The 126,860-nt window shown below is 57.2% G+C and overlaps 3 protein-coding genes across 11 annotated transcripts in view; 1 reads left to right on the top strand and 2 right to left on the bottom strand.

The window, feature by feature from the left end:
* GRAP (GRB2 related adaptor protein) overlaps window positions 1-6,012 on the bottom strand; it is a 20,006-nt gene extending 13,994 nt beyond the window's left edge. For both annotated transcript variants that reach the window (XM_007174134.2, XM_007174133.2), the window contains exons 1-2: window positions 5,879-6,012; window positions 1-31 (exon numbers count right to left, since the gene is read on the bottom strand). The exon at window positions 1-31 is cut by the window's left edge and continues 67 nt beyond it. In XM_007174134.2, the coding sequence (XP_007174196.2) occupies window positions 1-31; window positions 5,879-5,956 (109 nt within the window). In that variant the 5' untranslated portion in view covers window positions 5,957-6,012. The remainder of the gene's footprint in view (window positions 32-5,878) is intronic.
* Window positions 6,013-16,033: 10,021 nt separating this feature from the next.
* Window positions 16,034-99,043, top strand: EPN2 (epsin 2). 5 transcript variants are annotated; one of them, XM_057535276.1, is made up of 9 exons: window positions 16,034-16,051; window positions 63,909-64,672; window positions 79,767-79,879; window positions 81,284-81,376; window positions 82,180-82,369; window positions 91,835-92,008; window positions 92,285-92,371; window positions 94,334-94,546; window positions 96,376-99,043. In XM_057535276.1, the coding sequence occupies exons 2-9, from the start codon at window positions 64,078-64,080 to the stop codon at window positions 96,672-96,674; spliced, it is 1,764 nt and encodes a 587-aa protein (XP_057391259.1). In that variant the 5' UTR covers window positions 16,034-16,051; window positions 63,909-64,077; the 3' UTR covers window positions 96,675-99,043. The 5 variants fall into 5 exon arrangements, with proteins under 5 accessions (XP_057391259.1, XP_057391257.1, XP_057391256.1 ...); XM_057535274.1 differs by lacking the exon at window positions 16,034-16,051 and adding an exon at window positions 30,418-30,556; XM_057535273.1 differs by lacking the exon at window positions 16,034-16,051 and adding an exon at window positions 54,598-54,727.
* A 985-nt stretch (window positions 99,044-100,028) lies between these two features.
* Window positions 100,029-110,443, bottom strand: B9D1 (B9 domain containing 1). Of its 4 annotated transcripts, none has more exons than XM_007174132.2 (7): window positions 110,295-110,443; window positions 108,769-108,837; window positions 107,244-107,355; window positions 103,227-103,323; window positions 102,345-102,407; window positions 100,480-100,547; window positions 100,029-100,267 (listed from the first exon to the last, which is right to left on the bottom strand). In XM_007174132.2, the coding sequence occupies exons 1-7, from the start codon at window positions 110,355-110,357 to the stop codon at window positions 100,125-100,127; spliced, it is 615 nt and encodes a 204-aa protein (XP_007174194.2). In that variant the 5' UTR covers window positions 110,358-110,443; the 3' UTR covers window positions 100,029-100,124. The 4 variants fall into 4 exon arrangements, 3 of the variants coding, with proteins under 3 accessions (XP_007174194.2, XP_057391261.1, XP_057391262.1); XM_057535278.1 differs by having other exon boundaries at window positions 107,244-107,451; XM_057535279.1 differs by lacking the exon at window positions 100,480-100,547 and having other exon boundaries at window positions 107,244-107,451.
* Between the last annotated feature and the right edge of the window lie 16,417 nt (window positions 110,444-126,860).

A 126,860-nucleotide genomic window follows, 5' to 3' on the forward strand; every position in this document is an offset into this window, starting at 1 on the left:
ACCAGTTCTGGTCGTCTTCCATGTTCAGAATCTGCGGGCGGGAGAGACACGGTCACCTGGTCACCTAGTAGCGACGGCTGTCCCCTGCTGAAGGCCCACACCAGCCCTGGGGCCCACTTCCCAGAGGGGAGCGAGGTCGCAGGGTGATTCCACGGTCTGGGGGTCACAGAGGAGAATTTGGTTGGTGGGTTGAGCTTTGGGCGGGGAGCTGGGGCTGGACTCTCAGGTCGTGCCACCTAGACCCCTGGGAGCTGGGGGACAGATCCGGGGCCCCTCAGTCCCTGAGCTGCGGCCCTGAGCATGGGGGGCCCACAGCATTTGATACGAGGCACGGAGCCAGGGGTCGGGGGTAGGTTTGCGGAGGCCCCGCCAAGCGGTGGTCACGGGGGTCACTCGCATTTACAAGTTTCACGTCTGAGCTCAGGGGTGACGATCAGGCGGGGGCTTCAGACACCGGGGAGCAAACGAGAGCCTCTGGGCTGCGCAAGGCCGAGGCCTGGCTGCTCGGGTCGCAGACTCCCCGTCGCCTTGCAGGTGGGCCGAGGGGAACCGAAACCTGAGCGGGGCGGGCGGGTGCCGCTATGGGCGGGCGGGTGGCGGAGGCCGCGGGGAGGGCGGCCAGCAGGACGCTTGGGCCCCCTCCCCACTCCCTGGGCAGGCTCGCCATGTGTCACCCCTTCTCACACCGGCCCCCGAGGCCGCCTTCACCAAAGGCTACTTCACAGAGGAGGACACAGGCCCAGACAGGGGAGGGGAGCAGGGCCACACGGCAGGGGTCTTAGGACCGGGGCCCCCCAACCCAAGTTTTCACCCCATGCCTCCTCCCACATTGTCTCTGGACCCCAACCCGGGGGCCATCTCTCCTCTAAGTCCCAGAACAGGTCCCCACGTCAGGTCAACCCCAGTGGGGATATTGGTTGAGACAAAAAATCAGACGCAGATCAGCAGCCCAAGCAGGGAGCACCATGGGAGCAAAGGCTGGGACAGCAACTCAGATGGTTTGGTTTTACCAAGAGGAGCTGAGATTTGCCCCCTGGGCCCAGGCCTGGCCCCTCCCTCGTCTGTCTGCCAGGTCCCTTGAGCCCCTCCTTCCTGCCCTTGCAGTCTGGGCCAGACCAGCGTCCCCAGGGACAGCCGGAAGCAGGTGGCTGACTCAGGATAACTTTTGCTGAAAACTAAACAAAACAAAAAACTCCCCCAGCTTAATGAGAGAATTAGGGCCTGCGGGTCACAGACTCATTGAAGATTCTTGGGAGCCTCGGGCTCTAGACCACTCTGCCTGCCTCTGACTCTCTCCACAGCCCTGGCCTCAGTTTCCACATCTGTAAAACGGGCACATCTACGGCCTACACGGCACATGGCAGTGTTTTGTGACCTGCAAAATCCTGCGTGGATGTGTGGATGTGACGTATCTAATCTATCCCAGTTTTGTTTTGGTTTTGTTTTCCTGTCACCTCCACTCCAAGGAAAGACCCAGAAATGTTCTGATTGGTTGTATTAGCTGAATTCTTGCTGTTAACATTGTTCAAAGCCCCCAGACCCTCTGAGACATGGGAATCCCCGACCCTCCCTGGTGAAGCTCACACCTCGGCCTGCCCCTGCTTTGCCCCTGCAGTGCCCTTCTCCTGGGTGCTGTCTTGTGCCGCCGTCCCCTGGCCAGTGCGGCCACGGAGCCCCTCCTGCATGCCGGGCGCTGTGCCCAGCCCAGTGATACAGCAGGAAGCAGGAGGTCACATTTTAGTGGGCAGAGGCAGACAAGAAACAGGAAGGACACAAGTAAACAAGGTAATTTAATGTTCTGCTATGTAGTCTGAAAATATACATCAGGATGACATAGATGGAAGGTGCCTGGTTGGGGGCAGGGGGATTGTCAACAGGGGACAGGTGGGGGTGGGCAAGAAAGGCCTCTCTGAGGAGGTGGCACATGAGCTGAGGCCCGAATTACAGGAAGGAATGAGACATGAGAAGATGTGGGGAACAGTGTCCAAGGCAGAGGGAACAGCCAGTGCAAAGGCCCTAAGGTGGGAGCAAGCTCTGTGCCTGGAACAGAAAGGAGGCCCCTGTGTCTGCGGTTGAGCGGGGGGCAGTGCTGTGAGTTGAATGGGGAGGGTGAGAGCCTGAAGGTCTTGTACTCCGGGATTGTGGAGGGGGACAAGGGGGCCGTGAGGAGCAGGCCCAGGTGAGCGGTGAACGGGGCCCGGATTGGGGCTGCTGAGACGTGGTCAGATCTGGGGTAGGTTTTGGCAGAGCGGCTGACAGGCGGGATACACGAGACGGAGAGGAAGCAGCGGAGACAACCCCAGGCTCTGGGCCTGAGCGCGGGCAGGCAGTCGTGACCGCCAGCTGCTGCGGAACAGCTGCGGGAGGAGGTGGGGAAGCTCAGGGTGGCTGGGTCGGGCCATCGCCGTGGAAATGCCAAGAGGCCGTGGGCTCCCCGAGTCTGGGTCCTGGGGGCCAGGCTGTGCGTGAGGAGGAGGAGGTGAAGCCACCACCCACACCTTTCCTCCAGTGGGGCGCAGCAGGGTCCTGTGCACCCAGAAACGCCTGTCGGCGAGGGGGCCTTTGTTCCAGGGAAGTGACATTTGGGGCCCCTTGTCCAGAGTGCGTCCACGTGCCACCGGGCTTTCGTCTAAGAGCAGAGCTCAGGCTGGAAGAGCACATCCTCACCGGCTCCCAGAGGCCGGGATCTGCGTGTCCGCCGGTCACTGCTGGGCCGGGCCGGGCCTGGCCCACAGCCAGTGCGCAGGAAACATGCTCACGAAGGGACGAAGGGACAGGTCGTGGAGCTCAGCCACCAGCCCCACCCGCTGTCCCCGGCCCGGGGGAGGGAGAGGGGACACGGGGCGACATCGCAGCCACATTTTCATGGTTACAGAAATCAGACCCTGGGCTAGCGTGAGATGGGTGAGGCACTTTGGGTACAAAATTTAAGGGAGCTCCAAAAAAGTCAGGGATCAAGATAAAGAATATTTTAAAGGAATATGTTAAAAAATCAAAATTAATCAAAATTTCTGAATATGGTCATTAGTTAACAATAATGTATCCATATTGCTCCATTAATGTAACAAATGTACCAGGTTAATAATATAAAATGTTACCAAGGGTGTGGTGTGAGTGTGTGTGGGCAGGGGGAGGGGGGGCAGGGTGTCAGATTGGAATTCCTCTGTACCATCTTCTCGATTTTTCTGTAAATTTCAAACTGTTCTGAAAAGAGTCTATTTAGGAACTTCCCTGGTGGCACAGTGGTTAAGAGTCCACCTGCCAATGCAGGGGACATGGGTTCAAGCCCTGGTTGGGGAACTAAGATCCTGCATGCCATGCAGCATGGCCAAAAGTTTTTAATATTTTTTTTAATTAAAAGAAAAATCTTAAATCAAGGCAGGCTTTGACCCGGCCCCTGTACAGCTGTGAGAGGAAGGACCCTAACTCCACGTCTGGCCCTGGAAGGATCACTTGCCCATCTCTGTCCTGTGAGGAAAGGCAGAGGTGCGAACAAGGAAGCGTGACTTGCTCACAGCATGCCTCCCAGGATTGACCGCTAGCTCAAGACATTCTTTCTGGTGTTTTTTTCTAGGCACAAATCCAACGCATGAATGTCAGTTTCCCATCCCTAAAACTAATATCTATTGATTGTGGGTCAGTTGACTCTCTGTGCATGTTCCTTTGCATTCTGCTTTTTTGCCACTTAACGTTGCTTCACGAGCATTTTTACGTCGTTAAACACCCGCCTCCCCAAAGAGCATTCTTAGGGGCTGTGTGATATTTTGTGCCACCCCTGGGCAGGTAGCTAGGGCGAGTCCACACTGCAGACCCACCCACGGCCCCCAGCCCCGCCTGCTGCATTTTCTCCATCCACTCCCCTCCCCCGGCTCTTTGCGTGGCTGGGTCCTGCTCGTCCTTCAGATCTCAGCTCAGGTGTCATCTCTTTTGAGAGACTGCCCTGGCCACCCCCCCCATCTAAAGCTGTCCCCCTGCCCCTCCCTCCCACCCACCCTCTCCATTCCATCTCCCCAGGTGATTTCTTCCACCCATTTGTCACCTCCTGACGGCACTCACCCTCTGGAATGTCCGCTCCGGGAGGGCAGGGCCTGGGCTTTGTCCACTGCTGTGTCCTCAGCACTTAGGACAATGCCTGGTGCTGAGCAGGTGTTCGAGAGCTCGACAAGGGTTTGTTGAATGAAGGAAGGAAAAGGCAGCCCCTCCGGTGGCCTGTCATTCCTTGAAAGGTCCCCTCCTGGGTCTCCACGGACACAAGGAGCAAGTCCCATTGGGGTCTTAGCCGGGGTCTCGGCTAACATTTCAATCCTTCCTTCCTTCCTTCCTTCCTTCGACACCCCCGTGTCTTGCTGAGGACCTGCCCTGTGCCGGGCACTGTTTTATGTCCCTGCCCTCAGGAGCCTCGGTTAGAAGCAAACACAGCAGGAGTCGGCCAACGCTCTATCAAAGCTTAGTGGGAAACTTGGCCAATCTTGGGTGGGCAGGGGTGAGTGCAGGCATCCAGGAGGGAAGCGGGGATGTCACCGTTTTTACAACACTTGCCTTGGGGGACCCCACGGATCTACTCCCTCCACCCTGGTTCATCCCTCTGAGCCTCAGGTAGAACCCACCGGTCACCCCATTCCAAGTTCCCCACTGTTCCACTGCCTCTCAAGCCCCAAAGTCTGGAACTAGAGACTCCAAACTGCTCTCGGATTGGCAAACGAGGCCTCTGAAACAGACCTGGATCTCAAGAGTCTCGTGCTAGATGGTGCTGGTGTCAAGCCTGCCCCATCCCCAGCTGGCCACACGTCCACAGGTCCCCCCACCAGCCACTCAGGGTGGCCCAGGGCTGGCATCCCAGCACAGAGGAAGGGGGACACCCTCAAAAAGATGCAGTTCTTCTTGGAACCGTCCACCTCCTGACCTAGCCCAGCTGTTCAGTGTCACGGGGTTCAGAACACAGGTTCCAGAGTCAAAGGACAGGGGTTCACCTCTGGCCCCACACCAGGCAAGCTGTGGAGCCTGCCTGTGCCCCATTTAGTCACCTGCGAAACGGGGCCTCAGCAGCTTAAATGGACGTTGATGTGCACCGCCGAGCTCGGACCTGGGGCTCTGTACGGCGTCAGCACCCGGGGGCCCTGCCCCTCCCTGGGCCCCGGCTCAGACTGGAAGCCTCATGCCCACTGCGCCGGTGCAGAGACCGAGGCCCAACGAAGGGCAGGGGCTTCCTGAGCGTGACTTGGTGGCAGCTCCAGCGCCCGACTTGTGGCACGGCCCCTCCCAAATCAGGGCCCTGAGCTCTGCTTCCAGATGCAGACTTGTAAGCAGGGACATTTCCCGAGAGACAGAGCCCGGGAGCCCAACTGCCTGGGTCGCCCCGGAAGGCGTGTGTTCCTCAAGAGGCCACACAAGGGACCTGAGCGGTGTTGAGGCTTATCTTCCCCTTTCTTGCCTGCAGGGAAGCTCGTCTGGACCCCTAATCATTGTTGTTTTCGCCCCGGTAGGTTAGTGTGTGTACTTAATTCCCAAGACCCTCTCTCTGTCTCTCTGCATCAGTCTCTGCCTCTTCCTCTCTCTCTCTTTCCCCAGCTGTCTTTTCAAATTCTTTCCTGGGAAACGGTGTTCAATCAACCCCTGCCAGGCACTATGCTAATGTCTCCTTGAATCCTCACAATGGCCCCCAAAGGAGGGATCACTAACTATCTCCCCATTTCCCAAATGGGGAAACTGAGGCTCAGAGGGTGGAGGTGGATTGTCCAGAGTCACAGACTCGATAACTGAAGAAGCCGGGCCCGTCTTCCTCCAGAGACTGGACTCTGTTTGGGGGGCTGTCCGGGCCCTGGTTTTAAGCACCCCCCATCCCATGCGAGGCCAGCTGAGCCGGCTCTGGCCACCCTACCTTGAGTGTGTCCCCCTTGTTGAAGGCCAGCTCGTCGCTCTCTGTGGCCTGGAAGCTGTACAGGGCCACGGACTCCATGCCGCTGTCCCCGAGCCCCGGCAGCTGGGCTCTGAGCAGGGCCAGCAGCTTCCTGCTTCCTCTGCAGTCGAGGACCGTCTTCCTTTGTTTTGAGAGCGTGTTTGTGCTTTTGAAGCTGAGACTGAGACTTCCCCTGACAGGAGAAACAGGAAGCAGAGATGTCCCAGAACAGGGGGTGTGAGCCGCAGCCCCACCTCAGACCCCAGGGAGTCCCCGGGCAGCCCTGGGAGTGGGTCCTCCTCCTGCACCCACGTTACAGATGATAAAACTGAGGATCCAGGGCAGAAACGCTGCAAAGCCATCCCCAGCTCAGACACTGTGTCTTGCGGTCCCAGCCACCCCCCCGCATTTGCCGATGTCTCCTCCACAGTTTCTAAGCTCCGATGCCTCCTGTGACTTCCCACTGCCTGCTGCATCGACCCCAAGCTCCTTGCCTGACAACCAGGGCCCTTCCAAGCCGCTACCCCCACCCACAGCTCTCCAGACTCATCCTTTGCTACTCCCCTACCGTCTGAACAAACACGGGCTCCAGCCACAGCCGAGGGACACCCCACATGTCCATTTCGTCCCCCAGCCTTTCCACATGCGAGGCCCTCTGCCTTGTGCTCTCTTCCCCTTTCTCTTCCCAGGAGACTCCTATTCATCCATCAAAGCCCAGTTCAGAAGGTGCCTCTTCTGATTTAAACAGCGGGCACCTTCAGCGGGATGGCAATCCTAAGGTCAACAAGGACTGCAAATAATCTTGACCTTTGCTTAGGTTTGCTATGGGCAGTGGAATCAGTGTTGTAATTCTGGGACAGGTGTGTGAGTATCGTGGGAAACACCATAAACCACTAAATACAGCAAAGCTGTTTGGAACCAGGGTTCTCTCCAGGGAAGGAGGAAGACCTGGACCTGGAAGGGGAAGGCGAGGAAGAGCCCTGTGTTGTTGGACGGGAATTGGATGAATCAGCATGAAGTCAGATTGGGTTTTTTCTGTAAAAAGAGTTTTTCTTCCTTCATTTATATCAATAGGGTTACATCATGCTTTCAGATTTTAGTCAATGGATTATGATCTGTTACTATTATTATTTAATTTTGATGCTTACATTGTCCCGGATTTGGCCAGTGGGACCCCCCTTCGAGATGTCCCCTTGTCCTTTTGACACATCCCCACCGTTCTTTGAGCTCTTCCCATCTCTCTGACGGCACGTTCACGCTCTTCCAGGACTTCTGCCGCAGCCCTGGCTCCAGGCATCTCTGAGGGGTGGAAGATGGTATTTTCAGTGGGGGATGGTGTTCAGAAGCCAGGACTGAGCTGGTGTTGGGTGTGCTCCTCAGTACGGGGGTGTCATTGTTTCCAGGCCCTCTCCGCAGACAGAGGCAGGAAGAAAATAATAAAATAAAATTATATATATATATACACACATTCATTATATATATATACACACAAATTCATTATATATATATCACAAATTCATTATATATATATATATATATATACCCACAAATTCATTATATATGTATAAACTCATTATATATATATGTATTTGTTTGTTTTTTTTTTTTTTTTTTTAAAGGATTTTTTTTTTTTTTTTTTTTTTAATTAATTAATTAATTTATTTTTGTCTGTATTGGGTCTTCGGTTCGTGCGAGGGCTTTCTCCAGTTGCAGCAAGCGGGGGCCACTCTTCATCGCGGTGCGGGGACCGCTCTTCATCGCGGTGCGCGGGCCTTTCTCCATCGCGGCCCCTCCCGTTGCGGGGCACAGGCTCCAGACGCGCAGGCTCAGCAATTGTGGCTCACGGGCCCAGCTGCTCCGTGGCATGTGGGATCTTCCCAGACCAGGGCTCGAACCCGTGTCCCCTGCATTAGCAGGCAGATTCTCAACCACTGCGCCACCAGGGAAGCCCATGTATTTGTTTTTTTAGAAATATATTTCCTGTATACTCGGCCATAAACGGGAACGAAATTGGGTCATTTGTAGAGACATGGATGGACCTAGAGACTGTCATACAGAGTGAAGTCAGTCAGAAAGTGAAAAACAAGTATCATATATTAACGCATATATGTGGAATCTGAAAAAATTGGTATAGACGATCTTATTTACAAAGGGGAAATAGAGACACAGACGTAGAGAACAAACGTATGCATACCAAGGGGGAAAGGGGTGGGTGGGATGAACTGGGAGTTGGGATGGATGTGTATATACTATCGATGTTATGTATAAAATAGATAACTAACGAGAACCTACTGTATAGCACAGGGAACTCCACTCGGTGCTCTGTGGTGACCTAAATGAGAAGGAAATCCAAAAAAGAGGGGCTATATGTATACGGATAGCTGACTCACTTTGCTGTACAGTATAAACTAACACAATATTGTAAAGCAACTATACTCCAATTAAAAAATAATAATAATAAATATATCTCCTATCTCCTCGTGGACAGAGTGAGTCCATATTTCTGTGTTTATCTCTATGTGTATCTATATAGCTATGGATAATTTTAGACTAGATTAGTGGATTAAAAACCACGAACTCCGTCAGATATGAATCGGTGAATGCAGGTGAGGGGCATGTGGATGTCGTGCCATTCTCACATTTTTTTAGGGTTTGAAAGTTTCCCGTGTACAAAGTTGGCAAGATAGATGTGACCCTACAGAGATCTCAAAATTAAAGGTTTAGTTAAAACAAAAAAAACACAAGTTGAGGGAAAATAAGGGGAAGACTGCAGACGCCGTCACCTTCCTGGAGCCCCCCGAGGGCCAGGGGCGGGGGCGGTAGCAGCCAAGGCTCAGCCCAGGGCCCATCCTCGCCTCTCCCCCAGCACCCCCTGCTCTGTCAGCCCAGACCCCAGGACGACAGGATGTTAGAAGGCGCTTTTTTCCGGCTCTGTTTCAGCTGAGGTTTCAAAGCCTCAGAATGGTGCAGTGAGTGGTGGGGGGGGGGGATCCACCCCGCCCCAAATCTGAGGTGCCTGGAGGCAAGAGGGGGGAGGGCTCCCCTTCTGAAGCTGAGTGTGTGTCCTCTGGGGCCTGAGGGCCTGGGGACTGGCTCGTTTTCTGTTTTTCAAAGTACTTATTCTGTGCCGAGTCAGGTACAAGAAGGTGAGTAGCTGTCCCTAGGGGCTGGGGCTAGCAGGCGGCAGAGCTGAGCTGGCCTGCGCCAGAATCCCTGTGCAACGTGGCCCAGAGCCGCTGCAGGGGGTCAGGAGAGCCGCGGGGCCGGTGTGGGCGGTGAGCAGCAAATCTCGGTAGGAGGGCACCTGCGCCCAGCTCCCCAAGACCACCCAGGACCCCGCAAGTGGGGCTTGACTGGGAGGACCCCTGATGGGTTTGGCACCCCAACTGAGGGTGGATGCTGGGGCCTAGAATGAGGGGGTGGCAGAGCTGGCAGCTGGGAGAGCATCGAGCCCCATCACGGGCTGCAGCTGGGTCTCCATGGGAGGCCCCTCAAAAGCCGCCCCCAGGAGGAGAAGTCATTGTTAGCCACTGGCCACGCCAGGCCATGGTGGGACCAGCCACATAAGACTATCTCAGTCCTTAGGCCCTAACCCCCTGTGGCAGGCTGATTACGGCCCAAAGACCTGCAGGGCCGGACCCCTGGGCCTGCGAGCGTTCCCGCGGATGACAAAGGCACTTCGCAGACGCGATTATGTTGAGGATCTCGAGATGGGGAGGTGGGCCCGGGTTACCCAGGTGGGCCCCAAATGTGATCTCAAGTGTCCCGTGAGAGGCAGGCAGAAGCAGCAGGTTCCGTGGCCGAAGCAGGATGCCCGGCTGCTGGCTGGGAGACGCAGGACGGGCCGGGAGCCGAGGGCTGCGAGGAGTGCAGCTCAGGAGGCTGAAAAGGCAGGGAAGGGTCTCTGCCCCGGGGCTCCAGGAGGAGCCAGCCCTGCCCACGCCTTCTCCCGGGCCCAGTGGTGCGGAGCCGGGGCTTCTGGCCTCCAGAAAGGTAGAGAATAATCTTGTGTCGCGAAGCCCCTGAAGCTTGTGGTGACCCATCACAACAGCCGCAGCAAACACACCCCCCCCCCCTCGCGCTAGTCCGGGGTGAGTCAGAAATGGAAGCTTGAGACCAGGCCACGAGGACAGAGGGCAGGAACTGACCGCCCCCTCCCATTCCAGGCCCAGAGCTGGGGTGGCGGCTCGGGGGACCGCAGTCCAGTGAAGTTGGGGCTCAGTAGTTATGAGACTGGCCCAGACCCTCGGATGCTCTGGGGGGGCTTGGTGGGGGCTTTTGTCATCAGACACTGACTGAGACACCCGAGGGACCTCCCTGGGCTCCATCCGGCGGGGGTGGGGGGGTGGTTTACCAGGAGAACGGAGAGAGAACCTGTTCGTTCGAGAACTGCTCCTGAGCGGTCCAGTGGTTACGACTGTGAGCTTCCACTGCCTGGGGCGCGGGCTGGATCCCTGGTGGGGGAAGGTCCACGTACAGTGGCGCGCCCCCCCCCCAAAAAAAAAAAAACATGGATCATGACCCCAGTCTTTTTTCTTCGTTTCTGTGCGAGGGCTTTCTCTAGTTGCGGCAAGCGGGGGCCACTCTTCATCGCGGTGCGCGGGCCTCTCACTATCGCGGCCTCTCTTGCTGCGGAGCACAGGCTCCAGACGCGCAGGCTCAGTAATTGTGGCTCACGGGCCTAGTTGCTCCGCGGCATGTGGGATCTTCCCAGACCAGGGCTCGAACCCGTGTCCCGTTACATTGGCAGGCAGATTCTCAACCACTGCGCCACCACGGAAGCCCCATGACCCCCACTCTTAATAGTCACATTTGTCTATTCATTCATCCTGTAGAAGTGAGTGCAGCTTCTTGGGTAGGGAGAACTCTATAACATACTCATGAAATATACAGTCCCACTTGTGATGAAGTTCTACTGCTTATTTTCTTTGTACTTTCTAAATTGCTTGGATTTCTTTCTGTTGAGCGTGTATTATTTTTATAAAAACAAGTCATTATTTAAAGTAAAGAAAAAATTTTAGTGAACTAATGTGACATTTCTTGCACCCCTGAGTTTGTGGGCAAATATTCATATATTTATAATTGTGTATGTGTGTTTGCAGTTTAAAAAATTAAAAAGACCGCAAAGCTTTATACCAATATCCTTATGCTTACTGATGAGAAATAGGATTATAGGTAGCTTTCTCTAAGTGTAGTTTCTCTTTTTTTCTTTTTCTTTCTCTCTTTTCTTTTTTCTGCATTGTTTAATCACGTCGTTCCTCTGCTCCCACGCTCTCCTGTAACACACACCAGTTAAATAAAAATTCCTTAAATTCTTCCAGCTCATTAAATGGCCTCCCCCAGCTCTTGCGGGAGGTCCACAGTTCCGATTTGAGATGAAGTTGCGGGGAAAACGGGTTCAGAAACTATGTTATATTCACTATGTTGTATTTAACCTTTACAGGAACCCGTTTTACCGGGGGAGGGATTAAGGAGCAGCCTGGGTAGCGGAGGAACCGGGGATCGAACCCGGGTCTCTGGGCACCGCAGCTTTTCTGCCCGCATCCCTCGGTCGGCGGCCGCGTCTGCCCTCCCGCGGCGTCTCTCGGAACTGCAGGCCGCCCTCCTGTCTGAGAAGTGAGGCGGGGTCTGGGGTCCCACGGGGGCCGAGCCACCGGGGCGGGGGGTCCAGGTGGGGCCTGGGCCAGGCCAGGGCCGGCGGCCTTTCCCTCACGTCATCCGTGCAACTCTCGGACTTGCACCCCACCTCCCTGAATTAATACTACTTAATAAAACTGAAAACGGTTCCATGAACAGATGACTTTTTTTTGAGGACGTCTTTTAAAATGTCAGTAAATGTATTGAAAGGGGGAACTTGCACATCGATACTCTTAAGTGGAAAATTAGTGTCGCTTTACACGTAATAACAAGGAAACTACGATAAAACCAAGACAATGTTATGAAATGCTGTTGGATACTGTTTCTCACAAAAACCATGCACGGCCGGCTCTTTGCTCAAATCGGATATTAACTAAGTAACAGAAAAGCGTTTTTTCAAACACATTTTAACATTCCAACCCAGGAGATACATAAAAATGAAACAACAATTTCACAAAATAATACCCTTATTTTCCGGATATTCTCTATTCTATTTTATTCCATCTACTTTATTTTACTTTTTCCCTCTTTTTTTAAACTTGAAGTAGGGACTTCCCTGGCGGTCCAGTGGTTAAGACTTCATCTTCCAGTGCAAGGGGTGCGGGTTTGATCCCTGGTCCGGGAGCTAGGATCCCACATGCCTTGCAGCCAAAAAACCAAAACATAGAACAGAAGCAATATTGTAGCAAATTCAATAAAGACTTTAAAAATGGTCCACATCAAAAAAAATCTAAAAACAAACAAAAAATGAGATATAGTTAATTTACAATGTTGTGTTAGTTTCAGGTATACTGCAAAGTGATTCAGTCTTATATATATATATACATATATATATATATATATATATATATGTTCTTTTTCAGATTATTTTCCATTATAGGTTATTACAAGATACTGAGTATAGTTCCCTGTGCTATACAGAAGGTCCTTGTTGGTTATCTATTTTATATATAGTAGTGTGTATATGTTAATCCCAAACTCCTAATTTATCTCACCCCACTTTATTTTATTTTTAAAAAGTGTTCAAAGGCAGGTAGATGCACATGTGTAAAAAATGTTGATGGAGATTGAAGCTGAGTGATGGTACAGGGGGCTCATACTTTCTATTTTTGTGCATGTTCAGAAACTGCAAATTAAAAGAATATTTTAACACTGACAGGTTTGGATTTGGTACATTGATTTTACAACTCGCTAAGGGGTCACAACCCATAACTGGAAAAATTTGAATTGCCCTAACACTGTGCAGAGAATTCACCTGGACGTAATCGACAGACGGAAAGAAGGAAATGCTTTCCCACTGCAGTTGACTATCCCCACGATGGCCACCACCGATGTCTCCCCTCCCTGTAGACACCCGTCATTCTCACATCAAGAGGTGAAGCCTATTTCCCCACCCCTTGAATCGGGGCTGGCCCAGACCAGTAGAACGCACCAGAAGTAATGTTCTGGGACTTCTGAGTCCAGACATCCAGAGAACCAGAACCTTCTGATTCCTATTGCTTGGAGTGAGCTGCCATGTTTTGAGGAAGCGCAGTAATGGGAAGATCCACGTGGAGGAGAGCCGAGTCTCCAGCTAACAGCCCCGCTAGCGCCAAGCCAGCCACGAATTTCCTGTACAAGCCCTTGGCTTCCCACCTCAAAAGGTTGCCAGCTAAAACCCAGGACACCAGATAAATTTGATTTTCAGATAAACAATGAGTCCTTTTTCAGTATGTCTCAAATACTGCACGGGACATACTTATACTAAAAAGCATTCATTGTTAATCTGTAGTTCAGATTTAACTGGGAAGCTTGTATTTTTATTTGCTGCAGTCAGCAACCCTACACCTCGAGCACCTGAGGGCTTTCTCTGGCTGCCAGAGAACACTCAGCCAAGGTGAAGGGCAAAGCAGCAAACGTCATCCAACGAGGACAAATGCCACCTTTCCCAGCCCCTGGCGGATGACTCTGGGGTGAGCTTACCCGTCCCCTGAGCCCCCCGTGGCTCTGAGGAGCAGCTGCCTGCAGCAGGACCTGCTCCTTTGCTCTCCTCCCACCCCCATCTCACTTCCCATCTCCCTGCAGGGGCTCCCCAGGGCCACCTCCAAAGAAACTCCTTGCTCCCAAATTCTTGTCTCAGGGTCTGTTTTAGGAGACCCAAACTGAGACAGTAGAGCTCAGCCAGGGTTAACTATCATAATAGCTATAATCATTCACTCACAGTTTCTCTCACAGCGGAGGGAAGCAAACTGAATGTAACAATCACAGCTAACATTTATTGAGCACTTACTGCATACATGCTCAAGATGTATTTTCTCACCAACATGCCTCTGAGGTGTCACTAAGTTGATTTTACAGATGGAGAAACTGAGGCTTGCAGAACCTCAGTCCCCTGTGGCTTTTCACTGCTGTTCCTTATGCCTTGAACACCTCGTCCTCGTAATCACCACTTCCCAGTCTCAGGTCCCAGTGCGGCTCCTGCCCCAGGCTCGGTGGCCTCCCAGGAGGCCCTCATTTGATGACCTGCACTGCTTCCATCTCAGAGGGCAGGGTCGTGGGGAGGTGAGTAGGAGAGGGGAAGGGTATCACCTTAGATGAGGTGGTGAGGAATGGCCTCACTGAAGAGGTGATACTCGAGCAGAAACCTGAAGGAGGTGAGGGAGCCACAGGAAGACCTGGGGGAGGAGCATTCCAAGCAAAGGGAAGAGCAGGTGCAAAGGCCCTGAGGTGGGAGCGTGCCAGGGGTTTGAGGAGCAGCGAGGAGGCCAGTGTGGCAGGAGCTGGGTGAGGGGTGGGGGATGAAGCCAGGAGGCGACAGGCAGGGGGACGGGGTCAAATTCACCGAGAAGCTAACAGGGCTTAAGCTGCAGTCCCCTCAGCTGCCCAGGTGTCCAAGGCACTGGCAGGGACCTTGCAATGAGCTCATGTGGTCACAGCTTTTGTAAAATGTGCAAGTGCCTTTCCTGGAGCTCCGTGTAGTTCATAGCAAACCATTAAAAAAGGCAATTTAAACATTTTGCAAGAAACCCAGGTTGGAGATGTAATATGTTTCCTTTGATAATATTTCATTAATTTCCTGTATTTAATTCATTTTATCCTCTTAGGAAACGTTTCTACAGAAGTAGCATATGCCTACGGGAAAGGGCCCACGTCAGAAATGAGGGGCTCGAGGGGTGTCCACAGAGGCCCAGCTCCCTGCCCGCCTCCTGCTTCTGCCAGCATGTCCCCGGGGTGACCACCCTCCTCACTCCTCACAATGCAGATTCTGCTTTCTGAAGAGCCTGTACCAGACAAGCAAGCTATCTTCATCACAACTGGTTAAGACCACTCTCTGCCACTCTGACTCCCCCTTCCTCCCAGTTTCCCTCGTTTTGTATTTGTAAGGTTGTGTTCTTTTTCTTAGAGAGGGCCTCCTATATTACAGAACCTTCAGGCCGCACAAAACCTGGCCCTGCCCTGAGGGTGGTTCACAGACCACAGTAAGACTCCAAGCGAGCTGGGAGCCCAGACAGGGTCCTGAGAGGCGGAGGGATGAGGTCCGACTTAGGGGTTGGGATCAGACTGGGGTCACGGGTGGAGGACAGGAGGCAGGTGAGGAGGGCACTGTGTAGTCCAGGGGACCGGCGTTGGGGGTGGGGAGGGGGCCAGGGTCAGATTCCTGGTACCCTCTACTGGTAGCCAATGGGATTCGCTGGTGGACCCGACGCAGGGAATGAGAGAGAGTTCTTGCCCTGAGCGATGGGCAGGACAGAGGTCTTAGAGACGGAGCAGCTGGTGGGCGGAAAGACGGGAGCTTGTTTCCCGATGCGGGGGTGTTGGATGCGTGAGCCTGGAGTCCAGGGTAGAGGCCAGGTCCGAGGATGATATTTTAGGAACTGTCAGGGCATAGCTGGTGCTTAGAGCCTCTGGACTCCCCGGGGAGTTAGGGTAGACAGAGAAAAGGCCCCGGGTGCACCAGGGGCGCCCCGACATGAACAGGCCAGCAAGAGGAGGAGGAACCAGCCGAGGAGCCCGGAGAACTGGGAGGAGAGAGGCTGCAGGCGGGGAGGGACGCGTATGGTACACACTGCCGTCCACGACAGCCCGAGGCGGGGACGCCGCTGTCCTCCCCTCCCTCTGAGGCCGCCCCCAGCATGCCCCGCCCGAAGCCCCTCCTCGGCCACGCTCGGTCCCCCTCCTTTCTTTAGAGCGCACCCTGTGCGGCTTGACTGTTGTTAGGCCCTGTCTGCGTCCTGGGGCGGTGACTTTGCTCATCCCCGGATCTGCCGAATCCCAGGGCCCAGCTCAGCACCGGCACCCCGAGGCGCCGAGGCTGCGTCCCCGGCGGGCAGCGGGCGCTGCGATCTGAGAGTCGCCGCCAGAGGGCGCCCGGGGCTGGAGGGCTGACCCCGCGGGAAAGGGCCAGAGGGTCCGCACCGGGTGGGGCGGGGAGATCCGGCCGAGCGGGCTTCCCGGAGCCGGAAGATCTTTACCAGCCTGAGGAGGGAAGCAGGATGAGGGCAGGCGTCCCAGGAGGTGACTTTTTAACTGTCCTGCAAAGTGAGTGGGCGGCGGGCTGGAGCAGGGCCGGGGGTGCCGGTGGAGGGGCGGGAAGGCCCGGGAGGCCCCCCGAGACTGGGGAAGCGCGCAGCTGGCGCAGCGTGGCGATCTGGGCGGACGGCAGGAGTGGCCCCCGGAGCTGATGCGCGCTCAGGCCCCAAGGGGTGGAGGCACGGGGGGAGGCGCAGCGCTTAGCCTGTCCGGTGCTCGTGGACACGGGGACATGGGTGCTCCCACGGGGGGCCCCCCTGCTGGCACCCCCCAGGCCCCAGCTCCCCCACCGGGGAAGGTCTGGACAATGGGGTCCACCTCCTGCCAGGGAGCGTCCCCAGGGCCCACACAGCGCCCCCTCCCCTGCTCCGCATGGAGGGGGGATGAGGGCAGAACTGTTGCTCGGTCACAGCCTGAGGTCAGAGCCTGGAGTCCCTGCAGGTCAGAGGTCAAGGGGCTGCCTGCACGTCTGGAAGGTCTGTGGTCACTGGGGGAGAAGCTGAGGTGACCTCATCCTGAGAGCCTGGAGAGATGGGTGAAGGGTGGCAGGGGGCCAGGGAGGAGGGGGCCTGGGGGCCCGGCAGGGGGGCGCCTACAGTACCGGTACCGGTACCGGGCCTGCCTCACCGAGGCTGCCTCTCCCCAGGCCTGAGTCTGATCCCCTTAGAACGGGGTGTCGGGGGGTGGCCTGAAGCCCCTTCCACGTCCTGGGTCCAAGGCCAGCAGGAAGGATTGGTTCCTTGGGTAACCCTCCCACTTTCTGCTGCAAGAGCTTCCAGGGACAGTGTTGTCAATGATAATAATAATAATAACTTTTTTTTGGATGTTTCTATATTCCAGGAACTTTCCTAAGTGATGTATATATTTATTAGTTAAGTTATCCCCCAACAATACCATGACTGAAGAGCAATTTTTGGTCCCCTTTTACAGATGAAAAAACTGAGACTCTGAGAGGGAGGTGACTTGTCCAAAGCCACGCAGCTGGGATGGAGCAGTCTGGCTCCAGAGCCTCTGGGTCCCTAAGGTCACTTGAGTGACCCAGCCCCGTACCACGGATAAAGAGACCCTGAACCTCGCCTGCTCTGAGCACAGAGACAAATGTAGCTCCAGACGTCTCCCCGCAGGCAGAGTGACCTGGAGGGCCCCCTTCAACCTGGGGCCTGCTCATCTGGATGTGGGCGGTCAGCCCTGGGTCAGGGGATGGTGCCCAGCTGCCTGGTGCTGGCACTGGAAGGGCAGCTGTGGGTTAAAATCCTAACTGTACCACTCTCTGCTGTGTGATTCCAGGCAAGTCACCTAGCTGCTCTGTGCCTCAGTTTTCCCTTCTGTAGAATGGAGATGATCATAGCACCTCCTTTAGAAGACTGCTGTGAGGATTAGATAAAACAATACACATAAAGCACTTGACTGCTGGTTTTCCATGGGCTCCCCTTGGGTGCCTCTGACTCTCCTGGTTCTGGAAACTCTCACCTCACATTCAGCAGGGTGGGCAATAAACCTGGTCTCCCAGACTCAGAGATGTCATAAACCAATGTTTCTGGATTCTCCCACTGGTCCTCTGGGGTTGGCATTATTTATCAGACCCCCTCTAGGAAGGAAGAAACAGAGGCTCAAAGAAGGGGGAGGGGGACTTGCTCTGCAGCCAGAAAAAGGAATGAAGAGGGTGTCTGTGTGTGGATAGGAAGTGATCTCTCTTTTTTCTTTTTTTTTTTGGCCCTGCTGCTTGGCATGTAGGATCTTAGTTCCCCGACCAGGTGCCCCCTGCAGTGGAAGCACAGGGTCTTAACCACTGGGCCACCAGGGAAGTCCCAGGAAGTGATGTGTAAGTGATATTGTTAGATATTGTAAACTGGGGGGAAACCAAGTGCAGAACAATGTGTAGTATATGCTCACATTTGAGCGAAAAAGGGGTTGGGGGATGGGAAATATAGGTAGATTTGCCTGTATGTGTATAAAATATCTCTAAAGTTTTAAACAAGGTATTGATTATTTATCCCTAAGGAGAGGAACTGGGTGCCTGGGGTCTGTGGTGGAAAGGAAACTTTTTGCTGCACACCTATGAAATACCTAAAAGGATGTTTTTGTGTGTTATTTCCCTGAAATAAGGTCAGGGAGGGGAAAATGAATACATTAATTCAAGGATGCAAATTCCAACACCAACAAGAGCTAGACAAGAAATATGAATACATGTGCAACATTAGGGAGTGGTGGAGACTGAGGTGAACAGTCATGTCCTACCTAACGGGGCAGCCCTGCTCAGCATCAGCAGATTGCTGCCCTGCAGAAGTGCAGGCAGACCCAGAGTTGTCAGAGCTTCCGATTTCCAAAGAGAAGTGGAAATGGGGTGGCCACTGGATGAGGAAGACGGTCAGGGTGACTAGGAGAGCACGGCCTAGGGAGTGGCCGAGCTAGAGGAAGATGGAGGGAAAGTGTGGGAGCCACATCGGCTGACTGACCTATCTATCTGCCATCCCCAGCCCCCCCTCCCCTGCTGCCTTCCACTTAAGAGACTGGAGAGGAGAAATGACTCAATTTCCCAGTCTCCCTTGCAGTTAGGAGTGGTCATGTGACAGTTCTGGCTGATTAGATCTAAGGAGTCGGTGGGGTGGGGGGGTAGGGGTAGGTTCTGGGAAATTATTTCTCTTCATGATAAAAGGGACAAATGCTTTCAATTCACCCTAAACTTAACCATTCCTCTTCCTTCCTGTCTTAAATGTGAATGCAGATGCAACACCAGGTGCAGTAGCAGCCATAGTGCAAACAAGAGGGAAAAGCCAAGAAATTACAGAGTTATGAACCCTGACATCACTGGCCTGGTAAAGCAATGCCAGCCATAGCTGATCTCCAAGCTCATTGGGATGGGGGAAAATGCACTCCTATTTGTCTGAGCCACTCTGATCTGTTTTCTATTTTTTGTAGTCAAACACATGCTTAACTTTATAGAAGATGTGTATTTGATAGAGCTCAGAAGACGTGGGAAAAGGAGAGGCTAGGCAGGAGTCTGTGGAGGGTAAAGGTCAAGGGGAGAGGCTTTTTCTTTGGAGGTGGGGGAGGCCTGATCATGTTTCTATGATAATAACCAGCATTTATTGAAAACACACTATGTGCTCTACACAGTGATTTACACAGATCAACTTATTTCTCACTGCAGTCCTCTGAGCCAGGTCCGGCTATATCCCCACCATAGGGGAGGGAACTGCTGCTCAGAGAAGCAAAGCAGCGTGTCCGGCCCTACGGCTACAGGAGGTGCGGCAGGATTTGAACTCAGGTAGAAGCTGTCCAGCCCGGGATGGACTCTGACTCCTCCACCTGTCCCTCTTGGGGCCTCAGTCTCCGTGTGAAATGGGGCGCGCCGGGAGCCTGCCATTCTGTGGTCCCGGTGGGGGCGGAGATGTACCAGCGCGAGGAGCTGGCCTCTGCTGGCCCAGCAGGCCCGGGGTAGCCAGGCAACCACCGCCCCTTCCACCTCCATGTCTGGTCCCTCCCTGCTGGTGGGATGAAGGGGCTGGGGCTGACGCAGCCCTGACGGGGCGTGGGGGGGTGGCGGTGCCTGGAGGGCGCAGCCCGGGCCTCTGGGCTTAAGTTTCCTCGTCTGTGACGGGCACCGAACAACACGCCCGCAACACGCCCGCGGCTGCTCGGAAGGCTTGCAAGGCTCGCAGTGACCTAAGCCCGGCGGGGCGTGGAGGGAGGGTGTGGACCTCCCCGGCCGCCCCCTCTTGGGGCCCCAGGTCGGCCCCAGGCATTTCCGGGCGGCCTCAGGAAATACCAGCACCACCCCCCCCCAACGCTGTCCGCGGGCCTGACGCCACCACCGACCTCCCCGCCCCTCCCCCACCTCCTTCCGGCCGCGGGCCTTGCTCACTTCTCCAACCTGGGCAGTGCCTGGCTACCCGCGCCACCTCCTACACAGTCTGCGCCTCCTCCTTCCTCTCCCTCGAGCTCTCTCTTCCTCGCTTGGAGAAGAGGGGGTGGGGGGCGGTCTGGGGTCCTGGTAACTGGGCGGCGACGCCTGACAGGCTAGGCGACTGTGATTTGGAAAAAGGTTCGGGGGATTCTGAAAACCTAGAAGAGGAATCAGGGAAGGCTGCCTGGAGAAGGTGACATTTAAGTCTGGTCCTGGAAGACCAAGCCATTGACCAAGGATAAGTGTTTCAGACAGTAATTCACTTACTCGACAAGCATTTATTGAGCACTTGCTGTATGCCAGTCCCTGTGCTAGGCCCTGAGGTCTGGCAGGAGGCAAGATAAGTTTGTGCGCTCATGGGCTTTGCAGTGGGGGAGTCAGAGGAGGCTGCGAAGGGATAAGCACTACCTCACAACCTGGGCTCAGAGCTACTGAGGGAGGGTAGGTGAGGGGAGGCGAAAGGTGCCGTGATAGTCTGAGGAGGGTGGCCAGTGGGGACTTACCCCCCCGCCCCTCAAGGGCATTGCACGACTGACGAGGAAACAGCAAGTGCAAAGGCTGAAAGTCGAGAGGTTGCAGGAGGCTCGGCTGCCGGACAGTGGACTAGATCAGGAGGCCGCTGAGGATGAGGGCAGGGAAGTGACTGGCCCGAGGTCACAAGTGCTGGAACGCAGGCACGTGAGCTCAACTGCAGGAGTGTCCGTAACTTTTTAAAGCAGGCCTGCAGCTGCACAGCCTCCCGAACAGTGGCCAGCCTCCCTTGGTAAGGCTGCCGGGCCACCTGGGGCAGGTGCTGATGGAGGGGACAGCTAACTGCCGGGAGGGGACAGCTGACTGCCGGGAGGAGACGCTCCCTGAGAGAGGCAGCAGCGGAAGTCACTGTGGGATGGTGGAGGCTGTGGCGGCTGTGATGTGGTCTCTCTGCAGCCCCTGTGGTAACAGCCCGGGCGCTGCGCCTGCCCTCCTGTGGCTTCTGCGCCCACACAGAGCCCTCGCTGGGGCAGCCTCTGTTTCCTGGAGCTCGGACTGCGGCTGGGAGCCCAGCCGGGACCCTTCTCAGTCCCGGGAGACCTCCCACTCTTTATCTCCTGGGTAGCTGAGGCCTCCTTTATAGAAGAGGAAACGGGTTCAGAGAGGGATGGTGGCTGGTCCAGGACCACACAGCAAAGGGCTGTGTCAGGCACCCACAGCTGTGGGCTCCTCCCCTTCCCTGTCTCATTTCCCCACACCCCTAAAGGCGATTCCTGGGCTCACATCCAAACAAACAACTTGCATTAGAATCCTTGTTCTAGCTGGGCTTCTGGGGCGCCAAATGCAGACATTTGGTCGTGAGTCTTCAAACGTGACTGAGCTTCTGCCCTGAGCACAGTTCCCATGCACGCAGGACAGACTCTAAGTGCTGTTTACAGCCCCCATTTGTGGAGGGAGTGGGTAAGGGCACAGACTCTGGGTTCCAAGCCCCAGGCTGCCACCTCTTACCTGTGTCACTTTGCCTTCCTGTGCCTCAGTTTCCTCATTGGTGAAATGTGATCATGAGGGTGACTTCCAGTTGGGTTGGTGTGAAGGTTGAAGGAGATCATAGGGAAGTGCTTAGGAGAGGGGCCCACCGTGGTGACGTCCGTGTGGGTGTCACACCTACTGTGTGCAGTGATCCTGCCCAGAGAAGGTGACCTCCCAGACCTGCTCCATCCTTGCAGTCACCCTGCCAGGCAGGTGCTTCACACCTCACTTCACAGATGGGCGACGCGCAGGGTGGGTTTGGAGGTCGCCCAGAGTCTCACAGCTGGTGAGGGGTGGTGTTGGGACCGGAACCCAGGCCAGGCTGATTCAGACAGCCCTGGAGTCCCCCCGTGGACAGGGCAGGCTGTGACTCAAGTCTGCAGGAGCGTGGGCAGGCGTGTAGGGTAAGCGGGCTTCGGGGTTGGGGGGAGGAGGGGGCCCCATTTTAGTGGTCGGGGAAGCCCGCTGGGGAGACGGACTGGAGGGGATGGGGCACAGGACGTCCGGATGTGTGGGGGAGGGCATTCCTGGCACAGTGAGGGGAGAACGGGGCAGGGGCAGGGTGGGCAGGCCTTCTAGCCGTGGTGGGGCGGGGCTGTGGATTTGATTCTAAGTGTGGTGCAAAGTCCTTGGAGGGCTTGGGACGGGTGACGCTATTCGGTCTCCCCAGCAGCCCGCCAGCAAGGCACGGCGGCCCCGCCCCCGAATTGCGTTGAGGAAGCTGAGGCTCTGAGGGTCCCTGTGTGCTGCCGTGGTCCGGGGTCACCAGCGCAGAGCAGCGGCTGGACCCTGGCTCCCAAATCTGCTCTTTGTGTGGGGTGCCGGGTGCGGCTACAAGCGCCCCCCACCCCCTGACCACAGTCAGATACCCTGGGCTTGCGGAGTGCCTTCCCCCAGGGACGGCCTGTCTTCCATAGTTTACTCTCAACAAACATACTCAGACATTATGCTCCGTCTGAGCATAATTATGCCAGAACCGTGCAGGGGGAGGAGGCACAGGTAAGGAAGGCCAGTCCCAGCTCCCCCTCTCCAAGAAGCTGCTGGACCACGGGGTGCAGAACCTACACTGTCACCATCCAGGAGGCAGGTGCCAGGATGCCCGTGGCATCCAGGAAGGCTCCCAGGGCAGGATGACCACTGGATCCTAAAAGCCTATGGGCACTCAGCCAGGCTGACTTCTAGAAGGATCCCGAAAGGTGGAGAGGGGGCTCCAGGCAGAGGGAACAGCACACACGGATGCTCAGAGGCCAGCATATGCAGGCCATCTGGGGAACCCCGGGTGATGGGTGGGGCTGCAGTGCAGGATCGGGGGAGGCGTGCCCACAGAGGAGCCTGGAGAGGGCAGCCCCTCATCCACCCAGTGGGGAGCACAAGGAAGCAGAGAGACCAGCGATGGGGAGAGTCCCGGGAGGGCCCAGGCTGGTGTCCCTCCTGCCCTTGTCTGGGTGTGTGGGCGGTCACAACCGGCCGCTCAGTTGAGGAGAACGAAGATGCAATTTTATTCTCATCTTTCCGCTCAGTACCTCTTAGACACGCACATTTACAAAAATTGATAACAAAGTTGCTTTATGTACCCGCCTTTTTTTTTCTTATAAGAAATTAAAGAAAAAAGTGGAAGGAAGGAAAGAAGGGAGGGAGGGAGGGAGGGAGGAAAGGAGGGGAGGAAGAAAATAAGGAATAAGGAAGGAGAGAAAGAAGAAAGAAAAGGATTGGGAGATTTTTTTTTTTTTGGCCTTTTTCTGGTCTAACTGGCCCCTACATTTGCATTGTCTCACCCTTTGGAGTCACTGGCCTCCTGCCCTCTTTTTTGGGACCCCTCTGTCCTGGCCTCTTAACTGCTGTGTCTGTGTCAGCCTCTCCACAGCCTGGCAGCCCTGGCACAAGCCTACTTCAGCTCCAGTCCCAGCTTCACTAGGAGGAGCTCAGAAAAGGACAGTTGCATGAATGAGCAGAGGTGAGTCGGAGGAGAGGGTGAAGGGAGAACCAGTCTGGAGATGTGTTCCCAGGTCTCTGGACAGACTGGTAGATCCTGACACTCCACTCCATCAGCCCTGGCCCAGGGCCCCTTCCAGAGCCAAGGCCAGCCCTCTTGACATTCTTCCAGCAATGCTGAGTCCTGAGCCTGAGCCTATGAGGACCCACTCTGCATGTGGCCCTGGACTAAATGCTTTCTGTCCATCATCTCAGTACTGTGAAGCAGGTATGAGTGGGCACCACATTGCACTGAGTTGTCCTGTGTTCTTAGTCTCCTCAAGTCTGTCTTCTTAGTCTTTCTTGTGTTTCACAACCTTGGCAGTTTTGAAAAGTACTGGCCAGGTATTTGTAGAATGTGTGCATGCATTTTTTAAGGATTATTTTAAAAGATGTTTATTAAATAAAAAATAATAATAATGAAGAAAGAGAGGAACAAAGAGAAAAAGAGAAGTGAAAAGAAAGAGAAAGGAAGGAAGGAGAGAAGGAAGAGAGGGTGAGAATAAGTGAAAGAAGAGAAAAAGGAATGAAAGACTTTGAGGTTTCTGTCAAAAGAAAACTGCTTGAGGCAACAGTGGAGATGTCCTTTAAGAAAGCTAGGATGACGCCAGCCTGACTCAACAGCTCTGACTTTTTTCTGGGCTGGTCTGAACTGGTCTGAACAATTAAGAATTGTGTCTGTGAGGTGACAAAGAGGGCTCCTTGCAGCTCCAGCTTTTATGGTTCCTGGTGCCCACAATCTCAGAAGCAGAGAGGGCCACTTTTCTGATGGTTTTAGCTAAAATCCTGGGGATGGCTCTTACTGGCTGGGCTTGGGTCACATGCCCAGCCCTGAACCAATGACTATGGCCATGGAGATGCGAATTCTCATTGGCCAGCCAGGGATATGCCTGCCCCTGACTGCTAATGGAGAAGGCTGCTCTCAGCAGCTGCAGAGTTAGCAGAAATACACGAGACCAGGCTCGTTCCAGCCATTCTCTCCTGACTCACCCCCTGCTTCTTTCTTCTGTGCATCCTGTGGTCCAGCTAAATTGCACCACTGGTCCATGATTTCCTGCCTCCTGGTCTTTTGCTCAGCCTGCCCCCTTCCAGGGTTGCTCTCCTCGCTCTCTGCATAACCAATAATTAGCCACCCTTAAAGTCCCAGCTCAAATGCTGCTGGCTGGGCAGATGTCTTTGAGTTATAGCTTTGGGTGATTATGTTTCAAATCTTGACCCAAGCTGAAAGCTTTATGAAGGTGGAGGGCACCCAACTCATCCAGAAATTTTCTGAGGAAGGAAAAACAGCACCTTTCCGAGGCCAGAGAAGTGCTATGGCCTCTTCAGGGCACTCAGCCAGTCTCCGGCAGAAAGACATCGTGCACATTTCCAAGGAAGGGGTGCTCTGTAGGAGATGCCAGTCCCTGACTCCCTTGGACTTGGGTGAAAATCTCAGCCCTGCCGCTCCTCAGCTGGGCCAGCAGCTATTTTTCCCCTCTCTGTGCCTCACTTTTTTCTTCTGTAAAATGGTGATAACAGGAGTGCCTACCTATCTCACAGGGCAGTGGTGACTGTTTACTGAAATAATGCGTGTAAGACGTTTCAGTCTGTGTAGATTCAAGAAAACAATTTAAAATGGTCTGTTGGGACTTCCCTGGTGGCGCAGTGGTTAAGAATCCACCTGCCAACGCAGGGGACACGGGTTCGAGCCCCGGTCCGGGAAGATCCCACATGCCGCGGAACAGCTAAGCCCGTGCGCCACAACTACTGAGCCTGTGCTCTAGAGCCCGCGCGCCACAGCTGCTGAGCCCGCGTGCCACAACTACTGAAGCCCACGCACCTAGACCTCGTGCTCCGCAACAAGAGAAGCCACCGCAATGAGAAGCCCGCGCACCGCAACCAAGAGTAGACTCCGCTCGCCGCAACTAGAGAAAGCCCAAGGGCAGCAATGAAGACCCAGGGCAGCAATGAAGTCCCAAGGCAGCACGCCCCCCGCCACCAAAAAAAATGGCCTGTCTTGGACTTTCCTGGCTGTCCAGTGGTTAAGACTCTTCGCTTCCAATGCAGGGGGTGCAGGTTCGATCCCTGGTTGGGGAGCTAGGACCCCACATACTGCGGAGCGTGGCCAAAAAAAAAAAAAAAGCCTGTCTTGTTTGCAGTGTTCACCACTATAGGGGAAAAAGCCTGAAGAGTAATGGCCAATAAAAACTACAAATGTTGGGTCATAGATTGAAAACTATATATTAAGCTGATGCTGTTTTTTACTGTTACACTTCATGCCCTTGGGAGGAAAGCTGAGGAAGGTCATAGAAACTTGTTTTTGAGGCATGATGAGAGGTTTGGAAGAAAGGTGTTATGCAAATCTCAACAGAATTATCAGTAAATGCTGCAAATATAAAAGCCTGGAGGGACTTCCTTGGTGGTCCAGTGGTTAAGACTCCGCGCTTCCAATGCAGGGGGCGCAGGTTCGATTCCTGGTCGGGGAACTAAGATCCCACATGCCACATGTGGCATAGCCCAAAAAAAAAAAAAAAAGCCTGGAGCCGTCAAAAAATTAAATGAAAACTCTTTGGAAATGGGGTTGATGACTGTTATTGCCAGGAATCTGGGTACCAAGTCAACTGACTGAGGGAGAAAAGAGAATTCAGCTGAGTGGTGGTCGTGCTGTCCACCTCCCCAGTGTGTGTTCCCCTCCCGTAACTGCCCCCCCCCCCACCTCCAGGGGGGAGCCCTGATGGGCCTAAGCCAATCACCCTGATTCCTCATCGAACTCCCCACAGCTGGCTCAGGGATGGGCAGGTGATCCAAGTTCTTCCAATCAGAGCAAGGCTCAGGTATCAGTTTCCTGGTTTGGAGAGAGAGACACTGTCTTACCCTGGCTACGGATGTGAGGCATGGATCTGCTACAGCCAATTTACAGCCGGTCAAGACACCAGCCCAGGAAAATTATGACATGCCTAGGAGGTATATGTCAAAGAAATGGAGCCAGAACCTTGATCACCTGAAGCTGGAGATTTTCGTTAAATGAGCCAATTAAATCCAATTATCATTTAAGCCAGCTTGAGCTGGGTTTTCTTTTGAAATAGTTGTAACTGATGTATTGGCTTATGTGCTAAAAAGTCCAGGGTTAAAACTTCAGGCATGGCTGGTTCAAGGTGTTCAAACAATGTCAGTAGAAATCTGTCTTTTCTCTCCTCCCTCACCCCCTCTGTGCTGGCTTCATTCTCAGCCTGGCTCTCCCAGTGGGAAGCTGCTCCAGGCTTACATCACACTAGTTCAGCAACCTGATGGGGGTGGGGGCGATGGCGGGGTGGGGGGGGTGGGAGAACAGCCTCCTCTTTTTCAGTGGTTTCTGTGGAAGTCCAGGGCTTGAGTCTCACTGGCCCATCTTAAGTCATGTGCCCATTGCTGAATCAATCACTACGACCAGGAGAGATGCTCTGATTGGCTTGGCCTTGATAATGTACCTGGAGCTGGAGGGGAGATGGGATCTCTCCCTTCAGTCTACTCAAATTCCTCTCAAGAGTTTGGCTTTCGAATCAGGCCTGACTTTTCTAGCATTGCCACTTTTTAGCTGTGTGATTATGGGCAAATCGCTGAATGTCTCTGAGCCTCAACTGTAAATTAAGGATAACAATGGTCTAAAACTCAGGGTTGTTATGAACAGGAAATGCGATAATCCATGCAAAGCATTTGCACAGTGCTTGCTGCTTTGGTGTTACTGTTATTATTATTACTATTTCCTAGCTCCAGTATCTCTACTTCAGGAAGTCTGCCTTGATCACTCCTTCTCTGCAAGAGAGAAGGAAGTTTCCTTTTCAGCTCTCACAGACCTTTCTCTTATGATTTCCTATGTGACTTTAGTGTTTTAGTTTCAGTTTGTGTTCATGACTCCTCTGCTCTTTTAGACTTCCAGCGCCTGGAGGGACCAGGATAGCTTTATCTGTATCTTAATAAGAACCACTGCTAACGCCCATCTACAGTTTCCAAAGCATTTCCTACTCTGCTTTTTCATTATGAACCTTAATGCAATCCCTCAAGGTGGGAGGGATTATTACTCTTTACAGATGGGGAACCTGAGGACCGGAGGGAGCAGTGACAGGCCAAGGTCAAGCAACGAACTGGCAGACAGGGAGTTAGCTGTTGAGGGGCTCCCAGCATAGGCTCTTCCTGCTGGACAAATGGTTTTGAATCTAGAGTTCAAACCTTGGTGGAAGAGCCCTGAGACCCACTGCATCTTCGCTAGGAGAAGGTGCATGCTGTCTTCACAGCATGCCATCTCTCCCTGCCCGTAGTGCCTCCCCCTTGAAGCCCTCCTTCCCTAACCCCAGAGACACCCCCGTCTGCACAGCCATCTCTTTCCGCTTCTGAAACACACCACCCTGACCAGCCCCCATCACTGTGCCTCATCAGGCATCTGAAACCGACCTCCAAACCCTAGGAAGGGCAGATGAGCATGCTTCCTCCTGTGCCTGTGCCCTGGGACAGCTTTGGCCTTGGACAAAGCATATGGCTTATCCTGCATCCTCCTCTGCAAGACAGCTTACATGCTGTGGATTCGGCAGAACCTGGGTTTGAATCCCAGCACTGCTGTGTCCTGCCTCTGTTTCCTCATCTGTAAAATGGGAATAGCGCTGCTGGCCTCAAGGGCTCCTCATGGGGATGAATCGAGAGAGGGAAGTGCAAGAGGGTGATAGGCTTCAAAGGGGGTGCAGGAAGGAGAAATGTCTTCGAGGAATGCAGGAATGTCCCCTCTGACCTTGCACGCGGGAGATGGTCTTCCGGCCTCAGGAGGCCCTCCCCTGCTCCCCAGCCTGGCTCGATCCCCTGAATTGCTCTCCAACTCACTTCCTGGGCTGTGGTTGGCTCATCATCTCTTTATCTGTAACCAGTTCTCGTTCCTAAACCCACATCTTATCTCTGTGGCGGCACAGACTTGCAAGCTGGGTGGGGAAGGGATTGGGCTCTGTCTGGGTGACCCAGCCCAGCATCTCTCCAAACCTCAGTTTCTTCCTGTAAAATGCGAACAGTAAGAAGACTCACCTTGAGGGGTTATGGTGAGGTTTGGGGCCAGTGCTGTTCCATGTGGCAGCATCTAGCCACATGTGGCTATTTAAATTCATCAATTAAAGTTAAATAAGGTCATAAAAAAGCAGCTCCTCGGGTGCACTGGCCACATTTCAAGTGCTTACATGTGGACGGTGCAGCTGGACAACACTTCCATCATCCCAGGAAGTTCTAGCGGCAGCTCTGGTTTGCACAATCTATGGAAAGCACTCAAGCCTGCACCAGGCACCCACTACATGTTGGCATAAGTTCATCTGGAGCTGCAAACTCTTTGAGGGCAGGGGCCGTGATTTCAGGGAAAGTTCTGCTCTCCTGCAGACCCAGGAAGTTCTAGCAGAGAGCTGGGGCTCACAAGGAGGGTTGGATTGGTAGAGGGGCTTCTCCGGGATGGGGGTGGACCAAGTTCAAAATGGGGAGCTCAGGTTCCTGCCTCAAGGCAGACACGTAGGGCTTAATTCACTGTCCTGGTGGAGAAGGGGCACCGAGCACTGGGATGGGGCAGCAGACTGCAGGAAGGGGTTTCTAGCCTTTAGAATTACCAGCATTGGACTTTTCAAAGGAATAATGGCCATGGGTTTGCACATGTGTTAGTGTCTCTCTCTGTCTCTCCTCTCCCCTCCCCTTTCCTCTCTCCTTCCCCCCATCTTCTCTCCCTCTTATCTTGTTGCCAGAGAAGGGAAGTCTAGATCCCAGCTTGGAGAACAGAGGATGCCTTCCTGCATCTGGCTCCCTCACAGGGAGCAGGAACACGAGGCTTAGAGAAGTGCAGTGACTTGCCTTAGGTGTCTTTGTAAGTGAGGGCAGAGTGGGACTTCTGGAAACAGCCTCCCTGAAACAGGGCCTCCTTGGAACACAGGCCACAGGGATGGTGCTGTCTGCCAACCTAGCAAGCCCTGATCTGTCCCCAGACCCTGCTGTGAGGGGGTCTCTGCTGACCCCACCCTGACTGGAGCAGGTTGGGCAGCTGTGAGGTCCTGGGCACCTCTCCAGTGTCTGCCCCTCCTCTAGCATGGTGCTCGGGACATAGTAGGTGTCTCGTGGGCACTGGTTGAACCAAAGGGAACAGGTGGATCCTGTGTGAGAGCCCAAGGCCCTGTGAAGGGGTGAGCCTGATCAGGGGGTCTATAAGCCCCTCACGGGAGGATGGTGATCCCAGAGCCCCACCTTTTTAGTGCCACAACCCCTTTAGCAGTCTAGCAAAGCCTGTGTACCATCAGAATAATTTTTGAGTGTGTTTTATTGAAGTAGAACACGTATGTTAAAGTGACACATCTAAAGTGTACATCAGTGAATTTTCACAAAGGGAACACACTTACCCCAGCACCCAGCGCCCCAGCAGCCCCCGCTCGTCCAGCTCCACCTCCTGGACCTGGTGATGTTTACAAGTGCACACTGCAAGGAGAAGCGTGTTTTAGCTCAGGCTGGGTGCTCTGTGCATGTGTGGGGGGTGGAGAGGGTGTGTGGAGCTGTGGGACGTGCCTGAGGCGTGGGGAGATTTGTGGGGTCTGAGTGAAGTTTGCCGTGTGCGTGGGTTCAGGTATGAATTTGCCAGGATTTGTGTGGTGGTTTGGGGTCGTTGGGACGCGTGTGTGGGGTTTGGGGGTTATTTATAGAGTATTGGGGCGTAGGCTGTGGGGCGCGGTGGGAGGGCTGGTTAGTCTCCGTGGGGTCGTGGGTACCCGGGTGGAGGCCCTGGGGTCGGGGAACGAGGGGTCTGCGCGGGCTGGGCCGGGGTGGGATGCCAGCGGGCGCGGGGCGGGACCTTGCGTGGCCTGGGCTGGACGGAGGGGCGGGGCCTCGGGAACATGGGGCGGGGCCTCGGCGGGGTCTGGGCTGGGCGGAGCGGAGGGGCCTCGGGCGCGCGGGGCGGGGCCTAACGGCGTGGGGCGGGGCCTGGGCTGGCGGAGGGGCGGGGCCGGCGGGCGCGCGCACGCAGTCGGCGCGCCCCCTCCCGGCCGCCATGTTGGCTGGTGTGTGGGTGTCAAACGGAGCTAGAAGCGGCGGCGGCTCCGCTGGCTCCCGTCGCTCCCGCCTCCTCAACGCTAGTGGCGGCCGCAGCCGCGCATCCGGGTCGGCCCGGAGGAGCGCAGGTGAGCTGGGGCCACGGGGCTTGGGGGCCGGAGCGGGCCCAGGGCGCGGACCCTGCCCCTTCCCGGGCGGACGCCCCCAGAGCGCTGCCCCACCAGCCGTCCCCCAGAGCATGCACCCCCGCAGTCCCAGCCGGGTCTCCACCTCAGGCGGGACCCCTTCTTACCCGCCCCACGAGGTCGAGCACGGCCCCCTCCCCGTCTGGATCCCTCGTTCCGCTGCAGGGACCCCCCCCCATTTCCCCTCGGGGAGCTCTTCCTTTCATATCCTCGGAGCCTGGGGCTCCCCCTCCTCCCACCCGAGATCCGGGAGCCCCTCCAGGCCCCACCGTCTACCTTTAAGCCTAGAACAACCCCGCGCCTCCTCCCTGGGGCACTTTGCTCCCCTCCCCGGGCCAGGCGGCCCTTCCCTCCGGGAGTCGGGGGAGGGATCCCCCGTCCAGGATGCCGGCCGTCCCTCTCTGGGCTGCCGCGGGTCTCCTCCCTTCCCCAGGGACCAGGTTCTCCCTCCCCGCCCCCGCCCCACAGCCCAGCGGGGACGGGGGCGGCAGAGCCAGGCTCCAGCTGCCTTTTGTTCCGCGTGGGATGGCAGAGACCCGCCCGGCGATTCTGCCGGCCTGGTCGGGTGGGTGACTGGGTGCGCGGGGCCGCGTCTTCCAGGAGACCCTTCCTCTCTCTCCCCGTGGGGCGGCTCCCCAGGAGCCCAGCGCCTTGGGAGAGGCCGGCCCTTCCTAGAGGAGTGCGTGCCAACAGGTTTTTGTTTGCGACCGGAGTTGGTCCGGTGTCTTGGCGGGGGAGGTGCAGCTCGCTCCCCCAGAAACCCCGGCAGGGGCCTGTGGAAACCCATTCCTCCGCCCACGGACTCCGTCTGGGGCCCTTCACTGTTTTGCTGACCTGCGGACGCATCTGAGTCTGTGCTGGAAGGAGGATGGGGCTTAACCATCGTGAGGGTTCAGATGGGGGAAACTGAGGCCCAGAGAGATTGGCCCAAGGTCGCGCACCGATACAGTGTCAGTGCCAGAACTCGATGCTTGGGTTCCAGGGCTCTCTCCGGGATGTTTCAGAATTTTCTTTAGAGAGATGTTCAGGGTTATCCCCTTCTTCTTTTCCACGTTCACGTAAGAAAATGGACAGGAAAAGAGGAGAAGTGTGAGTTCTTCCTTTCCACCTCCAGGAAATGCCCTGTGAAAGAAGGGATTGGAACAGGAGGTTACAATGATTGAAAAGGTGAATTTTAGTTTTTAGTTGTCCATGCCCTCCCCCAGTTATGTAGGATAATGAAGATTTGGCAGAAAACGTGTGTCTCTTGTAGCTCTAGATATGGATGGTAGGCGCTGACCAATCATATACCCAATCCCACACAGCAGTGATTGAATTTGCGCTGATAATTAAGTTTTCATCTTATTTAAATGAACACCCAAAGGGCCTGCAGGTTTCTGAATGGTACTTGTTCCAGCGATTGTGTTTGGGACAGGTGATTGTGTCGGAGAAGTTGCCAGGATCTTCTCATATTTATCTGTATTTTTTTTTTTAATATCTGTATTTTTATTTTACATTTTTTTTTTTAAGAGCTCCTGACTTATTTATTTATTTTATTTTTTTGGCTGTGTTGGGTCTTCGTTTCTATGCGAGGGCTTTCTCTAGTTGTGGCAAGCAGGGGCCACTCTTCATCGCGGTGCGCGGGCCTTTCACTGTCATGGCCTCTCTTGTTGTGAAGCACAGGCTCCAGACGCGCAGGCTCAGTAGCTGTGGCTCACGGGCCTAGTTGCTCTGCGGCATGTGGGATCTTCCCAGACCAGGGCTCGAACCCGTGTCCCCTGCATTAGCAGGCAGATTCTCAACCACTGCGCCACCAGGGAAGCCCCCTTATTTTACATTTTTTAAAGCTTATTTCTTCTTGAGTTTTTTTTTTTTAATTTATTTTTGGCTGCATTGGGTGTTCGTTGCTGCGCGTGGGCTTTCTGTAGTTGCGGCGAGTGGGGGCTACTCTTCGTTGCGGTGCGCGGGCTTCTCATGGCGGTGGCTTCTCTTGTTGCAGAGCACGGGCTCTAGGCATGCCGGCTTCAGTAGTTGTGGCATGCGGGCTCAGTAGTTGTGGCTCGTGAGCTCTAGAGCGCAGGCTCAGTAGTTGTGGCTCACGGGCTTAGTTGCTCCGCGGCATGTGGGATCTTCCCAGACCAGGGCGCGAAGCCGTGTCCCCTGCATTGGCAGGTGGATTCTCAACCACTGCGCCCCCAGGGAAGTCCCCATTGTCATACTCTTGTGAAGAGTGTTAAAGTTTTCAAAGCTTTCTGAGAGCTGTTCTCACTGTTCCCCAGAACCTTTCTGTTGGATTGGCAGGGCGTGGATGAATGTGGTTGTTGACATTTTATGGCATGAGGACCTGTTGACCCCGAGCCTTGGAGAAATCAAAGGGCTTGGATTTGGGGGAGTGAAGTCGGGGAGGATATGAGGAATTATCTAGTCCTACTCCCCCATTTGTCTGCTGGGCTTTCCACTCAAGCATTCTGTTTAAACAGATCTTCTGTCCAGCCTTCGCCAGCCAGCTCCGCCAGCGTCTGGGCCCCTCCAGCTCTGCTCCCTGAGCCTTACCACCCCAGGCATTCTTTTGGAGCACTTAGCACGCTGTCTGTGTATCTGGGGCTCTTGTGACACTGTGATGTCTTTGAGGCTGGTGATCACCCTGCCTTTCCTTCCCCAGCACCAGCGCAGTCTCTGGTGCATGGCAGGCACTCGCTGAAGATGTGAGGTGTGTAAGGAGTCCTGGGGGCGGGCAGGGAACACGCTTACCCATCCCTGCTGCAGGCTCCATTGTTCTGTCTTGCTCTTGAATAAACTGCTGCTGTTGGTCCAGCAGTCCTATGTCAGTCACGTGGGTATTATCTCCCTTCTACAGGTGAGGACACCGAGGCCCAGGAGCGTAAGTCCTGTGCTCAAGGTCACATAGCCAATAGGTGATGGGGCTGGGATTCACACAGGTCTGTTGGATCCCCAAATATTATGATACCTGTTACCTCATCTGAGAAACTGAGTACTGGGGTGAAGAGACTCTCTCTAAGCCCAGCTGTGAGTTGGCGGAGGATGGAGTACCGTGGGGTGACCTGATTAAGATTGCTGAGGTGGGAGAGAGCAGGTTTTGCTTTTGTCAGATGCATTGTGAAATGACTGTTTATCCCCGTCTGTTGAGTTTTTGAAAATTGACAAGCTTTCTGATAAGTTTGTCAATGGAATTTTCTTTGGTCTTAGCTTGTTCAAGGTGTCTAAAAATAGAAACTTAGAAAAAGAAACACAGTGAAGTGTCTGTGAAGCTGAGAGGGTGTGTTGAGTAGCCTCTGTCCACGGGCTGTTTGACCACACCTATCTCCCAGGTTTTTGATGTCCCGAAATACAAAGCTGTTTGAGCAGACTTTGTTGTTGCTGTTGAACATAATTTCATTTTGTCTTTACATCCTTGTGTAACACAGGGATTGTAACCCATCCATGAATGGAAGAACTGAGGCCCAGAGAGGTTAAGTAACCTTTGAGGAACTGACCCAGCCAGGAGTCACACTCAGGTCTGTGTGATTACCAAACCTGGGTCCCTGCTGCTCCACCGGCCACTGCAGAAGGCAGTGATGACGAGTACTCATTTAAATTGTAGGATAAACTTGTGATCTGAAAGTCATCAAGTTCATTTAGAAGGTTGGGAGTTGTGAATGAGGCGATGTCTGTCTTTTTCCTAACTTTAGGATCTGTGAAGGTACTGAGGTTCGCATATCAAGAGTTTCATGGACTGCTTGATCGAGGCAAAATTTAGGGTTTGGTTTTAAAAATTGGCCTGGCTCCTTTGAAGCAGATCTGTGGCACCGTTATAATACCCCCTGCGAGTGCATGGGATTCCTTCTGGTGACTCAGCCCCGGCCCACCCAGGTGCTGGAGCTGCTTTGTGTCTTCCTGTTGGTCCTGGTCTGGGCGGAATGCGCCAGCCCTCTAGAGACAGAGAGGGTAGCTTCTTGCTCTCTCTGGTCAAAGCAGTGGTAGGAATTGGGGCACAGAGGTCAGTGGAGGGACCCCTGTGTCCTCCTCATGGCCCCCAGCTAACAAGTGGAGCAGGGAGAAGCAGGCTCGCCCTGCGGGGTGGCTCACCATCCGGGGCTGATGCGTGATGTGGATTTAAAAGCATCTATAATTCATCACTTCTGAGCGCAAGCTTCGTCCCGCCTCTCACTCCCACCCTCCCCTCTTAAGGAAGTGTCATCATCACATCTTGGTGGCTCTGTAGCTGAGGACACCAAATGGTACAGATAGTTTGGCTACAAAGGCCATGTGACAAATAGCTTTGGAATCAGATGTGGGCACAAATGGGCCTCCTGGCTGGGTGGCTTCGGGCACGTTAATCACTGAGCTTTGGTTTCCTTGTCTCTAAAGAGGGCCAATAATAACCGCTTTGCAGATAGACTAATGGTCTTTCTCAGACGCTGGTGCTCATCGGCACTGCTCAGAGCGCGGGCCCCTCCCCCAGAGTTTCTGATTCAGTGGGTCTGGAGTGAGGCCCGAAAATGGGCATTTTCAGCCAGTTACCGGGTGTTACTGATGCTGCTGGTTCCGGGGCCAGATTTGGGAACCGAGGCCCAGAGGACAGAGTGAGAAGGCGTGTGGGGAGCCTGCGAGGGCCGGCTGTGCCGGAGGCTCACCGACAGGGGCTCCCTTCTGCCCCTCCAGGTGCTTCTGTATATCGCTCAGATGACGGCATGACCCTTGGGAAGGGAATTTGGTTCTCTCAAAGCGATGTTTTCACTTGTTCTGCCCGCCAGGTGCTTCTGTATATCGCTCAGATGATGGCATGACCCTTGGGAAGGGAATTTGGTTTTCTCAAAGCGATGTTTTCACTTGTTCTGCCCCCCAGGTGCTTCTGTATATTGCTCAGATGACGGCATGACCCTTGGGAAGGGAATTTGGTTTCTCAAAGCGATGTTTTCACTTGTTCTGCCCCCCAGGTGCTTCTGTATATCGCTCAGATGATGGCATGACCCTTGGGAAGGGATTTGGTTTTCTCAAAGCGATGTTTTCACTTGTTCTGCCCCCCAGGTGCTTCTGTATATCGCTCAGATGATGGCATGACCCTGGCAAAGGGAATTTGGTTTCTCAAAGCGATGTTTTCACTTGTTCTTATGTGATTGTAATTGGGCTGTGGTCACAGGCGTGGTGACCCTCTGGGTTAGTTGGGATGTTTTCCTTCATGAAGGGAACTTAAGATGTCAGTGCCTTTCAAAGAGGCAGTAAATCCAGGATCCTGTTTGAAAAGCCGGTTCTTCATTCCCACACATCAAGCGAGATGTTCACTGTCAAGGCCCTTTAGAAATGCAGTTGGGAAAGGGCAGGGGGTGTGGCGTTGGGCATGGAGCAGACTCCCACAGGGCCACTGGGGCGGCCACTGGTGTTAATGGAAGTCACTCCTCCCTCCAACAATTCTGAGTGATTTCATATTCTTTGGTGTTTAGAGTTTGGAAAAAAAATTATTTTCCTCCAGTAGGTAATTATCAGCTAGTCCATCAAAACCAAACACGTGGGTGTGTGTGAGCCCTGATGGTCTTTGAGTGTCTCCTTTGTGCCAGGCCCTGTGCGACTCCTTTTATGCCCAGTAGTTAATTTAATTTTCATTGTGATACTCCAAGGCCTGTCACCACTGCTCTTTTTGCCTGTGCAAAAACTAAGTCTCAGAGAGGTTCAGCAGCCTGCCTCAGGCCACACAGCCAGTCAGCGCCCCAGCTGGTATTTGCCGCCACCAGTGTCAGATGGAAAACCACACTATTTCCATGGCCTCGGCCCGCAGCCGTGTCAGGTGCTCCCACTACCTCAGTGTACGCTCACGTCAACCCTGCAGGCATTTCGCAGGGGAGCAGAGCTGGGGCTCGGAGGGGTCGGGCTTGTTCACATGCCCCCACCCAGTGTCTGGCAGGACCTGAATTCAGTCCCATGCCTGCCTGAGTTTGGAGCTCAGGAAGCTGTTTCTATGGCAACACCTCCCCTCCCTGCCCAGGGCTGCAGAAGTCAGTTCTAAGACCCGAAGCTGCCTGGGTGTGTAGAGCACGGCCCTGGGGGAGCCCCAGCTGGGCTTGCGGGAGGAAGTCTTTGTGGCTGGTAAGGGTTTCTGTGTTTGCAAAGCTGTGTTAAAATCATTGCCCAAATTGCTCTTTGAGAGAAGGGGCTCTTTCTTTTTACTCTGTAATCGTGAAGCTCTGCACATTTGTTCTGTAAACATGACACATGGGAATTTAGGACTAAAAAATGGTCTGGTAATGCTGTTGTTAAAATGTGATCAAATTCATGCTGAAGAACGCGATAGTTTTAAACGTTATGTATAAGTAAAAATATGAAGTATCTCCTTCCTCAGCAGGCAGTTAACGCATGACTTACAGCAAATGGGTCATTTTTCTGGTCGTACCATGGGTGAGGAGGCTGGGGTGTGATCACTTTCCCAAGGTTTGAAAATTGCCTGCAGCTCCCAAGTCAAGGGGTGATAGACAGCTATGTGTCAGTACCTGCCCTGCGCTCTTGGGAGACCCAGGAGGTTTGGACTCGAATTTGTTGTTCTGTAAGCTCTTTAAGGCTCTGAGGTGACTAAATCATGAGAGCGAAAAGTTGCTATCCAGAGTCTGTCCCCTTCTCTGTGTCCCCCTCCCCCAAAGTCACGGCAATAAAGGAATACTGACGGGCTGAGAAATCACATTTTTATTTGAAAGCACGTCCTCCCTGAGTGCCCGTTTGATACCCAGAGCTGTCATGGGGTATAACGAGTGTACTTTGGATCCAAAAATTTGGGAAATGCATGGTCAGAGAAATAATTTTGGGGCCACTTTACGAGAGGCAGTCGGTCGATGTAGAAGTATGGGCATCAAATCAAGGGCAGTTCCTTGACAATAGGGCTGACATTTGAGATCAGCGTCAGCCTTGGGGGTATGCGGCAGTAGTCTCTCGGGTCAGAGGGCTGGGTGTTCCTGAGGTGCCATGGCTCTCGCCACCAGGAACTCAGCCTAACCGAGAAGACAGTTAACGTTAGGGAGACAGAAGCTGGTGGTTTGTTGAGTTGTGATGTTGATTCTTGGTCAGGAAATCAGGAATGGAGAAAAGTCTGGAAGAGTCAGGGAGAAGGTAGGATTGAAGCTGGACCTGGCAGGACAGGGAGCCGCGTCCGGGAGAAGAAGGCAGAGGGCGCGGGCGGGCGTGGGTGGGTGCCTGGGGGGGCGGGGGGGCGGCGCAGGCTTCAGAAGCAGCTCTGCTGGGCGAGTGCCTGCTGAGAGCAGCGAGCAGCGAGCAGCGAGGCGGCCGGGCGGCCACGCGGCCACTGGCTGTGACGAGGCCGCGGCCCTGGGCCTGGGGGGTGCGGCGGCAGTAGGGGCCCGAGCGAGGGGGCCTCTGGCGGGGCCTGCCGCGTGGCATAGCTCCCATGGGTGAGGGCCTGGCCAGGCTGGCTTCCTGGGGCTGGATGGGCCCCAGCCCCGGAGCCAGCCCCAGGGTGTGTGTCAGAGCGAGCGGGGGAGGCAAGGACCTCGGGGCCTCCCTGCCGGCCGGGAAGGTGGACGCGACGCCCTTCAAGCCTGCGGTTCGTATCGTATCCTTGGCTGCACCTGCAGATCGCGTGGCCTGGAAAGCTTTCTCAAAATGCCTGTGATGGGGCCCCACCCCAGACCATGGAGTGGGAGCCAGTCGTTTTTTAGAAGTGCTTCAGCTGATTCTGATGCTTTGTGTGGGCTGAGAGGCTGAACTGTGTGCTCAGGGAGCTTCTGGGAGTGTCAGGGATTAGGAGGTGGGAGGAGGCTGGAGCCAGAGAGAGCAGGAGGCCTTCGCAGTCATGAGGTGTGGGGCACTGGGGCCCTGAGCTACTGTCGAGCTGCTGGGGAGGGGAGGGGAGGGGAGGGGAGGGGAGGGGGCAGGTTAGGTGGAATGTGCCAGAGGAGGATGGGCGGGGTGACCCGCGGGCTGCCTGCCGAGGTTTGCCTTTGAGCCACCTTGGGAAGGCGGGGCTGGGTTAGCAGAGTGTCAGCAAGGTGAGGGCAGGAGAAGAGACTGTGGCCCACCAGTCTGGTGACCTCCCTCAGGCTGGCTCTTAGCCACGTCTGTGGAGCAGGTCCTTAGCTGCCCGGTCCAGCCTGGGAGCCAGGTTCCTTCCTGCACCCCTGATTGTAATGACTGCAACAGACACTACTTGTAAAATATAAGACTACATTTCTTTAAAGTAACTACAGTAAAGACAGTTGTAATTTAGGGCTCCTAATTTAGGTAGATTCACTTTATTGATTAAAGATCAGAAGTGAGGTTTTACCTGGTGTATTTAACACATACCACAATATCATCATTTATGGTATTTCCAGAAAAGAATAGTTGAGAGTCCAGTTCATTCGGTCTTTATTCAATGTTTATTGAACACATATATGTTATGCACTATACGTTGGGAATACATACAAGATGTAAGTTCCTGGGAGGGATAAATTAGGAGTTTGGGATTAACATATACACACAACTATATATAAAATAAATAACCAATAAGGACCTACTTTGCAGCACAGGGAACTATACTCAATATTTTGTAATAACCTATAAGGGAAAATAATCTGAAAAAGTACATACACACACACACATATAACTGAATCACTGTGCTGTCCACCTGAAACTAACATGATATTGTAAATTAGCTATACTTCAATTAAAAAAAGAAAGTAAGTTCCTGCCTTCATGTAGCTGATGGTCTGCAGAGAGTGGCTCCTGACATGGGACAAGTAGTGTCAGCCCCGAGAGAGAGACGGTTAGAAAGTGGTGTCAGACGCTGAGAATGCACCTGGGTGTCAGAGAGGAAATGGTACATGAGTAGAGTCTTGAAAGAAGAGCGGGAGTTCTGGGGGACAGAGGGCCCCAGGCGGCGGGAGTGGGCTGGGAGCCCGCCATGCTTCTCACACAGTCTTGGCAGTGAGCGGCCGGCCGGGCCCTGGGTGCTCAGAGCAGCTCTGCTCTGTCCGCGCCTGGGGAGCTGAAAAGGCTCCTGTGAGCAGAGGTCCTCTGTGGTTTGAGACAAGCGAAGGTGATGTCATGGCTGTGGTGCCGGGGCGGGCTGGGGACCCGGCACGTCCACACTCCTTTCTTTTGCCGCAGCAGGTGGGGTTGGAGAGGGTCCTCAGCCACCCCACCTGTACTGGAGGCTGGTTCCTCAGGTCCCGGGGGGGGGGGCGGGGGGGGGGCGGCCGAGGCAGCGCCCTCACGCCGTGGTGAGCAGGTCCCCTGGGGAAAGGCCTCCTGACAGCCAAGCAGCTCTGTTTTCCAGAAGCCCCTGGAGACCTTTGTGACCAGATTGTCAAGGTGCGGGACCCCGGCCGTACCTTGGGGTGCGTGTGAGAGGCTGCTGTGTGTCAGGCTTGGTGCTGGGTACCCAGGGATGGCCCGGCCCTCAGCCCTCCCAGTGTGCGCTCGGCAAAAGTGGTCCCTGGGCCCGATCCAGCCCACCAATGCTTTCTGTCTGGGTCGTACTGTGCCTCTTGTTAAAAATTAAGCTTGGTTGCTGTATTGGTTTCCTATGGCTGCTGTAACAAACTACCACACACGCAGTGGCTTAAAGCAACACGGTTGTATGCGTCAGAGGTCCACACGGCTCTTAGGGGGCTAAAGTCACGGTGTAGGCAGGGCTAGCTGCTTCTGGAGGCTCTAGAGGAGCCCTGTTCCCCTGCCTTTTTCCAGCTCCCGAGGCCGTCCACCGTCTGTGCCCCGTGGTCCCTTCTCTCTTCAAAGCCAGCAGCAGCCAGTCCTGTCCCTCTCACAGCGCGTCACTCTGACACGGGCTCTTCTGCCTCCCACTTGTACTTTAAGGTCCCTTGTGGTTACAGTGAGCCCCCGGATCATACAGGATCCTCCCCCTGTTTTAAGGTCAGCTGATTAGAAACCTTAATCGCATCTGCTCCTGTAACTCCCCTTTGCCATGTACCTGGGATCAGGATTGGGCATCTTTGGGAGGCCCTTATTCTGTCTACCCCAGATGCTAACGTGAAAATCAGGAGATCTTGCATAGCAGTCCAGACTTGCGGCTTCGTTGACAAATCAGAACACTTGGCAGCCGGGGGCCTGCACTGTTGCCTGGCAACACTGGGTCAGTGCCAGGGTCGGCGCCATCTCTGGATGGGGTTGCGTGCGCCAGCTCTTTGCAGCCCCCGCCCCTCCCGTGGTGCCCACTCGTCTCCCTTCGTTGCCTGGGCCCTGCTCTGGGGACCCAAGGCCTCACACAGAGTCCCGTCACGGCAGGCCCGCGCTCAGGGTGGTGGAGCTTCCTACCTCCCTCTGCCGTGTCCTCTTCCTTGTCCCTGCGAGACTCCCCTCCCCCACCTCCAGACCCTGTCCCGCACCCTCCTCTGCCCGGCACAGCCCCCTCCCTCCTCTCCATGCCCGGCCCCCCCAGGCTCTACATTCCAGAGCATCTCTGGTGCTATTTTAGGTGGTATTGTTTGTACCGTAACTCCTCTTCTCCTGTCCCCTGCTTTTCTGGCGCCCAACGCTGGTACATCCTGGTGCCTTCCATCCTATCTCTTGCATTGGCGTTTGTGAAAAGCAAGTCTTTGCAGTGCACCTTCAGAGCCGTATCCCTCGAGTCAGGACGACCCAGCAGCATTTAGTTGAACATCTGCTGTGTGCCCCGTGCTTTCCTAGACGCTGGGAATACGATGGGGGATGAGGCGGAGGGAGACACCTGCCTTGCCTCCCCTGCAGACCTAGTTCTAGAAGAGGGAGAAGGAGAGACAAGTATCAGCCTCCTCCTGCGTCTCGGGAGGGAGGTCTGGCAGCTTCCTGCTTGGGCCCTGGCCTGGAGGCGAGCTCTGTCCGCAGTGCTGCGAGGTGCTGGGGCTCTGGCAAAGGCATTTCAGTGAAAGCTCCCCATGTTTGCAGGCGGCGCCTGGACCCCAGCTGACAGCGGAATTGGGGCAGGCATTTCGGAGGCCCAGAGGGCATGTTGGGTGGCAGTGTGAAGGACCAGAACGGACGCCTCCGTGCGCTGCTGCCCGGTGGTCTGACCTGGGGCTCTGGTGGTTTTCGGGGAGCCCTTTGTGTGGCCTCTTGTGGCCGGGCCTGCCCCCAGGTGACCCCGTGCTGTGGGGCCCAGGTGGGGGGTGCCGGGTTGAGCCCCTGGGGTTTGACAGCTTAGGGGCATCTAGTGCTTTTGTCTACACAGAATATGATCCAGCAGGTCAGAGATCTTTGGAAACTTGCTTGCAAACAAAGCAAGACTTATTGTTACGGAGGATTTCCAACTTACAAAAATAGAATAGTTCAGTGAACCCCCATCACTCAGCTTTGACTGTTTTGATCTAGGCTCTTCCCCCTCTCCGCCGCCCCCAGATTATTTCAAAGCCAATCCCAGACTTGACTTCATTGATAAGTGCCTCAGTGTGGATCGCTCACAGACGTGGACTCTTTGGCCACTTGCTTTTAAGTGAGGACTGACCACCAGCCATCCTAGTTCTGATGTTCATACTCTGTGAGTTTGAAGCTGCTTTTTTCAGTTGTAGAATAACGATCATCTTTATACAAAATCTTGATGTGGGTTGAATTTTATTAGCACTTCTGTTGAGGCAAAACAATGAGAATTTTGCTATTTTAGTTTTTTTTTTTTTTTTTTGGAAAATACATATAACATCAAATTTACTACGGTAACCATTTTAAAGTGTAAAAACTCAGTGGCATTAGGCACATTCTCCGTGTCGTGCAGTCATCACCACCATCTAGTTCCTGAGTTTTCCATCACCCCAAGGAAACCTGTGCCCATCAGCAGTCACTCCCTCTCCCTCCCCGCCCCCAGCCGGCACCCGTGGACTTGCCTGTGCTGGACGGTTCACCTATTCGGAGCCACGCAGCACGTGGCCCCCTGCGTCTGGCTTCTTTTCACTCAGCGTCGTGTCTTCCAGGGTCACCCCTGTGGTCCAGTGTCAGTGGCTTCATGCCTTTTTATGGCTGGATGATATTCCATCGTGTGGGTAGACCACGATTTGTTTATCCGTTCATCTGTCGATGGACGCTTGGTTTGTTTCCACCTTTGGCAGTGGTGAATAGTTGCTGCTTTAACTTGTCAGTACTTAATTTGAAATGTGGTGATGTGGTGTGTGGATCAGAAAGAAAATGTCATCTATGAGGGGGCAGGAGGGTGACTTACTCTTGACTCCGCTGATTTTAACACGCACGTTTAAAGGCGCTCACTGCTGAGCGCGACACACAGATCGGGGAAGCGCACCGCACGCAGCGTCGTGCTTGGGGCGCCCAGGCCCGTGTGGCCGTCTTCCGCTTCCGGTGGCCTCGAGGCCCGCTCAGCAGGCTGCCGTCCGAGGACTGGCCCTGCCCCTCCCGACCTGAGTGGCCACAGCCGCGGGTCTGGGGCTGGACGGTGGCCTCTCTGAGCACGGCGGTGAGGGGAGTGCTGGGCAGGCGCGGGACTTGCCCCCGAGTGACGGGGACAGACTGGGTGTTCTCACGAGAGCCACTGTCACAGGGCTCGGCGCCTTTCCTCGTGTTCCTCAGTGAGATGGTCAGAGTCGGTGCCCTTGCGTCTTCCTGACCACATACTGAGCTCAGGATGGCTGGTTACATACCTGGCGGTCGGCTGGATGATGCAGTGATTCGGTAGCATGGTGTATATGTGGGCGCTGATTCCTGGTAGGAGGTTATTTCCGGCGAGGAGTCAGTGGGCAGCCCAGCTGCAGAGTGTGGGTCAAGGGCTGCTGTGTTGGGTGCAGAGGGACCCTTGGCCACTTCACAGGTGGTTCTGGTCCTGGTGTTGGGAGCACGCCTTCATGTGCGTCATGCTGTGTGTCTGCTTTTGGAGGATGTGAGGGAGGTGTTCATCTCAGGTCCCAGGACAAGGAGAAGCTTCTCCTGTGAATCTGGTTTCTTTCTATCTTGTGGGCAGTGTGAATCATTTTTGCTCTGGCCACCAGGAAGCTCAGCTCAGAGCCAGTCATTTGTCCCAGCTCTGGTGTGGTCTGCACTTTGGGTTCTAACCTTGCCTTCTGGCCCAGCTTTTTTTCCCTCCCCTTCTATTTCCCTATTGCCTGGGTTTCTTCATTTACTCGCTTTTCACTGTGTTCCCTGGCTTTCTCTCGGCCAGTGATTCTCAAACGCTGGATCCCCACCGCCTTCTGTTTTAACTGTGCTGGATGGGCCCTGACCATAAGTGTGTTTCCAAAGCTCTCCAGAGATTCAAGCATGTGGCTGGGCTTGGGGGCCACCGCTGTTGTCCGTTTCACATCTTTTTAGCAACAAGGCAGGATAAATAGACAAAAAGGATGGAGTCGGGGAGGAGAGCCAACCCAGAGGTGGTGGTCTGAGCTCAGAGAAGCCGAGTCAAGTGGATTATGTCGTTGTCTTGCCAGTGGAACCAGTGGGAAAGCTCTCCTTGGCCAGCAGTGCAGAAGCCTCAACTCCTGGACAGGCTGGGGATGAGCGACTGGAGATCTTGCTCTCAGGGCCTTGGCCCTGCCTGGTGGGAGCACGGCTTTGTGACAGCGTCTACGGGCCGTTCAGGACACAAGCCCGTGCATGGGACCCAGTCACGCTTAACACCATTTGCTATAGAATGTAGTTCTAGAAAAGACCCAGTGGATAAGGAGAGCACTTGAAACATGGTCTTCGCAACTCATCTGACCCCACCTGTGTGTTAGAGGAGCCCTCTCCCTGCTTCAAAGAGAAACAAGAAACTATGAGAGAAAATGCATTCTTTCTTGATTTAAAAAATATACTTTATTGGCAGAAGGAAAGAATAAAGTAAGTAGCACAAGAAATCACTATCTAACCTGACTGCAAGATGTTAAGTAGGTTTTAACATTTGAAGGAAGAGAAACAAATGTTTCTTTAAACAAACCAAACCAAACCTTTTATTATTTCTTCCCCCCGCCCTCCAAAAAAACCCAGGTTTTTTTCATTTAGTTCTTTTAACTTTGAGCAAAAATCTTGGTAACTTTTTTTCCTCTTTACCATCTGATTGTCAATAGTTTCCAAAGACTAAAGTGAGGTCGACCGAAATAGATGATGCAATATAGGATTTCCAAGCGGGGTGTCTCTTCTGTACCAAGTCTCAGGGGGAATGTTTAGGACGCCTGTTTTAATGGTCATGGAGGAAAATTTGGAAAGTTCCTATTAAGTAGGAAGGACCAAACTAGAACTAGCCTTGTCACTGTGATCGCTATTAATATTCTGGTTTATTTTCTCTGAGCCACTCTTTGTTTAGTGCCCAGGGGTCTCTGTGGCCTGTGTGACCATCACGGGGTGGTACAGAGCTTACCCTCAAATGGCCACGCTGGGAAGAGGCCAGCTGCCCCCTGTGGTTTGTCCCCTCCTCCCTTGCTGTGGGTGGTGGGGTCTGGAGGGCGGGAGGGAGAGGCTGTAGGGAACGAGGGGCTTATTCAGCAGTTGGATGTTGCGGGGAGGAGGGCACCCTGACGGGGAGCGGGGGAGGGAGAGAGGGAGGGATGGGGCGTGTAGGCGGGGCGGCCTGGTGGGGAGGAGGACTTCAGGGCTGGACAAAGGAGCCCAACACTGGCGTTTCGGCCCCCCCTGGGCAGTCACCTGCTGCTCTCTGGGCCCAGGTTCCCCTTTATGATGTAGATCAGAGAGTGGGACTGTGTGATCTCCAGGGCCCGAATGCCTGGAGCTGTGTCTTTGAGAGCAACTTCCGGGCCGCCGTCGTTCCGGCATTTCTGAATGAACCTCCTCATGCATCTCCTTTCGGGGAGTCTCCAGGCGAGGAAACAGGCCAGTTCCTCAGGAGCGTGTTCGCCGAGGCTCACCGGCTTCCCCTGCTCCGGTGCAGGCTGTGTGTCCACGGGCCGCTTCAGGGTGGCCCGGGACGAGTCAGTGCCGAGTGAGTTCCCTCTGGGGCCTGTGGCGTGGACGCAGCTGGTGCCCAGCCAGAGGCCCCGGGGGGCAGCTCTGCCGCGCTGGGGAGAGGTCCCCACTTCCCTGCCCGCCTGGCTGGTCACAGAGTCACCGTGGGAAGGAGATGTCAGCCTGCCCCAAGGCCGCCCGTCCCGGGAGGGCATCGGGCCTGCCGCATGAGGGCCAGCACAGCGCCGGGCAGGGGGTGGCCTGGCACGCTTGTCACACGGAGGCGTGCGTCGATTTGAGTGCTGCATTGCTCTGCCAGCCGGTGGATGGTGAAGAAATCCTTGCAGTAGAAATTCAAAGGCCACTGCAAGGGAAGAAAAAGAAAATTGGTTTCAAACTAGGAAGAGGGAAACAAATACTGTCTTCTTCTTTTTTTTTTTTTTTATAAGCTAATTTATTTATTTATTTATTTATTTTTGGCTGTGCTGGGTGTTCGTTGCTGTGCGCGGGCTTTCTCTAGTTGTGGCGAATGGGGGCTACTCTTCGTTGTGGTGCGTGGGCTTCTCATTGTGATGGCTTCTCTTGTTGCAGAGCACGGGCTCTAGGTGTGCGGGCTTCAGTAGTTGTGGCACGCGGGCTCAGTAGTTGTGGCATGTGGGCTCTAGAGCACAGGCTCAGTAGTACTGGCGCACGGGCTTAGTTGCTCCGCGGCATGTGGGATCTTCCTGGACCAGGGCTCGAACCCGTGTCCCCTGCATTGGCAGGCAGGTTCCCAACCACTGAGCCACCAGGGAAGCCCAAATACTGTCTTCTTTAAAAGAAAAAACGCTTCTTTAGCACACTGCTTCTGAATCAAGCTCTCAGAAATGAGACGTGAGGCTCCTAGAATGTAATCTGGAATTGGTCACCCTGAGGTGCCTCTCCTTGCAGGAGGTGATGTGGAAGGGGCACGGCACCCACTGATGTGGCGTCTTCTGGGCGTCAGGTCACTTCAGAGGAAGTTCCCAGACCAGTGCTGTCATCCTCTGAGGGCCTCTCCTTCTCCCTGCAGCTCTGTGTCTCTCTCAGTTTCACTGAGGCCGAGGGAGGGCCCCGTGGGAGGGTGCAGTTCTGTCGCTGGCCTCCAGGGCCGACCCTGAGTGTCCCTCTCCGTGCCTGTGGGCTGTGGTCAGAGCTGTCCTGCTGGGAGCGGGCTGTGCCCGCACGCCGCCCCTGCCTGGCCCAGAGGCTCCTGCCCAGGGCACCGTCCATCTGTGTCCACGCGAGCACTTTGCAGCCAGGGGCTGCATCTGGCGGCGCCCGGCAGGTGGCAGGTGCGGAGGACACAAGTGCCGCACCTGGTGGTGGGCGAGGCCAGACTGGGCCACGCTGGGGAGAGTGGGGAGAAGGACCACTCCAACCAGCCGGACGGGGGGGAGCGGGTCGGGTGGGCTTGTGGGCGCTGAGGGTGGGAAGGGGGAGACGCGAGCCTGTGTGGCCTCCAGCTGCCCCGGCTGGCGGTGGAGGGCTGACAGCTCACGGGGGAGGGCGCAGCCCGGGCTGATGCCTGCGCTGGTGCCGTCCCAGCGCTGGCCAAGGGACCTGCTGGCCAAATGAGGATGGGACTTATTTTCCTTAAATATATGTGCTTTTGAATGGGCGATACATCCACATAGTTCTGAACTGAGAAGGTTAAGGTACATTCTGAGCAATCCTACCCTTTACCTCTGACCTCCCCTGCCCCACCCCCTTCTCCCTAATAGCAACCCCTTTTAGTAACTGAATAGCCTTCCAGTGTTTTTTGTGCAAATAAAGCAAAAGCAAATTTATATTCTTACTTCTCCCTTTGTAGCACCCTGTACACATTCTGTCCCTTGCTTGTTTACTTGCAGCGTAGCCTAAAGACTTTCCATGTCGCTACGTGGAGAGCCATGTTCTCTCTGTGAGCATAGTGCCCTGATGCTCTCCTCCTGCACTGTTTTAAATCCCATCCCCTATACGGCAGCTTCCGGCTGTTCCCCACGTGCTGTTTCATAACATTCCTGAGAGGATCAATCTTACCTACGTGTCCTTCCCCATGTAAGCAGGTGGATTTGCAGGTAGCATTCCCCAGGGACAGTGCTGGGTCCGAGGGTAATACACAGTTGTCATTTTGCTAGATTTTGCGAAAGCCGGCCGCGGGGGTTATTGCGCCCTGCCCTCCCACCAGCCCGTTTCCCCTCGGCCTCACCAGCAGAAGGTAGAGTCAAACATTTGGATTTTTGCCAACCTGACGGGTGTAAAGAGTATCTCAATGTAGTTTTGTGTTTTTTTTTGGATTGATTTATTTTTATTGATTTATTTTTGGCTGCATTGGGTCTTTGTTGCTGTGTGCGGGCTTTCTCTAGTTGCAGCGAGCGGGGGCTACTCTTCGTTGCGGTGCGCGGGCTTCTCATTGCGGTGGTTTCTCTTGTTGTGGAGCACGGGCTCTAGGCACGCCGGCTTCAGTAGTTGTGGCCCCGTGGGCTCAGTAGTTGTGGCTTGCAGGCTCTAGAGCGCAGGCTCAGTAGTTGTGGCACATGAGCTTAGTTGCTCCGCGGCATGTGGAATCTTCCCGGACCAGGGCTGGAACCTGTGTCCCCTGCATTGGCAGGTGGATTCTTAACCACTGCGCCGCCAGGGAAGCCCTCGATGTAGCTTTAATTTGCATTTTTCTGAAATGTGAGCTGATCATTTCATATGCTTACGGACCACTTACATTTTTTGGTGGACAGTTCTTTTCCCATTTTTCTCTTGAGTTATTGGTTGCTTGCTTCTCAATTTCTGTGAGTTCTTTATATTTTTGGAAGATTGGTTCCTTGTGTAGTGAGCTGTAATATTTTTTTAATTTTTATTATTTATTTGTTTTTGGCTGCGTTGGGTCTTAGTTGCGGCATGCAGGGTCTTTCATTGCGGTGCACGGGCTCTTTGTTGGGGCGCTTGGGCTTCTCTCTAGCTGTGGCGTGCAGGTTTTTCTCTTCTCTAGTTGTGGTACACAGGCTCCAGGGCACGTGGGCTCTGTAGTTGTGGTGCACGGGTTCTTTACCACTGGACCACCAGGGAAGTCCATGTACATATTTTTTCAGGCTAGGAATTATTCTAATCTAGCCAGATTCTTTTAAGTACCCCTCCCCCCATCTCCTCTTAAAGATTCAGACTGTGGCCTTGGGATGGAGTATGGTCCTATTGGGACAGAACCGTGACCTTGGCTTCCTTCCAGGACTTTAAGTTAACTGGCCGCAGACAGGTTTTCAGCATGAGCATACAGTGGTGTGGACGTGTTTGCATCTGTGTGGGCGTGGGCTGTGACAACGGCCAGCCCCTCCTTCGGTGACAGTGGCCCTCTGGCAACGGAGGCTGCGTGTCCAGGGTGTGTGGTCACCATCATCATTTGCGGAGCAGGCTGATGGAAGGCCGTTTTTTTTTTTTTTTGGTTGTTATTCACAGCCTTAGAGATACGTGATTTATGTACCACACAATAAGGTTCACTCATTTGAAATATATCAAAAGCTTTTAGTACATTTAGCGTTGTGCAACCATCCGTGTACTCTTACTTTGGAATATTTCATCAGCCCCAAAAGAAGCCCCGTACCCATGAAGCAGTCACCCCCTTCCCCCTCGCCCCCCAGCCTCTGGCCACTGTCGGTCTGCTTTCTGTCTCTGGACTTGCCTGTCCTGGACGGCTCGTAGAAATGGAGCAGCGTGTGTCCTTGCGTGTGTGCTTCCCTCGGCGTGTTGTCACAGTTCACTGTGTGCAAGCAGGTGCCTGCACCTCCTTACGCGTTCAGGCTGAATGCTGTTCCGCTGTATGGATACACCACGTTTTATTATTCTGTTTACCCGTTCCTCTGTTGAAGGGAAGCCCTTTCCACTTTCTGGCTGTTACGAGCGATGTTGCTGTGGGCTCCGTGGGCACCGTGTCCTTTCTCTTGGGTAGAGACACGGGCCTGCACCACCCCCATGCTGGGCAAGGAACGTGGAGACCGGCACACTGGCCTCTAAAGTGCTGGACACAAAGCGACACACGCCACTTCTGCCACATTTTACTGGCCGGGGCCGTGGCTGACCCAGAGTGGGGGGTGGGGAACGCAGTTCTGTCCCAGGCCCTGGAAGCCGCGGACTAGAAATGTTTGGTGCACAGAACTAATGACTGCAGAGAGGGGAAGCGGGCATCCGGGGGCCCAGGGGAAGGATCCTGTCTGGAGGGGTCACTAGCAAGGTGGAGCTCCAGGGTGAGAATTATCTGTCACTGATGGGTCCGCCTTGAAAGCTGGTTGCTGGAGAGACCTTGAGTCTTCCAAGGAGCGGCTTAGAAGTGTGTGGCGGTCTTGGAGAGGACAAGGGCAGCCTCATGGAAGGAACGTTGGGCTCCGGGGCTGAGGACCGGGCTCCCTGAGCTTTCCCGGCAGGCGCTGGGGCTCAGCGGGGGGAGCGCAGAGCTCACCCACCCTCTCTTCTCGCCTGTAAAATGCCTCCTTTGCGGGATGTGGCACACAGTGGGCTGTTATGAAAGGCAGCTGTCACCTTGGTGCGTTTGGCCAGCAGCAGTGGAGCCTGCGGTCACGGAGTGAACGGGCCTGGCCTCCCCGGGTCTTGTTCCATCTTCCCTGGGAAGCACGGATGTGCCGAAGGACCGCCCTGCCCTCCCCCTGGTGACCCCGGGCTGGCTGAGGGAGGAGGAGGCTGGTGGCCAGTGAGTATTCTGGGGCAAGTAGACAGCTCTCCCATAAAATGCAGTGTTTTCTGGACAGACCTGCGTATGCGCCCTCCTCCGTGCTGGAAGCGCACTGCTTTATTATTATTTTTCTAAACAAAGTAGCACAAAGGCAATGTAAACATTGTTTGAACAAAAGCATTTGGCTAATGGAGATAAAACCAAAAGGAAAATAACAACTTTAATTTCTTTCTGGCTTTTGTGTTTTGACATTTAGCAGCGTACTTCTAACCTTTTAAGAATTTGAAAAAATCACACGTTGTGGAAACCGCGGTTTGTTTCTGCGTGTTCACTTAGTGTGAAACGGACTCGGCGCCCGCCTTGCCCGACCTCGGCCTCTCCTGGAGCGTGTGGCGGGGGACCGCGGGGCCGAGGAGGGTCCGGCAGAGGCGCGCTGCGGACCCCGTAGGAGGGGCGGAGGCCTCCACCTCCGTCCACGCAGCTCTTTCAGGTCGGCATCTGTGGGGCCTCGAAGGCTGCCACTGCGCTTCCCGGAGGAGGTGACCGCCCGTGACGCTGGGGCCAGCCATCTTTCCACTCTGACCGGCTGTTGTTTTTAAACCGCAGCAGTATCGTAGGCCGTGTGTCCTGCTCCGCAAGGCGTCTGTGGGTCCTGGACTTGGGCGTCAGGTGAGGGTGGGGAGAGCCGCCGAGATCGGGGGCGGCGTGTGAGCAGGTGGGATCGAGTCGTTCCTTCCCGCGGCAGATGTGTGCCCGGCTCCGCGCCAGGCCCTGTGAGGCAGCCCAGTGTGCAGACAGTCGGGGCCTCTGTCCCCCGAGAGCCCGCAGTCCAGAGGTCGGGGGAGGAAGGAGGGAGAGGCGGGGGAGGGCCGGAAGCCGGCCGCGGCAGGCGGGGGGCGCTCCGGGAGGGGGAGGTGGTGGCGATGGGCTCAGTGTCGTGCCACGGGGGCCTGGGCCTCCATGCAGCAGGCCTGGGCGGGCCGTGCGCTCCCACACAAGGGTGTCTGAGCTGTTGGCCGGCGTAACAGGACGCGTGCGGCTCTCCCAGCCTGAGGCTGGCTTCGTGCCACATCCTCTGGACTCCCCGCGCCCCTGTCAGTTAGCGTCGCTCCCTGAGACCCTCGGCTCTTGCCTCCCCTGCGCTGGATGGTTCTCCTGTGTCTCTGCCCCGCTCCTGGCCCTTCTTGGACTTCACTGATGGCCACTCGCCTCCTCTGACTTGTGCCCTCATCCCTGCTCTCCTGGGCTCCTCCAGCGCCCCTCCCAGCCCTGGGCACCAGCTGCCCCTTGGCCGTCTCCATCCTCCATGCCTGTCCTGCCAGCACCTCCAGCTACGTTCGCCTGAAATAAAACTACTTGTTCTGCCTCTTTCCTTCTCCTGAAACCGGCTCACCCTCCGCACCTTGACATCCTGTTAAAGGTGCCTCTGTGTCCCTGCCATTCCCGCCGGCCTCTGGTGTGGGCTCCGCGTGCTTCCTGCCGCCCCCGCCCCGCAGTCTGCCTGCCGCGGTCCATCGGGACTGCAGAAGCCCCGCCTCGGCGGCGCCACCTCTCTGCCCCCCACGCGCAAACCCACTCCAGTAGCTTTGACTGCAGCAGTGTATCTTAAAATAATTTTAAGTGGTAGCAGTTGAACGTTACTCATCTTAATAGTTTTTTTATCTACAAAATGCCATGGTGCCTTTGGCGGTTCCTCAGAAAGTTAAACAGAGAGCTGCCACGTGACCCAGCAGCCCTGCTCCTTGGTATCTGCCCAGGAGAACTGAACACGCGCGTCCACACAAAAACTTGTACGCAAAGTTCACAGCAGCGTTATGCATAACGGCCAGGAAATGGAAACAACCCAGGTGCCCTCCAGCTGACAAGTGGGTAAATAAAATATGGTCTATCCATACGATGGAAAATTACTCCTCCATAAAAAAGAGTGAAGTACTGATAGATAGTGCAGTGTAAATGAACCTTTAAAATATGCTAAGTGAAAGGAGCCAGACACAAAGGCCACATACTGTGTGATTTCATGTACGTGAAATGTCCAGAATAGGTGAATCCACAGAGACAGAAGGCAGGCTGCTGGTTGCCTGCCGGGGGCTGGGTGAAAGGAGGAGTGGGCGGTGACTACGACATGCAGGGTCTCCTTGGAGATATGAGAACGCCCACCACGGCCACGGTTACCCAACACAGTGAGGGTGCTAAATTGAGTGTGAATTGTACACTTTAAAATGGTGAATTTTACCTCTATAAAAACAAAACAATAGAAAAACAACCCCTCCCCCAAATGCCGTAACAGTGATACCTGATTTCATGTACGTTATTACTTAATGCAGGTATTTGAGTTTAAAAGTAAATTGAAGAGGTGGCACATATATACAATGGAATATTACTCAGCCATAAAAAGAAACGAAATTGAGTTATTTGTAGTGAAGTGGATGGAGTTAGAGTCTGTCATACAGAGTGAAGTAAGTCCAGAAAGAGAAATGAAAGGTAGGAGGTTGGGATCAAGTTTCCTTTTTCCCTCTTATGGATAGCCGATTGATCAAGCCCTACTTGCTGAAAAGGCTGTCATTTGCCATTTCCCCCACAGCTTTGTTGTAAGGTAGATGACCACATATATGAGGGTCTGTTTCCAGGTTCTCATTCCGTTGGTCTGTCTAACCTTGTCCCACACTATCTTAATGTAGCTTTATAAGTCTTGAAGCCCTATAACTTTTTCTTAAAGATTGCCTTGGCTAGTCAAAGTCCTTTGTATTTACATTTTATACATTTTATAGAACTTATTTCCATTTATTTATAAATTTTAGAAAGAACCTGTTAATTTCAAAAAAAAAAAAAAATAAGAACCCCCCAAAACAAATACAGTATGCTAACACATATATATGGAATCTAAGGAAAAAAAAAAAAAGCCATGAAGAACCTAGTGGTAAGACGGGAATAAAGACACAGACCTACTAGAGAATGGACTTGAGGATATGGGGAGGGGGAAGGGTAAGCTGTGACAAAGTGAGAGAGTGGCGTGGACATATATACACTACCAAATGTAAAATAGATAGCTAGTGGGAAGCAGCCGCGTAGCACAGGGAGATCAGCTCGGTGCGTTGTGACCACCTAGAGGGGTGGGATAGGGAGGGTGGGAGGGAGGGAGATGCAAGAGGGAAGAGATATGGGAACATATGTATATGTATAACTGATGCACTTTGTTGTAAAGCGGAAACTAACACACCATTGTAAAGCAATTATACTCCAATAAAGATGTTAAAAAAAAAAGACTATGGGATAGGGAAAAAAAAATAAAAAATAAAAGTAAATTGATTTAGGGACTTCCCTGGCGGTCCAGTGGTTAGGACCCAGCACTTTCACTGCCGAGAGCCTGGGTTCGATCCCTGGTCCGCGAGCTAAGATCCCACAAGCTGTAAGCCATGACCAAAAAAAAAAAAAATTGATTTGAAGAAAAATATTAAGCAAACAATAGTGCAGCTTACAATAAGAATGAAGGAGAGAATTCCTAAGACGGCACCTGGCACGTTGGAGACGCCCTGTGAGTGTTAACCATTATTACTGTTACTTGGAGGATTTGGCAAAAATCTGGAAGGTGAGTGACCAAGGTCGGCAGGTCCAGATTCCTTAGCACGCCGCCGAGTGAGGCCCGCAGACGTCCCCACGCCTCGTCACCGCCTCCCTCGTGCCCTGCCGTCCCCCCATCCTCCCGCGGCTCTGCCTTGGTTGCGTGGTTGGCCCAACCCAGACGAGCCGCGTCGTATGTTTGTTTCCCTGTGGAGCACCGTTCTTTAAGCACCGAGTGTGTGGAAAATACTTGTTGAATCTAGTATCAGCTAAACCGTTCATCTCTCTTTGTGCTGTGATGATGAAATGATGTTATAAGAGCAAAAGTATTTTTAAAATACAGTTCAGAGGACACTTGTACACCCTGTGGAGTAGTTCTGCTCCCAGGAACGTGGTCTAGAACACTTGGTACACGAGTCCCAGGGGACACACGTGCACACACCAGCACTGTTCACGATGGCGAAAAGGTGAACTCGGTCTAGGTGTCCACGGACAGGAGAGGGAGTGGGGAGACTTACACATGAGCACAGGCAGCTGCCATACGTCAGGGACACGGATGAGCCACCCAGACACGCAGCCACACGTGTGGACAAGTCTCAGAGACGTAGTATCGACGCCGGAGCAGGTTGTGGAAGTGGTACAACATGTGTGGTAAGATCATTTTCTTTTTTAAAAAGCAGGGGACAGAGGAACTCAGAACCCGAGCTGTTTGCTGGGAGGGGGAAGGGGCCTGGGGGACAGGGGTGCCTCGTCTGTGCCCCACATGGGGTTGGCGCTTCTGCTTTTGTATATGCCCAACAGCATGTCACAAACACTTAAGAGGACAGAGGAGGGGCAGGAAGAGCTTCGGGCGGGTGCGCCTTTTCTGGGCCGACCGTGACATTTGAGAGCCCAGTGTGTGTTGCAGAGTAACACCCTGGGCAGGTCTCCAGCAGAGGGGAAGGAGGGAAGTTGCACTTTTATTCTGAACCAAAAGAGGAAGCTTACCTTTCATCACCGAGACCCGGTTTTTCCTGGTGGTGTTTCAGATGACGGCTGTTTTAAAGGAATAATCAGCGTTCTCGGGTTGTTACAGCCGTGTGGCTGATTTAGCAGAAGACACGGTTATAGCCAAAGAGGTACTGTTTCTTAAGGGTGTGAGTTCTGAAGGGCTAATTTTTTAAAAAATAAATTTATTTATTTATTTGTTTTTGGCTGCATTGGGTCTTTGTTGCTGCGCACGGGCTTTCTCTAGTTGCGGTGAGCGGGGGCTACTCTTCGTTGAGGTGCGCGGGCTTCTCATTGCGGTGGCTTCTGTTTCTTGCTGAGCATGGGCTCTAGGCACGCGGGCTCAGTAGTTGTGGCGCATGGGCTTAGTTGCTCCGCGGCATGTGGGATCCTCCCGCACCAGGACTCGAACCCGTGACCTGTGCATTGGCAGGCGGATTCTTAACCACTGTGCCACCAGGGAAGTCCTCCAGGAGGGCTCATTTTTAAATCATTTTGGAGTTTCTGGTACCTGAGGCTCCCACCCTGCTGGATTTCGTCGTGTTGCCATCTGTGGGACCTGACATGTCCCAGGGTGAAGCTTTCTTGGGAGAGCGTTAAAGGCCCCCTTCTTTGTGGGCTGCACTGGAAAGAGCTGGGAACGCCAGGGTCCGATCCCGCGACAGCACCACACCGCTCAGAACTCACGTCCGCACGCGGCCGGCGCTGGGCCCCTTCCAGTTGCGGCATCTTTGCTCCTGCCCGCTTGGTTTGGTGAGCTGGACAGGATGTCCTGTGGCCAGCTGAACAGGGGGTAGGAAAACAGTTGCTTCTCTGCCATCTTTTGGCCTCTTCAGCACCTAGACAGGAGGGGCCCTTCTAGGCCTCCGGATTCAGTGAGGAAAAATTCATTGTTCTTATGACTGAGCATTGGATTTGTCTGAAGCTAAACAGAATAAGAATAGAGATGAAGAGGGTGGGACCAGAAGCCAGAGGTCTGGGATCAAATCCTGGTCCTGCCACTTGCTGGCCTGTAGCTTAGGCCAATTACTTACCTCTCTGTGCCTCGACTTACTCGCCCATGAAATGAGGGTAAGAAGAAGAATTACTCCCCGTAGAATTCTTACACGGTTCAGTGAGTGGATACGCCTGGCATACAGTCAGGGCTCAGTCAGGATTCTCCAGTTTCTGTTTAGAGAGCCTCTTCTATTTTCGGTTTCTATTCTAAGCCTGTTCTCTTACGATGACTGCTAGTATCAGAGGGTTAGCACATCTGAGACCTTGCTTGGAAATGCCAGCCGCACAGGAGAAGAGCTGGAGCCGGTGCCCGTGTTGAAAGGTTGTGCGTGTGGTCAGGCATCTTCTGCCCAGCGCCTTCTCCCTGGGCCCTTGGTGCTTCTGTAGGCTCGTCCCCCTGCTGTGGACGTTGTCTCCAGGCTGTCCTCGGGGGGCTGCTGAGAAACACCCTCAGAGACACACTCACCTTGGCACAGCCGGGAGCAAGCAGGTGTCTGGACCCCTGTCACGCAGCACTGAGCAGTGGCCGTCCTCGCTGCGTCCCCTGGCCTCCGGTCACCGCTGGAAAGGCAGGGTGTAGGTCCCTGTGGCTAGACAGGAGGCGTCCGTCCTCGCCTCGCACGCTGCCCACGCTGCTGCTCCTGAGCCCAGGCTGGCGGGGCTTCGGGGCCCCAACTCCCCTCGGGGTGTGCTCGGTGCAGGCTTGTCCATCCCTGTCCTCGGGTCTGGCATCATGAGCTTTCAACCACGTAGTTTGGTTTTACGTGTTTGGTGAGCGGAGCAGCTGTTCTGCCCCGAGTGACAGAGATCCTGAGGGAGACTGAGTGGGAGACTGGCCCGAGGTGTGAACCCCGGTGTCTGAGTAGGGGGGGCGGGGGTACTGTTTTCCTTTCTTTCCCTCTGTGTTCATTCACTCAGCACATGTCAGAGCGCTCCCGGGGTCGGGCTCTGTCCTCGGCGCCGAGGACACAGCGGTGAAGAGGGGCAGGGCCCGGCGCTCGCGGGGGAAGCAGACAAACGGGGCATAAGGAGGAAGCTGTCCAACAGAGAGAGGGGCTCTGCCGCACGTGGAAAGTGGTGACTTGAGAGAGTGACGCGTGGTCCCGAGGAGGCGAGGTCTAAGCTGACAGGAAAGAGCCGGTGTAGCGGCAGTGCCGGGAGGTGGCAGGCGGAGGAGACAGCAGGTGCAGGCAGGTCGTTCCAGGGACCAGGGACGTGACGGGGAAGAGGGCGCAGCACGTGGGTGGCACACGAAGAGCTCACCTTCCCAGTGCGCCCGTCTTCTGGTCTCTGGGGCTCTGGTGCACCCCCCGCGCAGCCTGGGCTGGGCCTGTGGGGACCCGTGGACATCAGCCGTCACTCCCTGAAGCCGTGGGAGCCCCCTTCCTGCATGGCCGTGTGGGGAGAGTTGGATGTGACCTCCCGGCCCTGCTGGTTTAAGGGCCGAGGTGAGCAACTGCCCCTTCTTCTCACGGCCTTGGTGTGCACTTACACAGCATGCAGGCACCTGTTCCTTACCCGCACGCGGGCTTCCTCTGGGCGAGCATCTTGAGCTCCTTTTGAGAACAGTGTCAGGTTGCTGCTGAGCCTGAAACCGGGTCTGTGGGATTCTGGCTGCGGGGTCCACAGCCCCCGCTTTGGCTTCCGCTCTCCCGCGGGCTCCTCAGGACATGGCGACAGCTCAGCACTTAGCACCACCACAGTGACCAGCCAGGTCTAAATTAAGCATGAAATCATGGGAATTCTAAATTTTCCCATGTAGCTCTTTTTTTTCCCCAGATGTCTCAAGCTGGAAAATTCTACTGATCAAACTGTAATCCATCGCTGGGCCTGCCCGGTGGGGTGGGTATGAAGCCGTCGGTTGCCCCCCCCCCAGTCTCTGGGTGGCATTGCCACCTACTGTTAGTGGGCATTTCTGGTAGCAGAGTCACAGCATGTTAGAATGGAGAGTCTGGCCCGGGGGTCACACGTGTGCCAGCTGCCTTCCTTGGGGGGGGGCCGTGTTGTGAGGGCTGCTCTTCATACTCCACGGCCCCCGGGAAGCCGCACAGGCCAAAGAAACATCCACCGCTAGGCTTCTTGCCGGAATTCCAGCCTCTCTGTGGCTGACCTGGGGCAGGGGCTGCCCGTGACACCACGGAGACGGCAGGGAATTGAGCCACTTGTCGGAAAGGGCCTGGGGACGGGAGGCTTGGGCAGGTCGTCTGGTCTGGCCTGCCCCGTCACTTGAGGAGCGGGAGGCTGGGCCTGGCCTGGTCCCCGCTCGCCCGGCTCCTGCTTCTGTGTGCTCTACAGCTCCACGCTGATTGCTTTCTGGCCTGGGTTTTTTTTTTTTTTTCCTCCTCGGCTCAAGTTTAGTAAAACTACAAAAGACCAAAAGTGATACCCTACTACTATATACATCAGTTTGCCTGCCCCATAATACTGCTCAGGCCATTCCCTCCAGACGAAGCAAGGCTGGCCTCCCCAACCCCTGCTGGAAAGGCCTGTCCTGTCCCACAGCACATCTGGGCTGAGTGTAAGGTCTTGTGTTTGAAGCATGACAGTGGTACAGAAGAGGTTTTGTTCTCATGGCCACCTACTGCAGCCTGGCCCTAAAATGGCCCAGCGCTCACTTCTGCTTAGAGAAACATTCTTGGCTCTTCTGGACATCAGGCTTGATGGTATCGCTGCCAGGCTTCCAGCCAGCTGGGCACACTTCCCCATGTTTGTCAGTAGACTGGAAGGCCTGAACTAGTCTCAGTGTCTCATCCACAGAATGGCCAACAGGAAGGTCATTTATGGTGATCTGTCGAAGGATACCTTTATCATCAATAATAAAAAGGCCCCTGAATGAGATGCCTTCATCGGCCTTTAAGACCCCATGGTCCTGAGCAATGACGCGCTTGGGGTCTGATATCAAGGGAATGTTCTTGGGTCCCAGTCCTCCTTGTTTCTGGGGTGTGTTGATCCATGCCAGGTGACAGAAGTGCGAATCCACAGAAGCACCAATCACTTGGCAGTTGAGTTTCTTAAGTTCCTCTGCCCCATCACTGAAAGCAGTGATCTCCGTGGGGCACACAAAGGTGAAGTCAAGAGGGTAAAAGAAGAACACAACATATTTTCCTTTGTAGTCAGATAGGCTGATATCTTTGAACTGACCATCTGGCATTACAGCAGTTGCTTTGAACTGGGGGGCACGGTGCCCGATTTTGGCATTTCCTGAAGACTTATTGCTCTCAGCAGTTCTCACAGACAAACCACAGAGGACAGTCAGGAAGGAGACACGCTGGCTGGGTTTTTTAAGAATGTTGTCCGTGGTTGATCATTTGCAAAACTGCTCTGAGGAGTGGCAGAGGTGAGGGAGCGTTACGGAATTCTTTGTCCTCTGCGGCATGTTTGTGCATCCGCTTGGCCCAGCCGTCAGGGTGTTTGATCCTCGACCCTGGGAGGGAGGTGCAGCTTGTCACACCCCCATTTCTAAGTGACTGCGCTGTCGGATGGCCAGAACCATGTCTCCCGACCCTGGTCCTTGCTTCACATCATCTTTTAAAATGACCACGTTTCAACACCTGTGTAATCTGCACCCAGGGCTGCTCTTCCCAGAGACTGAACGATTGGCCGCATTGGTAAAGAAAAACGAAATTCCTCATGTGTGTTTTCAGTACTGATTTCTACTTTTAGAAAAATCAAGAACAGGTAAAGTCATAGGAGGATGTCTGACATTGAATTTTCCTGTGCTCGTTCCACGACTGTCGTGTCTTGGGAGAAGCCCCCAGGTGGCTCTTTGAGGGGGTGGTTAGAGGGGGCAGGGGTCATCCAGCATGCGGGCAGTGCCGTCAGACCCCACTACAGCCAGTTAACTGGCACCCCGGGGCTCTTCCCGTGTGGGCGGTTTCACTGTACCTGCTTTATCATCTAGAAGTTAAGTCTCGTGTTCGTTTTTTGCAATTCTTTCAGTATATGAATGCAAAGTTTTCTTTAAGCCCACTTTTGGGATAGAGATATAAAATTTGATTTCTCTACCCAACGAGGCGTCGTTGGGATATGGATGCCGTGTTCAGTGAGTGAGGAGGACATTTCCTTTTCTGGCTGGCCCTCCGCTCCCCCCACCCCGTGGGTGTGAAGGCTGTCACCTGCCTTGAGAAAGTTGCAGGAGGCTGCCAGATGCAGATCGTGTGAGCTGCCGTCTGGGGTACGTTCATTCAGTGGGATCTACTGCTTGTGACTGGCCTGGCCCGCGACTGTTAGGTCTGGGGAGGCGAGAGGCGTTTGCCGCCTTTCCCTCATAGCTGGTCCTGGTCCCTGATAATGATCCCTGATCCCTGAAAAGCCCCCAGAATCTCCATGGGGGTTTGGTGGAAACCCCGAACGACTGCATCTTCTCCGCGCCTGGCCAGCCATGCCCCATCACAGAAGCACGATAGCCGAGGCACACGTGGGCTTTGACCAGGGACCCACCTGGGCTGCGGGACCACGGAGAGCTTCTCCCTCCCACGGTCGGGGTCGGGGACTCCAGATTTGGAAGGAATTTCCCCACCCCGCTCTGCAGGCCCTCGGAGCATGTTTTTATGGAATTCTTCTTGCCCCCAGGGGCATCACTCCAGCCTTGGAATTTTTTGTTTGTTTTTTTTAGTTTTGTTCTATTTGCTGTTTTATTCCGTCTATTTCTAGTCTCCACTGTCGGTCGAATTCTGGTTGTGTTTTCAGATATGCCAGAATTTTTTCTGCCCTAGCCTGTCCTCGGCAAATGTGATCCCGCGGTTACTTTATGGTCACCATTACGAGCTGCTCTCGAAAAAGAGTGATGATCCGGGAGTTCGGCTGGGATGCCTGCGTGTCAAGGACGAAGGGACGCGGCTCCGCAGTCGGCCTGGGCTGCGGGTCAGCTGTGGCTGGGGGCCTGGTTGGAGTCCCCGCGCCTGTCCTGGAGGCCCTGAGCGCGCTCTTCGGCTGTTGCCCAGGACGGAGCGCACCGGCTGCAGGTGACACGTGGCCGCGGGGGCTCCAGCGGCTGTGAAGTGCAGGGTGAGGGGCTTCGGGCACAGGTGGCCCGCGGGTTCGGGCAGTGTCCTGTCCTGCCCCGGCTCCATCCTTGGCCCCTGCTTGCCGCTGTGCGGGCTCAGCAAGCTGGAAGCGGAAGGCGAATCGAGGAGGAAGGTTCGGACAGTGGAGCCTGCAAGCTATTCAGACAAGAGCGAGGACAGCCCGGAGCTCAGGTCTGGGTGTGCGCTTGGGGAGTGTCGCGGCTTTGAGGGGAGCCGCGGCGGGTGTTTGCTGGCAGGAAGGTGTCTGGGCCTTCACAGTCCATCCTGGGGTTAAGGGGGTGGTTTTAAAATGGGAAAACGAGGTCTGAGGTCTGCGGGGCGAGTGGGATGGACCCACAGTGCCCGCCTCCTCCGTTGAGGGCCCAGGAGGCCCCTCACAGCGCCAGAGACTCACCTGCGGTCTCAGGTGAGGCAGGTGCGGAGCAGGTGGGCCCTGAGGGTGGTTCCTCGGAGGCACCTTTGGGGCCCCTTCCCCTTCGGGAGTTGCTTACCCCCATCTCGCCCTTTCTGTAGCTTTAGGAAAGCAGCACGCAGCTGCTCGCAGTACATTCCTGTGCTTTCTCTAACTGTAACAAGTATTTCATTAGCTTTTCCCCTCTCAAAGCCGAAGTATTTCAGAGAGACTGCTACCAGGTGTCCTTGCAAGTTGGGCTGTAGCCCCTGTTTCTCAGCTGTCCGGGTTCCTTTCCCAGCCTGGGTCCGGGAGGGCGGAGGCACCCAGCCCTCGCTCGCGAGAACGGCTGCCTTTTCTCTGCCACCAAAGGCCTGGGAGGCTCGGGGGGTGCCCTGGCCGGGCCTCGCGGCCTCCCCCGGGAGGGCACCGGCCTAGAGGACGGGCGGCAGAGCCCGACGCAGCATCTCTCCCCCAGGAAGTGGTTTCTTTTCATTACATCTTTAACCATTTGAGGCCTCTTTCCCAGGACCGTTGCTCTCGTGCTTCCTCGGAGTGCCTCCTGACCTGGAGGAAGGTGGCCGGGGTCCATCCAGCCCACCTGCTTCTCCGAGGAGCAGGGCGCTCGTGCCTGCCGAGCCCCCAGTGGGTGACAGACCAAGTGCCGGGTGGGCGCGGGCCCTGGGGACCTCGGGTGTGACTGGTGACGCTGGTGAGCGTTGGCCCTGGGACGCCGGAGCCCTTCCCCTTGGAGGCCCGTCCTCTCTCGCCGGCGTGGACGGCCAGCCTGGTCACATCACGCACGCAGGTCCCCATCAGAGCGCCTGGCCCTGGTCCTGGGACACACGGTAGAGGGCTTGTGAGAGCTGGTCGGTCAGGGAGGGGGCAGGCTGTGCCCACCCACGCGGAAGCCCGTGCGCTCTGTGGCTTCAGAAGGAAGCAGCCCTCCTGGCCTGCTGAGGGCCACGTGTGCGACTGTCACTAGGGTGGGCTTCTGTGCCCCCCCGTCCGCTGGCTCCCTGTGCGGAGTGGGCGTTTCCTGCGGCTTCCCCTCCTGACACTCTGTTCCCTCACTTCTGAGGCTGTGGATGGGGCCGGGGGGCGGGCCGTCCGTCGTCCCTCTTTCAGGAGCAGCCCAGCGTAGGGGCCGCGGCGAGGCGGCGGGTCCTCCCTGGGGGCCCGGGCTCCCCGTCTGCACCAGGGCCGGAATGATCCTTACCTGGAAGGCTTTTTGTGGACAGCCGGGCCCGAGGCCACCCAGCTCCTTCCCAGGCCAGAGGCCCAGAGGCAGCTGGGGTGGGGTGGAGTGTGGGGCAGCTGCTGGCTTTGTCCCCAGGCCTGGCTGCACTGCTCTGTCCTTGGCGGCCCCTGTGGGCTCTGGGCTGTCTCCTCCTTCTCCAGGAGAGGAATCACCTAGCAGCCACTCCCCTTCCGCCTCCCAGAAGTCTCCCCCTTTGAAGACCTCCCTGAAGGTTGTTTCTGCAGAAAGTGCTTTCCGTGCCTGCCTTTGTGGCCCCCAGCAGCCAGCTGAGTTGTTCTGGATTTGCATCCTCTGGCCCCCGCCAGACTGCGCCTTCCTGAGGGAAGGGACACTGTTTCTAACCTGTTTCATAAATCTATCAGCAGTGTTTATTATCCACGTCAGGCACAGTGCTGGGTGCTCACTGGTGACCAAGCCAGGTGGGATCCCCACACTCTGGGCCAGAGCCCGTGGTCAGAGGCGTGGCCCTCACTCCAGCTCCACAGAAGTTTCTTCCCTGGGGAGATGTGTTTGTGGCGAAGGGCTGGGTGGACCTGTTCATGTGTAACCCTCAGTTTTCTCCTCTGTGAAGTGAGGAAATTGGGGTAGAACCAGATTATTTGTAAGGTAGTACTGCACAGCTTGGGCCAGATGCCAGAGGCTTTTGAAAGCCCAGTGGAGGGCCTGAGCCCTGCTCTAGAAGGGGAGTTGGGAGACTTTATAAGAAGTCAGAAGAGGTGGTCACGGAGAATCCCCCGCAGTTAGAAGCGTGGTGCCCAAGCCGGTGTAGACAAGCATTAGATAGTTCTAGCTGGCTTTTGCCCGGCGGTGAAAAAAAAATACAATCAAAATACAATCGGGGACTTTCATGAGAAGCCACCGCAATGAGAAGCCCACGCACTGCAATGAAGAGTAGCCCACACTCTCCACAACTAGAGAAAGCCCGCGCGCGGCAACGAAGACCCAACGCAGCCAAAAATAAATAAAATTAAATAAATAAATAAATTTATTAAAAAAAACACAATCGCAGCAGAGCCGATCCAGTGGAAGTGTTTTGAAAATACAACAGTAGTTAGTGTTACTGCTTTCCTTCCAGAGGCTTAAACTTGAGTTTAAACTCTATTCCTTTTTTTTTTTTTTTTTTTTAAAGTTAACCATTTTTTAAATTTATTTATTTTTGCTGCGTCGAGTCTTCGTTGCATGTGGGCTTTCTCTAGTTGCAGCGAGCAGGGGCTACTCTTCATTGAGGCGTGTGGGCTTCAGTAGTTGTGGCACAAAGGCTCAGTAGTTGTGGCTCACGGGCTCAGTAGTTGTGGCTCGCGGGCTCTAGAGCGCAGGCTCAGTAGTTGTGGCACACGGGCTTAGTTGCTCTGCGGCATGTGGGATCTTCCCGGACCAGGGCTCTAACCCGTGTCCCCTGCATTGGCAGGCGGATTCTTAACCACTGCGCCACCAGGGAAGTCCCAAACTTTATTGGTTTTTAACTTGTAATATTGATCTTATCTTAGTTTTGAAGGGAAGATGGCATCTCTTCTGTCCTTGGGGGCTGGAGGGCGTCCACTCACCGCCCCGGCTGACCAGTGCCTGCTGTTTGCAAGATGCTTGCCGTCCCGGGGGTGGGGGGCTCGTGCACAGTAACGTTTGTCTTCTTTCTCTAGGTCATGGCTTCCAGCTTCTCGGACCTGAGGCTCCAACAGAGGAAATGACCATCAGGGACCCTGCTCCAGACCCATTACGGAGACTGAATCTTCACGGGGTGCGAACCTGCCTGGGACAGGGAAGCTTCTCTCTTTGAAGGGCTTTACATTTGTCGCAGAGAAAGTAAAGATGACGACTTCTTCTATCAGACGGCAGATGAAAAACATCGTGAACAATTACTCGGAAGCCGAAATAAAGGTCCGGGAAGCCACCTCCAACGACCCGTGGGGCCCGTCCAGCTCCCTGATGACGGAGGTCGCAGACCTGACCTACAACGTGGTGGCCTTCTCGGAGATCATGAGCATGGTGTGGAGGCGGCTCAACGACCACGGCAAGAACTGGCGGCACGTGTACAAGGCGCTGACGCTGCTCGACTACCTCATCAAGACGGGCTCGGAGCGCGTGGCCCAGCAGTGCCGCGAGAACATCTTCGCCATCCAGACCCTGAAGGACTTCCAGTACGTCGACCGCGACGGCAAGGACCAGGGCGTCAACGTGCGCGAGAAGGCCAAGCAGCTGGTGGCCCTGCTGAAGGACGAGGAGCGGCTGAAGGCCGAGCGGGCCCAGGCGCTCAAGACCAAGGAGCGCCTGGCCCAGGTGGCCACCGGCGTGGGCAGCAGCCAGCTCACCTTCGGCCGGGGCTCCAGCCAGCCCAACCTCTCCACCAGCTACTCGGAGCAGGAGCACGGCAAGGCCGGGGGGTCGCCGGCCTCCTACCACGGCTGTGAGTAGTGGCCGAGCGCTGGGCACTGGGGCTGAGCCGGAGCTCGCGGCCCCTCCGTGCTCGCTGCGTTCTCGCTGCTGGCAGCCGACGGCAGCGCCCTCAGTCCACCTGGGGTTATGGTCCCAGAGGCGCTTTTGGCCCCCGGGCCGCTCTGGCTCGGGGGTCCTGAGACCCTCTGGATGCGTGGGCAGGGCTGGCCCGGGGCGAGGGGGGCGGGTGGGGAAGGCGGGTGTGGAGGCCGAGTCGCCTGCTTCCTCCTGGGGCGGGTCTGCAGCGAAGGGCCTGGCCTGCTCCTGCTGCCTGGCAGTGGGGGTTGGCTGTTCTGGATAATCTGCTTTCTTTCATCTCATATGCAGTGTCTTTCTAATGACTGGGCTGTGGGTCCCCCGACTGGCTCAGTGTCTGTTCTGCTTGAGCATCTTGGGGCGCGATGGCGTGTGTCTGCCTCACTTGTCGAGGGAGAGGGCAGAAGCCTCTGCAGTAGCCGGCGTGGGCGAGGCCTTCCCCGCCTGTGGTCCAGAGTGCTTCGGTCGCACGGCTGGGTCCTGGGTCCGTGCTGGCTGGGGCTGCTCTGTTCTCTCGTTTTGCATGTCGATGACTCTGGGTCTTTGCCCAGCGTTTGGAAGAGACCTCAGAAAATAGAAGTGGGGTTCAGGGCCTGACGGAAGCTGGTCCGGAAGCCGCGCTGGCATCCTTGTCATTCGCCGACCTGGTCCCTGGAATGGTGCCTCTCTGCTTTCGCAGTGTGGTGGCGAGGCGGGGGTCCTGGCGGCCTGCGGGCTGGGGGGTGCAGAAACTGTCTCTTCCGGCTGTGAAAACAAAAGTGCAGGTCACCGTACCCTTTGTTTTTGGAATAAGTAACACTGTCAGCATAAAACTTTTTTATTTTCTAAGGCAGTTGTTTGCAGTTTGACAAAGCGCTGTCGACCTTGCCTAGTTCAGCAGGTTTCAGTAGCATTTTGAGAAGTGGCAAATAGGAGATTGGCATAGTAAGGTCAGACTGCCCGCCTCTGAGAATTCTCAGGGATTGTCGAGCTCAGAGGGGTCCGCGTTTCTTGTCCCACTTGCAGTTCCTGTCGTTTTCCCACTTAGCTGAACAGCTCTGCTGAGGCAAAGTCTGTGACCTTCGTGAAACCCCTTGAAAGAAATGGAACCTCCACCCCAGGGGCTCTAGGGGCTGCCCCTGCGCTAGGTTGCACCATAAAAGGAAGATTGCCCTTAAGAAGCGAAGTTGTGTGTTTCCCTCAGGGAGCCCCTCTCCACCCGAGAAAGGCCCCTGCAGGTGGGCTGGGTCCCGGGCCCCTGCCCTCCTCTTGGGGAAGTGGCCGCGTATGGGCGCTGGGGGCTGCTCCTCTGGCCTGCCTTTTGCGGTCATTGTCGTCTAGGTGAGGCGGTGGCCCGTCCATCGGTCCGAGGCTGTTCCGGGGCAGGGAGGAGTGGGTGGGGCCTCGGGTCCGGTCCTGCCGGCCTTGGCCTCCCCCGCCCTGCCCGGCGCTGCTGTGGTCCCGGCTCATCCCCTGAGACCCTGAGCTCGAGCTGCGTGTTCAGGGTCCATTCGCGGGGCCCGGCCTCTGCCGCTGCCTGTCCCTCTAACAGCCTGTCACTCACTGTGTGTGTGTTTCCCGGCCCCACAGCACCGGAGGCCTTGCTGTGTCCCCAGCACCGCACAGGGGCCCCGCTGGGTCAGAGCAAGGAGCCGCTGCTGCTGAGCCAGCGCCCGCCCTTCCTGCCCTGCCCGCCCGTCCCGGGGCTGCCCTCCTGCTGCGCTGGCGCCCGGGCCAGCCCTGCCTCGCTTGGGCCCGGTGGCCTGGCCTGCGGCTGTGTGCGCTCGCCGTCGCTCAGTGCCCCCGGTGCTCCCCCCGCCTCTCGAGGCCCCGTGTCCTCCCCTCTCCCCAGAGCCCGGCCCCGCACTCCCTTGCCCCTCGCCCGCCCGGAGTCCTGCCAGGGCCTCGGGGGGCCGCTGTTCACCTAAGGCCTGGGGGACTGCTGGGCGCTCCCTGTGTCCCGCTCCCTGAGGAATTGGAGGGGGTCATGCTGGCCGCAGACCCGGGCGTGGGGAAGACCGGGCCGCCTGGCCGCAGTGTGTGGTCCCAGCCTCGCCCCGCCAGGCACAGCCGGGCCTCGGCGCCGGTGGCCGGGAGCCATCTCTGCAGTGCGGGGACACGTGCCAGGTGGAGGACCTGAAAATGGGATGGGATGGCTTTTGCTTCTCAGCGAACTGCCGTCCTTCCTGAGATCCCCGTGACTGTGGGGAACAGAGTTAGCTGTGCTGCGATTCTAGGTCACGGTGTTTGAAGGTCCCTAACTCAATGGGTAACGAAAATGAGGCTTCTCTTTGGATTGATTAATGGTGTATCCTGGACAGTCTCCAGCTGGGGCAGGTTAAACTGAAAAGAGTTCTCAGGGTTGCCCACGAGGAAGTGCTCTCAGTCTGATCTGCCTTCAGTCCCCAGGGGCCCTGCCTCAGAGAAGAAAGTCTTCCCTTCTCTTCTGCTCTTACTGGAAGGAGCGCCAGCGAAGCGCCTCTGTGCCGCTCCCCGACGACCTGAAAACGGTTCCGCTCATCGTGCCTCACACACATCGCCACCCCGCCCCCCGCCCCAGGTGCCCGTGTGATCGCCTTGTTGAGCTCTGGGATGTTTCCTTCGCGCCTGTGCTCCCCTCACGGTCTGTACTGGACTCAGCAGGGAGGACCAGCTTTGCAGTGTCGGGAGGCGTGTTTCACAGGCTCCCCGGAAGGCCCACTGGTGCGCCCCAGGTTCCCAGTGCCCCCGGGGCCTACCCGTTGAGTAACTGGGGGGTCTGTTTGTGTCCCCCTGGCCCCCAGCTCTCCTGGGACGCTTGCACGTGAAGCCCAGGCCCGGGCCGCCCCGCACCTGGGCCCGTGGGTCCCCCACTCAGCGCCCTCGCATACGCACGTCCGGCAAGTTGCTCCGCCCGCAGCCCACACGGAGTTCTCTTTTCCTTCAGCTCTGGAGAAACTAAGGGTAAAACGGGTGAGCGAGGCTGTTTTTAGACAGTTTCTCAAACCCTGGATGAGTTTTAGGCAAACACGTGCTACGCAGTGTCACCCTTTTGAGTGCTTTCCTCTCGGTATCTCACACCCTCCGCATTGCGGGGCTGCCGGGGCTGTCCCGTGACTCTTTGCTGAGCCCTCAGCTGAGTGCCACGCATAAGGTGCGGGCTTGACGTGGGCACACGGTGGGTCTGCTTTGAACACACTGGCTTGGAATCCAGCACGAGGAGTCCCACTGACCTGGCTGTCGGAAACTGGTCTCGTGAAGTGCGGGCTGTGATTCAGGGCAGACTTTCGTGAGGGGCCCAAGTTGGACCCCAGGCCCCGCAGGGGAGGCCTGGTGGGCGCGGTGCTGACTCTTGGCCTCGGCTGCTGCTCTGCCCACCGTGATCGTGTTTGAGGAGGGCTTCCTGTCATGAGCTGCGCCCGTCGGCTCCTCTCCGGGCCTCCTCACTCCTTCCGGTCTCCCGCGCACAGCTGCAGAGTTCTTTCCTTCCTCTGCAGCGCATGGCTGCAGTTCAGTGCCCGCTTTCAGATTGCTTTCCGTGCTCTTACCCACCCCCCTCTTAGAAATGACGCCCTGATCCCGGCTCACAGAGAGCGCCCGTCCGTCCCAGGGGTCCCCGCAGGGTCCGGCGCAGAGCCCTGGACGCACAGACGGGTCCCCCTGCCGGGTTAGCCGTGCTGCTGCCGGCCTTGGGCGCCCACAGTCCCTCGTTTTGAGCTCCCACCGTGTGCCTCTGTCGTGTGCCCCCATCCCACTAACGGGGAGAGAGGCAGTGAATGGTCGGCATTGTACTGCACGCTGCACCATGAAGGCTCTGGAAACCCCAAACCCAACACCGCCCAGCGTGTGAGGAGTGGGGAGGGTGGTCCGAGTGCTGGGAAGGCCCACAACAAGCCGGGACTGGAGGGAGGAGGGCTGGGCTGTGGAAGGTCTGGAAGGGCATCCCAGGCAGGTGGAGGGCGGAGGGCTGGACCGGTGGGCAAGGCTGGGCCCGAGGGACGGGGAGTGGCCCCGTTGGTAGATGGGTGGAGGGCCTCCGGGTCATCGAAAGCCCTTTGACTTTTACTCAGTTAGCTGGGAGCAGGGCAGGGTTTGGAACCGAGGAGGGATTGGATCCTGCTGAAGGGTGAGAAGGCTCACGAGGACCCTCTGGCTGTGTGGGGGGCCAGGCGGGCCCAGGGAGGCTGGTGGGAGACCCCTGCCTTTCCCCAGGTGGGAGATGACGGTGCTGGACCTGATGGGGCGGAGGAGGCCTGGGCACACTTTAAAGGAATGAGGTGGGTGCGCCCAGGGCTGAGAGGTGGTGACTGCCGGCCAGTGGTCCCCGGAATCGGGAAGGCAGGGCCAGCCAGCTGGCGGGGAGTGTGCCCGGACCTCCGGGGCCTTCCACCCGGCTTTGGGCCCCATGTCGGCTGATTGCTCCCAAAGGGGCTGGGCGAGGAATTTGGCGGGAGACGGGACTCACTCGGGAGCCCGTCTCGCCGGAGCTGGTGTGTTCTGCACGTCGCGGGAGCCCTGATCTTCGGTGGCAGCGAGTGTCCAGCAGAGGCCGGCGCTGACTGTCACGTCTTCAGGTGGGAAATCGAATCAAGAGGCTGGTTGGTAGCGCCAGCAGACCCTCAGAGGTGGCAGTTTTAGTGACACGTCTGTCCAGGAGGCAAATGTCAAAGGTGTTCGTTCTTGCCTCCTGGGCTTGGGCCCCCAGCGGGGCCTGAATGTGCCGTGGCAAGGCCTCCGCGTGGCTGGGCTGCTCGGGGCTGCAGTGCCTGCAACAGCCGGAGGCTGGCGGTCCCCGTTCACTTCCTGTAGGAGGCGGCGGGGCGGGGTTTGTTGGTGAGGACACTGAGGTGGACTTGCTCCCCCAGATCCACTCGGTCGTAGCAGTGAGGCCAGGATCTGAACCCAGAGCCCTGGCAGTTTTACGGTTTTGTGGTCCACCTCGTGTAACACTGGTTACTCCACGGGGGCCCTCTGGTTGTCAGAGAGGGTGAGGTTGAAACAGCTGTCAGAGTTGCTGATGGGGGTTGTCAGGCGATTGATGTTGCCGTGTGCCAGGGGAGATGGAAGGTGTGGCTGCAATAGCTACATCTGTCGCTTTGTCTTTAAAGCATCCTTCGTAAAAGTGTAGGTACACAAACTGTCGTTTTATAGACTGTCAGTAGTGGATGTGAAAAAAGCAAAGGGGGGGTTGAGTCAGGCTCAGTAAGAGTTACATAGCAGGGCCATGTCTGATTCATGGCTGCTTGGTGGCCAGATTCCAATGGCCAGCTTGAAGGAAGGGGGCATTTAAAATTATAGTATAAATAAAAATAAGAGGGAAGGTCTAAGAATAAGTTTTCTTTGTGTTGGAAAGTAGACCACATAATTTATGGATAATCTCTGTATATCACGTATTCTGTGTTTGTCTTCAGAGTACTTTTCTCTTTTCTCTTCTGTCTCCTCGCACTGACGGAGCAGGAGCCTGTGCTCAGTGCCGAGTGCCTGACCCACGAGGTGCTCAGTAAGCAGTGAACGAACGAATGCTAAATCGACCTGAATTCTCTTTTTCTTGGTGGTGGTTTGATGTGACGTGCTCATCTCCATTGGTGTCTGCCCCTGTTAGCCTTTCGCGAATACACTTTGTGGGCTTTTCCAGAAATGTGGAAATGTTGTACCGTATCTTGAGACTTTGAGTTTAGAACAGTGTGATTCCTAGTTGTTAGATTTTGTTTGGTAATAAAATGCTGTTCCCGATTTTGCCAGCTGCCCTTTCTCTGTTCCCTAAGCCACTGGCTCCAGCTGACTGCCCGGGAGCTTTTAAATCTCCTGAGGTGTCCCAGAGCCCCGGCACACATCTGACAGGTCGGAGCCTCGGGGCGGGCGCGGGCAGCGTGGCGCCGAAGCTCCCGGGGGGCTCCGGGCCTGGTCAGTGCGGGCCCTTCCTCCCGTCGCTTCCGCTGACCACCCGCGGCCACGCCCTTTCAGAGAGTCATGGTCAGCAGGCGACTCGCCGACTTCCAGCGGCTCGAAATGGCTGTTGCAGCGGGGTGAGCCTCCTCCCGTGGCCTGCTGGTGGGGAGCGGGGTCCAGCTGGCGGGGTGGTGACCAGCCCGTCGGGCCAGTGCCCCCGTGGCCCACTTCTCCAGGTCTAACTGGTAAGCGTGGCTTGGGCGGCAAATAAGAAGCTCTGCTAGATTTTTCATTATAAAGGTAATGCCCGTCCATTCCAGATGGTGTAGAAAATGCAAAAAGAAGACGGACACACTCCGTAATCTTGTCACACAGGCAGCTGTTGTTCCCATGTGGGTGTATGTCCTTCTGGACGTTTTTTCTAAGCATTTTCTTTTCTAGGGTTGCAGATGTGTTGTAAATGCAGCTTTGCGTCCCTGCTTTCTGTATCATGATGTCGTCATCCCCCCCCAGCTGCCTGGCCTGTGGGAATGGGGGGTGGTCCGGCTTTGTCACGGCCGTCTGTCTGCGAGCAAAGCCAGTGGGTTCTTATTACTCTGATGAGGAAGCGAAGGCCAGATCAAGACCCACATCCCCGGAGGCAGCTGTGTGGACAGATCTGGATCACAGGTCTGAAGTGTGTTCCACGAGAGCAGGAGGAATCTCATGTTTCCTACCGTGCAGACAGTAGAGAAGTGTTACACACGTGTCGTTCATACCCACGTGACCTTTTCAAAGCACATTTCTCAGAAGGTGAGTGTGTTCGTTCGCTCACTTCGTAAGCCCGAGGGCGCCGGGGCCGGCGCTGGGCGGGGGGGCTCACGGTCGGCAGCTGAGGCCGGGCGCTCCGCGGGCTTCCGGTTCGGGAGAGGCGGACGCCTTCACGGTGCGACACGTGTAGCGCTCCGAGGGGGCCGGGCAGGCAGGTCCGGGGCTGTTCTAACCCTGCGTGCAGTGGGACGGGGTGCGTGGCCCAGAGGTCACCCCTTAGCTGACTCCTTACCACCAGATTCCCAGGAGAAATACTGCAGTCCCTGATTTTTCTCACGTCACTTCCTGCGTGCATTTTCCGTGTGGCTTTAAAGGTTAAAGTTTGGGTAGGTTAGACGTCCACACAGTGGGGACGGGGCAGTGCTCTTTCTGGGCTCTTGGGTGTCCCCTGTGCTAATGCGGGCACCGCACACGCTGCCGTGCCTGAGGGAGCCGCTGCTCAAAGGAGTCGCCCACCATTCCCACCCCAGTCACAGTTGTTTCCAGGTTCTCACGGCATAAATAACCACGTGGTAAGCGTCTTTGGGCAGAAAGCCTGCTTTTCTGAGGATTCTTCATTGTCTTCAATGTAGAGTTCCCAGAAGTGAGAGTAGTGGGGAAAATGTATGAACATCATTCTGTCTCTTGAAATTGGCAAATGTTTCCCCATCGGACCAGGCCCAGGGGCAGTGCCGCCAGCCGGGGGGCTGACCGTGCTCAGGTGATAGCCCCTGAGCCCAAAATGGGTACTGAAATTTTTTGAAAGATCATTTCTAGTTTAATAGATGGAAATTTCCGTCAAAACACTCATTTTAAAAGTGAGCTTCCTGTCTGTATTACCCTAAGAAACTGATGTAGGCATTTAACCTCAGTTTATTTATGACTGAATTAATAAGAGAGAAGTTACGTCTTTGTTGAAGTTCCGGTGTCCCAAGCCCTCTCCTCCGTCCCGAACGCCTGCCTGGGGAGTTGTGGGTGCGGCCCTCGCCCCAGTGCTCCCCCTGAAGGTCGACTTTCCCATGGGTGTAGACAGAGCACCAGGAACCATGGGGACCCCCGGGAAAAGGGCGAGGAGAAACAATCCCTTCCTGTTTTGGACAAGCCCTCCCTTCTCCACCTCGCCAGCTGGTGATCTTGTAAAGGAGAGGGTTTCACCTGCAACCCAGAGAGAGCAGCACAGACTCACTCTTTTCTCTCAGGCAGAGGATGGGCATTGAGTCCTGCCAGCAGATGACAGGGCAGCTTTTGTCTCTGCTCCGCCCGCCCCGTCCGTCCCCACTGTCTCCCGCGCTGGCTCCTTCCTCCCTGGGCTTCGGCTTCCGCGTCCGTGGGCTGCGGTGGCAGCCCCCGTATCTCAGGGTGGTGGTGACGCGTGTGTGAGCTGTGCCCTTGGGAGTCGCAGCTTTGTGCTCGCTGGAAACTAAACTAGAAAATGAACCTGGAACAAGCCAGGGTGGGGAGGTTCCTGGCCACAGGCGGGTCTGGGGTGTAGAAGGCATAGGTCCCCATTCTGCGGGCTGCGGACACGGGCCTTGGGGGCCGCAGGGCACCTGCCCTGCTCTAGGCGTCCAAGAAGAACCCCTGCCCACAGAGCGTCCCGCTGGGGAGGGCGAGCTGGGGCCCCCGCGCGTGCACGGGGAGACCCAGGCTCTCTTTCCTCCCTGAGGGCGGGGCGGGGGCGGCAGGAGGGGGAGTGTGGTCTGAAGGCAGGAAGGAACTGGAGGACTCTAGGGCCCTCTGCGGCCAGCGGAGCAGGTGCCAGGTGCGGGGTAGGGGCTGGTGAGCCGCCCTGGGGAGTGGAGGCGTGTGTGCAGGGAGGCGGGGCCTGAGACTTGACGCTGGGAGAGGCCCTGACCTGGGAGCCGCCCACCGGGGCTTCAGCGCCAGAAATGGGTCGCGTCAGCTTTGGGGGCCGGAAGCCCCAAATCAGGGTGTCTGCAGGGCTGTTCCCTCTGAAACCCGCAGGGGAGCGTCCTGCCTTGTGGCTTCCCTGCTTCTGCTGGTGGTGGCCCTCCTTGGTGTCCCATGGCCTCGCTGCTGCCCCCCCCCCCCCCCGCTTGTGTCCAACCCCTGCATCTCTTCTCTGCTTGTAAGGACACCTGTCACGTTGGATGTCGGGCCCACCGGCTCCAGTGTGACCTCAGCTTAACCGTTAACAAATGAACCTGCAGCAGCCCTGTTTCCAAATAAGCTCTCGTTCCGAAGCCGGGGGTCAGGGCTTCACAGCTTCAGGGCCCAGCTGTGCCCCAGCCCCCGGTCAGGGGGACGCTGCCTGTGGGCAGAGTCTCCGCTTGGGCGGCAGCACAGGCCACTCGTGCCGGGAGGGTGAGCTTGGGCTGCCGAGGGTCGGCATCTTCCAGGCCAGGCCGGGCCCCAGATGTTCTCTTGTGACCTCGGGCCGGATGGTCCGGGAACGTTGTCAGGTGTAATAGCATCTCAGTTAAGCCCATCCAGAAACCAGCCGCTTCTCACCTCCTTCACAGCCGCCATCCTGGCCCAAGCTCCCACCATCCTCCCTGGACCGGTCAGGTGGCATCGCTGCTCGGCTTGCACCCTCCTGAAGGCCCTCCGAGAGCCCCCGGAACCGCCAGGGCCCTTCTGTCATGGCCCTCTGGGCGCTCTGCCTATGCCAGCCTCACCCCCTGCACCCAGACGAAGCCCCCACCTGCTTTCTGCCTGGTGTCCTGGCTGCCGCCCAGGCCCCTCTGCAGTGTCTCTGTCAGACCTGAGCACAGGGCAGGCTCTCCCCACCCCGGCCCACCTCCCCTGTGTGTGTGTGTGTCTTGTCCCCGCTCACTGGGACACAAGCTGCAGGAGAGCAGGGACTGGCCTCGGGCCTGGAGAAGCGCCAGGTGTGGCGTGTGCGAGTGTCAAGGACCGAGTGCTCAGGGCACCTCAGGGCTCTGGGAGGGCGTGGCATGGGCTCTGAGACTAGCTCTAAGTTCTCCTGCTGTGAGTGGCCCTGTGACCTCTCTGGGCCCCGGTTCCCTCCTCTGTGGGAGGGACTGATGATGCAGAGCAAGGCCTTAGGTCAGCCTTCGTCCCTCGTGGCTGGGGCACCCTGGCGAGCCCCCTCACTTCCGGGCCTCAGCCCTGGCCTTCGGGGGGTTGGGGGGCAGGACCCCGCCTGGACTGAGGGTCCGGCGAGGCGCCAGGTGTGGTACACCTGTCACGTGCCAGGCGCTCCCACAGGAACTGGCCTGATCCTCACGACAGCCCGAGGCGGCGGGGACTCTGTCTCCGTCCTGCAGGTGAGGAAGCCCAGGTGTGGAGGACGTCCTGCCGAGGCCGAGGTGGAGGGTTGAGCAGCGGCAGGGCCTGGATCCGGGCCCATGCTCGCAGACGCCCCCTCCCCCGGGGCCGAAACACCAGCCTGGGTGGGGCCCAGGCACAGCAGCGAGTAGACGGGCCCCCTGGGTGCGTGCCAGGAAAGAGCACGTGTTTATGTTTTCTGGGTGGAATCGCAAGAAAATGTCAACAGCTGTTTCCTCTGGGGAGAGGAGTGGGGGCAGGAAAAGAGGGGTGGCCCTCACTTCCTTTTACGCTGAAGTATTTAAAACAGGCTCTGGCATCTCCCCTTCCCCCATCGACGTGGCGGTGAGGACAGGCTGTCATCGTACCTGGCAGAGCGCACAGCAGCCGTCGGGCCCGTCTCACCCCGGCCCGCGTGCCTGTCTGCCCACTGTCCTGACAGCGGCTTAGAGCCGACTGTCTACACCGAGACCGCCAGCAGCACGGTCGCTCAGAGGTCCCGTCCCTGCAGTCTTGCTGTGCTCGCGACCCTGATGTGCTGAGATGCTGGGCCGGCCGTCTTGCAGGGAGAGCGGCCCGAGGTCTGGGTTCGCCCAGCTGCTGCCTCAGTCCTCGCCCGGTACCTCTGTGAACTGAAATCAGATGGGGGGTCTGCACTGCAGTCAAGTTGGGGGTTTCGCCAGGGCCGCCAGGTGGTGGGCGACGGGCAGGGCTGGGCCACGGCCCACACTCCGTTATGAAGTCACACCCCCCTCTCGTCCTGAAGGTCACCTGGCTGTGGTGGTACTTTCGGCTCTTCACATCTTGCAGCTCTTTGGCTTTTCCACAATGTATTTATGCTTTTTTCTCTTTCAGTGTTACCTGGGGTGATCTGAGCTTATTTTCTCCTAATTTGCCTTGCTTTCCTCTACTGCCTGTGAGCTGGGAGAGGGGGGGCCCTGGAGGGTCTCCCTGGGGAACAGGCTCAAAAGGCTCAGCTCTGCGTGGGAGTGTCCTTGGTGGCCGAGGGTCATCGGTGACTCAGGAAACGGCTGGTGGAACACAGGGAGTTGTCGCCACATTGAGGAAGACCCAGTAAGCTCTTCGCTGCAGTTCAGTAACGAGGAAGGAACTTAGCTGGACCGGGAAGCTGGTCACTGGGAGGCAGAAGCTGGCCCTGGGCTCAGTGCCGGCTCCCCAGCCCCTCCTTCAGAGACCGGCAGAAAGAGGAGGGCGGAGGCCCCGGCCGCCAGAGCCGCAGTCCTCTGCCCATGGAGGCCCGGGGCCAGAGCGGGTACCAGTCCCTGGTTTCTGCCGTGGGAGATGGAGGGGGGCGTCTGGTGGCTGTGGGCAGAGTGGAGAGCAGTGACCTGGGCAAGGCCTGGCCCCCAGGTTGGGGGGCCGCTGTGTCTCGGGTCCTCCTGACCCCTCCCTCCCCCCCCCACACACACTTCATAGACGTGGAAGCAGAAGCCCAGAGAGGTGGCCATTCGTGTGCAGTCCCCCTGCTGCTATAGGGTGGGGACGGGATGGGAGCCCTGGCATCCCCGTCAGCTGGTGGGCACGGGGTTGTTAGGGTGGCGGCAGTGCTTGGACCCAGATGGGGTGTTCTTGGAGCCCCGCTGCCTGGCGACCTTGCATTCTTGCCAGGTTGTCAGACGTGCCTCGTGTACCCGACGACAGCCTGCGTGCTAGGGCTTTACGAGAAGTCCCCGTGCAGAGCCGCCCCTGGGCCAGCTGGGTCTGCAGAGTCTGTGCCCTTCACTCGGCGTCCGTGACTGCAGACACCGCTTACGTGCTTTCTAGGAACACTGCAAAACGTAGCCAGTGAGAAGAAGCAATTTCCTGTTTTTCTGTTACCTTGACTGCTTTGCTTTCTTCTTTCGAAATTCCCCGACCTTGCCCATCTGAAGCGCCTTTGTTTTAGGGGCGCATTTGGGGACCGGTGTGGGTCGGCCGGTCCCTGGAGCAGGCGAGCAGGGTGAGGTCGGGAGGCCCCGCAGGAGACGCCAGCCGTGTTTCTGGTTCTCCTCTTAGCCTGTGTTTTGCGGGAACTGTTGGGCGTGTGTAGGCTCCCTGTTCAGCCTCCCCTGCCCCGAGCTTTCTCAGCCAGGGTAGCGGACTGGACAGGGTGAACGGGGGGCCCCCGAGCAGGTGAAGGCTTTGTGCTCCTCCCCGCGGGCCCGTCTCAGCTGCAGGAGAAGGGTGGTGACACGCTTGCTCGTGGAGTGGTTTGCTTGTGCGCACGGTGCCGGTCTTCCCTTGAGAGGGTGCTGGGTCAGAAAGCAGCCTGAGACCCGAGAGCGGCCGGCCCCTTGAACCCCCGCTTCTTCCACTGTCCCCGTGAGTTGTGGACCCTCAGACCCTCAGGTCGTCAGAGTGGGGCGAGGGCCAGGCTCCGGGGGTCAGAAGGGCCCATTCAGGCCCGTCTCACCACCACCTCTGTCCTCGGGCACAAGAGGCCCTTTGTGGGGACGAGATGCTGTCACTAAGGCAGGAACGTCTCCGCCGGACGCCTCCCTCGCAGCTGAGACCGCCGTGTGCAGCTCAGCTGATGCTCTGGGCTGGTGGCTGTGAATTCTTCCGTCTGCGTGACCGAGAGCCGTGCCTCCTGTGACCGGGAGCCGTGCCTCCTCCTATGCAAGCCGCAGCGTTCAGGGGAATACCCTTTGTCTAATTTCCATACTGATGTGGTGAGCTGTTTCCGTGTGTGCCGGCCACATGCTATCCCCGCAGCGTCAGCTGTGGGGTGCAGACGTGCACGTTTGCATTTGAAGCTGGGCTGGCCTCGCAGCTGTGCTGAGAGGCTTGGAGGGCAGGGAGGCCTCAGGTCCCCGGCAGGCCCTGCGCAGAGCCCCGGCCCGTTCCTCCCGGTCCCGCCAGGTTAGGCCGGGTTCAGCTTTCCCTGCCAAGATGGGGTTCTCTGTTCAGGGGGCTTTTTGGGGTGTGGGATGGGGTCTGAGGTCTTCCCCTTTCTTCACTCCTGGTTTCCATCTGGGAGTAAATGAAGGGTGTCGGATGTGCTGTGCTTGCTCTAAGCTGAGGGTTTTGTGAAGCAGCCTCAGAGACTCTTAGCAGGAAGGAGGCTGGGAACGGGTGGCCTGAGTGGCTGTGACCTGGACGGGAGAGCCACGTGCGTCACAGGAGTCCCCCCACACTGTCCGCCACAACTGGCCAGCTTCCTTTGTTCCCACCGGTCTGGGTGGCGATGTTGCTTCTAGAGCACGAGGAGGCCAGAGCTGCCACCTGTGACGGGCAGAGGTGAAGTGTGGAAACACACCAACCAAAAATGCGCTTTTGTTTTGGTGTATTGTTAAGAAATCAAATTATTAAGGTAGATTTGAGGACATTCTGTTACCATCTAGCTTTATTTCTAAAGAAATGCTTTGGAAAATATAATTGGGGCGATGCACTAGGCTGGGATTTGACTTGATTTTATTTAGAAGAATATGTTTGTGTTTTTTGGATAACTGCAGCATTTTGCTGTTTGACCTGTTCACTAGCTTAGAGTAGACATGAGGCAATTGGTTGCTGGCTTTTTTTTTTTTTTTTTTTTTTAATGTTTCTCTTGGTTGACAGTAAATCACAGTGAGCACACCGTGCTTCAGGCCACATGATTGTGCCAGATGAAGAAGTCTCACTGCCGTGTGTTTTACGTGTCTTTCCTAAACTGTAGGACAGAGTGATGCCAGTTACAGCCCCCACCCTGCACGGCCCCTGCAGCCTCGCCCGTTCTTCTGTGGGTTTTTCCAGGACCCTAACTGCATCTCGCCTCTTCTCCCGTTTTACTCACTGTAGCCAGAGCCCAGCCATCTAGAAACCTCAGCATCAGGCATCATTCCCCACCGTTTACTTTCTCCCAAAGAGGCAGATCCTAGGAGGCAAGCTTAGGTTGGAGATGTAGGCAGAGGCAGCATTTGCGTGAGCGCTGGGGGCTGGGTTTGCTGGAAGGGACGTAACGGAAGCAGGGGGCAGACGCATATACAGTCAGAGCATCTTTCACAGCTACCCCTCGGCCGTGCAGTGGGACCCTCCGTCTGCCTGCCCATCCATCTGTCCATTTATCCACGCGGTGGGTGTGTGCCAGCTGCTTTGTCACACTTGGCGGGAGGATGTGATGGTGGGAAGACGAGCCTGGGCCCGTCCCTAGGAGCACCTTCTGACGTGACCCACCAAACTGCAGAATCGGGGTGCTGACCCAGCCCTGGCGGGAGGCCGGCCCCGGAGCACCGGCCAGGGAAGCCGAGCTGGAGACCGGGGAGGAGCGGCTGGCACAGAGGCCCCGAGGGAGGACAGGGCACAGGCACCCAAGACGGCGGCCCCACACCTCTCCGGGGGGCAGGCCTCGCGCTGGGAGTTCCTCTCCGGGTGGCAGGCCTCGCGCTGGGAGTTCCTCTCCGGGGGGCGGCGGGCAGGGGTGGCGCGCTCCCGAAGCTTCACGTCTGGTTCCTGCGGGCACCCAGGCTCCCCGACGCAGGAAGCGTGATGGTGCAAAAGCCCGGCGTTTTCCGCGTGGGGGGCCCAGCCTGCCCACAGCGGGGTTGTGCGAAGACCCCTTCCTTTGGGAATCAGCTGGGAATTCACATCTCATCCCTTCATCAGAACTGCTTCATCAAAGCAGGTGCTGCTTCAGATGTTTAAACTAGCTAAGTACTTCAGCAAACAATGGCTATGTATGTTTTTTTTTTTTTTAAGTCAACGTGCAGTTTTGCTTAAAAAACAAAAATTTTCAGGGTTACTGCAGAAATGTTTGGTCTTCATTTTCCACGTCCTTAGGACCGGGAGATACAGTGAGATTCTTACACATGCGAGGGGGGTTCTTGAGAGGAGCCCTTAGTCCACGCAGGCCTTGTACTTCTTTGAATGATCTTTGACCCAGCTTTTCAAGAACAGTGCTCTCGATGTTGTAAAAACTCAGCCCCCCTCCTTGAAGCCGTCAGTGGAGACAGGCTCTGATCCCCAAGAGGCCCGAACTGGCCGCCCAGGGCGTTTGTCCTGGCGAGCGCTGCGTGGCTGGCGTAGTTGTGAGGTTCCTTGGCTGTGCCCGCAGCGTATTCGCAGAGCCCCCTCTCCCGGCCAGGGTGGCCCTGTGAGTGCGAGACGGGAGCGGGCGGCTGGCCGGGGAGCGCTGGTCCTTCACGCTGACTTTGCCTCCCCCGCAGCCACCTCCCCACGGGTGTCCTCGGAGCTGGAGCAGGCGCGGCCGCAAACGAGCGGGGAAGAGGAGCTGCAGCTGCAGCTGGCGCTGGCCATGAGCAGAGAGGTGGCCGAGCAGGTGGGTGCCGGCAGGGATGCGCGCCCCCGTGGGGAGGGGCCCGGGCACACGCACATGGAGGAAGGGCTCTCGCTAGTTGGTCCTGGGGACGCGTCGGTCAGAGGTGCTTCCTGGAAACGCTCCCGCCTGCTTGGCTGGGCTCCAAGCCAAGTGTCCACAGCCCCTCAGCGCCGAGTGCAGACCATGATCTGCACGGTGGGTCGAGAGCATCTGGACCCAGAAGAGGATGAGACAGAGGCTGGGAGGAAATGCCCAGGAGATGAGAGTCTGACATTCAGAGATGGGCATGTGTGCAGTTTTTCTTTTATAAGCACACGCTACGTTAAGATGGAGAAGGAGAGGATCTTCCCTGATGGTCCAGTGGTTAGGACCCCACGCTCCCCGTGCAGGGGGCCCGGGTTTGATCCCTGGTCAGGGAAGTAGATCCCACATGCATGCTGCGCAGAGCATCCAAATAAATGAATGAATGAATAGATAAATAATAAATTTTAAAAAAATACAGGTTTTTACAAAAAAGATGGAGAAGAAGGGAAAGGAGCAGCCTTCAAAGGGGTCGGCCCTTGGCTGCCGCTTTCAGGCCGGACTTGCTGCCCTTTGGTTAAAAAAGGCGAAGGAGTGCAGCGAGGCCCGCAGCCCCTCTCGCTTGGCAGTGCTGTTGAGAGACAGTGGGGGGTCAGATGGAAGAGGCAGGTGTGGGTCCCGCGGTGACTGGAATATCCCAGAGGTCCGTGTAGCGGCCAGCTCCCGGCAGTGCCCCTCTGTCCACTCAGGACGTGCGGCCTGCCATCGACGGGAGGTGCAGAGCACTCACGGGGAAAATGGGGCAGATGGACGGGCCAGCCCCTTGTAGTTCCTCACTCCTGTCTTATGGTAAAGAAGACGCAGTGAGTGTGTTTACTTATATTTAATCATTATATTGTATAAAAAAGCTAGGTCGGCCCAATCTTTTTATGTATGCTGACTGTGCCTTGAATAAATATAAATTAAGTATAACGAATCATTTCTGTTAGAAATCATAAAATATAAACACGCACTCATTTTCTGGAAGCACACACAGTGCGGGCAGGGTGGAATGACCTGTGATTTCTGTCTTCTTTCTAATCCCTTTGTGGGTTGTTTGTGTTTTATAAGGAGACATATTGCTTCTATAATTAGAAAGAATTTTGAAGTCATTTTCATTTTGAGAAAAAGTATTTTACAAGTATTTCCCTTCCCCCATCCGGGTGGGGGGCCCCCCCCGGGCGCACCTTGGGGTGGGAGAGGCTCGATGTGCACCTCGTCCCTGGACCCTCCTTTGAAGTGACATGCGACACGGCTTTGGCTTCCGGCTCTGGCCGGGAGGACCTGGCTCGTGGCGATGCTGTCGCCGTGACCACCAGCTTCAGGGCCCATTGTCCTCTACAGGAAGAGCGCCTCAGGCGGGGAGATGACCTCAGGTTGCAGATGGCCTTGGAAGAAAGCCGCAGAGACACAGTTAAAGTTCCAAGAAAAAAAGAGGTGAGTGCTTCACGGGCCGGGCGTGGGGGGGCAAGTCAGTGTGTGAGACCCTCCTGAGCCCAACCCCCAGCGGCTGTCACAGCCAGCGGCAGTGAGGAGAGGGCGGGTGACACACACATCCGCCCGAGGGGCTGGGCCCTCCCCTGACCCCGCCTCAGTTCCGTCCCCCGGCAGCTGAGCACGGTGACGTCTCCCCGACCCCCACCCCGCGCAGCTCCGGCCGCTGCTCTGTAAGCTGCTAAGTGTCAAGTGCTTTGGGACAGTTTCCTGGCCCAGGGTAAGCCGGCATCCTCCTTACTCTGTGCCGGGCTTCCTACCCGGGACCTAAAGGTGAACTGGACGTGGCTCTGCCCCTGACAACCTCGTCATCCCGTCGGGAGACAGACCCTCCCGCAGGGCCAGGGCTCCAGTGGCCTCCCTGTTCCACTGCTGCGGGGTCCCTGAGGGCAGCCGGGCTGGCTGTGGGAGCAGGGGGGTGAGGCGGCCCCGGGAGAGAGCCCTGGATGACGCTGGCAGCTGGCGGGCCGGGTGGGTCGGGGGACCGCGTCTCGTTGGGAGGCAAAACCCCTGTTCTCCTGGGAAGCCCCGAGGACCTGTCGACAGACGGCGGGCACTTGGCACGCGGCAAATAGCCGGTGTGGGTGGAGCCTGGTCCTTACTGGGAAGCGGTGATGTGGGGCGGCGCAGTCCCGGGTCCTCTGGGCCCCCCAGAAGGCCTCTGCACTGGGAGGGGCCCGGGCGGACATTGGCCGCAAGGGCAGCAGGGTAAACCTGTCCTCTTTCTTCGGTCCTCATCTCAACAGCATGGCTCCCACCCGCAGCAGACCACGCTGTTGGACCTGATGGACGCCCTGCCCAGTGCGGGCCCTGCTGCCCCGAAGGCGGAGCCCTGGGGCCCTTCCGCTTCAGCCAGCCAGACCAACCCCTGGGGTGCTCCGGCAGCCCCCGGCAGCACTTCGGACCCCTGGCCGTCGTTCGGTAAAGACCTCCCTCGTACGTCTCCCCTGCCCGCCTGCTGGACGGGGGAGCGGCTGCAGGGCGCACGGCTCCCCCTCACCTGGCAGCGGTGGGAGTGGGTCTGGGTGGTGGGGGTGGGTGTCCAGACCTCCGCAGCCCCCCGCAGCGCCCCCCTGAGGACTGCGGTTCAGGGCTCTGCTTCGTCCTGTTGTGAATGGTTTTCTGCTTTGGGAGATTTCTTCTCCGCTGCCCACACGCCTCGGAGAGGGCTTGTCCCTTCTCTGGGACACGCGTCAACTCTCTCAGCCTCAGAATTGCACCCCAGGTTAAGAAACTGTAATACACAGCATGAAACATCTAAATCACCGTGCTGTAATTAGCCAGAAATTACAGTGTGCTTAAGTGATCGCTAGTGAAAAGGGGACACGTTTACTGTAATTCTTCTTACCTGTCATTTAAGCAATAGCAAATCAGTTTACGAGGCTAAATGGATATTTTAAAGTTCTGTTTAATGCCAAATGTAAGGTGACCTTGTGATAGGTGATTCAGACAGGAGTGTGGCGCCCTCTGTTTAACTTGGGCTGAGATCTTGGGCACCTGGGCTTCTGGATCACTGGGCCCAGGGCTTGGCCTGCAGGCTTTGGGATGGTTTCCCACCGAGCCTGCCGCTCTGGGAGGCCCCCCGGGTGCTCCATCAACCCTGCTGCCCATGGCTGATCCGTGGGCTTTCTGTCTTGCAACCTCGAATGTATATTTTGTGCCAGTTTGTTCGTGTCTCTTGGGGCCTCTGTTTCCCCAAACCAGAACCATCTTTTGTATTCGGCTCGGTTCCCTGGACGTTTGCCAAAGTGCACCGAATGCCAGGTTCTGTCCTGCCGTGCGGGGACCCAGACAGGAGCAGGTAATGGCCCTGCCCTCCAGGCCCTGGCAGGTGTGGGCGAGTCAGGCCGCCAGCCTAGTAGCAGTGCTATGTGGGCAGGGCCCCGGGGGCTGTCTTTGCATCCATCCTGGGGCAGGAGTCCAGCGGGCGTGAGGCGTGCGTCTTGGAGGAGGCTTCAAGGAGGAGCAGAAGTGGCCGGGCCCCGAGGAGGCGTGGGTATTCCCGCAGAAGGCTCGGCTCGTGACAGGCGTGAGGCCGTGTGGTGCTGTAGTGGGCCCAGGGCTCGGGCCCTGCCGGTGTGAAACAGGCAGCAGGGGTGGGGGTGGGGAAGGGGAGGGCCAGGCGGGCGTCCCTGGACTTGTCCTTGGGGAATGCTGTTGGCCTCAGGGCTGGGCAGAGAGCCCCACACCCGCTTTGGTGGGAGCCCTCTGTGCCTTGGGGCAGACCCAGGCCAGTGCCCCAGAGCTGTCGCTCACCGGAGGCCACAGCAGCCCCGCCTGTGTGCCGTGCCCCCTCCCCCCCGGGAGCACGCGTGGCCACACGAGGCAGGTCTGCTGGAAACGCCCCTCGGCTCTGCCCATGGGGACACGGGCCCTTCCAGGCAGCGGCTCACACTTTTCTTTAAATCTGAAAACAGTTCTTGTGTAAAGTTACGGGTGGGGTGTTCTTCAGGAGAGACTCTCCATCCGTTTCTAAGTCGTATGGGGTCAGTAAGCAGACGGGCGGCCTCCTCAGTGCCCGGGGGAGAGCGTGGTCCCTCCAGGAGCTGCGTGAGGCCAGCGAGCTTGAGGAGCACTGAGTCCCGTCGGTGGCTGCTTTGGGGAGGGGTGTGGGGATCGCAGTGGTGGGAGAGAGACAGACTTTTCCCTCTCTACCTTTTTTTTTCTTTAACTGTTTGACTTACTTACCAGGGGTAAGTACTATCTGGTCAGGAGAGAGGGAATACATATTTTTTCAACCAGCACGTTTGCCCAGCCCTCCCATTGGCTGGTGGACAGGCCTGGGCCCTGGAGCTGGGTGTCCTGACTGACCAGGCACCTGACCCTCGCGGGGAGCTGGGGGGTCTCCTGTGGGTGGGGCAGGACCGCCTCCAGTGGTTGGGGTTCTCACACCTGCAGGCAGCGGAAGCCAGCAGGTGGGGAGAGGCGGCTGGTGCCCAGAGGCAGCGAACATCACGTGGGAATTCTGCCCACGTGGATCTGCTCTTCTAAATTTTTTTTAATCAAGATAAAACTTACGCGACATAAAATTCACCATCTTACTCATTTTCAGGTGGACAGTTCAGTGGTTCGTAGCCCTTCACGATAGCATGCGGTTATCAGTACTGATCCAGGACTTTCCATCACCCCAGAAGGAAACCCCTTCCCATTAGGCAGTCACTCCCCGTTGCCCCTCCCCCACCAACAGTCTGCTTCCTGTCTCTGGAGTTGCCTGTCCCGGTGTTTCCTATGTCACGGGATCACACGACACGTGGCCCTTGTGACTCCCAATTAACATGTTTTCAGAGTTCGTCCATGTGATAGCACACGTCCCTACTTCATTCCTTTTTAATGGCTGAATAATATTCCATTTTATAGACATACCACATTTTGTATAACCATTGAGCAGTAAGAGAAGGTTGAAACCTGAAATTTTGAAATCAGATTTTTAAATGTTGACAGTGAATTTTAAAACTTAAGATCATGGTTGGAGCTAATGAAAATGCAGCTGCAGTGGCCACGTGTGGTTGGTTCATGGACTGCCACTTTGCCATCTTTGGTACTTGCCCAACCCAGGGCCGTCTCCTTGGTTCTGATGCACTTGGCATTTTTACCAGTGACTTGGGGAAAACAGAGCATCAAAGCCCAGAGAGGCTGTTCATTCCTCTGAGGTCACACAGCAAGCGAGGGGCAGGCTCAGTGCTTATGGCCCCCAGTCCTGGAGTCGTCACGCCATCCTGGACTGCCGCTAAGGCCTTCTGTGGCCGCTCGTGTCCAGGAAAAGTCCCCTTAGACTGCAACAGGGAGCGAGAACTCGTGTTAAAATGTTAGCTTGTCTGCTTCCTGTGTCCCCTGGGCCCGTGTGTTTTCACGTGGTTGGGGTCACATCGTGGGTACGTGTAGACATTTCTTTCTTCCGTACACGGGGAGCCTTTCCAGGTGTCAGTCGAAGCTCTAGACGTCGGCTCCCGTGGGCAGTGCTAGCGCTCTGCCCTCAGCAGCGCTGCAGGACGTGGCCTCAGCCCCGCTCCCAAGCTCACTGGACCGTGGTGACCGTGAACTTGCTTCCTTCTTCCGAGACGCCGCTCCGGAGTGAGACACAGTGTCGGGTTTACTGCTTAGTCTGTGGTAGAATCTGCCAGTGTGTGTCTGGGGACCACCCCCCCCCCCCGAAACAGCTAGAAAGATCAGAGTCTCTTCCCCAGCACTGTTGGATGTACCCTCTGGATGAAAGAAGCGCTGTTGTAAAAGCCGCCCTTGGTAGCGAGCCCTGCCTTTACCAGCTTGTGCCAAGGGGCCTCGGGAGGAAATGCTGGGGGCTGGGAGGAGGGAGAGCGGCGCCTGCCAGGTCAGCGGGGCACTTCCTGCACCTGCCAGACACAAAGCAGCCACCTGGGACAGCAGGGCTCACGGCCTGTGATTCCGACGGCCTTGGCCGGCTCAGCCCCCGCCCCGGCTCACTCCATGACCCGCCATGTGACTGCTTCCCTGTCCCATGGAGACTCCTCGTGGGGCTCGGGGGGAGCCGGATGGGGGGAGCCGGGCATGCTCCCTGTGAATGGGCCCTCGGTCCTAGCCTCCCCTCCTCTCGTCACTCAAGAAGCGCCTATTTGTCGGGTGTGTGGCCCGGCCGGGCCTGCCCGGGCTGTGGTGGGCGGAGCACAGCAGGGTCCGTCGTGTCCCACGTGCGGTCAGGAGGGCAGTGCCCGAGGCCTGGGGCGGTGGGAGGCCGAGGAGTTCCAAGACGGCCTCTGCCTGGCAGGGCAGCCTGGACCCCCTTAAATGCCGGCTCCTCACGTGATGCTGTGTCCTGCTGTTTGGCTAGTGAACGCCTGGCTGTGCTTGAAAACACGGCTCGGGTGTCCTGCTCGGGGAGACGGGGTCACCCTGTCCTCAGGACCCCTCCTTCCCCGTGGTCGCCGGCTGCCCGTGACCTGCATGCTAGGTACAGTCGCCGGGGCCTGGGCCATGCGGGCCAGACGACGCTCAGAGGGGCGAGGTAGTGCCGGGGGCCGCCTGTCTGTGGCAGGGTCCGGCCCCACCAGACGTCCGTCTGTCCATCCAGCCTGTGATCCGAGCGGCCCAGGAGCTGGGTGGTTCTCCCGCACCTGCTGCCCATCCTAGCCCCTCGGGGAGCCTCTAAAAATGCGAATGCCCAGGCCCTCCCCGGCATCTGTGTGTGCGGGGGTCAGTATTCTACTCACACCCCCAGGGGATTCCCAAGGGCCACAGCTGAGAACCGCTGGCCTGGTGCCCCCTGAGCTGCGTGGTGAGTGAATCCCTCTGAATCAGAGGCGTTTGCAGACTCTCTGCGTGGGCTGTGTAGAGTCGGGGCGGCTCTAGCTGTGTGTTTCTACACCCGAATCAGACGTTTACCCGGAACCTTCCAGAAGTGCTCTCCAGCGTCGACGGTGCCCATGGCGGGAGTCGGGGTGACTGCAGGGCCCCCGCAGCCCTGAGACTCTGGGGGTCCTTCAGGCTCCATCAGTTGCCAGCACCTTCGTGCGTCAGGTCCTCTCTGAGGCCCGGGAGAGCGGCGTGAGCGCAGCCCCCGTGAGCAGGTGCCTGTGCGGGGCTCCGGGCTGCGTGAAGAGAGGGGGAGGGGGCTGCAGGGTGGGGACCGTGCCCCCAAGCGGGCCGTGGAGGCCGTCTGATGGGCAGGACGCCATGTTGTACCCAGTGGGGACGGGTAGCTCTGCCCTCAGGCCAGCTCGACCCAGTGGCCGAGCGGCGTCACAAGACCCAGGCCCCCTGCTCTGCCCCCACCCAGTGGGCCCCTCCCCTCTCCCTTTGGCCTCCGAAGCTCAAGGCCTGGCTGGCGGCTCTGGGTGCTCACAGCCCGGGGATGGAGAGGATCTCCCTGGACCTCCTGGACCTCTCTGGGATGCATGAGTGGGGAGCTGGGACTGGGGGGTGGGGGCTGGTGAAGACCCTCCCCTGTTCCAGCGCAGGGTCCGCCCACTCAGACCGGGACTAGGGAGTGGTGAGGGGACAGTTCTCCCGAGGAAGGTCAGGGGATCCCTCCAGAGAAGAGGAGGCGGGTGCTGGAAGGTGACCGGGGAGCGTCTCCTGATGGGGGCGAGCAGGAGAGGACACGGCCGCTCGTCTGCCCAGCGGCCAGGCACGGGGGTGGAGTGCAGGGCTGCCAGTCCGAGCCCCTGGGCACGGGCGCGCCGGGGCGTGAACCGTGAGCCCTCGGTCCTCGTGGGCGCTGCTGAGCGGGCGAGGTCGAGGCCCCACGGGAGCCGGAAGCAGCCTGGCACCGGGTCCGGGTCCTCTGCGACCTCCCCATCCTGCGTCCTCTCCGTTGCGTCTCGGCAGCCCTGCAGACGCGTCCCAGCTCTTCTAACCTGCAGTCCGGCGCCCTCCCTGACGCAGCGTCCACCCTGGCAGCTCCTTCCAGTTGAGATGGGAAACCAAGGCCCCCGAGGTGCTGTGCTGGGGACAGAGCAAGGGTGCACCCCGGCTGTGTGACTCCAGCCGGGACCAGGTGTCCCGCTGGCCGAAGTGGGCCCGGGAGAGTGGGGTCAGTCCCGGGGGAGGTTGTTCTGCGTGAGACGCTGGGCGGACGGGAATGAAAGGTCGGAGGAGCTTCTGGAAGCCTCAGGAGGGTTGTGGGCTTGGGGGCGGCGGCTGGAGAAGCCCCAAGTCCACACCAGAGCTGGCCGGCCGCCAGTGGTTGATAGGTGTGAATCTCCAGGGGCTGGTGGGAATGAAGCTTGCAGGTGGGAGGCTGTCCCGGATTGTCCGTCGTGGTCGCCGTGGCAAAGCCTGGGGGGGCCGGCCGGCGGCGCTGCGTCTTCTTCAAAGCCAAGGAGCCCCTTTCACAGCCGGGCCCCGGGCGCTGAGTCCACGGGGGTCAGGGAGCAGTGCCCAGTCTTCTCGCCCCGTCTGGTGCCCCCAGGAGCTCGCTGTTCAGGGAGACCCCTGGTAAACGAGTAGCCACGGAGCTTTCTGGAGAGTGCTCCAGAGGAGTTGGGGGTGCGTGCAGGCAGAATGCGGACACAGCTTTTTGGAGTTCCAGGAAAGTAATGTTTGAAAAGATGGTGACAGAGGGCTTTCAAGAATTGTGGCGAGGGGCTTCCTCTCAGAGCTGGGGAGCCTAGTGAGCCCTGCACAGGGTAATCAGAGAAACCCACACCCATACGTGCAGTCAGGAGACTGGGAACAGCAAAGGGAGAGGACATCAGAGATGACGCCCCGGGAGCAGAGAAAAACAGCAGTCAGGCCGGTGGCCGAGTCCCAGCAGTGACGAGAACGTCGGGGCGGTGGGATGACATCCTCGGGGCCCACCGGGAGGACATCCTTCTCCTGAGAACGATGGTGAGACAGAGAAACCACCGAAACCCTCACCCACCAGAATCCTGCATCTGGTAAAGGTATCCTTCAGGAATGAAGGTGAAAGGGTACCATTTCCAGCCCCACAAAAACTGCCAAGGGAAGCTCTTCCAGCTGACAGGGAAGACAACCGGACGGAAACTCAGATCTCAGGAAGGAATGGAGAATATCAGGAATACAAAACCAGGCGGGAGAAGTTGTTTAAAGTGATAAGAATATAAGAAAGCTGGAGCAGCGTGATTCACAGGCTTATGCAAATCGATGCAAAGCATCGATTGCGTGCTAGGCAAAAAGCCTCTGCCGCGTCAGAAGATTGGATCACATAGAACGCACCTTCTGACCACAGTACACTCAAGTTTAAAGTCGGTAGCAAAAAGATAGGTAGAAAACTCCATACACCTGACATTTTAAAAACACTTCTACGTTCTTGAGTCAAATAAGAAATTACAGTGACAGAAATATTTAGAACCAAATAATAATGTAGATATTTTCATATCAGAATACATAGGACAATGGAAGTGATAGTAAGAGGAAAATTTAGAGCTTTAAATGTTTGCATTAGTCCAGAAGAAAGCACAAGATTGTTGAGGTGCTGAGGCTCGGATGGTGTTGCACCCAAGTCAAGTGGAAGGGACGGAACAGTGAGGAGGACAGAAGCTACCAAGTTAGAACACAGACGGAATAACATCCACAGACACAGAGGTTGGTCATTGAAAAGAGTAATAAAATAGAGAAATCTCTGGCAAGAGTAGTTCTGAACAATAAAGAGAAAAGGCCAAACGGTGTAGGTGCAGGTCCTGCCGAGATTCCAGATAGAGTAAGAGGTGCTTGATCAACTCTGTGCTGACAGAGCTGAGAACTTAGATAACATGGATAAACTAAAAAAGAAGACTCAGCAAAGCTGGCGGAAGAACAGTAGGACACCTGTAAATAGGGATAGTCCTATAATCATTGAAGGAACCGAGTAAGGCACTCACCTCCCTCTCGCCCCCTAAATCACCCAGAGGGCTTTGCTGGAAGTTCTCACGCCATTCAAGAAACAACTCCGGGGACTTCCCTGGTGGTCCAGCGGTTAGGACTCTGCGCTCCCAATGCAGGGGGACCGGCTTTGATCCCTGGTCAGGGAACTAGATCCCGCATGCCGCAACTAAAAGATCCGGCGTGCTGCAACGAAGATCCCACGTGCCATTAACTAAGACCCGGCGCAGCCAAAATAAGTAAATAAATATTAAAAACAAAAAAGAAAGAAACAACTCCACTTTATACAGACTCCTTCGGGGCTGGGAAAAGGGAGTATTCCTACTCGTTTTATGGGCTAGCATAACCTTAACACCAAAACCAGACAGAAGGTGCACAGTGTGAGAACAGACATGTCGGGCCAGGCCCGCTTAGGAATATAGGTGCAAAAACCCTAAGCAAAGAAGCAACTGCAAAACCAGAACGAGAAAACTATAAAAATGATACAGTACATCATGAAAAAACATTGTTTGCAAGGACCAAATCACTAGGAAATGTATTCATGTACCATATTAACAGGCCCAAAGAGAAAAATCACGTGATCATCCTAGTAGAGGCAGAAACAGGTTGACAAAATTCACCAGCTCTTTATTGCAGAAGTCTTAGCAAACTTGGGATGTGGACGCAGTCCGTTCCCCTGCTCTGCGTTGGGGCGGGCGGTCCCGGCCAACACAGCGAGACGGGAAAATGAGGGACTTGGAAGAACGAAGCTGTCACCGTTTTCAAGGGATGTGACCGTGTACATAGACTCCCAAAGAGTTTCTGCAAATGAGGTGATTGGAATTAAGAGTTATTAGAATTACTGTAAGAATAAATAGGATGCAACTAACACAACAGTGTAAAGCAATTACACTCCAATAAAGATGTTAAAAAAGAAAAAAAGAATAAGTAGGATGAATTTCAATGATTAGAATTAAGAGTTTAGCAAGATTGCTGAATACAAAAATTAGTATACGAAATGAAATTGTTTCTCTGCATGGTAATAAGTAACTAGAAACTGAAGTTTTAAAAATATGCCGGTCCCTAAAGTTGTATAAATCCCTTATGGAAATAAAGGATAAAGTAAAAAGTATTATCCAGGGCACATGCGAGGGCGTGTGGAGGTGGAGTTCCTGCATGTCCCAAAAAGCACAAATTAGAGGAAAATCCTGCTGCGTTCTACTCCGTCCAAGCGAGGACTTCTCTGTTCATCAAAAGATTCCATGAGGAGAGTGAAGGGAAAGGCCACGAGTTAGGAGAAGGTGTTTGTAACTCAAGGAAGGGAATCAGCACCCAGACGTGGAAGGAACCCGTCAAATCAATGAAAACAAAAAACCCAAGGGAGGCGGGTAGAGACGGGACCAGGCCCGTGGTGGGAGAGGAGGCGTGAGGGGCCTGGGAAGGAGCGAGCGGATGCCCGTGTCTGCGGTGAAGGGCCGCGTGTGCAGCACAGCGACAGCTACACCAGCCGTGCCTTCTGTCACAGGATGAAGTAGTAGACAGCAGTAAACAGCACGTTTCAGCTGCACGCCAACGCAGCTCAGTCTCCCGGATAAACTCTGCGTGAACACAGCCGCCCCTGAGAGCACGCCAATGGTGCATCTGGTAGCACACGGCTCAGGGGCCCGGCACTGCTAGCCCCCTCGCCCCCTCCGTGGCGAAACGGGAGCTCGTGGAGGGAGGTGTGGACGATTGGGGTGGGGCGCGGGGGCCACGTAGTGCTCGCCTGAGGTGCTCCACAGGGGGAACGGGTGGGTGGGTGGGTGCTCTGTGCACACAGACGGATGCAGGGGTGCATGCACGACCCACTCCCCACCCGCACAGGCCCGGGCACTGGAGTCTGTCCCATCCTTTAGGGGTGGATGTGTGAGCGCACAGGTGTTTGCTTGCTGCCTCTCCGTTAGGCACCGCGTGTCTGCTGCGTGCAGGCAGGGAGGACGCTGCCGGGCAAGCTCTGCCGAGGCAGAGGCCGCGGGGGCTCCGCACTCCCTTCCCCGGGCGCTCCCGTGGCCCCAGGTCCTCTCCCTCTCACCCCGGCTGCCCAGCCCTTTCTGGAAGCATCTCTGAGCCGACCCCACCTTCCCACAGGTGCCAAGCCAGCCACCTCTGTCGACCCATGGGGGGTGCCCACCGGAGCCGGCACACGCTCCGTCCCCAGGGGCTCCGACCCCTGGGCCGCCCCGCAGCAGCCAGCCCCCAGCGCCGGGAAAGCCGCCGACCCCTGGGCCGCAGCGTCGGCAGCCAAGCCCGCGTCCCCCTCTGGTGAGCGCCCCCCCCACCCCCGGCCCCTCGGCTTCGGTTTGGGGAGGGGGAGGCGGGCAGGGGCAGCCGAGCGCCCTGCTCTGCGTGGGGAGGCCCCTCCCGGTGCCCTCCTTGCCCACCCAGGGACCCCACACCCCCGCTGCCCCCCGACTCTCCGAGTCCTCCCCCGTGAGGGCTACGGACGCCAGCCCACCTCTGGCCCCCCCCGCCCCCCGCTGGGGAAGCACAAGGCAGAGAAGTGGGGGCACCACACAGTCACTGCCACTCTCTCCCCAGGGGCTTTTGATCTCTTCAGTAATTTGAATGGTACAATTAAAGATGACTTTTCTGAATTTGACAACCTCCGAACTTCAGAGAAAGCAGGTACGTAGCGGTGGTGGTGGTGGTGGTTTCCGGGCCGTCCTGTGCCCCTGACCAGCCCCGTCGCTGCGGGCATCATAGTCAGGGACCTGGCGCCTCCACGCACGTGCACGTGTCTGACCTGGGAGCCGGGGGTCTGACTCAGGGATTCACGGGGCGGCGGCGGCAGGAGTGCCCTCGAGCTTTCTGTCACGCTCTCCTCTCCTCCAGCCACCTCTGTTCCTCGGCCTCGCGCCCTGGGCCCTGTGGCTGCTGGCGGAAGCCCACTGCCCTGGCTCCCCGGCCGGCCCAGCGCGGCCCTGCCCCGTCTCCACCCGCCTTCCTCTTCCCGGCTCCCCAAAGGCGCCCCCTTTTCCAGACCACCCGGCTCTCTGTGTGGGCAGGCACCTCCGACGCACGCACATGCACGCTCTGCAGAAGACCCTGCTCCTCCCCGAGTGCCCCTGGGCTGGGAGGGGTCAGGGTCGGGTGGGGGGAGGGGTCAGGGTCGGGTGGGGGGAGAGAGACTGGGCCCCGGGGGGCAGAGGGAGGGGGCTGGATGCCCTCTTCACACAGCCCTGTGGGGCAGAGGGGACAGAGCCAGGTGGCGCCTGCCTTCCTCGGGGCCACCCCTCCCAGCTGCACCGAGCAGCTTTTCTCCTTTCTCTCTCCTCTCCCGGCTTCCCTGCTCCCGGTTTCCCACTGCCGCCTCCCCCAGCAGGCCGGGCTGGGCTGGCCTAAGGTAGGAGCAGCCTCGAACCCCTCACCACCGCCCCCCCCGGGCCCTCTCAGCTCCAGGGGCCCAGAAGCAACTTAGAAGCTGCTGCTTCCCGGGGTTCCTTTTGCCGCATTAAAAAAGCAACAAGATTCCGTGTGTCTCTTCCACAGGCCAAGGTACAGCCTAACTGTCCTTGCCCGCTCCCCACCCCTCAGGGAGAAGCCTAAGCACCCTTCCCTGGGCCTGTGAAGTATTTACCCCAATTCTGGAGGTGTTCCCATTGTAGAAAGTGTGGGAAAGTTTATGGAAGACAGTGAAAATCATCTGTATTTCTTCCATCTACACGTGGCCACTGTGCTCCCTCCCAGCACTTTTTCTGAGCTCTTACGGACAGCCCTTGTTGTTGAGCTCGTACTTGCCGGAGAGAGTCGAATCCTGCCCCCACCACTTTTATGGAAAAGTGTATTGAGAACATTTTCTTGCAACATGACAAATTCTTTAGAAATAGCTTTGTAGTATCTCTTTGTAGGGCTCAGCGACAAGTTACTGGGTTCCGTAAGATGTTACAGAAAAACCTGAACTTTTTGGCCAACCCAATATTTAATCGTTAATTTTGGGGAGGGCATTTTAGGTTGATTTCAAGTTGTGCCAAAGTAAATAATGCTGTAGTGAACATCTCTGTGCTTAAACCCCTGCTCACACTTTGCATTATTTCCCGAGGCTGGGTTCCTGGGCATGGGGCCGCTGAGTGCAGAATCGCCGGTTCTTCGGGACCCGTGTCCCCATCACTGTCTCACACCCTAGCAGAGCAACCACATTCCCGCCGGCCTGCCTCAGCACACCCTCTGTTGGCTGAATTTTTAAAAGTCATTTGCTTTCTTCTTATAGTCGAGCAATTCATGTTCACTGTAGAAAATTTAGAAAATGAAAACATTTTTAAAAATGTGAACTACTCACGTGTAGCCACCAACCCAAAATGCCATCTTAATATCTGTGGAGATGGTGCTGCACTGTTCTGTCCCTGCTCCTTCCTCGCCGCGCCCTCCGTCCCTGGACTCGGGTCTGGTTGTCCGTGCCCTGCCCTGTGGCTGACCGTGGCTGCAGGTTGGGGCTGGTGGAAACAGCCCTGCAACGAGCGCCCCATTCCCTGGGCAGCCGCGCGCGTCCCCGGCGAGTCGGCGTCCGGGGACGTCGGGGTTTGCTCTGGACGCTTCGGGGTTGGAGGAGCCCTCCAGGCTCACCAGCCCGTGTGTGTCCTTGTCTTGCAGCCAAGGCGGCCTCTCCGCCGGCCCAGAACCATGGAACTACCAGCCCCGACCCCTTTGAGTCCCAGCCCCCGACCGTGGCCTCAAGCAAGCCCAGCGGCACCCGGAAAACCCCCGAGTCCTTCCTGGGCCCCAGCGCGGCCCTGGTGAACCTGGACTCGCTGGTGACCAGGCCAGCCCCGCCGGCACAGCCCCTCAACCCCTTCCTGGCGCCAGGTATGCTTGCTTCCCGGCCTGCCTCTGGCCGTCTGCCCTTCCTGAGAGCGGCTCGGGGCCAGGCCTGTGGGCGCTGACCTCTCCTCCACCTCCGCGGGGGACTCTTCCCTCGGGGGCCACAGGCGGGGACCAGGCTCAGGGGCGTGCCGGCCCCGGCTGAGCAGTAGCGGAGCGCCCGGCGTCCTGAACCAGCACTTGCGCCTCTCCGGGACTCGTGGGGGGCTGGAAAACGGACCCTGTCCTCTCAGTTGAGACCGCTGAGCAGAAGCTGCCCCTGACTTGGTGCCCCACCAGGGAGACCCTCTAGCAGGCGCCAGTTTTAGGCCAGCTGGAGGCGGATAGTGCTGGGACTGAGGAGGAGGAGCCTGGGTTTGGTGTCCAGCAGCCCCCTTTTCGGGTTGGGGGTAACTGGGCCCTCTGCTGGGCCGTGCTCCAGGGACCCCAAGAACCCTCACTTCGCCCCTGCTGCTGGATTCTGCCTTAGCTGGGGCTGGAACTCACCCTTGCCCCCAAGCGCCTCCTCCCTGCTGGTGGGCTCTCCACCCTCGGGAGCTCCACGTGGGCTGCAGGACAAGCCCCGGCCCTCGAGTGAGTGGCCAGGGCCCCTGTGCCCCGTGCCCCCGCCCACCCCAGCGCCCCGTACGCTCAGACCCTCAGCTGCGTGCGCTGCTCACGCTGTCCCCCGCTACACGTCACGTTCCCTCTGCCGGGACACCTCCCTCCTCTTCTCCGGGGGTGGGGACGCGGACCCACCCTTCGGTTCTCAGTCCAGGCAACCCTCTTCCTTGAGGAAGCCCCCGCCCTTCCCCAGAGTTTTCCCAGAAAGGCCTTGGGCTCCCCAAGGGCAGGAACAAGTCACGTTCAAGGTGTTTGGCCTCAGGCCTGAGGACTTGGCAGGCTGAGGTCGGGGACCCTCTGGCAGAAGCGGGGTGTGTTTTGTGCCTGGGTCCTGCCCAGCCGTGCGCTCCTGAGGTGGGTGAGGAATGTGGTTGCCCCCAGCAGGGGTGGCTTCAGGGCAGAGCTGGCCGACAGCCGGGGGTCTGCCCCGAGGGCCCCCGCAGGAGCTCCACTGCCAGGCCGTGGGGGGCCGGTCAGGGCCTGGGGGCTGCAGCCAAGACGCAGGAGGTTCCGGCAGCCCCCCGGCCCTCCAGGGCCATCCTCCTGGCTCTGCGCCTTCCTGGCCCTGCTCTGTAGTCTGGTCTGCTCATCTCTAGCCGGGGTGCTCTGATCTGCACAGCCCCCTTCCTAGGCTACGAGGAGCGACCGATGCAAGAGCGCTGGGGTGCCCTCGTGGGGAACAGGCGGCATCTCCTCTGGTGGCCTGGGGGTGCCCTCCTGGCAGCCTTTGTGAGCAGGGGCTGGGCCAAGTTGGAGACTCAGTGCCGGCAGCGCCCGTGGTTTTTGGCCAGGGTATCGGTAGATGTTTCTGCTGAACGCGGGGGAAAGGCTTTCTGGTATGAGAGAAATTCGGGAAACGCTGGGCAGGACGGAGCTGCATCTGCTTCTAGACCGCAGGACTTCTCAGGGCCTTTATTATGCCAGGGTTCCCAGGCGCGGGCCGCCCCGCGCTTCCCGCCTCTCCCGTGGCTCCCCTCTCTCCCCGCACCTGTGGTCGCAGAGCTCGCTAGGCTGGCTGGCTGAGACAACGAGGGAGGGCGCCCGGGTGCCAGCCCGGAGGAGGAGCTGGGCCCCTCACGGCTGGGTCTCCTCGTCCCAGCACCGGGCCCAGAGGGGCGGGCGGGCCGCCCCGGTGGCCGCTGTGCCGTGGCCGTCCAGGCCCGGGGACGCTGCTGCTCTGACCGCGGCCGCCCCGCCCGCTCTCTCCCCAGGTGCCGCCGCGGCCTCAGCCCCGGTCAACCCCTTCCAGGTGAACCAGCCGCAGCCGCTGACGCTGAACCAGCTGCGGGGGAGTCCGGTGCTGGGGAGCAGCGCGTCCTTCGGGCCCGGCCCGGCTGTGGAGCCCGTGGCTGTGGCCTCCATGACGTCCGCAGCCTCCCACCCAGCTCTGGGGGCTGGCGGCTCCTCCCTGCCGCCGCTGGGCCCCGCCGCGATGAACATGGTGGGCAGCCTGGGCGTCCCCCCGTCGGCGGCTCAGGCCACCGGCACAACCAACCCGTTCCTCCTCTAGTGCCCGCGCCGGGACCCGCCGCAGAGCATGCGTGCCGAGGACGCCGGGCAGGGGCTCTCGCCTGTGGGATGGGGTCTGAGAGCGGGGTGGGTGTGCAGAGGGTGTCTTTGCGGTCCTGGCCCTCAGCCTGAGGGTCGAGAGGTGGCGGGCTTACTGAGGTGTCATCACGCGGCACGTGGGTCCCCGAGCCTGTGTCGGGAGGGAGGGCCCCTGACCCAGCCTGGCCGCCGCCCCCCCCCACCTCCTCGCAGTGCGGGCCCAGCCTCCGTGGAGGTCCGCCGGCCCTCGGGGCCCTTGGATGGGGAGGCGGCAGTGCTCAGTGCTGGCCCAGCCTCAGCCCCGGGCCTCTGGGAGCCCCCCTGCCCGGGACCTGGCGCCCACCCCCAGCCCTGGCGACCCCCCAGGCGTGGATGGGATGGAGTGCTGGCTCCCTCAGACACTGACCTTTGGGGGACACGGTTGTGCATATTTTACTTTTCTTTGACTCGTGTGTGAGTTCAAAGTAAACGCCACCACCGTGGAACAACTCTTGAATTAAATCCACTAGAGCAAGCTTTAAACTAACCTGAGCATAACCCCGCCACGTGCTCCATGCTTGTACACGTTTGCACAGATTTTGTTTAGTACAGTTTCATATTTGAGTTTGCAGAATTATCGAATAGTCTTTTTTGGCTAATATTTTTATAACGTCGTTCTTATTTAACTGTCTAGTTTTGATAGAATTTACCAGGTCTGGCTGAATTAAGATACTGGCAGTGTCATGTTAGTGGTGTAAATCCTCTTATTTATGGTTTTAACTCTGTAAGAAAATTTAACTAGGAAGAGACAAAAAAATGCCTTATGGAAAAACTAAAGCAAATTCTTTATAGGAAAACATATGGGAATTTGATTATGCATAAAAGATGATGTTTATTTAAAAGAAAAAAAAAAGAAACTACAACAGTAACAAAAAATCGTAGCCTCCAGTTGCCTTTTCTTTTAACTCCTTTTTTTGGTGGATTACCAAACTGATTGACTTTCAGCCTTTTTGGCTAGATCCTGAGAGGCTATTTTTCTTACTGATGAACCAACGTGAAGAAAGTTAAAGACAAAAATCTAACATATGAATGTGACTCACCAGGTTTTATCAGCTAACTCCTTTTTGTGACTGAAGGCATGCACAGTTAACAAGACTTCGTTTACAGTGGGAACGTGGGATGGAGGAGACTTCTGGAACCCTGTGTCTGTGACCCTCTCTGTCTTACTCCACACTCAGGGTAGAGGTGGGGACAGTGGCGGGGGGGGGGCGCATGTCGGGGGCAGCCCAGGCCGACAGGGTGAGTGAGGGCCCTGGGCTGGCCCTGACCTACGCACCTGCCCTCCAGACACCCGTTGCAACATAGAAGTAATCATCTCTTACTTGGCAGAGGAAGAAAAATCATTCTAACCCAGAAGAGATTTTTAGCGAACGTGCACTAATCTTACCTCCCTCTCCCCTGCTTTCCTTGCCCCACCCACCACTATAAAAAAGTATTAGGTAAGTCACAAATTAAAGACCAGAAGAGACTTGCTTCTCCCCAGGGAAGGGCCATTTCCCCCGAGTCCTGTGTCTGTCTGGTCAGCCGGCCTGGCGGGCACCTCAGTCTCACTCTACGTGGCGGATATCTCACCTCTAGCACCAAGGGCAGCTGACAGCTGGGGGTCTCTCCTGGGGGGATAGGGCCCCTCCACCCCTCTCTGGTTCCGGGAGCTCTGAGCCTTAGCGCTGGGCACGGGAGGCTGACTCAGAACTGCCTGCTCAGGCCACTCCTGTTGCCACGTAGAAGAGCTCACCCGTGCTCCTCCCTGGGGTTACCTCCGGCCCAGACCTCCTGCCCAGCCCCTGAGACCTGGGGCTGGACCACGGGCTCCAGAGTCACCCACGAAGGCCGGTCCGGCCTCTCCCAGCAGCCTGGAGGAGGGTGGGGCAGGGCGGGGCTCGGGGCAAGGTGCTCCCCCGGGGAGGTAGGGGCCGACCCCCTCACGGGGCACAGGACCACGCTACTGGGGTCAGTGATTTCTCGTGAGTGAGGAGCCCCTGCCGATGGGACTTTAAGGCCCCGATGTTACAGCCAGTGGGCCACCCAGGCCCAGGCAGACTCCCGCGCCAGCTCCCGGCTCAGGCCCACCCCCAGGCGCCTCATCCGTGTTGCCCATTGCACTGATCATGAAGCCACTGGTGCTGCCACGCGTGTGGGACACGTGCCATCAAGCTCCCTCCTGCCGGGCACTGTGGTAGGGGTGTTGCCCAGCCGTTTTCTCAGTCCCAGGGGTGGGTGGCCGGTTTGGAACTTGTGTTGACTGTTGATACTTATTTACTGTATAAATATAATTTATCATTTGTATCACGATGCGGTTTCTGGCTGTGTCCTTCCCCCGCCCCCACCCTTACCAATCCCGAGGCATCGGGAGAGGCGCGCTTCCTGCCTGGAGTCCAGCTTGGCCTGCGGCTCACAAGGCCACCGACCTGGCCTCGGTGCCTGTGTGAGCCTGAGCGTCGGGGAAGGAGGGGGCTGGGGGCTGCCGGGGGCACAGGCCAAGATCATTACAAGGGAGAGGGAGGGGGCTGAGGAAGAGGCCACGTCTCGGGGAGGGCTGTCCGTGCGGTGGGTGACGTGCCGGGGCCGCGGGACGGAAAGACAGGCGGTGGGGTCTGACGGCCGGGGCGTCGAGGGAGCTGGGGCGGAGCTGGGGCGGGGACGCGGGAGATGCTCCTGCAGAGCAGAGGGGCCAGAGCGGGAGGGAAGGTTCCACGTAAAGAGGGTCAGGATACGGGGGGTTGGCGGACGGTTCCACAACGCGCGGTGAGCTGGGGGCCCTGAGTTTATGGGGGAACTGGGACAAAGGCAGGTCCCCGTGACAGCCGGGCAGTGGGTGGCGGCTAAGGTGGGCTCTTCAGGCTGCGGGGCTCCCCTCACATCCTGCTGAGGGGAGGACGCTGAGCGAGCCCTGCGTTCTGGCCAGAGGGCTCCCCGAAGCTGCCGGTGGGGGTCAGGCGGCCCAGCGGGGCCGAGGGCAGGCGGGGCTCTCCCGCCGTGACGCTGCCCACCTCGGGGAGGCTTGCAGCCCGTCGTCTGGGCTGCCGCGGGCCTCTCCATTCAAGGGAGGTTCTGCCCGGCTCGCCTGTTTGGTGAACACGCTGGTTTTAGGGCCGAGCGTGTCGGGGTGTGAGGGCCGCCAGCCGTGAGCCGGGGTCAGGCTGAGGCGAAGCTCAGCTGCTGGATCTTGTCCTGGTGCAGCTTCCACCCCGGCCAGTGCCACCAAGGCCCGCGCCGGCCCCGGGGCCCTGCTCCCAGGGGAGTTGCTGCGGGGGAGAGGAGCTGCCCCAGCCTGGGCTCTGTGAAAAGGGGACACTTTATTACACAAACACCCGCCACCCCCGAGGCAGGTCAGGCAGGTGGGTCGCTGGGCCGTCCCAGGGGGCAGATGCCTTCACCGGGGGAGGCCCTGGGGCGTGCTGGGCCCCGAGACCCCCTGTGTGTCCGGAGGCCCGGTGTCATAGCCCAGCTTCCTCATGTCCTTGGTCACCACGTTGAAGAGGAGAGTGACGAAGCCCTGGGAGCGGACGCGGGTCACTGAGGACAGAAGGGCAGCGTTAGCTGGGCCCGCGCCCCTCACCGGGAGAAAGGGCTGCGGTGGGGACAAGGGGACGGATGGACGTGGCCACCCCTCCAGGCTGGGCCCTGCCCCCTCATCTGTGTGCTGGCGGGTCCCTGGCATCCAGCCATCTGACTGCGGGGGGCCCACCTGGTCCCACCTGCCCCGGGGATAGGGGGTCAAGCTTTACCTTCCCGGCCTTCCCCCTGAGCCACCACCTTGGGGTCTGTGTACTCGGGCCGCCGTCCCATGAACCAGCTGGGAAGACAGGAGACCCGGCTGAGCAAGGGCCCGCCTGGGGTCCCGCGGGAACAAGGCGTGGGCTGTCCCCTCCAGCCCTTCCCCACACCACCCTCCTCCTAGGCCGGACACCAGGCTTTCCCATCGAGTCCTCCACAGCTGGGATTCACTGAAGATGAAAGCGGAGGGAGATCTGGGGCTGGGAAGGGTGCACAGCCTGAACCCAGACAGAAATCCCAGAAAGGTGACAGCAGCTGAGGTGGGGAAGGGGGGGCCCTGGGACAGTGTGATCCTCCCATCCTCCTGGGGAAGGAGGGCCCCATCCCAGAGCCCAACAACCAGCCTTGGGGTGGGAAGAGGGGCCAGATCTGGGCTCTCCACTGTCCTCTTAACAGAGCAGGACCCAGGATGTCACTTCCTTTTCTGAGCGCTGGTGTTCTCACCTTAATGGGGACGTGATAATGGCCCCGACCCCATGGGGCTCCAGGCCATAAAGCATTAACCTCTTGACGTCTGAGCTTCCCACCCAGGCAGAGGGTTCTCCGCACCTCAGAGCAGGCCACGGACACGCAGTGAGCCAGCGAGGGGCTCGGGGGGCGGGGAGGGGGGGCGGGGAGGGCAGGGGGGCGGGAGGGGGGCAGCGGGGGGAGCCTCGCCACCTCCCTGCACCTCGGTTTCCCCATCGGAGGAGCAGGGCTACGCGGCACCTGCCCCCAGGCTGCGCTGAGGACCAGCCAGGGAAGCAGCCCCCAAGGGCCGGCTCCACCCCGCCAGCCTGGACGCTGCCGCAGGGGCCCCGCAGGCGCCTTGAGGCGGAGATGTGCCCGAGTCGCTCGTGCAGCGGTGTCTCAGGGAACCCTTCTGCCGTGTGAAGAGCGGATTGGAGGCTCTGCGTGATGGCCCCAAAGAGACTAGGTCCCACTGTGAGGAAGTTAATTGCTGTGGTTTTAAGCCACCAAGTCCGTGGTAACTGGTTGCGGCGGCCAGAGGAAGTGGCCGCAGGGGAGCGGGCAGCCAGCAGGCCGAGGAAGGACCCCGGAGGCGGAGGCCCAGCAGAGGGGACGAGAGGAGAGGCTGCTGGAACACGGACCCCTCTCCTGGGATGACTGTCCATCCAGCTGCCTTCCCCCATCTCCGTAACCCAAGCACACACGGCCCGGCCCAGGCGAGAGCCCCTCCGAAGGGCGGGAGACGGCTTTCCCAGCAAGGACCCCCTTCCCCAGGGAGACCTCACACGGGGGCCCGCAGGCCTCCCCCTGTGGGCCGTGGAGCAGCGTGGACCCCGGGGTGGTGGTGTCACCTCCAGCCGACGCTGGCCCTTCCCATCACGGTGGCTTCTGGAGGGCTCCCAAGGGCAGCAGGCAGGCGCCTCAGAGCCCAGGAAGTGTCCTCCCCCGAGCAGGGTGCCGGCCAGGGGGCCCAGGCGGTGCTACACGTTCCCCTCGGCCTGGCCCACCAGCGGGGAGCTGAGCTGACCCAACCCGAGTCGGTCAGCCAGGCCCAGCCAGCCCTCCAGCTCCTACTCGGATGAGGGAAGGGGCCAGAAGCCTTGGGCTTGGTCTCCCGGCAGGCCCGTGTCCGGGCCCCGCCGGCTGCCCCACCAAGGTCACCACCTCCTCGAGACCGTGTTGCTCCCTGCGCCCCGAGCCCCACCGGCCCTGCCCTCCGCTCTAGTCCCTGCTCAGCTGTCACCTCCTGGCAGAGGGCCCTCGTGTGAAGGCGTCCAGCACGACATGGCAGCGGGGGACGTGACAGCCCTCCACCCGACCACTGAGGCCAGGAGTGGCTGGGGGGATGGATGTGCAAGAGACTCACCTGGTAAACTTTTGCAGTTTAGACACAGATTCTGGGACAAACATGGGGATGGTCTTTTTGTGCCTGAAACAAATGTTTTCACAGACAGCTGTGCTGAGTCACAGAAAAGCGGCGGAGACTTCCGAGCCTCCAGCGAGGGGTGGCAAGCAGGAGCGCCCAGAGGTCAGGCAGTGCCAAGTCAGAGCCGGAGCCCCGCCCCCAGGGCTGAGTCCCCTGAGAGCCTTGTTTCCTTTGAAGGGTCGGGAGGATGCCGAGGGCTACAAACACCAACCCTGCCTCAGCTGTGCCCCTCACAGGGCCCTTGTCCTTCTCCAAATACCCGAACGCGCTGGCATCCTCCAGGAAGCCCCTGACAGTCCCCTGGACCGCACCCGGCTGTGGCGGCCCGTCCCCCCTCCGCCCTCCCCTCGTGCCGTGCACTTCCCGTCTCAACACCCCTCAGAGGTTCGCCCGCTGGGCCTCCTCCCTCCACCTGCTCTGACGGAGTCCTCGCCACTTAGGGTCGGCTGACCCTGGCCACGCACCCCGTGCCTGGAACACCGTGTCTATACCCTGTCACCGTGCTTGACGAGAGCTGCGTCTCTCCATCTGTGCCCACTACTCGGGGGGCTGCCGAGGGCAGGGTCCCGTGGTCACACATGTCTGACACATCTGTGTCCTCAGGCCAGCAGTGAGGGAATGAGTGTCTGAACTCCGACCCCAGCTGCCCGGGAACTCTGGCTGGACCCGCCCCTCTCGATGCCCCAGGACACCCCCTCCCAGGTGTGGGCCACGCCCCCGCCCCGGGGACCCCGCACATGCCCCGGGGAGAGTCTCGCGGAGGGTGCCCGGGTCCCGAGCCAGCGTGGCCCGGCGAGGGACCAGGTCGGAGGGAAGACCTACCGTCCGGGTGAGAAGGGCACGTGCACCGCCCCGTAGCCTCGGACCACGTCGTTCCCGAACACGTCCGGCCCATATACGCTAAGCACGATCTGCGGCCCTTGTGAAGGACAAGGCAGGGGTCAGCCCGCAGGCAAGCCCAGGGGAGGTGCAGGGTGGAGAGCAGGGCAGCGGCCCGGGAGCCCCCAGGTGTGGGCCTGCAGGGAGGTGGGGGAGCGAGCCTGCTGGCTGGGCCCCGTGCTGCCCGATCCTGCCACTGGACAGGCCCAGGGAGCGCACAGGGACCCGGCCGGGACGGGGGGTGTCTGCGTGTGGCTCAGGGAGGCCCCGCACCCCCTTCCTCTCCAGTGCTGCCAGTTCCCACTGCCCCCTCTTGGCAGCTCCACTGGGATACATCCTCGGGAGGCGGGGAGGCCCAGAGCCGGCCTGCCCTGCTCGGACCCGCGGCCACAGGACAGGCCTCGGTTTCCTCGTCCTCCAGGCGCCCGGGCTCGGGCCTGACGCAGAGGAAGCACTCCCCGGTGCTGGGGGACGTCTGTTCCCTCCCCGTCACCGTCTCAAAGGTCATCACTCCTCTTCCATAAGGTTTCACTGCCAAAGAATGCACCCCACACGTGGTCCTTTGGTTCTGCCCATGTTGTGAACTTTGTATGAGTGGAATCATATGGTACATAGATTCCTGCATCCAGCTTCGTGGATTCAGTCTTTATGAGACGCATCCAAACGGAGTCACGTCTCCAGGGCAGGAGAACTCGGTCCTGTCTGGAGCCCATGGACGCCTGGGCTGTGTCTCCTTCTTGGGACGGCGCGACATCTCGTCACACGCGCTCCCGTGTCTGCCCAGGGCCGCGCATTCTCTCGAGCTGCTTCCCTGGGGGCACCGCACCCACACGCCCACCTCACTCCCGTCCGGTGGAGCTCGGCACCGCACCAGAGCCTGGTGTCCTCAAGCTTCCTAACTGGGCTGTTCTGGTCCTGAATCATGGCCACTCACTTTAGCTTTAATTTGCATTTTCCTAATTGTAATTGTTCTTCCTAAAATAAAGTTGAGACCTCGTCCTGTTTCCTGGTCACTCGGACGTCCTCTTTTGTGCGGTGCCTTGCTCAAGCCTCTTGCCCAGTTTTCAACGGGATGGTCTTTTCCTCACTGATTTGTAGTGTGTGTGTGGATTCCATGGCTTGGTTTTTCACCCTTAATGATGTCTTTGGATGAATAGAAGCCCTAAATTTAACAGTGGAACCCGCGGATCTGCTCCTGTGAGGAGTCCTCACCCTGATGCCGCGGTTCCCGCCTCCGTGGAATCTTCCTGAAGCTGTATCACCGTGCTGTCCACATTTCCGTGCGTGTATCCATCCGGGATGGCCTTTGTGTGCCTGATACAAAGCAGGGACCAGGCTGCACTCTTCTTCCTGCTTGTATCCAGCTGCCCCAGGACTGCTTCTCAAGAATCCCTTCCCCTCCTGCTCTGCCCCTTTGTCATGAATCAACTGCACACGTTCAGTTCTGCCCTGGGCTCCCTACAGATCTGTCTGTCCTGGTGTCAAAACTGCTCTTGTGATTGTGCCTTATAATAACAGCTTGATATCTGGTAGAACAGGTTATATTTGGTATTACTGTAAAGAATTTATTTTTAAAATATCGATTTCTACTTTTTATACAGAATAGAAAACACATTCTATTTATTTTTATACAGAAAGCAACTGATTTTTTTAATAAATTTATTTACTTATTTATTTATTTTTGGCTGCACTGGGTCTTCGTTGTTGCACGCGGGCTTCTCTTGTTGCGGAGCATGGGCTCTAGGTGTGCGGGCTTCAGTAGTTGCAGCAGGCGGGCTCAGTCGCTGTGTTCACAGGCTCTAGAGCACAGGCTCAGTAGTTATGGTGCTCGGGCTTAGCTGCTCTGCAGCATGTGGGATCTTCTCGGACCGGGGATTGAATCTGTGTCCCCCGCATTGGCAGGTGAATTCTTTTTTTTTTTTTTTTTTTTTTTTTTTTTAAAGATTTTTTTTTTTTTTATTGATTAATTGATTGATTGATTGATTGATTGCTATGTTGGGTCTTCGTTTCTGTGCCAGGGCTTTCTCTAGTTGTGGCAAGTGGGGGCCACTCTTCATCACGGTGCGCGGGCCTCTCACCATCGCGGCCCCTCTTGTTGCGGAGCGCAGGCTCCAGACACGCAGGCTCAGCAATTGTGGCTCACGGGCCCAGCCGCTCTGCGGCATGTGGGATCTTCCCAGACCAGGGCTCGAACCCGTGTCCCCCGCATTAGCAGGCAGACTCCCAACCACTGCGCCACCAGGGAAGCCCCTGGCAGGTGAATTCTTAACCACTGTGCCACCAGGGAAGCCCGCAACTGATTTTTGTATACTGATCTTATATTCGGCAGTCATGCCCCCTTATTAATAATTTACTGTAGGTTATTTTGGAAATGCTACATAATCATGTCACCTGTGAATAATGACAGGTGACATGATTCTAATTCTTATACCTTTGAATTGTACAATGTTGGTGGTCATAACAAGCATCCTGAGAGAGAAATCTTTCAACATCTCACTAAAATAAGTGATGTCTGCTCTAAGTTTTTGTGGATAGCCTTTATCAGATTAAGGAAGTTTTCCTCTACTCCTGGTTTGCTACAGGTTTGTCATGAACGCATGTTGAATTTTATCACGTCTTCTTCATCGATGGGTATGATGGCGACTTTCTTTTTAACGTAGTGAGTCTCGCTGGTTGATTTTAGATGTTGCACGAACTTCTTATTTCTGGATTAAACCTCCTTGCTCACGATAGATCACCCTTCTGGTGTCCTGTTAGGCGCAGTTTGTGGATGTTTGGCACCACGTCCAGGGCGGGGATGAGGGCAGCCGGCCGCAGGCCAGGGCGGGCTGTTCTCTCAGAGCTCTGAGGTGGCAGGATCTTCCTGGCTCCTGGGTCCCCAGCCCAGAGCGGCCGACAAAAGTCTCGATCAGCATCTCGATCACCTCTGCTGGAATCAGCAAATACTCCCAGGGGAGCTGTGGCTGGGGGTGTCTCTGGAGCTCTGCTTTTTTCCTGGGTCTTGGCCTGCTAAAGTGCCACTACTTTGCTACCTGTCTGATGCCTTCAAGTAGTTTTTCTGGTTTTGCTTTTTAATATTTTATTCACCTTTCCTAGCTGTCCTCAGCAGGAGGAGATCAGTCCTTTACCTAGTGCCCTGTTCCAGGAAGCCTGTGGAAGTTTCTCACGGACGATGACAGCAGGACTGCAGTCCCCGCCCAGGGGGACAGCCAGGAAGCCTCTGCTCCAGACCCGCTGCGCCCGGTGAGCCTGAGCCCCCGCCACACGCAGCGTAAGGCCTGGACCGTGAAATCAGACGGACCTGAAATCAAATCCATGCTCAGCTACTCAGTGTAAAGCTGAAGGCAAATGATGTCACTTTTTTGAGTCTCAGTTTCCTAGAAGTGGAGAAGACTCTACCTACCAGATAGGGTTACAAAGCCTGGCCAAGCCCACCTAGGGAGAGTATTCACGGCCCCTGTGGGGCGAACCCCAGGCTTTGCACACAGTTGGCGCTTATTAAGTGAGAGTGACTGATAACTGCCAGGTAAGGTAGAAAGCAAACACTGCAAACACTGCAGGAGAGGAGGGCTTTGGGAAGGCCAGAGGTAGGATGAGGGCCAGGTACCCCGGGCGGAGAGAAGGGCAGGGACTTGGAGGAGGAGCAGGGCGCTCGGGTCTGGCAGAAGCACAGCTGTGATGGACAGGGGAGAGCTGTCAGGGCAGGCCTCCTGGCCAGACTGCTGAGCCAGGCTCTGGCCTACGCAGGCAGGCGCTACCCAAGGCTTCAGGCCGGGCCTCACCGGCTCCGTCAGAACCTCAGAAAGGTCAAGTGCACATAGATGAGCAGGAAGGGGGCGGGGAGGAGGGGGAAGCAGCCAGGTGGCTGAGAGCACGTGACAAGGCTGGTCGAGGGCCCAGGGGACGGGCAGGGAAGGTCCGTGTGTGGACACGGGGGCAGGACGAGGCCCGCGGACTCACAGCCGTAGGGGTTGGTGCTCTTAAAGGTGACGTCGATGGGGAAGTTCCACACCAGCGCGCGCCGCGCATCCTGGCTCTTGGATGTGATCTGTGAGATGCCCTCCTCCAGCCCCTGCGAGGACGACAGTGACAGCCAGTGTCCCAGTTCCGGGCTACCACGCCCCTCCCCTCTCTGGGCAGCAGCTGGGAGAGCTGTTTCCTTCACCATCTGCTGCCAAACGAAGGGACCTGAGACGTAATGGAGGGGCTCCCAGGTCTCTGAGGGTTTTCATCCATGAGGGCCTGAAACCTCGAGGCCCCAGCCCTCCCCCGGTGCCCGAGCTCCACCTGCGCCTCGGCCTCACTGAGGGGACGGTGTCGTCCTCTCCCCTGTCACCATCGGCACGCGTGTGCGTGTCACTTTCTTGGTCACAAAGCAACGCTCCTTGGCCCTATGCCCCCCCCACCCTTTGTTCCCAGCCAAGTTTCTTAAAAGACATGTCGACACTCACCAGCTCCAATTCCTTCTCACTTTGCATCCCTGAACCCACCCCAATCTGACCTCTGGCCCCCACTCTACCAAAGTGTTCCTGTCAAGTCACCAGTGGCTCGGCTGGCTGTGATGTGGTCCCTTCTCTGTCCCCATTTCACTGGCCCCCGCCTCCCAGGTCAAACATGCCAGGCACACCCCCCGCCTCAGGGCCTTTGCACGCTCCGCACCTTCTGCCTGCCTAGTTCTTTCCACAGCCTTCCACGCGGCTTGTCCCCTCGCCTCCTTCAGCTCTGTGCTCAGCTACCGTCTCCATGAGGGCTTTTCTGGCCTCTCATCCCTCCTCTTCTTGCCTCTGCTTTCCCCCAGCGTGTCACCAGCCAACAGCCTGGAGTGTTTACTACCCCGTGTCTGTCTCCCCCTCAAGAATGTGCACCCAGCAAGACCAGGGCTTGACTGGCTTTGTTCACCACTGCGTCCCCATCACCAGGAGACTCGGCAGTTATCGCTTAGCGGGCGCCTGGAGGACAGCACTATGGTCTCAGCTGCACAGAGGAGGGGCCAGGCTCAGAGCGGCTGTGAGGGTCGCCCCAGCGCCCCGCAGGCGGTAACGTGGTGCGGGCTGAAGGGACGTCATCGTCCCTCTCCTGGAGACAGACCATTCCTCGGGGAGTCTTGGAAGGAGGGTTCCAGAGTCTCCCCACAGGCCGAGGAGACCGGCAGAGCAGTGAAGGGGCCAGCCCAGGGTGTCTGCAGCTCGGCCGCCTCCAGGCCGGCTCTCTGGGGTCTGCCCACCCGCGCTGCCCAAACATCCCTACTTGCTGCCACGTGCCAGCTCCCAGGACAGGGCGCGAGCGAGCACGGCCTCGGGGGAGGGTCAGGGAGCACCGCGGCGCTGCATTCTCTGCCCCGGCTTCATCGGGAACAAACTCGCATGCGGGTCCCCCCTGAACTCAGTGTCCACCTCTCAACTGGTTCTGAACTGGGAGGGGAAAGGGTGTGATGGAGCCTTCAGAGACCCCCCCCCAGCTGGCCCCCCCAAAGGGCCCAGCTTACCGCCGTGGGGGCCCAGTCCTGGCCGTACACGAAACAGTACTTGCAGTAGAGATCGTCATACTCAGGAAACTGTGGAAATAAGCACACACAGCTTCTGCTCACAGGGACTCAGGCTGAGGCTGACTGCTGGCCAGGCAGGTGCGGCCACCAGTAACTCCGCACATGAGGCACCTGGTGAGGGGGGGCGGGGGCTAAGAGACAGCAGGGGGTGTGGACATGGAGTTCAGCGGAGGGTCTGGGGCCCAAGATGTGGGCGAGTCCAGGACCGCTACTGCCCCCGGGCCTTTGCTCAGGCTCTGCCTCCTGTATGACATACCCTTCCCATTCCTTCACCTGGAGCTTTCCTGCTCACCCTTCAAAACTGATCCTTCAGGGAGCCTGCCCTAACTTCCGGGCCGTCTTGGGGCCACTTCCTAGCTCCCGCAGCCCCTGGTGCTTCCCTCCATCACAGCACTGACTGTTTATTTCTCTCAACCCCATTAGACTGCGAGCAAGGGACAGGTGTGCGAGCTTTCTGTGTCCCCAGCACCCGGCACAGGGGCAGGCACAGGAGCAGCTCTAAGGAAATGGTGCTGAAGTGAAAGGTCTGAGAAGGCAGGGTGCTATTAGGACACAGAGCAGCATACGCTTGGCCTGCGAGAGGAGGGGCCCCAAGCAGAGGGGGAGGAAGAGTGGGGATGAGGTGGCTGCTGAGAGCACAGACACATGTGACCCAGCCCAGCTGAGGGCCCTGATGGGATAGAGCAGAGGAGGGGACGCGGGTCTTGGGCACTAGGTCAAGGGGGAGGTGGACAGAGTGGGAGACTGGGGCAGCGTCCCTGATGAAACAGGAAGGCGGGAGATGCCCACTAAGAGTCAGGCCCCGGCAGAGCTTTACCTAAACCATCGCAGTTAGTCCTCACAATATACTCATAATATTTTAAAAACAGCCTGGAAGGGCAAGTCTAGCAAAGCTCTGACATCAGACCAGGTTTCAAATTCCAGTTCTGCCACTGCTTTTGGGCAAGTTTTCCCATCTGTAAAATGAGGGTGCCAGTAATACCTACTTCACAGGTGGTTGTGAGGACTGACTGAGCAGGGCTGGGCATGGAGTCTGGCATATACTATGCCTTATACACAGAAATAACAAACGGTTCTTTGGACGAGCTGGGGACTGGAGGGTAGCGTCCCCTTCCGTCCAACAGACCCCGCCCCCGGCCGGGGCAGCCGCCACCATCGCTGCATCAGATCAAGCAGATCACCTCCCTTCCAACCCGCGCCCGACGGCCTGAGAGTCGCGGGCGCGGGGCCTCGCTGCGCGCGGACCCGCGCGGGTCGCGTGGGGTGGAGGCCCCTGCCCGTGACTCCACGCGGGCTCGGCCGACTGTGGCCTCGGCCTCGCTCCACCCCCCAGGCCTGTTTCCACACCGCACATGGGGCGGAGGGTTCGCGCGACCTCGCGCCAAGCCTCTCAGACGCTGGCTCCCTCCCGCGAGGCTCGGCCCTGGGGGGACGGGTGCGGCCCCGCGGGGTCCACGGCCGCTCACCTGGGCGCTCTCCACCTGCCCGTTGACCATGAGCAGGAAGACACTGGGACCCGCAGCCGCCATAGCAGGGCTGCGCGGTTGCTAGGAGGAGCCGGGTTGCCCTGGAGACGGACGGCGTGGCGCGCGAGACAAGTTTCTGGGAAGCGGGATCTTCGGGAAAGGGAGCGCATGCGTGCGGCAGCGCGCAGGCGTAGGCGGGGCGGCGCGGCGGGAGGCGGGGCTTCGCGGGGACTGTCGGCGCGAAATCTGCGGCTAGAGTGTGTCTGGTGGTGCGGGATCGTGTCTGGTGGTGCGGGATCCAGCACACCCCTGGATCCGGTTACCCCGCGGGAAGTGTGTGTCCACTCAGACCCGGCCCCGCCAGGCCCGTGGGAGGTCCTGAGCCGGAGGCGACGACCACCGCGCATGGGGCTCAAGAGCGAGGCCCCCGACAGTCGGGGTCCGGCCCCGGTTCCGAGAGTCCGCGTGGGACCAGCAGCTGCCTGCGTGGGGTCAACGGATGCTCCCTCGGGCCTTCTGAGACCCTCGCCTCCCAAAAGTTTATGAGACAAACCTGGGAGGGACCTGGAGAATCCTTAAACCCGCGCCGGCGCTCCTCCGCGTGAGGCGGGAAACAGGCTGCGGAGGGGCCGCCCCCGGCCGCCCGAGCACCCCCAGTCGCGGAGGGGCGAGCCCGAGCGCGGCCCCGCCAGGACACTGGCCTCAGGACGTCACTGCCTGGCCGCCGGAGCGGGTCGTCCGCCTGCTCTTAGCTCTCAGCACGGTTCGCATTTGCACATTTATTACTGTCACAGCTCCGGCCAATGCTCGCCTCTCCCGACCCCCAGACGCCATGAGCACAGGGGCCGCTCTCACCCCGTGTCCCCGTTGCCTGGCACAAGTGAGCACTGGTGGCAGCCTGTGGAGTGGAGGAATAATTGAGTATGTCTCCGGTGCACAAAAGAGGAAGCAGATTCAGAGGCGAGGTGACTGGGATATAGTCACAGCAGCTAGTAAGGAGCTGAGCCGGGATTCAAACCCAGGACTCCGCGGGCTTGCGACCCTCACTGCTTCCTTGCCTGGTCCTGGCCCAGCGCCAAGGGTGCCTCTTGGCCGGGGTGTCAAAGGTGGCGTTGGAGACCTTATCCCGGATCCAGAAAATGAAGGGATGGACAGGTGTGAAGACTTCAGGGCTGCTGAGCACCCAGCAGGGTCCGCAGGTCACCACACCCTGCAGCAGCCAGCTGCCAGCCTGGGAGCAGACTAGGGTGGTCCCACGGGACACCTGTGCGGGAGAGGGAAGGAGGGGTCACAGCCAGCCTGGGCCCACCGACCGTCCCCCCACCCCCCTCAGGTGAGCAAAGATACTTGACAGCGGAGGGGGCTTGGGCAGCCAGTGTTCACACCTCTGGCAAGAGAGGCTGAAGGCTCGGGAGGCCGGCTCAGGTGGGAGTTGGCCTCCCCCAGGCCTTGGCCATATCCCTTCCCCCACCCCTCACACCCTCCCACTTACAATGCGTCTTCAACAGGTGATACCACTCTCGCCCAGCTCTTTCCTCTTTGTGGCTCAGTATTACACAAAAGACAGTTTTCAACAAAATGCTTTCTATTATCAAATAACCAGGGGCCCCCTGTAACCGCAAACCTGGCCATGTCCAAGGCTGCCCCACGTCCGCACAGAACCTAAAGGGGGAGTCTCCCCAGGGGGCGGGGTCTCTGGGATGGCCATCGGGGTGCAGATCAGTGGTCCCCCGGGAGTGTGGGAGGCAACCAGGCTTAGCGGCCTTAGGAGGGACTGTGGGGACGGGTGGGGCACCTCTCGGGGCCTGTGCAGGGCCAGGCTGGAACCCGCACCGCCAGGTGGGGTGGGCTGGCGTGGGTCTGGCCCGCTGGGCGCCCTTGGGCAGGCTGGCCTTTGGGTCAGGACAGTCCGACTGGAGGCGGAAGGCGTCTCGGCAGGTGCTGGCGTGCAGCGGCCTCAGCGGGGCGCTGCGCAGCTCTGGGGACGGGATGTAGGGGTCTGCGAGGGGGGGTGGGAGGGGGCCCTCAGCAGGTTGGCACCAGTCCGGCCGCAAAACTTCCCTCCCTCCTGGGCGTCCAGTCCTCCCCGTCCTCTCTTAGTGGACCCCCAGGTCCCCCTCAGTGCAGCTCCGTCATCCGTTGGACTCTCACAGTCTCCTCAGGGCCACGCCCACTGAAACTGGGGACACACTGCGGCCCAAGGGAGGGGGCGAGGAGAGTGCCCAGGGCTGCCCTCTAGGCTGGGTGGGTCTGGAAGCTGACCCGGGCGTAGCAGGCGCCAGTGCCACCCTCTGCCCCGAGGCCCGTGTCCACGTGGCAGCCAGCGGCAGGCCAGAGCTGGGCTGTGCTCGGGGCTCAGGGGCTCTGGGGATTTCCGCCTCTGCAGGGCCCCAGCTCCATCCCAGCTGTCTGCCCGGCCCACCCTCAACCATCTCAGGCTCAAACCCCTGCGCCCAACAGGGCTGCCACTGGAAAAAACGCCAGGACCGGGTAGCCAGAGGGACGGGCTGAACAGCACTGCTGAGAGATGGTGGGCTTGCCAGCCGGGCCAGAACCAGGCCCCCAGACCTGGAGGCCCTGGGCCCTCCTGGGGCCAGCAGCATCTCCTCCACGCTGGACTTGCTCTCACAAGTGTCCAGCGCCAGTCAGTCTGGGCCCAGGGTCACGCTGAAGTGGGACTGGGGCAGCTGTGGAAAGCGGGGGGTGAGGAGGCTGGGCGCCCCCTCCTGGGGCCCCTCTCCATCACCCTCCCTGGCCACTGCACCCACCCGCCAGAGCAGTTGGCACCTGTGAGTGCCCACTCTTGGGAGATGAGGGCCCCCTCGCAGAGGTACCGGCTGTCCAGAAAGATGCCGGCCTGCCGAGGCCACCTGGCTGGGCCCTCCCTGTTGTGGCGTTTGCCGGCCTGCGCCCTGCACGCTGGGAATGAGGCGTCACAGCTGAGCTCTGGGTCCCAGAGCGCTGACGTCTGCTCTCTGTGCCCCACGGATCGTGATCTCCTCTCCCCATCCCTTGATCCCTTGATCAGTCTGCCCCGGGGGAGGTTTCCTCCCTTGCCCTGCCCAGAAACTCACTATAGGTGTGTGCCCAGCTCTGTTTGCATTTCTCTTAGGACAGCGTTAGCTGGCTACTGACCAAGGCAGCTGGACTCCTAGCACCCTGCTCTGGTAGCTTGGTTCCACCCTCGCGCGGGCCCCCCTGCCACCTGTCACCATCTCTGTCCTGCACAGCTTCCCGTTACTTGAACCCAAGTCTGGACTCTCGGCCCTCGAGGGGTGGGTGTACCCTCTGCAACAGCTCCCGCCCTGCCCGCAGCTCCCTGTCAGCCCAGGACATTTAACCTCTGCAGCAGCCCCTCCCCACCACCGCCCTGAGGCCCACGTCGGGGCAAAGGGGAGCTGGCCTGGGGAAGAGGAAGCGCGGGGCAGGGCCTGCCCCAGGGTGCGCTGCTGACAGCCCTTGGCCCCTGTGGCCCCGGGGAACCCCTAGCCCCGCCCTGCCCCCGTCTCAGGTGAGAAGCAGAGGCCAGCGGCGCCGCCGGCACCCACGGTCATCCTCCCCCTCCCCCACCGAACACCCCACGAAGCTCTGCGGCACCCACGTCATAGCGACTCCGGGAGAGCAGCGCCGCTCCTCCTCCAGAGGGGAGGCCGGGCTTCCCAGGATCGCGGGGAGTAGCGGCAGGGCTGCGATCTGAACCGGGGGGGGGGGTCCCTTCCTCTCACAGCCCTCGTAGGTCTTCCTTCCCAGCCCATCTCACAGTTCTCAGTGGAGGGCGCCTGTCAGCTCCGTGCAGAAGGGGGCACAGGCCAGGCCCACAGCTGAATGTCACTGGGGACAAAGTCCAGGTCCTCTGTGGGCTGTCGGGTCCCTCTGGCCCCCCCGCCGCTGCCTGCCTCCCGCACCCCTCAGCCTTGCGGTACTGGATGCCCGCACACATACACCACCTTCTTTATTTATTTATTTTTCTATAAATTTATTTATTTGTGGATGCGTTGGGTCTTTGTTGCTGTGCGCGGACTTTCTCTAGTTGCAGCGAGCGGGGGCTACTCTTGGTTGCTGTGCACAGGCTTCTCATTGCGGTGGCTTCTCTTGTTGCGGAGCACAGGCTCTAGGCGCGTGGGCTTCAGTAGTTGCGGCACCTGGGCTCAGTAGTTGTGGCTCGCGGGCTCTAGAGCGCAGGCTCAGTAGTTGTGGCTCGCAGGCTCTAGAGCGCAGGCTCAGTAGTTGTGGTGCACGGGCTTAGTTGCTTCGCGGCCTGTGGGATCTTCCCGGACCAGGGCTCGAACCCGTGTCCTCTGCATTAGCAGGCGGATTCTTAACCACTGCGCCGCAAGGGAAGTCCCCAGCTTCTTTAAAGTTACGAGTGCCTCCTTTGTATTGAGGTAGAATTCACAGAACTTCAAACCAATCCCTTTTAAGGGCATAATTCAGTGTATCACGGTGTCTTTGCACGTGCTGTTCCTTCCACCCTTTCCGCCTGACCCTCCTGTTGAGCTTCGAGCTCCAGAGGACCATCCTGTCCTCCAGAGAAGCCCTCGCTGGGCAGGGGCATTCTCCACCATGGAGGGGCTGTGGCCTGACTGGGTCTCCTGGACCACACTCAACTCCCCGAGCGCCCACTCAGTAAGCGCTTGTCGAATGACTGTGTGAGTGAGTGAACAAGTGAGCAGAGGACTTTGGGGGGTGTTGGCGCTGGGACCTTGTGGGCCAGGGCTGAGCCCTCAGGTTCCAGCCAGAGGGAGGCTCTAGAGTCGGGCAGGAGGGGACCCCAGCTTCTAGCAGCACAACAGAATCACCCAGTCTGGGTCGGGGCAGCTGCCCAAGGCAGGGTGCCTCTGTCTCCAGCCTGTCCCCGACTTGCAGTGTGGTCCCAGGCAGGTCATTGCCTCTCTCTGGGCCCCAGTGTCTCACTAGGAAGATGAGGGCACAGCCTGAACTGTCCTTTTCCCACTGAGTCACTTGAAGGGCTGGGGGAATCCCTGGCCTCTCCAAATCAGCCCCAGGAGCCGGCTTGCTCCCTTTACCCTGAAGTTCAAGGGGGAAGTGCCAGGGGCAGCTTATTCCAAGGGTTAACCAGCAGGGGGAGCTGGGTTCCAATCTAAGCTCTGCCCCTCGCTAGCTGTGTGACCTTGGGCTGGTGGCTCAACTTCTCTGGGTCTCAGCTTACAGGAAACTGGGGATCATAAGACCTCGACCTCACAGGGCTCAGCAACTGGGAGCAATGGTCTCCATGGTGAAGGCAGTAATGTGGTCAGAGTCCAGCTTGCTTGGAGACAGGCAAGTTGAATCGTTGGCCAAATTCTGGAAAGTACTGTAGGTCTTTAAAAACCGTTCATTTTCAATCCATTGGATATAAACTCAATGTCAGCCAAAGCCAGGCAGATTAGTGAAGCTTGCCAGGAGTTTACATGTTGGGCACGTGGCATGACAGGCTGCGTGTGATGGAAAAGCCAATTAGGGCTTAAATACATAAGGCTCGTTTGTCTCAAACATCAAGACAGCCCAGAACTGACGCTGGCTTGGCCGCACCACCAGGGACCCGGGTTCTCCCCATCTTCCCGCCCCACCTGCTTAGCATGTGGATTTTGTCCTCACAACAAGACCGCTGATTCAGCTCCAGGTACAGGGCTATGTTCTAGGCGGAGCAGGGCGAGAAGCCGTGCATCCCCAGCAAGACTTGGCGTCGGACGGGACCTCCTACACGCCCCAGTAGCGAGAACTGGGTCTCAGGGCCTCTTCTAGCCGCAAGGGAGTCTGGGAACTTGAGCTCAGGTAAGGTAGGAAGGGGAGACGCAGTTAGAATAGGCACTGAGCTGCCCGTTCTTCACTCCCACGAAGAGCCATGCCTGCTTCTGTCGATCTCAACAAGCGCATCTCCACGTCTAGCTTTTGTTTCCCTCCTGCGCTGAAAGAGCTCAGGCATGGAGATAATCCAGGGGATAATGAGGCGTGCTTAGTCCCAGGCAGTTGATGAGGGTGAGGTGGCATTCACCATACTGAATAACTCACATGGCACAGGCCTCCACCAATCTGATCAGATGCCCAGTTGATCAAAACATATGCCCAGCCCTGCTCACAGATGCCTGCTGATGGGCCGGAAGCCACACCCACCAGCAGGTGCCAACCCTTGTTGTAGGCGTTGGGGTCCACAGCTGGGAAATCTCTGTTTTCTTGAGATCTCCTAATTTTGTCATGTTGGGTGAATTTTTAGATGACGTCATGTAGGGCAAAGAAAGCCCATTTGTGGCGTTGGTATCTGATCCCTCATCTTTGGGTCTCGCGGGGGCAGAGGCGCGGCCTGACGGGCTCGAGGGACGGGGGTGGCATGTGCCGGCCACTCTCTGTGGTCCTGGACAGATGGTGCTTTCCTCTGGGACATCACTCCTTCCCAGGCGCCCAGGAGAGAGACAGGTGGTTGAGGGAAGGGAGAAGGGGGTCCAGGGGATGGTAAAAGAGGCTCCCTAGGAAGAGTAACAGCTGAGAGCTAGGAGCATTTAGAATGATATCATTTTTAAATGGATTGAAGTCCCCAAGGGTGGGAAAGGGACAATGGAAGGATGATTTTTTTAAAAAGTGTCCCAGATGAGACAGAGCCACGTAAGTGTCTCCACGTGGCGCTCGAGAAGTGGAGATGGCATTGTTAAAGTCACTTCCTCAGTTTCTACTTGATGAAAATGGGTGATTTTTTAAAATGCTGTTGCTGAGTGAGTTATGCTTTTACATCATGTGTAGCTGATTGTAAGGACTTGTGATAGTTCTGGGATGTTTCTAATAACTACAAAATTTCTTCCCCTCTGAGAAATAGTGGGGTGGATGGGGGTTCCTGAATTTTAGGGGCTGTAGGTTGCGAAGTGCTTTCCCATCCATTCAGCCACTATGGTCCCCACCGTAGCTCAGGAGGTGGAAGTTAAATGCTCCCTCACAGGGGACAAAACCACGAGGCTCAGAGGTGGAGAGAGCCGCACCAAGGCTGAGGGAGGCTCGAGATCGGGAGTGGAGCTGGACTGGAGTCTGTCTGCGTCCAGCCAGCTCCTGTGGGGGTGTGTGGCCACGAGGGGGTCGGGGCAGAAGGAAGGAACACCTCCGATGGGACGCTGGGGGCGGATTGAATTGCTCCAACCAAGCATCAAAATGAGCACCAAGGTCATGGGGACCAAGCTCGCTGAGCCAAGAGTTATCACTCGCTCAACAGGTATTTACTGAGCACCTACTGTGTACCAGGCCCTGGGCTAGGTGCTTGGAGTAAAGTGGAAGACAAGACAGACACAGCCCTTGCCCTAGTGCACTTGACTTTCTGGTGAGGACACAAGTAAGCGTGTTTGTGATAATTTGGGACAGTGGTAAGTGCTATGAAGAAAAAAATAAAGCAGAGCAAAGGGCTGGAGAGTGATGGGGGAGGGTTATGGTAGATGGTAGATGCACAAGGAAGCATCTCTGAGCAAAGTCCCGAAAGAAGCATGCACGGATGTGGGGTAGGCATTTCCACAGCACAGTGAGAGCACAGTAAGTGCACAGGCCCTGGGCAGAATGTGCTTGAGGAACAGAGAGGCAGACTGGCGCCTGCTTGCACGGCCTCGTGCTGACACACCAGAGACACCCGTGCAACTCTGCCCCCAGTGATGTGCTGGGGGCTTGAAGTCAGCCACAGAAATTGGCAAATGCTAAAATTAGGGCTTTCAGTGCTTTACGTTTTATTGACTTTTTTTTTTTTCGGGGAGCACTTTCCCAGCATAGCGCTGGGGTAGGAGATGGGTTGAGAGTGCCCCGGGCCCAGATCACTCAGGGCCTCAGAGTCCTGGAGGGTTTCGAGCCAAGGGGGGATGTGAAGCGACTGGGGTTTTAACTGGGCTCTCTGGCCACCATGTGGGGCTGAGACTTGGGACCAGGGAAGCTGGGAGGCCGGTGCTGCCAGGTTTAGCAAATGAAAATACTGGACATCCACAACTAAAGAACCATTCGTTGTGTATCTGAAATTCAAACACAGCTGGGCATCCTGTGTTTCATGTGCAGCCCACCCATAGGTGCCAGGCCAGAGGAGGTGGAGGGCCACAGCTGCTTCTGAGAGGTTCGCCGAGGGCCATTCCTTCCTCCTGCGGTGATCCTGACCGCCCCCTCCCCACCAGCCCACACCCCGGCCGTCCCTGGGCCTGCACACACCTGTCAGCTGTTTCCGGGGGCTTTTCCAGCAGATCTGAGAGAGGAAATCAGGCAGATGAACGCGGGGGATGACCTCACAGGAACCAGACAGCCGGGGCTGCCGCCACGCCCTGCACTCGGCCTCAAGGCAGCTGGTCCCTGCTAGACGGCCGCCTCCTCCATCCGCCCCGCACTCTCCATGAGCAGGGGCCTCAGGGCAGCTGGTCCCTGCTAGACGGCCGCCTCCTCCATCCGCCCCGCACTCTCCATGAGCAGGGCCTTATCCCACGAGACGGGGACGTCGGGACACAACCTGTCTGTGTTTCTCGAAAGATCACCCTGGCTGCTGTGCAGGGACTCGGTTACAGGAGCGAGAGGAGACCAAGGGGAGAGTGACTTGGAGATGACAGCAAGGCTCCTGGCGAGAAATGATGGCGGCGGGGACCAGGCAGTTAGCAGGGGAAACGGTGCTTCTCCTACCCTGTGGCCCGTACTCAGGCTGCTCCAGCTGCAGCTTCCTCGCTGATTCCCAAACAGGCCAGGCACACCCTGCCTCAGGGCCTTTGCACTTGCTGTTCCTTCTGCCCAGAATGCTGTTCCTGCTGCCCGATCTCCACAGGGCTCGTTCCCTCTCCCCCTTCAAGTCCTTGCTCCAGTGTCACCATCTCCACTGGCCTTCCCTGACCATCCATGTAAAATCACCACCTCCTCTCACCGTCAGCACTTCCCAAGTCCACGCCTGGGGCCTGTCACCTGAGACGCCGTGTAATTGAGTGGCTTTGTTGCTCTCTCCCTGCCCAAATCCACATTCCTCACGGGGGCGGGGGGCGGGGGGAGATTCGCACCTGTCGTGTTCACTGCCAACTCCCCAGCACCCAGGATACTGTCTGGCACAGAGTAGGTGCTCAGTGAGGTGGGGTGAGTGACAGGTTTTGGACTCGGGGCTGCTGTGCAAGAGGTCGGTCAGCGTGAGGGTGAGATGGGGGGCCTGGGTGGGGCATTGGTGAGCGTGGTAGTGGTCACAGGTCTTGGGGGCTTGTGGGGCGTCCCCTGGAGATGTTTGGGGAGCACCAGGTGTTGGATGGGTGCTCAGGAGAAGGAGGGAGGGCCAGGCTGGAGCAGGGTCGACAGTGCTCGGTGCAGAGCTTGGGGAGGAGTTCTGGTTGAGGAGAGGGCCCTGGGCCAAGCCACCAGAAGGAGGGGCCGGGAGAGGCGTGTGCGGTGAGGGTGGCATCCTGGTGACAGTCATCCCCACTCGCTCACGGAGGACAGAGAACAGACCTGGCTCCACCCTGCCACCCAGGCAGGCCCAGCGCAGGCCTCGGGAATGCTCGGGGAGGGGCAAGGCCGTCCAGCGTTTGCCCAGCCACTGGGCCCTCGGGACCACAAGGACGGCACCCTGATGGCGCAGCCACAGGTGCTGGGACAGAGTGTGGACCTGCCCCCAGGGTCCTGATCGGCCTGGGCGTGCAGGTGGTGGAAGCAGGGCTGAGGAGAGGGTGCTGAGGAGTCGCAAACAGCCGAAGGCAGAGCCACCGGGCCCTGAGGTCAGCCCACGCACGCAGGCTTCCTGCTGCCGCCTCCACGCACCCACAGGCTGGCCTTGGGGAGTATCCCCCGCCTCGGGGGACCGAGCCACGGCACCGACCCCTGCCCGGCTCCGCGTCCTGTGGGCAGGTCTGCCCTGCCCTCCGGCCACCGGCCTTGCCGCCGGGCCCCCGCAGCAGTCCCCTCCCTGCCCGTCCTGGCTCCCCTCTCGGCAGCCCCCCAGGCTCAGCTCTCCCAAGGGGCGGGCACGTTCAGGCAGAAATATTCCCTCCTCTTTCCCCTACAACCTGTGGGGACGGAGCTGGCCTGGCTGTTCTGGGCGCTGAGGCAGAACAGGCCCGGCATGCACACAGAGGGAGCGAGGGAGGAGCGAGTGTGCGTGTGCCCGGAGCGTACGTCCCAGTGGGCCGTGTATCTGTGTGTGTCCCTGCGTGCCCGCGTGTGCAGATCTGTGCGTACGTGAACGCTGTTGTGTGTGCGTCCCTGTGTGTGAATGTGCGTGCACAATGGTGCCCCGCATTGTGTGCGTCCTGGGTGGGCATGAGCGTGTCTGTGATCCGGCAACCTAAGTGGACCGCGTGTACACAGGAGCACTGTGGCAGCGTGTGCGTGTCACAGTGTGACTGTGTGGCCCGGAGGGCTCGGCAGCACTGCAGGAGACGGGAGGGGCAGCTGAAGCTGCCGCCTAGCACCTGCCTCACCCCCACCCCTGCTGCACTGCTCATCACCTGCAATACGGGCTCTGGGCCAAGGGGGGCCTTGGCACCCGCCACCTTTGGGAAGGAGCGTGGAGCCCCCAGGGCTGGGAGAGATGAGGGTGGTCTGTACTGGGAGGCCGTGGACCCTGAGTGAGGGAATCCAGCCTCCCAGCCTCCAGTGTCCCCGAGAAGAGTCCTATCTTGGTCTTGGGCACTAGGGCACCTCCCACCTGCCCTCTTGATCAGTAGATGTGGCTTTGCCCCTTCCACCTGTGAGCTACCTACTCAATAGCTGTTCTCCACTTCTAACAAACCCTGATTTGGGGGGCAGCAATGTGCCTATCTAAGCACTTGATTTCTGAGCCTCCCTTGCAGGTAGGGGTGGCCATGTGACGCAGTTCTGTCTAAGGAGATGTAAGTGCACATCTGCTGAGGGCTACCAGGAAGGTGTTTGCTCTTGTGATGACAGGGGACAGATGTAATGCCATATCCTTCTCCCTTCATCCTTTATCCTGCCTGGAGCATGAATGTGATGGCTGGAGTGCAGCAGCCATTTTGCAGCCATGAGTTAAGAGAGGCAAAATGTCATGAGGATGACAGCCAATCAGAAGGGTGGAGCCTCAGTCCCTGAGGTGTTATTGAGCCACTAAACTGAGGTCAACAAAGTCCTTTGGATTTCTTGTGATGAAAGAAAAACAAATCTTCATGTGTTTAGGCCATGGTTGGTGGTTTCCTGTTATTTGCAGCCTGATGCAATCTTAACTGATCGTCTCAGATTGAAGGCTGGGAGAACCAGCTGCCCTGGCTTGCCCTGTCCCCTGACTGGGGGCCCTCCCTCCAGCCTGCCCAGAGTCCTGCCTGCCCCCAGCCTCTGCCGTTTACGTGGTTAACAGCAGGCCGGGAACCAGTTGTAATTTAGACCAGCTCTTCATGTTCTTTTAATCACGACCCTCACTACGCAGAAGGGGAGACTGAGGCTTTCTGAAGTCACCAGCCGAGGGGGTCTTAACTCAGTTGTTACCTCTATGGTGGGTCCTGAGGGCTCACGGAAGGAGTTCTGGCCCCCAAACTCCCCTCACCAACCTGTCCCACTGGTGCTGAGGGCCCCATTGAGAGCAGGCAGCGTCCTTTGCAGGTTCATCCATTAAGCTGGCCCCCTTCTTAGGAAGGGTGTTCTGTCCACAGGGCCCGCAGGCCACCCTCTCTGCTAGGAGCAGGAGCAGGAGGGCCAGCTGAGGAAAGTGGGGAAGGAGAAGGGAGAAGGGGCCGCAGGCTGACCAGTGGGTCCTGGCGCAGCTGCCTTGGCCTCTGCAGACAGGGGTGTGAGCTTCGCGGGCTTCCTCCCCGGGGGCCTCAGCCGCTCACCGGGTGACTCAAGGCTGACGGCCTTAGCCACAGAGGCGTGTCTGTGCGGGGAGAGTGGAGCTGGGTACCGGGAGTCCCAGAGGTGGAGGCAGTCCCCTCCCGGCACACCCCCACCCTGCACGTGTCCCTAGGTCACTCACCCCCACCCTGCACGTGTCCCTAGGTCACTCACCCCCACCCTGCACGTGTCCCTAGGTCACTCACCCTCACCCTGCACGTGGCCCTAGGTCACTCACCCCCACCCTGCACGTGTCCCTAGGTCACTCACCCTCACCCTGCACGTGGCCCTAGGTCACTCACCCCCACCCTGCACGTGGCCCTAGGTCACTCACCCCCTCCCCTGCTGAGCCCATTTCTCAGCTGTTAACAGGGACAGCGGCTCCCTCTGGAAGAAGGTGAGGGTAGAACTGTTTACACACCCAAGACGCGGCTCGAATGCCCCTGGGCCTGGGGGTGTCCGCCTGAGTGACCACGTCGGGTCCAGCACCTCCAGAGGGCCAGGCCCATGCCTGGGGCTGTCCTGGCTGGGCTGTCATTTCTCAAACCCAGAAAACAACCCAACCAGGGAGGTCTGAACATCCCCACTTTGCAGACGGGGACACTGAGGTCAGGGCCCCAGGGGTCCCGCACAGTGGTCCTCTGCCCACCTCTCCGGCCCGTCTCTGTGTGCCCCTCCCCCTGCCACCTCCACGCGGGTCTCTCTGTGCCTAGATGTGTGCCGAGCTCACTCGCACCTGCTGCTGCCTCTTTTTAACCCTTCCCTCCTCCTCCCTCCTGGTCCTTTCACCGGGCTGGTCCCAACCTGGATGTCCCTCTGTGACTTCCCCACCTGAGCAAGGGTCCCCGCCTCACCCCCGGGGGAGGTGCCTGAGCATCCCCGCCTCAGCGCCGACCACAGCGGCAGCCGCTGCCGGGTGAGGGTTGGTCTCCCTGGTGAGAGAGGGGCCGGGACCACATGTCCCTGGTTGTGACACAGAAATACACAGTAAAGAATGCCTTGGCTGCGATGTGGCAGAGCAGGATTCAAACTCAGGTGTTCCTGATCCCAAAGTGTGTCTTCTGAAAACTAAGGGGCTTTGGGGTTGGAGGGGAGCCAGTCATGTCGGGATAGCAGCTTCCGGGACGGAGACCCCGCTCTCTGCTCCTCAGACTTCCCCTGCACTTCCTCTGGCGGCAGCGGGGTGCAGATGAGTGGGGCACATTTCATTCCTACTGGCATCCGTCCGTCCTTCCTTAAAGCCCAGGTTTCCTTTGGGAAAATGGCCCTCGGCCGCTCCCCCTTCCAGAGGTGGGCAGGTGACTCAGGTCTGGCCAATCAGCATGCTTCCTCCCACGCCCCCCACTAGCCTGTCCAATGAGAGGCCACCCCGAACATTTGCTGGGACTATCGACAAAGGGGGGGTCCCTGGAGGTTGTTGGAAGGAGTCCACCATCCGGGACTCCCCGATACCCCCAACATGACGAGGGTTAAGGCTCTGCAGCCCAGGAGGGCCTCCGGGGCTGGGATCAGAGACGGGGCTCACCAGGTGCTTGGACGTAGCTGAACGGCCTCACCCGCATCCACCATGCAGCTCAGGGGTCTGGATCTTGGTGACACCCCCATTGTCTCCCCAGAAGCTCTGACACAACCCACGCTTCCTGCTCTCACCTCCCTCCACATCCGTCTTCAGGGATCCACTGCCACTGCTTGGTCCAGAGCCCCGTCAGGGTTGTCACCTGGACAGCATAATAATCTCCTTTTCTCCAGCCTCTTCTCAAGTATGCATTCCACACAGTTTGCCAGAAATATTTCTCAGGAAGGCAATTCTGAAGGGCGTTCTACTCAAACCTCTTCGGAGGCTCCCAGCGGCCTAAACCAGGAATGGTGAACTTGGGTGCGCATGTGGCCAGGCAGGAGGCACGGCCAGGAGGGCTGAGCGGTGGTCTGTGTCACGAGACCCTCTTCATTCCCACAGCTTAGTTGCTGCTTCTCCTCCTCCTCCCCGCTCCCTCCCATCCCCCTCCTTCCCCTCCCCTCCCCCTTCTCCCCTGCCCTCCCCTCCTCTTTCTCCCCTGCCCTCCCCTCCCCCTTCTCCCTGCCCTCCCCTCCCCCTCCCCCTGCCCTCCCCTCCCCCTCCCCCTTCTTCTTTCGGAGTCATGTCCCCTGGGCCTCCCTGCTTTTACTAAGGTGTTTCTGCGCTGGTACAAGCACGTGATGAATGGCACTGTGTGACGCCTCCTCTCACACTGCCGGTGGGAGCCTAAAGTGATATAATCTGTAAGGACAGGGATTTGACACCCTGTTAGAGTCAGGAGTGCAGCACTCTTCAACTTGGCACACGCCCGCTTCTGGGTGGCTTAGACTCACAGCGCACGAAACGATGTGTTCAAGATACTTCAGCGCTACATCGTTTGCAATAGCAAAAAGTGTCCACCTATAGGGTCTTGGTTAAATATATTATATCTGTAAAGTGGTACTATGCAGCTGTAAAAAAGAATGAGATGGGAATTTCCTAGCGGTCCAGTGGTTAGGTCTCCGTGCTTTCACTGCTGAGGGCCTGGGTTTGGTCCTTGGTCCGAGAACTAAGATACCACAAGCTGCGCGATGTGACCACCAAAAAAATAAATAAGTAACAATTAAAAATGAAAAACTTAAAAAATAACGAGATGGTTTCTTAGGCATGACATCAAAAGCACAAGTGACAAAAGGCAAAATAGATAAATCAGAGTTAATTGCAATTAAAAACTTTTGTGCCTCAAATGATACCAAGAAACTGATAAGACAACCCACAGAATGGGAATAAATATGTAAATCATACGTCTAATAAGGAGCTTATATCCAGACTATATAAAGAACTCTGCAACTCAACAATAAAAAGGAAAATCACATAATTCAAAACAGAAAAGGAACTGACTAGACACTGAACAGACATTTCCCCAAAGAAGAAAAATGGCCGATAAGCACATGAAAAGATGTTCAACATCATTAGTCATGAGAGTAATGCAGATCAAAGCCACAATGACATACCACTTCACACCCACCAGGATGACTACAATTTAAAAAAGGAAAATAACAAGTGTTGGTGAGGATGTGGAGCAATTGGAACCCTCAAATATACTGGTGAGAGCTTCCCTGGTGGCGCAGTGGTTAAGAATCCACCTGCCAATGCCGGGAACACGGGTTCGAGCCCTGGTCCGGGAAGATCCCACATGCCATGGAGCAACTAAGCCCGTGCGCCACAACTACTGAGCCTGCGCTCTAGAGCCCGCGAGCCACAACTACTGAAGCCCATGTGCCGCAACTACTGAAGCCCATGCACCTGGAGCCCGTGCTCCGCAACAAGAGAGGCCACTGCAAGGAGAAGCTCGCGCACCACAACCAAGAGTAGCCCCCTCTCATGCAACAAGAGAAAGCCCGTGTGAAGGAACGAAGACCCAACACAGCCAAAAATAAATAAATTTTAAAAAATAATAAAATTTTTTTTAAAAATTAAAATATATATATACTGGTGAGATTGTAAAGTGGTGCAGCCACTGAAGTAAACAGTTTGGCAGCTCCTCAAAAAGTTTAAAAAGTTTACCATATGACCCAGCAATCCCACCCTTAGGTCTGTACCCAAGAGACCGGAAAGCCTAGGTCCACCCAAACCTCGTCCGTGAGTGAATGTGCAGAGCATCATTATTCACAATAGCCAAAAAAGTAGAAACAACCCAAATGTCCATCAACTGATGATGGGATAAACAAAATGTGGTCTATCTATACAGTGTTATATATTCAGCCTTAAGAAAGAATGAAGTTCTGACACATGCCACAAGGATGAACCCGGAAAACATTATTCTGAGAGAAGGAAGTCAGGCACAAAAGGTCACACAGTGTATGATTCCATTGATCTGAAACGTCCAGAATAGGCAAATCCATACAAATTAGTGGTTGCCAGGGGCTGGTGAGGGGAAATGAGGAGTGACTAATGGCTTTCTTTTTGGGGTGATGAAAATGTTCTAAAATTAGGCAGTGGTGATGGTTGCACAACTCTGTGAATGAACTAAATTCATGTACAGAATTGTACACTGTAAATGTTTTATGTAAATTATATCTCAAAAACGCTGTTATAACAAAAAAAGAATGAGAGGTCCCTCTGGTTTTTGATACTGCATGATCTGCAGGAAAATTGTAAAGAATTTGTTACCTTTTTGTAGAGTAAAGGGGAGGTGGGTAATAGCGTGTATTAGTATTTGCTTGTGTTGAATTTATATTGTTTTTTCTTACTTCCAGTAGGAAACTAGAAAATCCGCCACCTGGCGTGAGACCAAGATTTTTCACTTGAACTTTTTTTTTTTTTTTTAAATTTATTTTTGGCTGTGTTGGGTCTTCGTTTCTGTGCGAGGGCTTTCTTCTTTAGTTGTGGCGAGCGAGGGCCACTCTTCATCGCGGCGCGCGGGCCTCTCACTATCGCGGCCTCTCTTGTTGCGGAGCACAAGCTCCAGACGCGCAGGCTCAGTTGTTGTGGCTCACGGGCCTAGTTGTTCCACGGCATGTGGGATCTTCCCAGACCAGGGCTCGAACCCGTGTCCCCTGCATTGGCAGGCAGATTCTCAACCACTGCACCACCAGGGAAGCCCCTCACTTGAACTTTTCAATTAAGATTTGAGTTTTGAGCCATATGAAACAACTTTTTCTTGAAGTAGTCAGTTGTGTCAAATGCAGCAAGGTCATAAGGCAAGGCTGAAGAATGTTAGATAATTGATGACTATTCCAGGACGGAGTCAGGGCCTGGTAGGGGCAGGAGTAAAGCAGCTCATGGTGTATTCAAAAGTAAATGAGAATCAGGGAGTTTTT

This window comes from Balaenoptera acutorostrata, chromosome 20 (genome assembly GCF_949987535.1).
Source record: "Balaenoptera acutorostrata chromosome 20, mBalAcu1.1, whole genome shotgun sequence".
NCBI lineage: Eukaryota > Metazoa > Chordata > Mammalia > Artiodactyla > Balaenopteridae > Balaenoptera > Balaenoptera acutorostrata.

Excerpts from the sequence above, each read along its gene's own strand:
- EPN2 (XM_057535276.1), top strand. The coding sequence starts at position 64,078 with ATGACGACTTCTTCTATCAGACGGCAGATGAAAAACATCGTGAACAAT. Across the intron at positions 81,377-82,179 it reads AAGTTCCAAGAAAAAAAGAG|CATGGCTCCCACCCGCAGCA; the intron begins GTGAGTGCTTCA and ends TCATCTCAACAG. Across the intron at positions 92,009-92,284 it reads CAAGCCCGCGTCCCCCTCTG|GGGCTTTTGATCTCTTCAGT; the intron begins GTGAGCGCCCCC and ends CTCTCTCCCCAG.
- B9D1 (XM_057535278.1), bottom strand. The coding sequence starts at position 110,357 with ATGGCGGCTGCGGGTCCCAGTGTCTTCCTGCTCATGGTCAACGGGCAG. Across the intron at positions 107,452-108,768 it reads AGGACTGGGCCCCCACGGCG|ATGGTGAAGGAAACAGCTCT; the intron begins GTAAGCTGGGCC and ends GTTTGGCAGCAG. Across the intron at positions 100,548-102,344 it reads AAACTGCAAAAGTTTACCAG|CTGGTTCATGGGACGGCGGC; the intron begins GTGAGTCTCTTG and ends CTGTCTTCCCAG.